Source organism: Dromiciops gliroides, chromosome X, assembly GCF_019393635.1.
Source record: "Dromiciops gliroides isolate mDroGli1 chromosome X, mDroGli1.pri, whole genome shotgun sequence".
NCBI classification, from domain to species: Eukaryota; Metazoa; Chordata; class Mammalia; order Microbiotheria; family Microbiotheriidae; genus Dromiciops; species Dromiciops gliroides.
In genome coordinates this window covers 25,078,021-25,222,199 of record NC_057867.1, presented here as the reverse complement: position 1 = coordinate 25,222,199, position 144,179 = coordinate 25,078,021, and the positions used below count along the sequence as shown (strand labels likewise).

The 144,179-nt window shown below is 42.8% G+C and overlaps 1 protein-coding gene across 2 annotated transcripts; it reads left to right on the top strand.

Annotated features, from left to right (window-relative positions):
• The first annotated feature begins 31,615 nt into the window (after positions 1-31,615).
• Positions 31,616-133,176, top strand: MID2 (midline 2). Of its 2 annotated transcripts, none has more exons than XM_043973641.1 (10): positions 31,616-31,717; positions 47,271-47,986; positions 62,906-63,001; positions 94,105-94,212; positions 96,763-96,911; positions 110,372-110,499; positions 114,520-114,663; positions 123,942-124,103; positions 125,654-125,861; positions 132,688-133,176. In XM_043973641.1, exons 2-10 carry the CDS (start codon positions 47,288-47,290, stop codon positions 133,088-133,090), a joined length of 2,097 nt encoding a protein of 698 aa, XP_043829576.1. In that variant the 5' UTR covers positions 31,616-31,717; positions 47,271-47,287; the 3' UTR covers positions 133,091-133,176. The 2 variants fall into 2 exon arrangements, with proteins under 2 accessions (XP_043829576.1, XP_043829575.1); XM_043973640.1 differs by having other exon boundaries at positions 114,520-114,753.
• Positions 133,177-144,179: the final 11,003 nt, after the last annotated feature.

Here is a 144,179-nt window from a genome sequence, read left to right as displayed (position 1 = left end):
TTTGGTGGGAAAATGAGGGTTAAGTGACTTGCCCAGGGTCACACAGCTAGTAAGAGTCAAGTATCTGAGGCTGGATTTGAACTCAGGTCCTCTTGAGTCCCTGACTGGTGCTTTATCCACTGTGCCACCCAGCTGCCCCCTTCCTTCCAGTTCTTTGCAGGGAGGACTAGTACCTCTCATATGAGGGCTTGCTGAGCTCCTTTCAGGACTGCTTATCCACCTTCAGTGTTTATCTGTCATCCAGCTCTCACCTGTGACTCCAAGAAGCTGTAGCATATACAGTAGTCACACTCAGGTAAAACTGTCTCAGCAGATGGACTCAACCAGGCTGAGAGCAATTGACAGGCCTCCAACCCCTCTGTGAATTAGGGGGATGTTTATCCCAAGCATGTGAAGACTTCCACCGGCAGAATGGGAGGATGAGAATAGTTTATTCAGTGGCCATGAAGGTCACTGAAGCAGGTACTATGGGGCATTTGGAGCTTGGTCAGACATCTTTGCTGCATCCCGGGCCATTGCCAGTCATCTTGACTTTTGTCTTGCCACTGGACTTCAATGACTGGAAGAGAGAGTAAGGCTGACAACTTTGTGCAACTCTGCCTCCCTTTAACCAAATTCATGAGGGAGTCAAGACATCCATGATGTCATTGGTCCTCTTCAAAAATGAAGAACAAACACAACCTCAAAATGTTGCTATAAATATCCTTGCATAGTTAGTACCCTACTCTTTGTCAGTGGCATTTTAGGGAATACTCTTCAAGTATCTGGCAGATGCTTTCCAGTAGTATTGCTGGAGAAGAGTATAGATGGTTTCCTCGAATTGTTTTAGGTGTGGATGTATGGCAGAATTCTTTACACATTCTCTTTTATTTTCTTTTGGGGGGCGGGGCAATGAGGGTTAAATGACTTGCCCAGGGTCACACAACTAGTAGGTGTCAAGTGTCTGAGGCTAGATTTAAATTCAGGTCCTTCTGAATCCAGAGCCAGTGCTCTATACACTGCCCCACACATTTTCTATAGTAGCCACCAAATCAGTTAATGTTTAATTCAATAAGCATTTGTTAAGTGCCTACTATGTGCCAAGCACTACATCAGGCACTGGGGATAATAAAGGAAGGCAAAAGTATGATTCTCACTCTCAAGGAGGTTATAGTCTAGTGGGAGAGACAACATGTAAGTAACTATGTGTAAATAAGTTCTAGACCAGGTAAATTGGAGCCAATCAATGGAGTAGAATGAAAGGGGATCAGGAAAGGCTTCCTGTAGAAAGTAAGGCAGCCAGGAGGAGGAGATAAAATGGGAGAGAATTCCCATGGGGAAGAGCCAGAGAAAATGCCCAGAGTCTGGAGATTGAGTATCTTGGAGTGAGGAACAAGGAGGGCAGTGTCACTGGATGATACAGTATGTGAAGGGGAGGAAGGTCTAAGATTTAAAAGGTAAGAAGGGGCCAGGTTACGAAGGGCTTTGAATGCCAAATAGAATTTTATATTTGATTCTGGAGGCAATAGGAAATCAGTGGAGTTTATTGAGTAGAGGGGAAGGGTAAAATGGCCAGATCTATATTTTAGGAAGATTAATTTGACAGCTGAGTGAAGGATGAAACGCAGTGGGGAGAGATTTGAAGCAGGACGACTTACCGGCTGCACTCCTCTAAAGAGGCAGATTCAGATTTTTTCAATAGATTTTTTTTCAATAGATCCTCATCACAGTCCATAGGAAATCCCCCAAACCAACAGTGCTTGGTATTGGTTTATACCCATTACTGTGTACCAGCATTCACCCCAAACAAACAGTTGTGCATTGAAAAAGTCCAAAAACATGTGCAAGGTGTAACACCTCCAAGGAATAGTTTGGTGGTATCTTCTTGCACCTCTTCATTCGAGTCCTACTTGATCTTTATATTTTTGTTATATTTCCTTTTTCTTTTTGGCCTGTCATTCTTCCCTTTACATTGTTGTCATCACTGTGTATATCATTTTCTTGGCTCTGCTTACTTCATCCTGCATCAGTTCATGTAGATCTTTCTATGCTTCTCTGTATTCATCACACTTATCATTTTTTACAGCAGAGTAAGATTCCATTACATCTGTGGACCACACTTTGTTTAGCCATTCCCCAACTGATGGGCAGCAACTTTGTTTTCAATTTTTTAGCTATCACAAAAATGCTGCTATAAATATTTTGGAGTATATGGGGATATTTGTTTTTTCTTATTGATGGCTTCCTTGGGGTATTATCCCAGTAATCGAGTCCCTGGTTCAAATGGTATGGGCAGTTTAGTCACTTTATCTGTATAATGCTAAACTGCTTTCCAAAATGGTTGTACCATTTAATAGCTCCACCAACAATGTATTTGTATGCCTATTATTCCACAACTCCTCCATCATTAACTGTTGTCATTTTGTTAGTTTTGCTTTCAGGGTGTGAGATGAAGTCTTGGGGTTCTTTTGATGTACATTTCTCTTATGGAGATTTGGGCCATTTTTTCATGAGGTTGGGAATACTTTGCAGTTTTTCTTTAGAGATCTGTTTGTTCATTTGACCATTTATGTATCAAGGAATGGTTATTAGTCATATATATACACACATATGTGCATGTGTGTATGTGTATATACACACACATATTGCTTATGTATCTTAGATACCAAACCTTTATCAGAGAAATATGATATGAAGATTTTTTTCCCCTCATTCAACTGCTTCCCTTCTTATCCTAGCTAGGATCAATAATGTCATCTATTCAGAAAGTTTTTAGTTTCAGGTTCCCTCTTCTACTTTAGATACAGTATTATGTTCCTTCAGTTACTTTATTTTAGTCTTTTTAAAGGGGGCTCTGCTCCTACTGGCCTTCTTCTCTTTACCCCTGATCCCTTCTTCTCATTTGACGTTCCTCCTTCCTCTCCTCCCCTTCAGTTAATCCTATTCCTTAGCTTTTAAATTCCATTATTGTACCCCTTTCCAAAAAAGAATTTATCTCACTGTCTTTTATTGATCTTCTCTTTCTGTTTACTCCAGATCCTCATTCTCTGATTCATGAACCCTCCTCCTTTCTCTGTATTTGTCATGCAATCAGAACTTCCAAGGTATCTCCATTCTAGGCTCTCCCTCTAGGAGCTTTCTGCTACTGCCTTATAGGGATTGCCCCATGGATTCCCCTTCTCCATTGTGCCTCACTCCCAGGTGACAGAGAGGACAGTCCTCCATAGCAGGACCCCTCACTATCACATCCTTGATTATGTAGCTCACTATTATTTTGTTGATCTTCCCCCTGACACACACACACACACACACACACACACACACATTTGCCTAGAAATCTTCTTATGTCTAGAGGAGGGGATAACAGGGTACAAGAGTGGGTTTTGGCATGTCTGCTTCTTGTCCTTGAATCTGCTGGTACAGCATTGTTGCTGATGTGGGAGGAGTGGGAGGAGTACTAAGTGATTTCAGGGTCAATTTGCTGTAGAGGACATAAAGACCATTCTCATAATTCTCATTTCTCTTTTAAACTATTTAGGGACAGTGTTTTGTTGTTACATGTTCTTCTCAAATTCCACAGAGTCCTCTGGGTCATCAAGTTATCTGGATCATTTTATTGGATCATTTCTCTTTATTTTTCAGTATTTATTCATAGATTCCTGGACTTATTTCCAAGATCTGGAAGCCATATTTCCTTCTGTTGTTCATGTTTTCCCAGTTGATTTATCTGTTTATATGCAAAGTTTTTGAAATTTCTTCTTCCTGATATCTTTGGTACTTTTGGGCTTTCACCCCTCCTTATTTTCCTTATTACTCACTTCCTGACTCCCTCCCCTATGATAACAGCTTCCTTGGGGGCTGAATCTCATAGCATCATAGCCTCCCCAACACTGGGCAATTCACAATGTACCTGCCTAGGTCTCTGCCCCAAGTTACTTTAGAGTGGTCAGATCTGACCCCAGCTGGATGCTGTGATCTTTCTCTCAGACTTGATAGAGTGCCTGTCTCCATCCCACAAACACACACAGTGTCCTAGTGATCTGTCCTACTCCCTCTGTTCTTTATCTCTCTCCCAGCACAGGAAGTTCAAAGACTGTTTCCCCCCAAAGAACTTTGTAGCTTTCCCTGGAAGTTTTTGTTCCTAAAGAACTGAGGCCAAAAAAAAAAAAAAAAGAACTGAGGCCAGGCTGCTGGTGGAGGCTCAAGCACATTAGAAAGAGGGAGCCAGCCCAGGGTGCAGGGGTGGATTTGGCATAAGCCTGTGTCCTTGGGTCTGTTAGTGCAGCCTCACTTCTGGGAGGGTGGGAGGTGGGGGAGGAGTACTGAGTGAGCTCAGGGTCGGTGAACCACAGTCCCTGGGTTTGGGTGGGGGGGGGTCTTCCACCTTCTTTTGGATTCGAGGTGTCCTAGACCATGGAAACAAATTAAGTTACTTTATCTTTGGCACATAGATTCTGTTTTGGAGAGGTCTGAGAAGTTGTAGGGGAATCAGAGAAAATATCGAGTCCCACATCTCATTGTTCATGTGACCTCATGCCATATGTGTGTGTGTGTGTGTGTATTATATATACATATATGTATAAACACATGGTGACTTGTTTGGGAAAATATATGTGTGTGTATCTATTTGTGGGGGTATTTCTATAGATATATAGATACACACACATATATTTTCCCAAACAATTCACCTTCAGAGGCTAAGCAGCCTCTCTCAGGATCCAGACCATTCCTCCCATTCCTGCCTCCCCCCAGATTTCAGCACCACAACAACAAACAAAGGGATGAGTTAAGGTAAAGGCCAGAGGGGAGGGAAAGGTTAGAAGGACTCATTAACCTCTGTTAAACAGAACAAAGAAATTGTCAGGTGAGAGGTGGTAGTACTCAGGTATTCCTCAATAAAGAATTACACTATCTGCACATTGTTCAATTAGAATTAAAGTCATCTTTATTTGATGCTAGGGAAAGTGACCGAGTGGTAAGTTGAAGACTTCACCACTCAGGGAAGAGGGCTTAGAAACATTCTCCTCTTTGAACAGAAGGAAGGCAAAAGCTTTTCTAGAGGATAGATGGAGTGTGCACTTGAAAACCAGAAAGTTCCTTTTTGGGGTGGGGCGGGGAAAGCTTGGATACTTGTCATATTCCTGAAAGTCAAGGGGGATTTTTTGTTTTTGTTTTTGTTGTTTTGTTTGTTTGTTTTTTAGTGAGGCAATTGGGGTTAAGTGGCTTGCCCAGGGTCACACAGCTAGTAAGTATTAAGTGTCTGAGGTCGGATTTGAACTCAGGTCCTCCTGAATCCAGGGCCAGTGCTGTATCTGCTGCGCCACCTAGCTGCCCCCAAGGGGGATTTTTTGAAATGATGGTCCTGACCTTTGGGGTGATCTCTATTTCCTAGTTCCAGTCAGGTAATAGCCATGACTAAGTGACTTTCCTGCTGTAGAATTTTATCTCCCCTCACTCCTTCAGTATGTCTGTCCTGATATCTAGTTGGTCAATCTAAACTTTAATAGTCCCTTGATTCCTCGATATGTCTGTCCTGTTATATGGCCATCTTTGGTTTTGCTTCTCACAGGAGAAACTTCTGATTTATTCTAAGCCCATGTCAGAAACACAAGTGGCATTATAAAGGGAAAAGGAGAGGACAGCTGGCTAGTGCCTGCTAAACACACTTCACAGCCTCTCAAAGAGGGAAGAAGGGTTGAATAAAGCCACATAATGCTAAATGAAAAGAGAACTGGGGAGGGGGCTCCAGCCTGGAGAAAAGGGATAAATAATAAAAGCACAGGATAGATGAATTGGAGAAAAATAAGTGGGGAGGGGGGGAGAATAAAAGAAGATTGCCCAAACACCTGCTGTACATTGGGTTAGGAGAGAGTGTTGCTAAAAGTGTGAAGAAGAAAGAGAAGAAATGGGAATAAGGAAACAAAAAGCAAATTGGTCTCAAATAACAATGCCCAGAACCCATTTCTGGAGGGCAAACCTTCACATGAGGGGTAGGACTGACTTTCGGTCCACGATATGTTTGGGACCTTGTTGAAAGAGGAAATCCCACACTGCCTGTGAGGAGGCCTGGGTTCCAGTCCTGACTCCGCTACTGGTTAGGTGACTCGGGTCCAGTTATATCACTCCAATGAGTCTCCATTTCCTTATCTTTAAAATGAGAATCCCACCAACACAACCCAGGGTCATTGTGAGGAAAGGGCTTTAGAATGCATAGCATACAGCAGGCGTGTAATAAATGCTTGGTGATTGATGTCTTCTTTAGCAAAAATAAGTGGAACCTATTCTAGGTCACAGGATCACCCAAATTTGGAGCTGGGATTGACTAAGAGAGTCTCTAGCCCAGAGATCCTTAACCTGGGAGTCTGGGAACTTCTTGTGGTTTTTTCCAGTGTTGATAACTGTATTTCAATATCACTGACTTCCTTTGTAATCCTATGGATTTTGCTTTACACAGTTAAAGCCATGATTCTGAGAAGGGGTCCAGAGGCTTCCCCAGACTGCCAAGGAGGTCCAAGGCACAAAAAAGGTGAAACCCCCTGCTCTGGTTGAACCCCTTTATCTTGCAGTTGAGAAAGGCTTAGTAGCTTACCTGAAGTCACACAAAGAGCTCCTACAGTCTTAGATTTAGAGCTAAAGGGGCCCCAGAAATCATTAGGTCCGATCTCTCCATTTTACAGATGAGAGAACTAAGGTTCAGACAGAGTGACTTGTCCAAGGTCACATGGGTGGTAGGCAGCCAATCTGCAATTTGAACCCAGACCCTCTAAGTCCCTTTCCACAAGGACAATCCTGGGATTTAGGGTTGAAAGGACCCAGGGATTCACTTACAGAACGAATCAGAGAGCAAGTGACTTGTCCAAAGTCACACAGCTAGTGAGTGACCCTGCGGAGATTCCAGATCCGGCACCTTGTCCTCTGCTCCAGGCTCTTTGTGATCGTGTGCTCAAGAGGCAAAGCTCTGGAGAGGAGAGAAAAGAAGAACCCAAGGGAGATTTAGATATTACACACAAGAATCTCTCCATTATTCAGGCCCAGACCTATGATTTCACCAGTATAGGTGACTCCCACAGAGGAAAGGCCCTCTACCCATGCCGCTTGAAAGTTTGGTGGGCCACTGAAAGGTGAGGTGACTTGTCTGGAGTCACAGCACTGTGTCAAAGGTGGGACTGCAACCTAGGCCTTCCTGAGTAGGAAGCTGGCTCTCTCTGTCTCCGTCTCTCTCCTTCCTACATCATATTTTCCCTCTCTTATGCCTCTTCTGTTTCATCTGTGTGTGCCCTTCTGCCACGAGTGCAAATCCTGACATCTCAGGGATTTTCCAGGCAGTATTCATCAGTTACTGTGGCCCCAAACGTCTGCCCCAATACTGTACCTTCTGGTGCTCTACCTCTTTGTGCCTGTCATGGACAAGAGACCCAGACCCATCCTCATGTCCATTCTCCATACCATCCCAGCTTGGTGGGAATGTCCACAGCTTGTACCTGGATGCCATGGCCTTTGATATCCCAGAGTCACCTGCAGGCCCCAGTGGGTCATACTTCTGACCTGCAATTTAGCCCCAAACTGCCTTGCCCCAAGGTTCTGAACTGTGATATTCCTCTCCCTTCAGGTCAATTCATAAAACATTTGCTAAGGGCCTACTATGTACAAGACATTGCATTGAGTTAAGGGATGTGTGCATGGATAGGAGAGGCTGGCTTTCTCACCAGTAAGGACCATGAGGCAGGGAACTTCCAATCACCCAGCACCTTGCCTCCTCAAGATGATGTCCTGGACTGTAGGTCTAGGAGAGCTGTCCTCCCCGGCTCCACCTCCGCCTAGCAGCTGCTACCATTCATTTGGGATCTAGTGTGGTTTCAGTGAGGTAACTCTCTAAGACTTAGGGTACAGAGAGGGTACCCACCTGCATCAATGGATGGAGGTTCCTCACCTAGGAGTTGCTTCAGTCACTCAACTTCATGTTGTGGTTAAACAACACTGTGGTTAATTTTGAGAGACAGTTTGGCACAGCTGGCCTCTAATCTAAGAAGACCTGGGTTCAAGTCTCACCTCTGACACATCCTGACTGTATGGCCATGGACAAGTCACTAGCCTCCCCTCCCCCCACAACTCTCTATAACTATTACCTATAGAACACATGCTGACCTGGATTGGTATGGAGGAGGGTGCCCTGTACCATTGAAATTACAGGTGCAGACCCTATTCCTCTCCCTATCCTTGATGAGTTTAGTCAAAGCCTGGTCCAGTCAAGAAAGCATTGTCTCATGTACTAGGGAATCAGTGAATCAACACTCACCATGAATGTCCTGAGATCAGGGCTGCGGATTCAGAGAAAGACCAAGACAGTTCTTGCCCTCAGGGAGCTCCCTGTTTAATAGGGGAGAGAACATGCAAACAACTATGCATATGGGAGATACATACCTTGTGAATGGAATGAGTCTCCAGAGGAAGGCATTGGGGTGGGGTGAGAGATCTGGGGAAGGCAAGATTGGAGCTGAGGCTGGAAGGAAGCTATGGGAAGTGAAGATGAGGAAGGGGTGAAGAGGGAAAATATTCCAGGTGTGGAGGAAAGTCATGCAAATGCATACATAGAGACAGGAGGAGTGTCATGGATGGGGAGCAAGTCAGCCAAAGTAACTGGATCATAGAGTAAGTACCTGAAATAAAGGTAAATGTAAGGAGTCTGGGAGGGCAGGGAGGTGTCAGTGCAGGAAAGGCTTTAAATGCTGAACAGAGGTACACAGTAGGCACTTAATAAATGCTCATTGACTGACTGACTGAAGTCTGACCATGTCATTCCTCTGCTCATTAAACTCTGATGACTCCCTATTACACACACTGCTGTTTGGGATTTGAGGCCCCTCCCAGCGTGCCTCCCACTCCGGGATACACACAGTATCACCTTTGCTCTGCATTGTCCCTTCCAGCCAAATTGACTTCCTTCCTTTCCTCAAACAAAACATTCCACCACTCATCTCCCGCCCTTTGCACGGGCAGTCCCTCCTGCTGTTTCCCCCATGTCTCCCAGAGGGAATGATTCCCTCTTCCCTTCTGGCTCCCTAGAATCCCAAGTTGGAGCTCAGCTGGAGGGCCCCAACTTCTTACATGAGGCTCTGCCATCTTACAGCCTACCCTACTGGCTCTTGGCTAAACACTCAATCTATATTTCTTTGGAGGGGGTATGGGTATGTGTGCATGGGATTTCTCCCATCAGAGCACCAACTCCTTGAAAGCAGGGACTGATCTAGTTTTGTCTTTGCATTGGCAGTGCCCCACACAAGGTGTGGTATACATTAGGTCCTTGGAGTCAAGAAGATCTGAGTTCCAATCTCGCCTCTGACACTGACTAGCTGTGTGACCCTGAGCAAGTCAATTCATGCCTTTCTGTCTCAGTTTCTTCATCTGTAAAATGGGAATGATTATAATAGCACCTACCTGACAAGATTGGTGTGAGACTGAGGTGAGTTAACATACATAAAGTGCTTTATAAACTTTAAAGCATGATAACAATGCTAGCTATTATTGTTGTCATTAATAATAATAATAATAATAGGGGCAGCTAGGTGGCGCAGTGGATAAAGCACTGGCCCTGGATTCAGGAGTTCCTGAGTTCAAATCCGGCCTCAGACACTTGACACTTACTAGCTGTGTGACCCTGGGCAAGTCTCTTAACCCCATTGCCCCGTTAAAAAAAAAAATAATAATAATAAATGTTTGTTGATTGAGAGATGAGATGCAGGCCCTGCCTCCAAGGTCTATAGACTCTCATCCCCCTCACACCACCCCATTCTCAAACCTTCACATCAATTCCATCAGACCCTCTCACCTCTGGATCCTGAAACCCAGGGAGGGGAAAGGACTTGTCCAAGGTCACACCTAGGCTCAAAGATCTACAGCTGGGAGAGACCTCGTTTTACAGAGAAGGAAAATGAGGCCTAGAAAAGCGAAGTACTTCACATGAGAGGAAAGCATCAGAGTCAGGATTTTAATCTAGAACCTCAGATTCTAGGACCAGTGTTCTTTCCCTTGGGTTATGCTTAAACCTATAGTCAGCCATTTTAATGATGCCCCATCTTGCCCTCTATGTTCCCCCTAATGCTCCCTTCTCTGCCACTCTTTTCTAGCAGTCAAGGACAGGTGCTGGGAATCAAGAAACTTTGCTACTGGTGGGACCACTGTAGATTTGGGTTGTCTAACTCTCCTGATCCTCACCGAAGTGCAGCTATCTTCTCAGAAACTAGGTTATATGTGGAAAGAGCACTAGCCTTGGAGTCAGGAAGACCTGAATTCAAATCCAGCCGCAGACACCTACTAGCTGTGTGCCCCCATCCAAGTCACTTCACCCTCTTTGCCCCAGTTTACTTAACTGTAAAATTGATTTATCTACTGGGGCAGTTGATGAGAACAGCACAGTGCCTGACAAATAGTAGGTGCTTAATAAACACTTGGTTCCTTCCTTCTTCTTCTTGACTATCTACCACCCTCCCCAGAACAGCTGTTTCAAGCCTTCATTTCTTACCTTAAGCCAATCCTACTTCTCCCCAAGCAAACAGCCATGCCCCTTGAACTGAGAACAAAACATCGTACTCTTCCTCAATCATCTTCTGCCTCTCTGACTTTGCCCATGCTGTCCCCCCTTCTGGAAATGCCCTTGCTCCTCACCTCTGTCTGATACCACTAGTTTCCTTCAAGGCTCAATTCAAAGGCTCCTTCTACATAAAAACCTTTTTTCCTCTTGTTTTGTTGGTGAAGCCACCAGTCATCCCCGTCACCAAGATTCAAAACCTCAATGTTTCTACCTGCCCCCTTCTCTCTGCTCAAATAAGCTCATAGGATGCTCATTTTACAGATGAGTAAACTGAGGCCCAGTATAAGTTACTCACCCAAAGGTCATGTAGCCAGTAAGTAGATGAGACAGGAGTCAAACACCATTATAAAAAAAAAAGGACAAGAATGGAGCCTGCAAATTAAAGACCAGTGAGCCTGATTCCTGGCAGAATTCTAGAATGTATTATTAAAGGGATGGTCAGTGACCATCTAGAAAAGAAAGCAGCAGTCATCACAAAGGGCCCATTGGGTATCTTCAAGAATGAGTTATGCTGGGGCAGCTAGGTGGCGCAGTGGATAAAGCACTGGCCCTGGATTCAAGAGGATCTGAGTTCAAATCCAGCCTCAGACATTTGACACTTACTAGCTGTGCGACCCTGGGGCAAGCCACTTAACCCTCATTGCCCTGCCCCCCAAAATAAAACAAAACAAAAAGAATCATTCTGAAAAAAAAAAGAATGAGTCATGCCCTCCCCTGTAACTTATATATATACACACACACACACACACACACACACACACATACATATATATACATACATATATACATACATATATATATACATATATATATGTATGTGTGTATATATATATATATATATAACTAGGTCCCTATTTGTGCACAAACTCCCAGAAGTAATTGCATTATTTGAATCTGCCCTGCATATTTCTATTGGGCTGAAACCAATGACCATATTTGCTGTAACTGCAATTTCAAATAGTGAAAATTTTAATATATGTGACAGCTTCAGGGGACTCATCATTCTCACTAATTGGGACCTGGCTGTATGCATGAGCAAAACAAATCAATGTATTGACCATGTCTAAAAATGCACGTCTCATTCTTCAGATGCTCAGACGTACATTTCCAGATGGAACCAGTGGCTGATTTGCTTTGCTTGGTTATCTGTATTTGTTACAGGGGAGGGCTTCTATTTGGAGAGAGGACTATGCTAGGGCATAGTGATGGATAGGTAAATAGAAAGAGCATTAATAGAACATTTTTTAAATGCACAGAAGAAAATGAAAACAAGTTCAGAAGGGGACACAAATAAAGCAATTCTGTTACTACCTTGTTAAATTATATATATATAATATATATAGCTATGTGTGTGTATATATATACATACATAAAACATACACACACACATATATATATTTATGTATGTGTATATATACATACATATATATATATATATATATATTGCTTTTCAAAGACAGACTGTAAATAGAAGTCCACAGTTTCTTACACAATCTTCTCACTTGATCTTTGGTGTATATTGAACTGTTTGTGTTTCTTGACAACTGCTAAGTTAGTAATGAAAAACAAACCAATTTTAGCCTTGTTCTGCCTGGTCTCAGAGTGCAGTGTAATGGGGGAACGTTACAAAGAGGTCAGTTCAGGCTCGATGTCCAAGAGCGGGATGGGCCACCCTCATTGGAAGGATTCAGACAAAAGTTGGATGACCCCTTACCAGATATGACATAGAAGACAGTCTTTTTTCAGGTATGGTCTGGACCAAATAGGTAGTCATTGAAGTCCCTTCCAATTCTGAAATTCTATGATTCTGTGATTTATTTTAAAGATCTCAGAAGCTTTGTGAGAAAGAGTCTGGGATAGTGGATAGAGAATGAGCCTTGGAATCAGGCAGACTTGGGTCCTGTGTCCAAATCAGCTAACTTCTGAAGGACTGGAAATTACAGATGAACTGTTAATCTCTGTGAATGGAGAGATGCAGCATGGTATGATGGGGGAAAACACTGTTTCTGGAGTCAGAGGACCTGGGTTCAAATTCCACCTCTGATACTTGCTACCTGTGTGACCTTAGGCAAGTCACTTAGCCTCCCTGGGCTCTCAATGATAAAATAAAGGAGTTGGACTAGCTACCCCCTGAGATTACTTCCAGCTCTAGATATGTGCTCCTGTGGCCCACCCCAATGACCAGTCTGAAGCATAAGACTCAAGCAGGAACACAATATCCAGATCAGAAGCTTTCTTGTCACCAGCATCTCCATTTCCCCCTGAACATCAAACACCTTTTCTGTCTTATGTGGCAGGTCATATGAAACCATGTACCATTTGCATTGTGGACTTTCTAAAAAGATAAGTAGTGTTAGCCATGATGACAATAATAACCCCCATTTATATAGTGCTTCATAGTTCACAAAGTCATTCTTCTCCTATTTCTATTCAGAGTTTTCCAACATTAATTTGGACAAGGGTCAAATTCAGTAACAACTTGAATACCCAAAGAAGGCTATAGATAATTAAAAATATAAGGGTATAGAATAAAGCCTATTTTCCAAGCTCCACAAAAGCAGACATAGCCATACTTGATGCAGCATATAAAATGTAATGAGAGCAATGGGCCCACTTACATTAATGGAGTTTTTTGGGAGACTGATCTCCACCTCTGTAATGCATACTCTTCATGATAACCAAAGGTTCTCAAGGGGATTTGTACAAAACATGGCCATCGGGCAGCTAGGTGGCACAGTGGATAAAACACTGGCCCTGGATTCAGGAGGACTTGAGTTCAAATCCAGCCTCAGACACGTGACACTTACTAGCTGTGTGACCCTGGGCAAGTCATTTAACCCTCATTGCCCCAACCTCCCTCCCCCCCAAAATTAAAAACATAACAAAACAAAACAAGGCCATTGCAATCCAAGAGTAGACAATATCAGAGAGAGTGGTGAAGACCCCATTACCAATGTTCAATAAACCCAAATCCAAAACAACATTGAAATTCAAACAAGAGGGGAGGAAATTATGCAGAGGATGGAAAGAGGGACATTAAACAAGAACACAACAATGCCCTTTGCTCACCAACATAAGGTGGACTTTTCTAAAATAGATTCTGTCATTATGAGTAAGGAGACTATAAGTGAAATGAATAAAAGCATTCATGGACTAGGCATTATCAGCTAGATAGAAAGCATCATGACAGGACAGGCCCTCTAGCTGAAAGAGACCTGGAACCTGTGGGTGCAGCCATCAAGCCTGTCAGTCACTGGGGCGGCTCTGGCGGCTGCTGTCCAGCTTCTGAATTGAGATATTACTTAGCAGGATTCTGTACCCCTATTCTTAAAAATTAGATGGGACCTCAGAGGCACTGGGCAGTGTCATAGCCTCAGTACAGAGAAGGGAGCATAATGGACAAAGTATGGGCCAGTGTGTCAGGAATCTAGGCTCTCATTCTACCTTCTCCAGTGGCTCGCTGTGTGAACTTGGGTAGGTGACTTCCTCTTTCTGGGCCTACAATTCCTGCTCTAGAAAATAAGGAGGTTGAACTAAATGATCTCTTAGTGGCAGAAGATCAAGACATTACAAGACTAGGAGGTAGAAAAATGAATACTGGGGCTACCAAGACCATCTCTCTGTCTTGTACCCAGGAGAGCACAGGGACTTTGTCAAATGCTTGGTAAAATCTTGGCAAAGCACGTCCACAGCATTCCCTTGGGCCGGACAGTCTTGTCTAAAAAAGCTACAAAATGAGTCAAACAGGACCTGCTCTGATGAAGCCATGCCGACGCTAAGTAATCACTGCTTCCCTTTCGAAGTTCTCTCTCTCTCTCTCTCTCTCTCTCTCTCTCTCTCACACACACACACACACACACACACACACACACACACACACACACACACACACACACACGGACTCATTCAAACATACTTTGGCAAAAACTTCATCAGGAATTGAAATCAAGATTGTTAGCCTATAGTTTGAAGACCCCACACTCTTCTCTTTTGCGAAGATTAGGATAAATGACCTTCTCCAGTCATGTCTCCCATTGTCCTTGACTTTTCAAAGACCACCAAGGCAGGGCCTCAGCAATCTGACAGCTCTTTCAAATGGTATGCAATTTGTCCTTTTGAATTCACTCACAACATGGCTAGGTGCTTTCTCAACTATCTCCCATAACTTTGGTTTCAATTCCCTGATCACCATTTTGATCTCTCTCCCCCTGATGTGTGGTCTTTATCCTTAGCAAAAAAAACATAAACTCAGTAAGAGTCTAGTGGTTCTGGGATGTGTGTAATGACATAATGGGTAGGTGCTTTGTTGTTTCTCAGAATCACAGAATTTGAACATTGAAGGGCTTCCAATCATCATCTAGTCCAATGAATACACCAAAGAAACCCCCACCAAAATGTTGTATTAGACAAGGGGCCATCTAGCCTCTGCTTGAAGACCTCAAATGAAAGGGGGGACTTCCTACCTCCCATGGCTGAGTAGTCCACTTTGAGAGAGCTCTAATTGTTGGGAAGTTTTTCTTGACATCAAACCTGAATTGACATCTTTGTAACTTCCCTCACTGCCCAGCCCTCACCCCTATTGCTCCTGATTCTCCCCTCTGGGGCCAAACAATAGTTACTATAGAGTAAACAGGAAATAATCTCAGAAGGAAGGTACTAGAAAGAGGGGTGGGGGTGAAGGTCATGAAAGGTCTCTTATAGGTACAATCTGAACCATGTCTTGAAGGAAGCCCGAGAAATCAGTAGGTGGTGAGGAGGAGGCTCCAGACATGGGGAACAGTCAGTGAAAATGAAGAATTGGGACCTAGTGTCATGCATGAGAAAGAACAAAAAAGGTGACGTTGCTGAATTGTAAGCAGGAAGGGCAGGAAGGTATAAGAAGACTGGAAAGGGAGGAAGTGTCCAGATTGTGAAGGGCTTTAAATGCCAAACAGAAGGCTTTCTAGTTGATCCTGGAGGGAGCTGCTAGAATTTATTGGTAGGGTGTGTTTGTGTTTGTGTGTGTGTGTGTGTGTGTGTGTGTGTGTGTGTGTGTGTGTGTGTGTGTGTGAGAGAGAGAGAGAGAGAGAGAGAGAGAGAGAGAGAGAGAGAGAGAGAGAGAGAGAGATGATAAGACTTGTACTTTAGGAAAATTACTTTGGTAAATTAGAAGAGGAAGGATTGGAGTGGGGAAAGACTTGAGGCAGGAAAACCAATCTGCAGGCTGTTGTAATAGTCCAGTTAAGAGACAGTGAGGGACAGCCTGCACCACAGTGATGGCTGTGTAAGTAGATAGAAGAGGATGGATACAAGACATAATGGGAAGGTAGAAACTTCAGGAATTGGCAACAGATAAGATGTGTGGGGTGAGTAGAAGCAAGGAGCTGAAGATAACACTAAGGTTGTGAGCATGGGTCACTGGGAAAATGATGTTGCCCTCAATAGTAATGGAAGACAGGACTTTTGGGGGGGGGTGGATAATGAGTCCTAGATTTTTATGTAGAGTCTGAGATGCTTACAAGTTCATAAACCCCATGTTGAGTCCCTGCTTTACATGGAGAAGAAAAGAGGGCACAGAAAGGGTCACCAGTGGTTAGTGTGTGTGCCCTGGAAGAAGATCCCACAACAGAAACTGAGAAGGATCATTCTGGCAAAATGAAGAACCCGGAGAGAGCTGTATTGTGAAAACCTGGAAAGAAGAGAACATCAAGGAGAAGAGGGTGATTCACCATGTTGAAGACAGCAGATGAGTCAAGAAGGGTGAGGACTGAGAAAAGGCTGTCAGATTGGCAAGCACTGAGAGACCAGTTTCAATTGAATGATGAAGTCATAAGACAGACTAGACTGCAGAGGGTTTAGTAGAAAAGGAGAAGAGAGGAGAGAAAGTGGAGGCTACCTAGTATAGACAGCTTTCTCCAGGAGTTTAGCTGACAAGGGGAGGAGAGCATGATAGCTAGAGGGGATGGTCAGATCAAAGGAGGGTTTTTTTAAGGATAGGGGAGATATGGGTACTTTTTTCAGCAGCATGGAAGGAGAGATTGAAGATTAGAGAAGCCGTGAGGATGATAGAGGGAACAACCTGCTAGAGAAATCATAAGGGATGGGATCAAGGGTGCATATAGAGGAGTTTGGCTTGACAAAGCAAAGGGCCATTTCTTCATGTGAGATGGGGCAAAGAAGGATGTAGTGTAGAAACATGTCAGCGTAAAGTCAGATAAGGGCAAGGGGAGAAAAGGGAGATTTTGACAAATGGCCTCGATTTTTATTTTTAATGAAATAGGAAGTTAGATTTTCACTTGAGAGGGTACAGGAGGATAGAGAGACATGGAAAGTTTGAGGAGGAATGAAAAAGTTTGGAAAAGTCCACATAGTGAGTGGGATAATGAATCTGTTGGGCAGGTGGAAAAGGATTACCTTACCATGGTGAGAGCCCAGTTGAAATTATTTATCATAAATTTGTAGTGAACCCAGTTAACACAATTTTGTGATTTTTCTCCAGGTCAGTATGTGAGTAGGAGAAGAAAGGGAGGATGTAGTCCAAAGCTAGGGTTTGGCAAAGTGTGACTGATGATAGGATAAATGGCAAAGAAATTGAGTGTAGAGCTGAACTGATTTACCAAGAGGTTGAGACAGGGAAGGGAGACCAGTATAGGTAGTGCAGAATTAAGAACTTGGGGAAAAACAGGAGCAGAGAGATTGGCAGTCATGGTAGACACAGAACAAGCTCAGGGGTTATAAGGCAGAGGGAATGATAGAATAATAAAAGTATGTCAGTCAGTCAACAAACATTTGTTACACACTTACTATGTGCCAGGAATTCTGCTCAACACCCCATACAAAGAAAGGCAAAGAAGGGAGGAAGGGAACTCTCAAAGAGTTCCCAGTCTGATGGAAGAAACAATATGTAAATAACTACATAAATACAGGCTCTACACAGGAAAAATGGGAGGTAATCCCCAGAGGGAAGGCAATGGAGTTAAAGGGGACCAGGAAAGACTTCCTGTAGGAGGAGGGATTTTAGCTGAGACTTGAAGGAAGTCAGAGAAGCCAACAGATGGAGATGAGAAGGTACACGAAGACTTGAAGGGGGCCAGGAAGGGATCAGGTTATGGAGGACTTTGTAAGTCAAACCCAGGGTTTCATATTTGATCTTGGAAATGATCATGAACCATTGGAGTTGATAGAATAGGAGTGTTACATAGTCAGACTTGTACTTTAGGAAGGTTAATCTGACAGCTGAGTGGAGGATTGGCTGGAGTGGGGAGAGACTTGAGTCAAAAAGACCAACCAACAGGCTATTCCCATGGTTGAATAGGGAGGTGTTGAGGGCCTGCACCAGGAGAGAAGGGGGAATTTGGAAGAGACATTGACTGATTGGATATGGGGGATCAGAGTGAGTGAGGAGTCAAGGATAACATCTAGGCTGTGAGCCCCAAAGATCGAGAGGATACCTCCATAGTAATAAATAAACTAGGAAGAAGGAAGAGTTGGGAAGGGGGAATAATGAGTTCAGTTTTAGACATGTTGAGCTTAAGATATCTATAAGATATCTAGTTTGATAATTCAAACATTCTGTAGAGCAATTTGGAACTATGGCCAAGGAGCTATAAAACCATGCATACTCTTTGACCTAGAATACCAGTACTCGGTTGGTATTCTAAAAGAGATTTTTTAAAACGTTGAATTCAAAAGTGATGCCCATTCCTTGGGGAAAGGCTGAACAAATTGTGGGATGAGATTAGGATGGAACACTATTGTGATATAAGAAATGATAAGCAGGATGCTGTCAGAAGGATTTATGAAAAATGCAATCCATTTACAGAGAAAGAACTTATGGTAGCTGACTACAGACTGAAGAATAATTTTTTGTTAGTTCCTCTTTCTAAAGTTTTTTGCCTGTTTTCTTTTACAACTTGACTAATGTGGAAATGCTTTGCATGTCTGCACATGTATAACTTATATTGAATTGCTTAAGTTCTTAAGGGGGAGGGGAGGGAGGGAGGAAGAGAATTTGGAACACAAAGTTTTAAAATCGATGTGAAAATTTCTTTATACATGTAACTTGGGGAAAATTCTAAATAAATTAATTTTTAAAAGATATCTATTTTGAGATATCCAAAGGCAAATGGAGATGAGACTGGAGGTCAGGATAGTCAGTCAATAAACATTTAGTAAGGGCCTACCATAGTGTGTCAGGCACTATGCTAAATGCTGGGGATACAAAGAAAGGTCAAAGGCAGTACCTCCCCTCAAGGAGATCCCAGTCTAATGGGGGAAATAACATGCAAATTGTGTACAATAAGCTCTTTATGGGACAAATTGTAACTAATCATCAGAGGGAAGGCACTAGCTATGGAGGATAAGGAAAGGCTTCCTGTAGAATGGGAGATTTTGACTAGGACTGGAAGAAAGCCAGAGAAGCTAAAAGCTAGAAGCTAGAGCTGATGAGGGCTAGTTATGCAAGTCATGGAAGACAGCCAGGTAAAGTGCACGGAGTTGGAAAATAGAATGTCTTGTTAAAGGATCAGCAATAAGGTTGGTGTCATGAGATTGAAGGGTTTATGACAGTGGGGTGGGGGTGGTGATGTACAGTATAAGAAGACTGGTTAGGTAAAGGTTGGGACACTAATGAAGGACTTGGAAAGCCAAATAAGAGGGTTTTATATTTGATCCTGGAGGTGATAGGAAGTTTATCAAGTAGGGAGATGACATGGTCAGACCCATGCTTTTGGAAAGATCACTTCAGGGGCAGCTAGGTGGCACAGTGGATAGAACACTGGCCCTGGATTTAGGAGGACCTCAGTTCAAATCTGGCTTCAGACACTTGATACTTACTAGCTGTGTGACCCTGGGCAAGTCACTTAACCCTCATTGCCCCACAAAAAAAAAGAAATATCACTTTTGATGGCTTAATGGAGGATGAATTAGAGTAGGGAGAGACTTGAAGCAGGGAGATCTACCAGCAAGCTATTGCTTCAATCCAGGTGTGAGGTGATGAGGGCCTTTACCAGGATGGTGGCAGTGTCAGAGGAAAGAAAGGGGTGTATTCAAGAGATATTATGAAAGTTAAGATAGATGGGCCTTGGGAACTGATTGGATATGGGGGGAAAGAGAAAGTGAGAAGTTGAGGATGACATCTAAGTTGGGAGCCTGGGTGAATACGATGATGGTGCCCCCAATAGTTATTGGGAAGTTAGAAAGAGGATAAGGTTTTGGGGGAAAGTATTGAGTTCAGATTTGGACATGTCGAGTTTAAGATGTCTATTGGACATCTGATTTGAGATGGCTAATAGGTGATTGGATATTCAGGACTGGAACTTAGTAGAGAGGTTAGGGCTGAATAAATAAGTCCGAGAATCATTGGCATAGAGATGATAATTGAATCCATGGGAGCTTATGAGTTTACCAAGTGAAATAATGCAGATGGAGAAGAGAAGAGGGCACTAAACAGTACCCTGTGAGACTTACATGGTTAGTGAGCATGACCTAGATGAAGTTATGGCAAAAGAAACTGAGAAGGAACAGTCAGAGAGGTAGGAGGAGAACCAGAGGAGAATAATGAGAAAACCCTAGAGAGAAGAGAGTATCAAGGAGAAGAGAGCGATGCATAGTGCCAAAGGTTAAGAGGGATGAGGCTTGAGAAAAAGCCATTAGATTTGGGAATTTAGAAATCATTGGGGGGGGCAGCTAGGTGGTGCTGTAGTGGATAAAGCGCCGGCCTTGAATTCAGGAGGACCTGAGTTCAAATCCGGCCTCAGACACTTGACACTTACTAGCTGTGTGACCCTGGGCAAGTCACTTAACCCTCATTGCCCCGCAAAAAAAAAGAAATCATTGGTAACTTTGGAGAGAGTAGTTTTGGTGGAATGATGAAGTCAGAAGCCAGATTGTAGAGAGGTAGGAGAATGAGAGGAAAGGAAGTGGAGATACCAATTGGACATGGCTTTATTAAGGAGTGTAGCCACAAAAGGGATGAGAGATATGGGATGCTAGTTAGTGGGGATGGATGTATGGATCAGGAGAAGGTTTTTTGATCATGGAGGAGACAAGGGTATGTCTGTAGGTAGTAAGGAAGAAGAGACTGAAGATTAGTCGAGAGAGGGAGGGAAGATAGAGGGGGCAAACTGTTGGAGGAGATAGAATAAAATGGGATCACTTGTGCAGGTAGCTGGGTTTGCCCTGGCAAGGAGAAGAGTCACCTTATTCATTATGTGACACCCTGATGAAGGAGGAAATAACGTCAGGAGGCATGTGGGTGACCCGAGATGAGGAGTGGAAAAGAAGAGACTCTCAGAGAATGACCATCGTATTTTCACTAAAATATGAGACCAGGTTCTGAGCTGAGAGGGGGGAGCCATGGCAGGCTTTAGGAGGCATGAAAAGGTTTGTAAGAACCACTGTGGTGGTTGGAATAGTGAGTCAATTATGGAGATATAATAGGATTTCGAGCAGCAGTGAGGGCCCAGTTGAGATTGTATAACAAATTTGTAATGGTTCCGGTCAGCACAATTTTGTGTTTTTCTCCAGTTTCTTTCTTTTGTGTGTGTGTGTGTGAGTGTGTGTGTGTGTGTGCGCGAGGCAATTGGGGTAAAGTGACTTGCCCAGGATCACACAGCTAGTTAAGTGTTAAGTGTCTGAGGCCAGATTTGAACTCCGGTCCTCCTGACTTTAGGGCCAGTGCTCTATCCACTGTGCCACCTAGCTGCCCCTCTCCAGTTTCTTTCAATGGCACACAATAGGAGCAAAAGTACTGGATGGTCTAATTTAGGAAGAGCCTCCTGAGAACCTGAGAAAGCCCTTGAGCGAAGATAGAGGCCAAGGCGCTGGGGCTGATACAGGGTTACCTAGAAAAATTCTGTAGTGAAGAGGCGATGCCCAGAATGGAGCCAGCATGCCTGGAAATGGCCAAGAAGAATCCTAGAGACCTGGAACCAAGCAAGCTAAGGCCAAATCTAAGGAGGTTCTAGGTGTGGAGTCCGACTTTCCAGTGGAAGGGGGGTAGAGGTCAGCAGAGATGGCCTGACTGTAAATGTTCACGGAGAAATGCCCCCTCCCCAAGTCCTTGGAAAATCTTGAACTCTTAAAGATGCTTTGGCCATAGCCAGTGGACAAGAGGCTATTTCTTTGGAGGAAGGGGTCAGAACTCGTTCCCTGCCTACAAACTAGGTAGCCACTTTCCTATTGAGATCAAGAACTTCCTGAGGGAACTTCAGACTCACCCTGATATCTTCTCAGTACAGGTAATCTTTATCACTCAAACCATCAAGTCCCAGTCCTTGAAATTGAGGGGAACACTGTTCTAGAAAGCATTGCCTTCTCAATTTTAGCCATCACTTCTTTTTTTAAAAGTAATATGCTAGGTGGCACAGTGGATAGAGCACGGGCCCTGGAGTCAGGAGGACCTGAGTTCAAATCCAGCCTCAGACACTTGATACTTACGAGCTGTGTGACCCTGGGAAAGTCATTTAACCCTCATTGCCCTGCAAAAAAAAAAAAGAGAAAGTAATATACATTTTTATTTATAGTTTTAGGTTCCAATTTTTATCCTTCCTCCTCCTCCCCCCTCCCTGAGGTGGTAAGCAATCAGATACAGGTTATACATGTACAACTATGTAAAACACTACCATGTTAGTCATTTTGTACATGAAAATTTGAATAAAAGAAAGAAAGTGAAAGAAAGTGAAAAATAGCATGCTTCAGTCTATGTTCTATCAATATCACTTCTTTCTTTGGAGGTGGACAGTATGTTTCATCAATAGTCCTTTGGGATTGTCTTTTAGCCATCACTTCTGAATAAGGTCCTTTGACATTTGAATTTTTGATTTTTAATTTTTTTATCTAAGACTGTTTTTATTTGTTTGGTTTTTTTTGCAGGGCAATGAGGGCTAAGTGACTTGCCCAGGGTCACACAACTAGTAAGTGTCAAATGTCTGAGGCTGGATTTGAACTCAGGTCCTCCTGAATCCAGGGCCAGTACTTTATCCACTGCGCCACCTAGCTGCCCCCTATCTAAGACTGTTTTAATGAATCTGATATTGAAATTACAGTTAAGGGGCAGCTAGGTGGCGCAGTGGATAGAGCACCGGCCCTGGAGTCAGGAGTACCTGAGTTCAAATCTGGCCTCAGACACTTAACACACACTTACTAGCTGTGTGACCCTGGGCAAGTCACTTAACCCCAATTGCCTCACTAAAAAAAAAAAAAAGGAAGAAATTATAGTTAAGCAGAGTGGTTATTACTTCATTGGATACACTCGTTTCCAAAGGCAAAGAAAAAAGACTTAACATCAGTGACCAGAATACCTCTGTTTGGTAAGAACATGCGCAGTAAGTGTCCACTTTCCACTTTATGGTTGGAATAGGCCCATAAGGCATTGATGATGGAGTCAGTATTACCATGCTCAGATCTAAGGATGGCCTCTTTCCCTTATCCCACCTCAGTTTCCCTAAGAAGACATAATTTCTGGCACTGGTACAGTCAAGGTGGGTCAACATGGTTCTCAGATCCACAGTATAACAGATGGTTGATTTGTTGCTCTGGTGATTAGCCGAGAGAGATATGCTCATGTCAGGTCTTTGCACCCTCCATTGCTTTGTGTCTCCTTTCTCTCCTGAGTGTCTCCAGGCTTGTGCTTGTAGGTCAGCCTTGGTATGTCTCCCCTGCTTTGCTTCTGAGGCCCACACTATAGAAGAGGGGTCAGGGCCTTTTGTGACCGAGTCCTTAAGTTCAAGAGTGCCCGTCTCACCTGAAGGATTGTTGGTGGTTGTCTCTGTGACTGCATAATCAAGAGTTATGTCTCAATTGCTGGCTCAGTCTCCACAGTGCTATTTCAACTGAGTTCCTGGGGTCTATGGGGCCTCTCTGCATCAGTCACTGTAAGCATTGCTCTATCCTCAGGAAGAACTTGACAGCCTTTTCTCCTTCCTGCTGCATAGGCTTTTCCTGCTCTGTGCCCCCTTACACATCTCAGCTACTGTTTGGATACATTCGAAGCAGGTACCATCTGGCTGTGTGCCAAGGAGCTTATTCACTGCCACTGAAGCTGCCCCCCTTAGATATTGTCAGTCTCATGACTTTGTCTGGCTCAGGGGCCTTCCAGTGTCTTAGGCCCACTGGTGCCAATCCAACCCAAGTCTCCCAATGTTGTTTGTCTGGGATCCAGGGTTCATGTCCTGAGAAAATTGATCATTTTGACGCCTATCTGCCATGGGGGCTCTGCTCTCAGCCTTACTCATAGACGAAGAGATATTTCTGGATTTCATTGTGACATTGAGTTTCTCTATAGGAATGCCTCTTTTGATGAAAAGATCTCCTACCTCTGTCAGCCATTATTCCTCAGAGAGAAAATCTCCAGTAGAAGCCATGGCCATACTTCTCACTCAGGTAGGACTAACTAGAAGAGCTTCCCGAGTGGCTTCACCAGCCACAAACTTGCTTTCATCTTCAATCTTTCCCTTTGCTACTCCTTTCATCGTCTGCCTCCCTCCTAAGGACACAGCATATCTGGCCACCCTTTCCAGTGCTGACTACACTCTCACTCATTCCCCATGACTTGACATGGTTGAGATGGGGGGCATGAAATGCTTCTTACTCCCTATTCCCACTTCCAGGGTCTCCTTCTACCACCATCACTCAGTGGTTTGTTCTTGTTGTTTGTCCTCCGTTCTCAAAGAGGACCATGACATCGGGTTGATGTCATGACTTGCAAGGAATTGGATTTAAGTGAGGCAGGGCTGTGCAAAGTCACCAACCTCACTCTCTCCTCCAGAGCCATCTGGGTCCAGTGACAAGATATAGATCAGGACGACTGGAGATGGCCCCAGATGTTTTAAGGCAATGGGGGTTAAGTGACTTGCCCAGGGTCACACAGCTAGTAAGTGTCTAGGGTGAGATTTGAACTCAGGTCCTCCCAACTTCAGAGCCAGTGCTCTATTCACTGTGTCACCTAGCTGCCCCACCATCACTCAGTAACCTCTCCTCATTTGTGGTTCATCCAGGTCATATCTACCACCCAATCAAAATTCTGCTGTTGTCTGCAGGTCTCCAGGACACTCTCCTTCTTTCCTCAATGGGTTCAGTGCCTGGCATGCTGATACTTCCTTAAAGACTTTAGGCTTGGGGGCAGCTAGGATAAAGCAATGGCCCTGGATTCAGGAGGACCTGAGTTCAAATCTGGCCTCAGACACTTGACACTTACTAGCTGTGTGACCCTGGGAAAGTCATTTAACCCTCATTGCCCTGCCAAAAAAAAAAAGAGTTTAGGCTCTCAGTTCCTTGACTTACTCTTTTCCCATGACCTACTCCTCCACCCCACCACAGCAATATATGGAGATGGTCATACTACTTGCCACCATTCCCAAGTGTGGCACATCTTTTATTCATGAACTCTGAAATTCCCTTATCTGCTCACAGTCTATTATCATCCCATCTCTCCCTCTTCCTTGCAACCCTAAACCTTATTCTTAGTTCATACCATGACCTCTAATCTCTCAGTCCTTCAGTTCTTTCCCAGGTCATCACCCCTACACTGGTTATACTCTATTGCCTTCCCTGTCTTGACCCCTTAGTGAACCAGTTCAACTTTACTCCATCCTCTTCCCTAGAATTTCTTTCCTATCTTACCCTACAAAGTCCCAGTCTTGGATCACTTCCAGAATCCCCTACCTTTGCTCCTACTTATATGCTGTGGAACAAAGGTGTAGAAAATCATGAAATTGCTGAGTCTGCTACAAATGTGTTACATAACCTCAAATGGGTCCTCACTGCTGCAAGGCAATCCTCTCAAATAAACTCACTATCCAACTCACCAAAGCATTTCTTCCAAACCTTTTCATCCCTCTTCAAATCTTCCATGGCTTAGTATAGTTCCTGATACTTTTGTATCTCATGTTCTCCAGCAGAATGCCCTATTACCCCAATCTCTCTTTTAAAATTTATTTATTCATTTATTTATTAATCCATGTATTCATTAATTTATTCATATATTTATCTATTTGCTTATTTATTTATTGGTTTATTCATTCATCCATTCACTTATTTATTCATTTCTATTCATTCATTCATTCATTCACTTATTTATTTATTCATCTATTTATCTATCCATTCATTCATTCATTTATTTGTTCTTGCATTTATTTATTTAATTATTTGGGGGTTTTATTTATTCACTTATTCACCCATCCTCTTATTTATTTATTCATTCATTCATTCATTTGCTTGTTTGCCCATTCATTCATTCATTCATTCATTCATTCGTTTGTTTGTTTACTTATTTATTTGTTGTTTATTTTTGTGGGGCAGTGACGGTTAAGTGACTTACCCAGGGTCATACAGCTAGTAAGTGTCAAGTGTCTGAGGCCAGATTTGAACTCAGGTCCTCCTGAATCCAGGGCTGGTGCTTTATCCACTGTGCCACCTAGCTGCCCCCATCCCCAATCTCTTAATTGTCTTCAATCTCTCCTTGTCTACTGGCTATTTCCTTACTGCCTACAAACATGCCCATGTCTCCCCTATCCACCCAAAACCCTTATTTGAACCATCCATTCCCTGATATAGAACTACAGTTCTACATCTCATCCCTTTTGGTGGCCTTAATAAAGCCATCTACAACAGGTGCCTCCACTTCCTTTCCTATCACTCTCCTTTTGACTTTCTTTTCTTTTCTTTTCTTTTCTTTTCTTTCTTTCTTTCTTTCTTTCTTTCTTTCTTTCTTTCTTTCTTTCTTTCTTTCTTTCTTTCTTTCTTTCTTCCTTCCTTCCTTCCTTCCTTCCTTCCTTCCTTCCTTCCTTCCTTCCTTCCTTCCTTCCTTCCTTCTTTCTTTTTTTTGTGGGGCAATGAGGATTAAGTGACTTGCCCAGGGTAACACAGCTAGTAAGTGTCAAGTGTCTGAGGCTGGATTCAAACAAAGGTCCTCCTGAATCCAGGGCTGGTGCTTTATCCACTGCACCACTAGCTGCCCCCATTTTGACTCTCTATAAGCTAGCTTCCAACCCAATCATTCAATCAAAACTGCTCTCTACAAAGTTACTAGTGATCTCTTAATTGCCAAATCTAATGGCCTTTTCTCATTCCTCACCCAACTTGACCATCTTGATACTCTCTTCTCTCTTGGTTTTTTGGGATGCCTCTCTTTCTTGATTCTCCTACTTATCTGACTGCTCCTTCTCTATCTCTCTTTTTTTTTTTTTACTGAGGCAATTGGGGTTGAGTGACTTGCCCAGGGTCACACAGCTAGTAGGTGTTAAGTGTCTGAGGCTGGATTTGAACTCAGGTATTCCTGACTCCAGGGCCAGTACTCTATTAACTGTGGCACCTAGCTGCCCCCTTCTCTATTCCTTTTGCTTAGTGTTCATCCAGATCATGCCTGCTAACCGTGGGTGTCCCCCCAAGGCCTCTTATTTTCTCCTTCTATAACTATTTCACTTGGTGAACCCATAGGCTCTCATGGATTCAATTACCACCTCTATGTTGATGATTCTCAGACATACTTATTCAGTCCCAATCTCTCTGCTGACCTCCAGTCTCACATCTCCAAATGCACATTGGACATCATGACTTGGATATACAGTAGATATCTTAAACTCAACACATCCAAAACAGAGTTCAAATCTCAACTCGGACACTGACTAGCCGTGTGACCCTTGGCAAGTCACTTAACCCTAATGCCTTAAACATATAGAGCCATTTCCAGTCATCCTGATGTATATCTTGCCACACTGGATCTAGATGGCTGTGGAGGAGTGAGGCTGGTGACTTTGCACAGCCCTCCCTCACTTAAATCCAATTCAGTGCAAGTCATGACATCACCTCCCGATGTCATGGTCCTCTTTGAGAAGGAAGGACAAAAAACGATCTGACTATTGAGAGAATGGCAGAAGTTAGAGCTATATAATGGAGTACTGTACCAGGTGGCAACCTATGCCATACATAGCACTAGAAGGCAGTTGGTGCTAACCAAGGCATTCTGTGCCATGACCATGAAAACATAATATGATGACTTTAGACACTTGAGTCAAGAGAGAAACCTAGAGCAGGTTCTGCTGGCCCAAGATAGCTGATGGTGGTAAGAATTAGGAGAGTTGTACTTGATGTATTCATAGGCTGATGGTACCAACTCATTCTGGATGACCGATTTTTAGAATGGGCAAGAACCTGTTTCAACCCCTCATAAAATAAGGGAACTGAGTCTCAGAGTAGTGAAGAGACATTTGGAAGGTTTTACAGTTCCTTGTAGAATTGTACAGACTCAGGTCTCTGCTTCTGTTTTGATTACACCCTGCTGACTTCTGAAACAGTTATTCATAGAAGCAAAGCAAAAACAACACACTCCTACTCTGTCTTCTACCCTGCTTAGACCACATGTTCTGGGTACCATAGTTTGAGAAGAATATTGATCCACTAGGGAGCATACAGGAGAGGGTGATAACAATGGTGAAATACCACATCTGTGTCATGAGGAACAGTTGAAGGAATTGGAGATGTTCTGTTTAGAGAAAAGAAGCCTCAAGTAGAACATCATAGTTGTATGTTTTGCCCCAGAGATCAGAACGAGGAACCTTGCAAGGTAGACCTTACAAAGAGGTGAATTTAGGCTCAAGGTCAGGAAAACCTTCCCAGAGTGCAATGGGGTGCCCCTCCTTGGAGGTATTCCAGCAGGGCTGGATGACCACTAGTCAAGTATGTTATAGTGGGACTTACTTGTGTGTATAGGTTGTATTAGATGGCTTCTGAGGTCTCTTCCAACTCTGAAATTGTGTGATTTTGTGATTGTATGAGAGTATAATTAGACACAAATGATGGAAGGAGAGAGGAATACTGTGAAGAGCATTTTAGTGGTGATAGAGCATTTCACCCTGGATACATCAGTCAGTGAGTCAAGAAGCTAACATATGTGCCTGCTGTGTGTGTCAGGCACTGTGTTAAGCACTGAGGATACAAGGAAAAAGCAAGACAGTTACCACCCTCAGGGGCAGCTAGGTGGAGCAGTGGATAGAGCACCAGCCCTGGATCCAGGAGGATCTGAATTCAAATCCGGCCTCAGACACTTGACACTTACTAGCTGTGTGACCCTGGGCAAGTCACTTAACCCCAATTGCCTCACCAAAACCAAATCAAAACAAACCAAAACAAAAAAAAATCCAGCCTCAGACACTTACTAGCTGTATGACCCTAGACAAGTCACTTAACCCTGTTTGCCTCAGTTCCCTCATCTGTCAAATGAGCCTGAGAAGGTAGTAGCAGACCACTCTAGGATCTTTGCCCAGGAAATCCCAAATGGGGTCATGAAGAGCTGGCCATGACTGAAAAAACAACTCAACAACACTGGCTTCAAAGATTCTACATTCTAATCGGGAAGACTTACATAAATACCATAAGTATATGTTTGTTATAAATAGAGTAGACAGAAGGGAACCTTATTGGGGAAGCCGCTAGCAGAAAGGCAACTGGGAAAGGCCTCTTGCAGAAGGCTTCCTACTTGAGCATCTCTAACCATGAACCAGAAAGCTTTTACAATCACCAAGGGCAGGTACAAGTCTAGTTTGGCTTCCTTGCCAGGATTTGGTCTGAGAGACATTGAGACATCCACAAAGTGCACAGTGCATTCCTAGTACATGCAAATACTGGCACCATAAATGATCCCATGGGTTTTAACCCTATGTCTGTGGATGTTCGGGCCAAATCCCCATTTGCCTATTGTTTTTTGCCTTGGAGACTTGTTTGATGGAGAAGACACAGAAGCATCGGAGGTCATGAGGTCATGTCCATGGCTTGGCTGGGAGAGCCTCTGCAAGAAGCTTGCTTTCTTGTTATGGCCTTAGCTGCAAGAAGCTCTGAGAGGAATGAGTATGATGCCCGAATTCATAGTCAGAAACTCCAGCAAAACGGAGGCAGCTAGGTGGCGCTGCAGTGGATAAAGCACTGGCCCTGGATTCAGAAGGATCTGAGTTCAAATCCGACCTTAGACACTTTACACTAGCTGTGTGACCCTGGGTAAGTCACTCATTGCCCGAGAGAGAGAGAGAGAGAGAGAGAGAGAGAGAGAGAGAGAGAGAGCTTGGAATCATGGAGGACAGAGAACACATAAGACAGAGTAGATGGAAGAAAGCTCCCCTATGCCTAGAAGTTGAAAGATCAGGCAACGAAATAGGCCCAAGAGAGTGGTCAGGCCCTGGCAAGGCACGACATGGAAACTACCTGTTGCCGATTGGGGGCGGAGTTAGCTGAACTCCCTGGGGGTGGATGAGGAAGAGAGCAGGTGTTGGCACTCACTTGGGGGTCAGGGAACTCTGGTGAGGCAGGGCAACGTCAGCCAGGAGTTCCTGCAGCTGGTCAGTCAGTAGGCAAAGTGCATCCATTAAGTCCTTGATATGTACCAGGCAATGTGCTAAGTGTTGGTGATAACATGGCAAAGGTGAAAATACTGGTTCTGCCTTCCAGGATCTCAGTTTGAATGGGGGAGACAATATGGAAATAACTTTCCATTTAAACTATTCGGAGTGGATGGCAAGGGATCTCCTGGGGGGAGGTACTGGCAGTGGGGGGAAATTAAAAGTTGAATTGAGTCTGGGAGGAAGTCAGGGGAGGTAAGAGGCAGAGATTAGGGGGCAGACTGCCGAAGGCACGGGGGATAGCCAGTCAGAAGACCATCTTCCATGGAGGTAAGTAGTAAAGAAGATTGGAAAGGCGGGAGGGGATCAACTTTCAAAGGGCTTTAAATTCTAGACAGAGGACTTTGTCTATGCAACTGTGACACAGGGAACTTGTGAATGTTCCTGCAACAACCAATCCTCCCCAAACTGTGAAGTCAGGCCTCCAGGACCTGTGCTATCCTTGGGAGACTGAAGACAGAGGAAATAGAGTCCAGACTGGGAGGGTTCCCACACCTGGGAGGGTCCCCACCCCCACCCCCACCCCCCTTTGCCTTGGAGAGTCAGAGTTTGTGAGTGGATTGGCACATTTTATGATATGTGGCTCTAGTTTCTTGGATTTTTTTTTACCATGTGTTTTACCAATGTAATTAAACTATTTAACCACAGCCTTGAGGTCTAAGTGACTGAAAGATGCTGCCTTTGGAAAGAACAGGTGTGGCATGGAGGAAGAAGCCAGGATTGAGGTGAGAAGCCCAATACAATAAGAGCAAGGGACAGTGTTGGGTGATTGTCAACAACTCGCCCTAAGTACTATGGTAAGTGGGGAACGGCTGGTCACGGATTTAGGTTTAGAGGGATGTTGAGAGCTGGAAGGGACCTCGGAGGCTATCTATTGCAACTGCCTCAACAGTCTTCTCCATATTACAGAGGAGGAAACTGAGACCCAGGGAGGTCGAGCCACTTGCATCAGCAGTGCAGGTTGGAGGTGTGGGGAGAGGGCCTCTGAGGGAGGGATCAGGTTGTATGGGACACCTGTTACACCTGAATATCTAGCTGCACCCGCCCAGTTTGTACCCATGGTAACAACTTTGTTGGTGGAGAACAGCGATTTCTCTTGCGTGGCTTCGTTCCCTGTCCACAAGCTCGGCCCCGGGCCAACAGTCCACTCAGTGCCATTCTCCCTTTGTGAAAAGATAACGACGGGGCAGGGTTGGGTTTCCTCCCATTCTTTGCCCCTGTCTGCGCCGTCCACGCTTTCTGTTTTGCTCCGGGGTGGTTTGCGCCGGGCAGCTTAGGCAGTGGACGTGGGTGGCCCTGGAGAGCTGGCCTTTCTCTGGGCAGACAACAAGTGTCGCCGGCTCTTGTGGTTGGTCTATTTGTGCTGGGAACAGGCGGGGCGGCGGGGATCGGGAGGAGGGGACTCCTGGGGGCTCGGGGGGGGGGGATGGCGGGGGGGGCAGACGGTGGAACAGGAAGGAGTTTGCACACATCGCTGCCTCCCTCCGCATTTCGCTTGCTGCCCAGGCTGCCCAGGTTGCCCAGGCTGCCCAGGTTGCCCAGGCTGCCCAGGCTGCCCGGCTGCCCGGCTGCCCGGCTGCCCCGGCTGTCTAGGACTGTCTCTTTCCAGAGCCTGCAGAGGCGCGCGCGCGCGCGCACGCTCTCCCCCGCCCTCCCCTGGGCCGGTGCGCGCGCACTGACACCCGCACGCTCCCTCTCCCTCTCCCTCTCCCTCCACCGGGCTCAGTGGGTCTCTTCTTCCAAGATGACAGGACAGAGGAGGCCAGGCTGCCGGAATCAGCTGGTACGTAGGGCAGCGCTCTAGCTGGCCGGGCCTCACCCAGCGGCTGCCCGCTGCTCGCTCACCCCTGCTCTCTCTCCCCGGGTAGGCTGCTCTCCGCTCCCTGGCTCGCCCTGGGCTGCCCGAGCGCTCCCGCTCCTGCTTTGGCTCCCTCTTGGGAAGGAAGCGAGCCGGAGGCGCCCAGGGGATGGGAGAAGGGGGGGAGGTAAGGAGAGGCGCTGTGGCGGCTGCAGGTGAGCCCCCTGGGAGGGTGGCCGGCTGGAAAGGTGCCCTGGCCCGCCCGGGGACGGGGGCGCCCTTGCCCAACTTCGCCCCAACGGGCGGCGGTGGCGGCAGGAGCTTTGGCAGTGGCGGCCGCCGGGCCAGCCAGCAGGAAGAGAAGGGAGAGGAGGCCAGTGTGCGCCCAGTGTGCCCGCTTGTGCCCCGCTCCCGCTCCCATTCCTTAGGGCGGCCAACGCGGCCGGCAGAGGGCACGCCCCCTCGGGGCTTGCTTGGGCGCGATCGCCTTGACATTCCCCCCTCAGCCCTACCCCTACCCCTACCCCGCACCTTGTCCTGCCGGACGCCCTGCCCGTCCTGCTGTCCCGGCCCTGCCCTGCCCTTCCTTACTCTGCCCTGCCCTGCCTATCCCAGCATCAGGCGATGGTGCACTGGGGGTTCGAGAGGGGGAGGCCCGGGGGGGAAAGGGGGGCGCTCTGAGACTGGCCAGGAAGGGGACCTTGAAGATGGCGGGGTGGGAGGGGGGCGGGAGTGGCCGGGCCTGGCCCTTTGGGCCTGGCCAATTGAGCCCTTCCTTCTCCAATTCCCGCGGAGGGCCCTCTCTGAGACTGAAGTTTTTGCTCTTCCACTCAGCCAGAGTTTTCCCCTCGCCACCTAGCCCATATCTATCCCTCCTCTCCTATTCTACCTCCTCTTTTGAGTGTCTTTCCTTGGGTCGTGTGTAGATGAGGGTATTTGTGAGGTGTAAGGGGTGTGTGTGTGTGTGTGTGTGTGTGTGTGTGTGTGTGTGTGTGTGTGTGTTGGGGGGGAGGATATCTTTATGAAAGCTGTGTGATTATGTATGCATGCATGCATTCTGTTGACTCTTGTTCCAATGGTTACCCAGCTGAGCTGGGTAGGCTACCTTTTCCACCTTTCCCTCTAACCAGTGTTCCCATATGGAGGAGGGGGAGGGCCTGGCCCAGGGAGGGTTCCTTTATTGTTTTGTCTCCTGCTGGGGGCTGAGGGTGGGGGAGTAGGGGTGAGGGGGTAGAAGCTATGTCTTTCCTGCAGCTGGTTATTTCAGCCTTCAATATTCCTTTCCCTCCCCCACCTCTGCTGCCCGATTCCTTAGCAAATTTCTAAGGGGGACAGCAGTTATTGGCTCCTCCGTGACTCACGAGCTGACCAATTAGTTTATTAGAAAAATATGATGTAAAATGCCTCCTATTTGTTACCTGGAGTCTGTTTTCTAGGTTGTCATTCCGATCTGAAAGCCAAAAAAATAAGAGATTTCATCCCAGCCCATTTTTGCTTTGTAACCTCGGGGCAGTTGTTGAGACCTGTCTTCTCTGGGGTGTCCATTTATGTAACAGGATGATCATTCCCCCCCCCCAAATATTGTGTAATTTAACTTTATTCTTGAAGAGACAGTCTGGTTCAGAGGACAGAAAATTGGCTCTCTACTCAGAATCTTCAATCTTGAGCTTAAAGGGACATCAGAGCCCATCTAGCATAACCCTTTCATTTTACAGATGAAGAAACTGAGACCCAAAGAGATGAAGTGACTTGTTCAAGGTCTCAAGTAATAAGCATCAGAGATATGATTTGAATCCAAGTCTTCTGATGCCAGAATTAATATATCCATTCCTTCACAAAATGGAGGACCTGGGATCAAATCCTGCCTCTCATGGTTTATTGCCTGTGTGACCTTGGACCAGTCCATTCCCCTCCCTGGGCCTCAGTTTCCTCCTCTGTAAAATAAAGGGGTTGGATCATATGGTCTCCCAGTTTGAGATCAAAGACCCTATGATGGAGTGACCCTGGGCAGGTCACTCCATCTTCCCTGGGCCTCAGCTTCCCTTTCTATAAAATGAGAGGGTTAGACTAGGTAACCTCTAAGGTCCCTCCCAGTCTCTAGAGCCAGGATTCTGAGTCCAGAGTCAATTCTGTGCATAGGGAAAGAAAACTGGTTATATAATGAATAAAGCTGGAACATAGGCAAGATCAACACCTTCACTTGCCGTTATCGGTTTTCTTTACCTTGTTCTTGTTATAAGCCCGGTTTTCTTAAAGGTAACAGAAGAGGGGGAAAAGCAGGACTCAGGAACCTTAGGATTCACTCTGGTGAATGCTAATCAGTTTCAATCATAGCCCAAATGATTTTAAGGTGCTCAGCCACGACTTATCTGAGTCAGTATTTTGGAAATGTAGCCTCGCCCACTTTTAACCTATGTGGGGGCAGCTACCTCATTTGTATTGGGAAGCAGCATAAGTAGTTTTTGGCGTGCACACTTTAGGCATCTGTAGCATGTCGTTATAATGAGTCACAACATTCATTGAGCCCCAAACTGAATCGTTTGCAGCTTGGGTCTTGGGTTTTGGTGGAGGAGGGGGGGGGTATCTATCTTATCTTTTCTGAGCACAGAGGCTGGGGGTGGTGGCCAAGCAGAGCCCGGGAATGGGAAAGGGAGAGGACAGTGTCCCTTGTACTTGCTCTTCTGGCTGGGTTCCTCATACAAGTCTTGCCTCAGGCTTGTGTATCACTTGAGTCCACCTCTGGAAAGTCCTGACACTAAGTCAGAGTGACTCAGTTGCTTCATTAATATGAGCAGTGTAAATTGATTTAGATGCAATTGGTTTAGTGAAGCCATCCTGTGAGTACACAGCAGCTTGTCCCAACTTGCAGGTCCTAAAGCACTGCCAGTGGAGTTTGTTAATTGCATCAAAGAATTGCCCTGGGTACTGAGGAGGTCCACTCCTCCCTCGAAATCTGCTGACATCAAACCATCAAGTCAGAGAAGGAAAATGAGGGGGTTGGACCCGATGGTCTAGTTTGCAATCCTCTGTTTGGGAATAGCACTGACAGCACCAGAAACGCTCCAGCCTACCACTGGATGGCTCTTGGTGGCATGCTGGGGCTGCTGTTGTTCCTTATCCTTTCAGTCCCATTGAAGGGAACCCAAGTGTAAGCCCACCTATGTCAGGGCTGAGACAAAGCTTTGCCCTTAAGAACCATTCCTTTCAGGGGCAGCTAGGTGGCACCACAGTGGATAAAGAACTAGCCCTGGATTCAGGAGGACCTGAGTTCAAATCTGACCTCAGATACTTGACACTTCCTAGCTGTGTGACCCTGGGCAAGTCACTTAACCCTCATTGCCCTGCCAAAAAAAAAAAAGAAAAGAACCATTCCTTTCAACTCCTTAGCTCTCCTGTATGTATAGAATATCACTATGCCCTGGAATATTTGTATATGTCATTCGATATACTGGGCAGCTAAGTAGGTGTTGTCAAATCTAAGTTGCTAATATCTTTCTTAATATGAAAGGGAGTATTTGCCAAGGACCCAAGTGCCCTGGATGCCTAGGGACTCCACCCCATCAAGATATGGGTTGTAACATGTTCTCAGGATATATCATGGTTCAGTAGAGTTCAAAGCTGTTTACTTTTTACCAAGTGAAATTTTGGTACCATGGCAAGGTTGGCTCATCAGTTATCCAAATGACCCTGATATTTGTACTTTGCATCTCTTAAAGGCAGTGATTAGGTTCATCCCTGGTCATTGGGTAGAGAGATATCTAGCTCAGTATTTTCTTTCTTTTTTTTTTCAGGGCAATGAGGGTTAAGTGACTTGCCCAGGGTCACACAGCTAGTAAGTGTCAAGTGTCTGAGGCCAGATTTGAACTCAGGTCCTCCTGAATCCAGGGCCCATGCTTTATCCACCACGCCACCTAGCTGCCCCCTCAGTATTTTCTAAGGGGGGGGGCAACCTTGTTTTATGTGTTTATGCTGGAAAACTTTCTAGTAATTCTTTGCAAAAAGTACCAGCTCTTCTTGATTTTGAAATTGTTCAGTAAACGGCCACTGCTACTGTAGCTCTTTTCCAGGGAGCAATGCATTTTTCTCTAATTTCCTGAAACAGAACACTGTTCAGGATTTGCTTTGGAAATATATATGGGAGCTTTTAATATAAGCTCTTCTACAGTAGCCTAGTAGCTATTTCTAGCGCTCTCTCTCTCGCTCTCTCTCTCTCTCTCTCTCTCTCTCTCTCTCTCTCTCTCTCTCTCAACCCCTCTCTTTCCCTCTCCCTCTTTTTATTATCATGGTCAATGTAACTTCAATTGAAAAAAGTATATATTAAATTTAATATAGTAGTTACAAAGTTCCCATCTGTATTCCCTTTTCAACTTTTTGTCTTCTGTGCACCTTCTAATTGTTTTATTGATGTTCTTTTCTTATTCCTTTCTCATATTTTCATCAAGGATAGGAGTATTCTTATAAAGATTCAGTAAAGATCAAGGAAATAGACATAAGAAAGTTAATATTGAAAGCCTTTAGATTGCCTTTTTTAGTAGCAATAACATTTGATCTTTTCTCTAATTGTTTGATGTTCTCCCTTTAAGATACCTTTTGTTGTCTCTATTTGATACTAATCATCTCATATTTGCTGGTTCTTTGAGGTTTTCTAAGCATATTATTATGTATAATTTTGTCTCTCTTTGCCATTGTTTATGCCTTTGATTTTGTCTCTTGTTTTATTGCCATAAGTTAGCATTTCTGAACTATGTTATGTAATGCTGGGGAAAGGGGGTATCCTAATTTTACCTGTTTGTATTGGGAAAGCTTCTGTTGGTTCTCCATTGTACTTCCAGGATCCAATATAAACTTCTCTGTTTTAACACTCAATTCCCTTCATAACCTGGCCACTTCTACATTTCCAATCTTCTTACACATTACTCCCCTTTATGTTCTGTATGATCATGCTACGCTAGCCTCCTGGCTGTTCCTCACACTTGACATTCCATGTCTTTGCAATACTCTCTCATGCCTAGAATATTCTACCTCTTCACCTCTGCCTTGTAGTTTTCCTGACTTTCTTCAAGATTCATTTCCAAACCCACGTTCTGCAAGGAAATTTCTCCCCCCAGCCATGCCTTTTTTCCAATAACCTTCCATCTACTCTGTCTCTATTTTGTATGTGTCTAGTTTACATATCATTTCCCCTATTAGCATTGAGCTCCTTGAAGGCAGGAATTGTGTTTTTGCCTTTTATTGTATTCCCACTACTTAACACAGTGTCTGGCATGAAGCATTGTAAATGTTTGTTGACTGACTCACTCTTGGTTTTAAATATATGTTTTTGATTATATTTATATATGGTTTCTTCTATACTCATGGTTCCTTTTCACTTTTTGGTTTGGTTTTGAACCTATGATTTTATCTATGTAGGGAGCTTTCTGCCATGGAATCTCCCTCAGTAAGTTCACTGGGGTAACTAAGTAATGGTCTTAGCGAGGGACTCTAAATAAGTTGCTCAGGGTCCCACAACCAGTATGTGCCAGAGCTGAGCCTTACACCCCATCTTTCTGTCCCCAAGGCTAGCTCTCTGTCTCCTCTACCAGGCTGCTTCTCCATGTCTCTGCTTTTTAAGATTTTTAACACAGACAAGCCCTGAATTTTGTCAAAGACTTTTTACTGCTTCTATTGAAATAATCACATACATTTTGTTTTATAGGGTTAATTATGTTAGTTGTTTTCCTAATGGCAAACCATTCTTTCATCCCTGGTATGAATCCAAGTTGGTCACAGTGAATTCTTTTTTGGATACAATTCTGAAGTCTCCTTGTGAGGATTTTATTTAGAACTGTTGCATCATTCTCCCTTAGTGAGATGTGTCTGGTCTCTTTCTTTACTTTGTTTCACCTTAATTTGGGCATTGGAACTATATTTGTCTCATAAAAGAAGTTTGCTGGAGTGCTTTTTGTTTTTGAGTCATTTTGGTAGCGTGGATATTAGTTACTTTTCCAATGCTTGTTAGAATTCATTTGTTGTTTTCTTTGGCAATTCATTTGTGGCTTGCTCAATTTCTTTTTCCAAGATTGGGTTGTTCAAGACCTTTGTTTCTTGTTTTGTTAGTCTGGGTACTTTATATTTTCGGAGATTTTAATCAATTTCCTTTGAATTCCCAGTTTTGCTGACATCTCATTGTCTGTTGTAATTTTTGATAATGGGTTTTTATTCCCTTTCTGTTTAAATGTGAATTCATCTTTTTAGTTTTTCAGTTTGGTAATTGGATTTTCCTCTCTTTCACTCAATCAGGTTGGCTAATGTTAATCAGTTTTGTTTTCAACAACGTGAGCTCTTGGTTTTACTGATCAGTTCTATGGTCTCTATTTTTAAGTTTCTCTATTCTCTAATTTTCAAGATTTCTTTTGTGCAAGGTTAAAGGCAGCTAACTTATTTTCTAATCTTTTAAGTTACATGATCATTTCATCAATCTTGTTTCTATTTTGTTAAGGTAAGTTTTCAGAAAGAAAATTTCCTCTGCATACTGCCTTTTAACTGTCCTAAAAATTTTGGTTCCTTGCTTCACTTTTTAAAAACATTGTTGTTAACATAATTACTTATTGTTTCTATGATTTGTTTTTCAACTCTCTCATCATTCAAGATAGCATTACTTAGTCTCCATTTAAGTCTATATTTTTCCTTTTGTTTCCTTTATTCATTATAAATTTTATTGTCTCACAATCTCTAAATCATGTGTTTATTACTTCTTCTTTCCATATGTTTATGGTTCCTTTATGTCCTAGCACATGATGACTTTTTGTAAAGGTACTGTGGCATGCTGAGAAATATGAATATTCTTTAATCTTCTTGCAGAAGGCACCATAGGCCAGTCAAGTCTAGTCAATATAGATATATTTTCCTTCTTTTTTATATTTCTGTTAGATTTATCCATCTCAGAGGAATTTAAAAATATCTGACTATTATTTTATAACTATCAAATTCTTCTTGCCTTTTGCCACCTAACTTTTCTTTTGAGAACATAGCTGCCATGACATTTGATGCCTGGGCATTGAATGTTGCCAGTTTCTCATTGTCTTGGGTTCCTTTAAGCACAATGTAGTTTTCTCATTTTTCTCTTTTGACTTTATCAATTTTTAGTTTCTTTATCTGAGATTGTGATGCTAATCCTTGCTTTCTCAGAGTCGCCTGAGGCGAAACAGATTTTTTTTGCATCGCCTTATTTTCATTCTCTATGTTTAAAATGAGTTTCTCCTATACAGCAAATTGTTGGATTTTATTTTATTTTTATGTCAATTTTTCCCCTGGGGCAATGAGGGTTAAGTGACTTGCCCAGGGTCACATAGCTAGTAAGTGTCAAGTGTCTGAGGCCGGATTTGAACTCAACTCCTCCTGAATCCAGGGCCAGTGCCTTATCCACTGCAGCACCACATAGCTGCCCCCTCTATTTTCTTTTTATTGTAGAATTTAATCTATTCACATTTAAGGTTGTAATTGTTCAGTTTGTATTTTCCTTCATCAACTATTTATATGAATATGTACATCTATATATTATGTATGGGATGTCATTGGACCTGTGATTTCATTCCCATAGGGAACTCCCTAGAGAGGAGACTCTCTCTACCAATGCAGAACTGCCTAGAGCACTGAGAGGTTAAGTGACCAGGGTCACACAGACAGAATGTGGCAGAGGCCAGGCTTGAACTCAGGTCTTCCTTACTCCTAGGCCAACTCTCCATTCTTTTTTTTTTTTTTTTGCGGGGCAATGGGGGTTAAGTGACTTGCCCAGGGTCACACAGCTAGTAAGTGTCAAGTGTCTGAGGCTGGATTTGAACTTAGGTCCTCCTGAATCCAGGGCCAGCACTAACTCTCCATTCTTTATACCAAACTGCTTCAATGTATATTATATATAGCTTTTGACAAAATATAGCACTCATTCCTATGAAAAACACTAAAGAGCATAGAAATAAATGGAGCTTTCCTTAAGATGATAAACAGTATCTATCTTAAACCATCAGCAAGTATTATATGCAATGGAGATAAGTTAGAGACATTCCCAATAAGACTGGGGGTGAAACAAGGATGTCCATTATCAGCACTATTATTCAATATTGTACTAGAAATGTTAGCCTTAGCAATAAGAGAAGAAAAAGAAATTGAAGGGATTAGAATAGGCAAGGAAGAAACAAAACTACCACTCTTTGCAAAAGATATGATGGTATACTTAGGGAATCCTAAAGAATCAACTAAAAACTACTTGAAACAATGAACAACTTTAGCAAAATTACAGGATGTAAAATAAACCCACATAAATCATCAGCATTTCTATATATGATCAACAAAGTCCAGTAGCAAGAGATAGAAAGAAAAATTCCAATTAAAATAACTGTAGACAATATAAAATACTTGGGAGTCTACCTGCCAAGACAAACCCAGGACCTTTATGAACACAATTATAAAACACTTTTCATACAAATAAAATCAGATCTAAATATTTGGAAAATATCAATTGCTGGGGCAGCTAGTTGGCACAGTGGATAAAGCACCAGCCCTGGATTCAGGAGTACCTGAGTTCAAATCCGACCTCAGACACTTGACACTTACTAGCTGTGTGACCCTGAACAAGTCACTTAACCCTCATTGCCCCGCAAAAAAATTTATTGCTCATGGATAGGTTGAGCTAATATAATAAAAATGACAATTCTACCTAAATTAATTTATTTTTTCAGTGCCATACTAATCAAACTGCCAAAAATTATTTCATAGATCTAGAAAAAATTATAACAATTCATATGGAAGAACAAAAGGTCAAGAATATCAAGGGAATTAATGAAAATATGCAAAGGAATGTAATATATATGCATTGTCGGTTATGTTTGTTTTGTTACTACAAATCTAAACCCAGTCTCTTTCCTCTCCCTCCCCATCCCTTCTGTTTCCTCGCCCAATCCCAGACTTTTGGGGCTCCCTTTTATCATTGCTCTCCCTTGCTCTTGTCTTAGCCTTCTTTTTCCAAGCTCTGGTAAGAATATGATACCCCACCACATCCATTTTTCTTTGTTAGTGATATTAATTTATAATGCCCTTTTCCAAGAAGTGATGTATTCCTCATGCCCCGCCCCCTTTTTTTTTGGTTGGGCAATGAGGGTTAAGTGACTTGCCCAAGGTCACACAGCTAGTAAGTGTCAAGTGTCTGAGGTTGGATTTGAACTCAGGTACTCCTGAATCCAGGGCCAGTGCTCTATCTACTGCGCCACCTAGCTGCCCCCTCTGCCCCTTTTCTTACCCCTCATTCCTTCTAGAATTCTCTACCCTAGGAGTTCTTAACTTTTCTTTGTGAAGGGTCCCTTTGAGAATCTGGTAAAGCCAGTAGATCCCTTCTCAGAATTATGGGGGTTTTTTGTTTCTGTTTAGAATTTTATTTTCCAAATTACATGTAAAAGCAAATTTTGACATCAATTTTTTAAAACTTTGTGTTCCAAGTTCTCTTCCTCCCTCCCTTCCCACCCCCACCCCAAGAACTCAAGCATCAGAATTATGTTTTTAAGGAACTAAAGGGAATGCTAAATTTCAGTTAGAAAATAAAGGTACAATTCTGCCCCCTCCCCGGCCAAGTTCCTGGACCTCCTGAAATCTATCCATGGACCATGTCAAGAAACCTTACTTAACTCTATTCTAGGATAAGTTGCCAGGAATGCTAATTCTCAATAGAAGTAGGATATATTAGGAAGTGTTCTAGGAGGCTAATCTTTGGCGGGGGGGGGGGGGGGGGGGGGGGGTAGGAGGTCTGACTTTCCTTTCCCTCATCACTTAGCCTTTTTGATGTCACACCTCCCTACCTTTGAACCTCTGCAATCCTGTTCTTCCCTTTCTGAGTCATGCCTCCCAAGATACCCAACTACTTCCCTCCTCCCCCTTCCCAGTGGGAATTAACACTGAGAGTTATAACCACGTGTTGTATAAGCTGATTGGGTCCAACTCCCACCTACCCAAAGCAAGATTCATTACAAGACACTTGTCTCACTCTGTCTGACCTCTGAGGGGCCTACTGCACGTTGCTCCTCTTTTGTTCCCCATACCCAATTTCCACTCTACTCTGCCCCACCCCCATGTTAGATCTTTGTTATCTATCCCACCCCCTCCCAGTGGCAGGGGGAGAAACTGAAAGCCTCTTGTCCTTTTCTTGAGTGATGACCAGTCATTATCAACCTCCCCCCCCCATTCTCTCCTCTTCCTGGATGAGATACATTCCTCTTTTTTCCCTTCCAACTATAATATTGATTTATTAATGAGGGGCTGAGAATTTTTCCCCTAAAATATTAATAACACTCTGTCTACCTAGTCTCCTCTCAATTTTTCCTGTTGTATGTTTTGTTTCTTAGCTTGACATTTTTCTTTTTCATTTTGAACTTAGCAAACATCAACAAGCAACATTTCAATAAACAGGGAACAGAAAAGAATTTATATGAAATTGTGAACTTTTTTTAGGTAAAGTTTTCTTTTTACATTTAACATGGTAGTAACGAAATTGTCCTTCTTATGAACTTCCTTCTCTTCTCTTCCTTATATTTTTGAGTGTCATTAATGCTCATTTTTTTCTTCTTTTTTGTTTTCTTTTTCTAAATTTAGTCTTTTATTTCCCCCCAATTATGTGTAAAAACATTCTTCTTTTTGAACCTCTGTCACTAATCACCAGGCATCACTACCTCCCCTTCCCACCCCCATACCTTCAATAGAAACCCTCCTTTTGTGACAAATACATTTCAACACAAAGAATGAATGCTTTAGCTATGACTGAAAATGTATATCTTGGTCTGTGCCTGTCATCATTTTCTCAGAGTCATTATTGGCCACTGCTTTGATCAATGTTCTGCAGTCTTTCAGAGTTGTTTCCTTTTTCATTATTTTGATCATTGAGTAAATTAGACCATCATTTGTTCTGCCATTCCTCATTCAGGCCCCCCCTTTGTTTTCAGTTCCTTGCTACAACAAAAAGTGATGCTATAAATATTTTTTCTGTACCTATGGGACCTTCCTACTCTGTCTTTGACATCCTTTGACATGCATGTCTAGCAGTGGATCAGTTGAGTAATTTGGGGGGTAGAATTCCAAATTGCTTGCCCAAATGGCTGGAACAGTTCCTAGCTTCACCAACAGTGGGCTCTCATGCCTGTCTTCCCATAGCCCCTCCAACAATTGCCATTTTCCTCTTTTGTCAATGTGGCCAATTTGATGGGTGAATCTTGGTTGTTTTAATTTTTATTTCTCTCAGAGGATTTTTTATATGATTGTTTGAATAGGCATTTATTCATTTATTAATGCCTCTTCTTATTTTTTGACCACTTATTTGTTAGAACAGGGCTTCTTAAACTTTTTCCACTCATGACCCCTTTTCGCCCAAGAAATTTTTACGTGACACAAGTATATAGGCATATAAAATAGGCATACATAACCTTTTACTGTTGCCAAATTTTTCGTGACCCCCCACATTCAGTTACATGATGGGGTCATGACCCACAGTTTAAGAAGCTTTGTGTGGGAGTAGCTAGGTGGTGCACAGGCCCTGGATTCAGGAGAAACTGAGTTCAAATCCGGCCTCACACACTTGACACTTACTAGCTATATGACCCTTGGCAAGTCACTTAACCCCCATTGCCCTGCAAAAAAAAACCCCACAAACAAACAAACAAACAAAAAAGAAAGTTTGTGTTAGAGGACAGATTTTTGTTTTCCTTTGAATAAATCTCTTAGATGTCTTAGATATCAGACCTTTATCAGAGGGATTTTTCTCATTTTTTCACCATTTTCTTCATGGCATTATAATTTTAGAGTTGGAATAGACCATAAAGGTTATCAAATCCAACCTTCTCATTTTGTAGATGAGAGAAAACTGAAGCTTGGAGAATTTGACTTGGCTAGGGTCACGCAACCAGTAAGTGTCTATGATAGGATTTGAATTCAGGATTTCCATTTTTAAGTCCATCACTCTACCCTACCATACCAAGGGTCTTATCACTAAACTGGGTCCATTGGCTGGTCCCTCAGGACACTGCTGAGAGGAGTGTGCCAAGAATGCTGTGTACCAAAGTCTCTTAACCACCTTTCTGTCCTTCCTTCTACTTGTTGCTCATTTTCCTCCTGTGTTATTTTTAGTACTTTTAATAGTTGGCCAGTTTCTGATTCTCTCTCTCTCTCTCACTCTCTCTCAGACACACACACACACACACACACACACACACACACACACACACACACACACACACACTTTCTTGTTTTCCAGACCCTATCTCTTCACTACTGCCTCTTTTCCTTCTTAGGACTCTGGGGTGGGTGGTCTGATTTATAGGGTTCAATTTACCACTGGAACAGAGAAAGGAGCCTAGAATCCATGGGCGTGTCCTGGAATGATGGGGCCTCCACCCTCCCCTGAACAGGGACAACCCTTCCCTACAAACTGAAAGTTCACTTCAAAGACTGGGTGCCCCAAATTACAGTAGCCATGAAGGTCATGAGGCAGTGGGTGTGGGTTGCTGGAGCACTCTAAAGGGTAGGCCAGTGAATCGGGTTGCCGCTACTTTTTTCTCCTGCAAGAATTATCTTGTGGAGGGTTCCCTCACTCATCTTTCTGTTCTTGGTGAGCCTTCTACTTTGCCAGGTTCTTTATTTGGATGAGTTGGTGTTGTGGGTGCCCTTAGGAAGCCATCTTCACAGATGGTCACATGATTGCTTTTCATGAATACTAGGGTAACATGACCCAGTGTCCCATGAAACTTTTTTTGCCCTTTCATCAGACAATGCGACCAGCTCTGTTAACACCTTTATTTGCATAAAAGCTCTTAAGCCATCCTTCCTTCCACAGCCCAAAGGCTCATGGACTCCAAGGACCCTAAAGGAGAGCCAGTCCAAACCTCTAATATGATAGATGATAAAACTGGGATCAAGAGAGGTTCAGTGATTTGTTTAAGGCTAAGTAGAACAGAGCTGGAATTCAAACTGGCTTCTTCCAGACCTCTTTCCACTGTACTGTGCCACCTTCCATTTAGCTGTAACTTTCATCTTCTGGCTTCATTTATAGAGCAAATGTCAATATTGACATGACTCAGTTCCTCCAATAGTATGTTGACTCACTGATCGTTGAACAAAGATTTCACAGTTAAAGCACCAACAGTTAGGTTACTGTGGATCGACTCTCGAAAAGCTCAGCACACCACCACCATCACTGTGGATGCAGAAGGGGACCACACAAGACTGAGGGCCATTGAGTATTTTTCTTCACTTTGTGGCTTGCCCAGCTAAAGAATTCATCACCTGGTGGCCAGCCAGCTGGTGACAAGCCTCTCTGTACTTAGTTGGGCTGGTCCTCAGAAAGCAGCCACAGTCTGTCACCAGGATCAAGCTCAAAGCTTTTCCAGTGTGGTAGAATATGCCAGAGTTTACACCCTACTGGCATAGCCTCCAAAGTTACCACCATGTCACAATGCAGCATCAGAGAAGGAGGAATTCCTTCATGGGAGAATAGACCACCTCAGTCGCCCCCCAAATCCCATTAGACATAAAATCTCGTGGTCTCCAATTCACCCTGACAGGAACACACTGTATCAGTATGATAGAAAAGGCTGGTTCAGACCAGTTAGAGGACCTGACTTTCAAATTTCCCCTTTGATATTTAGTGTCTTTGTGACCTTGGGCCAGGTTCTTCATCTCCTTGGGCCTCAGTTTCCTCTTTTGTTTGAAATTCTTTCCAGTTCTAGATCTAGGATCCTATGTGCCACCTTGAGGGAGTCACTTAAAACCCCTGGGCCTCAGTTTCCTTCCATGTAAGCATTTGGCATTGTTGACTACCTTCTCTTCCTGGATACTTTCTCCTCCCTGAGTTTTGTAAAACTGGTCTTTCTTGGTTCTCCTGCTCCAACCTCTGACCAATCTTCAGTCTCCTTTGCTAGAGAATCATCTATGTCCTATACTGGGTACATAAGTACACCCCAGCGTTCTTTCTTGGCTCTCTTTTCTTTTCTCTCTCTGCTCTCTCATGGTGACTTTATCAGTTCATCTCTATACCGATGACACCCACATCTATCTATCTGCCTCTCATCTCTTCTGAGCTATAGTCCCATATCACCACCAGTCTACTGGACATCTCCACTTGTGTGATCTCAGAGGTATTTCAATAGATCCCACATGAAGCTTTGGCTCTCTCTTACCTCTGGGACAAAATACAAGCTTCCCTGTCTGGTTTTGACCCATCTTCCTAGATCGATTTCACTTTATTCTTCATGTTCCAGTCAAACTGTCCTCTTGCTCTTCCCCACCCCCAACTCCAAACAGGATTCATCTGTCTCTGTAACCTTCCTCCTCTGTCTAGGATGCTACTGTTCTCCAACCTCTTCAATTTCTCCATCTTCTACTTCCAATCCTCCCACCCCTCCCAAAAGCCCTGCTTCTATTATTTTTTTCTTTTCTTTTTTTGTGTGTATGAGGCAATTGGGGTTAAGTGACTTGCCCAGGGTCACACAGCTAGTAAGTATTAAGTGTCTGAGGCCGGATTTGAACTCAGGTCCTCCTGAATCCAGGGCAGGTGCTCTATCCACTGCGCCATCTAGCTGCCCCTGCCCCATTATTTTTAAGGGAATGCTTCATTATTTTGGATAACCTGGGTTCTGGCAAGATCAGCTTGCCTTCTAGTTGGGAGACCAACCTTCATTTGGAGCCACCAGCAGTCACTTTACTGTGAAAGAAAAAAACAAGTATTAGATACTCCCTGTGTTCTATACAGACTGAAATCTTTGGCCTAGTTTTTTTTTAATTCCTTATATTTGCATCTCACTCCTAAGCACCTAAGTAAGAGCTTTATAATCTAGTATTGTCTTTTTCGTAACTTTATAGCTGCATCCAAGATCCTTTCATTAGTCTCTAAAACTTTACAGCTTCTCTGCACCCTACCTCCTCTTCCCTGCTCTCTGTTTTGTCAACTTGCCCTACTCCCTAATGCTTTTTGCCAATTTGCTTTACTCACCAATTTGTCTCATTGCCTTCTTAAATTTGCCTTGCCAACTACCTTCCCCTTCATTGTGAGGCTTCCTCTTCACGTTCTTATTACTCAGTCCTGTTCCTCCTCCATCAACCTTCCATCACACAAGAATCTAGATCTTTTGATTGTTCTCCTTCCCACTTCCTTGGATTTCCCCTCCCTAAGCACAGTCCCTAGCCTTTTTCACCAGTCAAAGGCCCTCTAAATCATCTTCAAAATTTCCTATTTCTTATTCAGCTCAGTCATCTCTTCTCCTATTCCTTCTCCCATAACCTTCTCTCACAGCAGTTGAAAGTCAAGTGGACTTAGGCATTTTAGGAAGATTGTTAAAATTAAAGAAGTGGGGGTATCAAAGATTTCCTGTTCGACTCTCAACTAATGAGGTATTTTGGTTTACCGGAATGCTTCCTATCTTTGTGCATGAATCTTCATTCCAAAAAAAAAAAAAAAGTCTTAGCTGCTGATTACGGTACCAGGAGAGCATTTGCTTACAGAATTCTTACTAAGTCTTGCTCTGTTTTGCAGGTGAATGACCAGCCTCCATGGTTCTTAATGGACCAACAAGATTATTTTCATTAAAGATGGAAACATTGGAGTCAGAATTGACCTGCCCAATCTGCTTAGAGTTGTTTGAAGACCCCCTCCTACTTCCATGCGCCCATAGCCTCTGCTTCAGCTGTGCCCATCGTATCCTTGTGTCCAGCTGTAGCTCTGGGGAATCAGTTGAGCCCATCACCACTTTTCAGTGTCCTACTTGCCGATATGTCATCTCCTTGACCCATCGTGGCCTAGACAGCCTCAAGAGGAATGTGACCCTACAGAACATTATCGATCGGTTCCAGAAGGCTTCTCTGAGTGGGCCCAACTCCCCAGGCGAGAGCTGCCGGGAGCGGACTTACAGGCCTAGCTCCACCATGGCTAGTGAGCGGATTGCATGCCAGTTCTGTGAACAGGCCCCACCGCGTGATGCAGTCAAGACCTGCATAACCTGTGAGGTGTCTTACTGTGACCGCTGCCTCCGAGCCACCCACCCAAACAAGAAGCCCTTCACCAGCCACCGCTTGGTGGAGCCAGTGCCAGACACACACCTTCGAGGGCTCATGTGCCTGGAGCATGAAAATGAGAAAGTGAACATGTATTGTGTGGCTGATGACCAACTGATCTGTGCCTTATGCAAACTAGTGGGGCGCCACCGAGACCACCAAGTGGCATCTCTCAGTGACCGATTTGAGAAACTCAAGGTAAGAGATGTGGAAGGGTTCTGACCATCTGCTTTCTCTGCTCAAGGCCATGAAATCCTTGAGTTTTCATGGGCAAGGGTGACTTTGCTCATGCACCCAGGCAGTTTTTTTCCACTTCGCATTGGAGAGGAACACCCATTTTTAAAACTTATCTATTCATGCAGACTCTTGTTGGATTTGGCATCAGAGGACCTGGGTTCAGATTCTGACTCTACCATTTAATACCAGTACGACTCTGGGTAATTCACTTAACCTCTTGTTTCTTCCCTTTTAAAAGGAATGGGGTTTACTACATGACCTCAGAGGTCTCTCCCCCCCAGATCTCAAGAACTGTTAATATATAGTAAGAGAATGTGTAGGTAACCAGTGGCTTATTACATCTACAGCCTAGTCAAGTCACCTGATGACATCCACCTATAGCTAACAGATAATAGCTATAGCTAATATAATATTGCCTAAAATATAGGCAATAGCTATTAATAATAGCTAGAATTTATGGAGTGCTTTAGGGTTTATAAAAACACTTTACATATGTTAATACATTTGATGCTTACAATAACTCTGGGATGTAGGTGCTTTTGCTCATCACCATTTTACAGATGAGGAAACTGAGGCACGCAGAAGTTAAATGACTTGCCCAGGGTCACACAGCTAGTCTGGATTCAAACTCAGTTCTTTCTGACTCCCAAGTCCCAAGCTATATCCACCACTGCCTAGTACCTCCTCAGGTATTGGGAAATACTGCATGATACAATATGTCTTCTCACCCATCTGTTAGCTTTTTAAAAAAATTTGTTGTTGCTCTTTGCTTGATAAATGCTATGAAACACAAGCATTTTCATATTCATAGAACAGAGAAGAGGATTTTATTTGAAGCCACAAATCTCTATTGCATACTGTTTGTATTTTCAAAAACAATGTAAAAAATTCAGTATGTTAGTTTCAAAGCTGTCCTACTTATCTGTATCTCCTTTTGAACCTCTTTCTTTTCTCTTCTATACATCTCCCCCAAATGCTACAATGATCTTTTCTTCCTTTCTATTGATGTTCCCCCTCTCCTTCCTAAGTCTTGCTCTCCCCCAATTAAAAACAATTCTCCTTTGTAACAAATAAGCATAGGGATGGGGACAGGTCCAGTCCCTGTGATCTCATCCATATGGGAAACTTTCATATGAGGAAACTCCCTCCATCAATGTAGAGTAGCACGTACTTTATAACTTAGAGTCTTAGAAAGGTATCTTGGGCATTGGGGAGTGAAATGACTTGTCCAGCTTGCTATACAGCTAGTATATGTCTGAGATAAGACTTGAACCCAGGGCTCCCTGCCTCCAAGGCCAACTTTCTCTCCACCATGCCATAGCAAACTTAACTACATATTGGCCATATCCAAAAATGTATCTCTCATTCTGTCCCATGAGTCTACCACCTCTCTGCCAGTTCACCTCCTCTTTGGAGTGTGTCTATGCTTGCATGTCTATATCTGTTGTGTGCCTCCTTTTTTGTACCTATGTTTATGTGGGGGGTGGAGAGGTGAGTATATACAGCTATGTGGGTAATGGGGTTTATGGGTGGTGTATATGAAAAAGCCACCTCCGGAACCTTCAGACCTAACTGATCAACCAGTGAGGCAGGAGGAAGCCCTAAGTGCCTGACCAAACTGCAATCATCATCACAGCAGGTAATGGTAATGGAGGCCACAGGTCTACTTGGGAGTCCCAGCCTCAGACATTGCCTGGGTTTAATTGGCTCACTGGTTCTGCTTGAAGGTAACTCTCACTGCCAGCCCAAGTGGTTTTCAAAACCTTGTTACCTCACCCTGGGATTGCCAAGCAGCAGGTTGGTAGATGAATTCCAAAGGTGACCGTTGATCCTTCTCAATGTCCTTCCTGTGTGGGTATAAATGCCTCAAGAAGAATACACAAAATGTATTTGTGTGTGGTTTGTTTGGGAAGTAAGAATGTTGGACACCCAAAAGGGCCTGATTGTATAAACCTAGATTGAGGGGTAATTCAGGAAGTGGGGTGGGGAGGGAAAGACCAGGAGGAAATAAAGGCTTTCTCCCTTCTCTTCTCCTGTCAGGCCAACACTTAACCTCACTCTGCCCTTAGGAAGCCTGCCCTTTTATTTCTTATTTCATTTTAGGGGTTTTTTTTGCTTTTTTGTTTTGTTTTGTGGGGCAATGAGGGTTAAGTGACTTGCCCAGGGTCACACAGCTAGTAAGTGTCAAGTGTCTGAGGCTGGATTTTGAACTCAGGTGCTCCTGAATTCAGGGCCAGTGTTTTATACACTGCACTACCTAGCTGCCCCCATTTTAGTTTTAGTTTTTTCTTTTTTGTTATCTCTTATTTATATCACCTTCATTTCTAAATATCTTCCATCCCCTCCCCTGTGAGCCAACCCTGGTAATTTATGAATTTTTTTAAGGGGAGGGGAAAGAGCTCAGCAAAACCAGCATGTATATTAGCTGAGTCCAACAGTATATACAATAGAGCCCCCTTTTAAAGGTATAGATAGGGGCAGCTAGGTGGCGCAGTGGATAGAGCACCGGCCCTGGAGTCAGGAGTACCTGAGTTCAAATCCGGCCTCAGACACTTAACACTTACTAGCTGTGTGACCCTGGGCAAGTCACTTAACCCCAATTGCCTCACTAAAAAAAAAAAAGGTATAGATAGATCTGTTCAAATATTTTGTCTACTCATGTGGATTCATTCTCAGCAGAAACTATTGAATGTGCTTTGTAGACTGCATGCATCTGTATCTCTATATGAAAGGTAACCCCGAAGGGGAAGCCACTGGCATCTAGGGCCACCAGGAAAGAGTTTCCAAAGAAAGTGGGATTTAAGCTGAGTCTTGAAAGAAGCTAAAGAAACTGGGAGGGGGACGGGAGGAGGGAGAGAATTCCAAGGGTGGGAGCCAGCCTGGGCAACAGCATGTTGTATGGAAGGAACAATGAGTGGACCATTTTTGCTGAATTGGGGAGTATATGGAAGGGAGTAAAGTGCCCAAAGTTTGGAGAGATGAGAAGGGGCCAGGCCATGGAGAGTTCCAAACATCAAAGAGAGGAGTGACCTGTGTGACCATGGGCAGGTTATTTTATCTCCTTGGGTCTTGTTTCCTCATCTGTCAAATGAGGGAGTGGGATTAGTGATCCTTGGAGCAAGTGTGACCTTAGGCAATTAATTTAACCTTTCTGGGCTTCAATTTTCTCGTTTATCAAATACAGGGATTAGGCCAGATGGTCTAGGTTCCCTTTCAGTTAAGATCAAGGAGGAAGAGCTTAGGTGTTTGGGACTGATGAGTAAACAGTTCTAGGGAAATGTAGCGGCTAACCCAAGGTTACTCATAGTGTCTGCTTGTTGGGGAACTAGGACTCAAGCCCAGGTTTTCTGCCTCTCTGGCCCCTGGCACTACATATAATAATTCTCCTATGGGGCTGCTTTACCCTGTGTTCTCCCCCCAACCAGATTGGCATCAGATGCTTTATGCTCCAGTATAAACACATTGCCCAAGTCATTAATTGATCACTAACACGAGCAAATAAAAGGCATCTAGTAGCTCACACTTTATAGTCCTTGCTGCAAAGTCGACAACAACGTGGTGAAGTAAGGCTATGGCAAGAATGATTTCTGTATTCTGGATGTGAAAACTGAGGCTTTCTGAGGGTAAATGAAGTCAGGATTTGAACTCAGGTTTCTCCCACCTCCAAGCTCTTCTATTTATACCACACGGTTTGCCATGAGTAGATACTTATTTTTTCAAAATGGAAGGCGCAATGGAAAGACACAAAATGGAGGGTTTGGAGTGAGCTGGAGTTGGGAGAGGGAAGGGGGTGGGGGGAGATGGGAGGATAGAACAACCACTGCTAAAGACTTGCAGGTGTTGGGACTGGAATAAGGCAGTGATCTTGAGAAACATTGAATGGAGAAAACTCTGTATCCATATGTATCCCTAAGATGATAAAAACTTGGATAAAATTAGGCTTGATGTTAGGAAAAACTTCCTAACAGTCAAAAGTATCCAAAAAGGAAAAAAAAGGAGAAAAAGTCACTTCAGAAGGTGATGCCCTCCCCTCCCCTCTCATCAGAGACCTTGGGTGGCTTTCAGTGAGGATTTGGGGTGGGATACCAGTTGGACTATATGGCCACCAAGTTCCCTTTCCATATCAGAATACCCTGGTTCTGTGATTAAGCTGTGTCTCCGTGGTACCGATTACTTGAAATCCTACATATGATCGATTGAATTTTCAGAAGTTTGAAAATGAGTAGAATACAGTCATTGTATGGAACTTACCGGATAATGCTTTGGCTAAATCTGAAAGTTAGCAACATTTTTGATACAAAAGACTGAAGGAAGACCCTCTTTCAAATGTTGCCTTTTTCCTTTTTGAGGAAATGGCAGAACCTTCAGATTATAAATTGAGTGGAAATGAGAGGCAGTGCAGTGTCATGGTTAGGGAACCAGTCTTGGAACCAGGAAGACTTGGCTTTAGATCCTGCCTCTGAGACCAAACTGTGCCACCCTGATCAAGTCACTTAAGTCTTCCTATGCCTCACTCTTCTCCATAGTCCAAGGAGGAGGTCTTAGGCTTAGATCAGCACTGCCTTCCCAGCAGCACGGACTAGTTTAACTTGTCAGTGCCCAAGACAACTCTACAACTCTGACATACAGAAAGGGAGCTCCCTTCAAAACCACAGGCTTGGACCAAGGGGAAAAGGAAATGGAAAGTGATTCTTCTCAGGTTTGTGCCATGCTAAGGTGTGTTGCAATAGCATCTAGTAAAGAATTGTTTCCTTGTTCTTTTTGTAACCCTAGCACCTAGAACAGTGCCTGGCACATAGGAGACTGATGGATTAAGAGGTTGATTAACCCATTAGGAGGTCATTGGGACCATTTTGAATGGGGAGTCAGGGGGAGGTTGGAGGTGAGTTTTGTGAAGAGGTCTCCTTTGGTGTGAAAAAATATTAGCTTCTCCACATTAGGAGAGAGAAAGCTTGACTTTTATTTTGCTATCGGTTATATCCAATTGGGATCAATTTTAAATTGGAAAAGCCTTCCTGATTATCTCCAAAATCTCTCTGATACTTCCCTAAGTAGGGAAGGATTGTTCAAAGTAGAGAAAGAAACATCTCTGGTCTTCTGTGAAGGAAAGAACAAAAAGCCAAAACAGAAACACCAGAACAAAAAAAGATAATGGCTAACAACAAATATGTTATATAAGCATAACATAATACACAATAACAACATAACATAACATAACATAGCATAACATAACATAACAAAATGTAACATAACATAACATAACATAACATAGCACAGCACATGTCTAGTGATTTATAGTGACTAAATGCTTGCCCTGGGCAAGATCTCATTTGATTCTGACAACAGCCCTTGAAGATACATAGGACAGAGGCCTTAGATTTGCATATAGAGCTAGAAGGGCCCTCAGAGGCCATGGATCCCACCCCCCTCATTTTGGGGGTTGATTTTGGGGTGTATGTGTGTGTGTTTGGTTTTTGGAGGCAATTGGGGTTAAGTGACTTACCCAGGGTCACACAACTAGTAAGTATCTGAGGGCAGATTAGAACTCAGGTCCTGACTCCAGGACTGGCATTCTATCCGTTGTGCCACCTAGCTTCCCCATCAACCCCTCATTTTATAGAAAAGGAAACTGAGGCCCAGGGAAGAGGATAGGATCTGTTTGAAATCAAACACAGGATCCTAGATCTAGATCTGGAAGGGACCTCAGAGGCCAGCTAGTTCACTTTACAGAAGAGAGAACTGAGGCCCAGGGAGAAGGGACTGGCCCAAGGTGACACATAGAATCCCAGATCTAGACCTGGATGTATCAATTTACAAATGAGGAAAATGAGGCTCAGAGAGGTCAGTGGCTTGTCTGAGGTCACACAGGGAATAAGCAGAGCAGGTAGGATTTGAATCCAGGTCCCCTGACTCGAGATCCAGGGCTCTTTCTACTATATTCTGTTGATTATTCCCATTTCCTGGATGAAGAAACTTTGGTTCAAAGAGTTTGTGATTTGCCAATGGGAACGTGACTGTATGAGGCAGAGCTAGGATTTGAAAGCAGGTCTTCTGATTTTCCATTATATCAAGAAGGTTCCAGGCTGAGGAGTCCCTCCACCAATGTAGATCTTACCCCTTCAGAAACTTTGGTATATGATCTTCATGAGTCACTGTGGCCAAAAGATTTGTCCCTTTGCAGTAAACCCATTGGTGGGTCTCTCCAGGCTTAGCTGTGTCAGCTACATGGTCAAAGACCTGGACTTGAAGCCTTTAGGAACCCACAGTCACCTCCATGACAAGATGAAGCATCAACAGAGAATCTGGGCTCTAATCCTACCTCAGAAATTTCTTCCCTGTATGACCTTGGGCTAGGTGCTTCATTTCCCTGGGCCTCAGTTTCCTTCTCTGTAAAATGAGGGGTGGGAGGAACAGCTAGGTGGCAAAGACTAAATGACCTCTGAGTTCCTTTCCAGCTCTATGAGCCTGGGACCTGGATTTCAAGGAAGAGCACAGGGAAGCGTAGCTAATATGTTTTCTTGCTGTTGCCCAGTCATTTCAGTTGTGTTCAACTCTCTGTGACTCCATTTGGGATTCTCCTGGCAAAGATCCTGGAGTGGTTTGCCATTTTATTCTCCAGTTCATTTTGTAGATGAGGAAACTGAGGCACACAGGGTGAAGTGACTTGCCTAGGGTCACATAGTAAGTGAGGCCAGATTTGAACTCAGGTCTTCCTGACTCCAGACCCTGTGCTTTATCTGCTGCAGTGCCACCTAGCTAATGTGTACCAACTGTCTGTCTTGACTTTCTGATCTGCAACCGATAAATTGTATTTTTTAAAATTCTTCCAGAGCCTCAGTACTAGGGTTTTTTGTTTGTTTGTTTGGTTGTTTGTTTTGCAGGGCAATGAGGGTTAAGTGACTTGCCCAGGGTCACACAACTAGTGTTTGAGGCTGGATTTGAACTCAGGTCCTCCTGAATCCAGGACCAGTGGCTTATCCACTGTGCCACCTAGCTGCCCCAATCAGTGCTGGTTTTAAATTTTGATATAACATCCCCTAAATAGTTCTTATAGTTTTTTTTTTTTTTGCAGGGCAGTGGGGGTTAAGTGACTTGCCCAAGGTCACACAGCTAGTAAGTGTCAAGTGTCTGAGGCCGGATTTGAACTCAGGAACTCCTGAATCCAGGGCCGGTGCTTTATTCACTGTGCCACCTAGCTGCCCAGTTCTTATAGTTTTTAATGTTGAGTTGTGTAACAAAGAGAACACTAGATTTCAAAATGGAAGGTTTCTTAAGAAATGCACTCCCCAAGTTCCTTAGGGAGCCAGGAGCTTCCAATGCAATTAATTCTATAATCCAACCTCAGTTGGCACATCTGTTAGTGGGGGGTCAGTGAGTATTTCAACCCAGAAGCAACCAGTGGCTCAATTAATTCTTGAATGTTTCAAAATGTTTGTGTTTTGAAGATTTCTTCTATAGCCCTATTGGATTAGATTATACTTATTTCATTTATTGGAGGTAGCCTGCTACAGTGGACAGAGATCCTACTGCCGATTCAGAGGCCCTAGTCAGATGGCTGGCTCTCCTGTTCATCCCCTGTGTGACTTTGGTCAAGTCTCTTCCTCTCTTTGGGCTTCAGTTTCCCTGACTGAAATGAGAGAGTGTAATTAATTGACCTCTGATGTCCCTTTCAGACCTAGAGCTATGAGACAATGGGATATGGGACGGACACACACACACACACACACACACACACACACATACAGATTTCTGACTTGTAAGTCACAAAGGTTCCTTCTCCCTCCCCCCTCCTTAGAAAATGATTATATCAATGTGGAAATACATTTTGGTCTCTACAATTCTGTTGCTTTTTAAATGAGTGAAGCCATCCCCCATTGCTTCCAGTCCAAATTCTTCATGTTGATGTTCAGGCCCTCCACAGTGTGGTCTCTCCTACCCTACTGTTCAACCTCCACTCCCCACTTCTGTCCTCCACAAATCCCTCAGCCTAGCCAGCTGATCTCCTCACTGTTACCCCAACATGGCTATTGATTTTTGACCCCAGTTTTTATTTGGGATGCAGCCACCTTACCTGGAATTCCTGCTCTCTCTATCCAACTCTTGCCTGTTCTTCAGTGCCTCTATGTCACAGTTCTGCCACCTAACCATCTTTGACTACTCCAGCCCATACTAGCTAGAATGTAAACACCTTGAGGGTAAGGACAAAGGCTTTCACTTTATCTTTACTGGAGACCTATTTGGAAATGGAATGATCTTTCCAGATGAAGCAAGTCTTCACAGTGGGTTTCCAGAAGCCTGTAGAGCTTGCTACAGCCCTCACCCTGTGGGGTACACGTTTATCTTGCCCCTCTGATTATCTCAGGAGCCTGAAAGAATTACTGACAGCCTTCTGAGCCAGAGTACGAGGAAAAGTGTTAGCATGGCCTTAATTTTAAGTACTTATTCATTTTGATTGCAGGATTTTCCTACTGCCTAACCCGACAATGACGTCTGTGTAAATCAGACATGATTATCGTAATTCTCTTGGAGAGTGGTCTTGTACCATTTCCATGCTTCAAGCCTGCCAAAAATATGGCGGATGAAAACCAGTGGGAATAGAGGAATTTCCTGAAAGGAATAAACAAGCATATTTTCATTTTCTCATTATGTTTCCACAATTTTCATAAAGTATGCTCAAACTGAGCCACGTTTACACGTTTCGGGGTTCTTGTTATAAAATATTACCTGGCAATAAAGGATATTGGCAGTTATATAGGGGGAGAGTTGAAGAGAGAGAAAAGGGATGAGAGAAACAGAGGAATAGAAGGGGAGATTGAGAGATGGGAAGAATGGAGCAAGACTAAGGAAATTCAAAAGGATGTTAGCAGGTTGGAAAATCAGATAAAGTAGAATCCTTTTATCTCTTTGCTGAATCACTTGGCCTTTTTCCTACTCATTGTCTTTTTTTTTCAGGGCAATGAAGGTTAAGTGACTTTCCCAGGGTCACACAGCTAATAAGTCTCAAGTGTCTGAGGCCGGATTTGAACTCAGGTCCTTCTGAATCCAGGGCCGGTGCTTTATCCACTGCAGCACCACCTAGCTGCCCCCCTACTCATTGTCTCTTTCCCTACCCACATACCTACCCCAGCACCCATCTTTTCCCACTAAATTCTAGTTAACCAGACAGCCCTTCTTTTTCAAATTCTATGCTGATCAGCATGCACAACTATAAATCTCATGTAAGAGTATGTCTGTGTGTATATATACATACACACACACACACACACACACACACATATATATATGTAAAGACACATATTGTTCATTGTATGTCATTTTCCAGATGAGGAAATTGAGATTTAGAGAGTTTGTGACCTGCCCAAAGTTACATAGATAGTAATTTATCACAGTGCCACACACATAGGCTTGTATGGTCTTAGATCAAGAGCTAGAAGGGACCTCTGAGACCATCTGTTCCAACCTCCTCATTTTACAAAGTAGGAAACTGAGGCTCAGAGAGAAATGATTTGTCCAAGACCACACAGGTTACACACTAAAATTTCCCATCTGTAACTGCTTCTGAAGATGTTTGTGGAACTCTACCAAGGTGTTAGGCATGAAATTGCTTTGAAAAGTAGAAAGACTATATGAATACAAGAGATGCTTATTGCTGCTCCAGGGGCAGCTAGGTGGTACAGTGGATAGAGCACTGGCCCTGAAGTTGGGAAGACCTGAGTTCAAATCTGACCTTGGATATTTACTAGCTATGTGACCCTGGACAAGTCACTTAACCCCAATTGCCTTAAACATCTGGGGCTATCTCTAGTTATCCTGATGTATATTCTTGCCACTGGACCCAGATGGCTTTGGAGGAGAGAGTGAGGCTGATGACCTTGCACAGCCCTGCCTCACTTAAATCTAATTCATGGCAAGTCATGACATCACCTCCCGATGCCATGGTCCTCTTCCATAATGAAGGGCAAACAACAATTGCTGCTCCGAGGCATGTTGAATTGTGTCTTGGCTCCTAAGAAATGGCCAGTGTTGGAGCCTGAAATTGATGGGGGAGGGAAGAAGGAGAAGGGGACCTATTATAGGATTTAATTTGAAAAAGTCTAAATGGGCCATTAAATGGAAATGCTGTTTCTTCTCAGTACCTAGAGGGAGGAGAACAGCATCAGGCAGTTCCACTAAACCAGGGCTCTTGACTTGGGATCCATCACCTTGTTTTGTTTTTTGGTTTGGTTTGGTTTGGTTTTGTGTGGCAATGAGGGTTAAGTGACTTACCCAGGGTCACACAGCTAGTAATTGTCAAGTATCTGAGGCTGGATTTGAACTCAGGTCCTCTTTAATCCAGGGCCAGTGCTTTATCCACTGCACCACCTAGCTGCCCCCCATAACCTTGTTTTGTTTAATATTCTGATAACTATTTCAACATCTAGTAATCTGACATATTTTATACATTGAAGACCATTATTCTGAGAAGAGGTCCATTGATTTCCCCAGATACAAAACGGGTCCACGACACCAAAATTTTGGAAACCCTCTAATATGAGGAGAGTTTCAGGGTCTCATGAAACCAAGCTGCATGGCCTCTCAGCTTGGCTTCAAGTTTTGACTAACCCACAGGCAGGGCTTGGCCAACCCTCCCGGCCTCCATCTGCCTTGGTCCTGTGGGTTTTGCTGCTGCCTGAATTCGTGGCTGAGTGCTCAAAGGCAGCTGATCCTTTGTCTTCTCCTCTTCCTGTGGGGCAGACTGGTGTTCCTTCATTCTGCCTAAGGAACCTCTACTTTGCTTTCCTCCTTCCTTCTGGCCAAAGCTGTTGTCGTTGCTTCCTCTTAGCTCCTCAAATGGCTCAGATTAACTGGAGTTCCAGATGGTCAGGGCAGAGGTCCTAGAGTAGGCATCACATCAGTGCTTCTCCTTGTGGGACTTAGCCTGTGTCAACCCAAGAGGAAATACACATATTTTGGGAAGGCATCAACTGTGACATAAGGCTATGGCCTTCAGTTTCTGAACCAGATGGCCAGTTCAGCTGTTAGAAAACCCATATGTCTTTGATGAATGTGGGGACAGACTAAAGCACAAATCATGTCTGGATTGAAAATTGACTTTTAAAGAGAAGACAAGATGGATCCCTAAAAACTGAGGGGGGTCCTTTCTCTTGCTAGGTGGGAGAGGCTGGGAAGCTTGTGAGATCAGAGATTCTTAGCTTTAGAACTGGAAGCATCCTCAGGGCTATTTATTTTGCATATGGGGAAATTTGGGCCCAGAGAGATGAAGAAACTTGTCCAAGGTCACACAGATGCTATATGTTCATCATTGAGACCTGATTTTAACTTAAAATATTTTGACGTGAATGAAATAGGGTTGAAATTAAGCTTCTCTTCTTAGGCCTACTTCTTTTTCTGTGAGGCAGTGAGGGTTAAGTGACTTGCCCAGGGTCATACAGTTAGTAAGTGTCAAGTGTCTAGGCCAGATTTGAACTCAGGTCCTCCTGAATCCAGGGCTGGTGCTCTCAGGTCTACCGTTCCCGTTAAAAGGGGTTGGCATTTTGTAAATTGCTAGCTCGGGCTTAGGCAAAGGAGCCATTTGCCTCCATTCTGTGATAGTAACTCAAATCCCACAAGCCAGAAAGACCTCAAATTGTGTGTGGATAGGTCTAATTTCTTTTTTTCAGTGCCTTCTTGGAGGCTCTGAGTCTCAGATCTGAGCCACAAATTCATAAAGCACAACAGTGTTCTTACTTGTTCTCTGAATTATGAATTATTTATAAGTTTTTCCAGCATCTAACATAAGTCTGGTACATAGTAAGCATTTCATAAATGCTTGTCAGTTGATTGATGACATTTATGAAGCGCTTTTTCAAAAACATATCATCCTTGCAGACTGCCATGTTTCAAAAGAAATACATTATCTTTTGAATTATTGATTCCTCACATCACATGGTGGACAGGCAAGGTGGTAGAGTGAATCCAGAGTTGAGCAGACCTAAGTTCAAGGCCCATAATGCCCTTTGGGCAAGTCACTTAACCTCAATGCTCCCTCAAGCAACCTTCTCAAATCTGAAGTTTGAGTGAGGCTGTCAAGCCTTTTGGTAGAGCTGATTTCCCCACCCTTCCTCATCCCATGGAATCAGGGCTCCACTCAAAACAAATGAGCAAACAAACAAAAAACCAAACAAACAAGCAAAAAGAAAAGCCAAACAAACAAACAAAAACAAATGAGCAGAAGTGCAATATATCTACCCTGAGAACCTCCATTCTATGTTATATTTCTCTAAGATAATCTAATTTGTGCCTTTGTGATATATGGAATTTCCATTGGTCCAGGAATAATCTTCACACTGAAATTCTATTGATTCTGAGTTTCTTGTCCTCCTCTCCACCCTCTTCAACTATGGGAATGATCTGTGTCCTGGTGTGCAAGTTTATGCAAGTAAATGCACTCTAAAATATACACACAAGGGAACTTTTTTTCTAACTGAACCTGTGAATTTATTGATGTGGGAATTCCCTTAGCCAACAAAGGTTGGAGCCTTCTCTTCCATTTCTCCTCTTAGATAGTTGCCTGAAGACTTGAAAAGTTAAGTGACTTGCCCAAGGTCATACATTGGGACTTGAATCCAGCCAAGTGTTCCTGACTTGGAGGCTGGTTTCTTCATCACAGTTCCAGCCTTATCTAAGATAAATTAAGCGCCCACAGCCTCCTAGTAGATCAAAGAGGAACAGCTGTGCTTGAACCCTTCTGAGCAGACTTCCTGAAGACTCTGGCTGTAATGAAAAGAAGAATCTGGTCCCTGTAGTTGAAAAAAAGCACACTTGGGAATGTTTTAGGGAGTGAGAACCAGAACATAAAAAAAGAAGAAGAAATTCAGGGGGAGAAGAAGCCCAAGTTTAGAGCTTGAGGAAAGAGGGTGGAAATAGGGGTATGTGTGAGAGGGAAGATCTGGAACAGATCCCAGAGACCATCTAGTCTAACCACCTCATTTACTAGAGGAGGAAACTGAGGATTGGAAAGAAGTGATTTGCTCAAGGTCACAGGTGGGATCCTAGATGTAGATCTGTAAGGGACCTCAGAGGTTACTTAGTTTAACTCCCTCATTTTACAGAGGAGGAAACTGAGACCCATTGAGATAACATGACTTATTCAAGGTCACACAAAGCAAATGGCAGAATAAAGATTTGAACCTACATGTTCTGCCTTAAGATCCAGTGCTTTCTACCACTCCAATTATGGGACAAAATATCATTCTGTTTGAGAGTTGGAGGGGGCAGATTTGCTCTTCTCTACCCTGTGGTTCTAAGTCCTGCAATTAGGTTGCATGAAGCCCTTCATGGGGATGGGAGCTGCTTACAACATATGCCTGAAAAGAACATGAGCGATGTCATCTCGTGTTCTAGCTTAATCCAAACAACCTGTCCATCTAGCTCTTCCATGGGCCACTCCTTAATAGTGAAGAAGGAGAACTATGAGGCTGGCTGAATGAATGAATGAATGAAGTATTTATTCATTCATTTGGTTTGCTCTCACTCAAGTACCATTCTTTTTTTGAAGGGATAGATACAACTTAGTCCTAATAGTGAGAATAATGAATCCTCCTGAAATGATTGCATTATTTGAGTTTGCCCTGCATATTTCCACTGGGCTAGAACCAGGTACCATATTTTACGTAATTGTAACTTCAAATAGCATGAATTCAGATACATGTAACCACCTCAGGGGATTCATTATTTGTATTAATTAGGACCTACTTGTACCTGTAGTAAAGAGATATTCCAGAAATTAAATGATGATTTTTAAAAGATTGGAGAAGCCTGGGAAACATGGTGTCCTGATAACAGTAAACCTGAAACTGGGAGTTGTAATACTTGAATTTGAATGCTGGTTCTTGGTTGTTGCTGTTCAGTTGTTTCCAGTCATGTCTAATTCTTTGTGACCCAATTTGAGGTTTTCTTGGCAGAGATATTGGAATGGTTTGACATTTTTTTCTCCAGCTCATTTTACAGATGAGGAAACTGAGGTCAACGGGGGAAGTGACTTGCCCAGGGTCACACAGTTACTAAGTGTCTGAGGCCAGATTGGAACTCAAGAAAATGAGCCTTCCTGACTCCAGGTCTGGTACTCTATCCACTGTAGCGCCACCTAGCTGCCCTCAAAAAAACCTTTGTAACAAGGTATGATGGAAAGAGTGCTAGATTTAGTCAGAATATTTGTGTTCAAATACCAGCTCTGCCAGTTACTACCTTGTGACCTTGGACAAATCCTTTCCCCTTCCTAGGTCTCACTTTCCCCCTCTGTCAAATGAGGGAGGTTTGAGTCAGTGGCCTTTGAGGTCCCTTCCAGCTCTAGATCTGTTTTTGTTTTTGTTTTTTTGTTTTTTGTTTTGTTTTGTTTTGTTTTTTGTGGGGCAATGGGGGTTAAGTGACTTGCCCAGGGTCACGCAGCTGGTAAGTGTCAAATGTCTGAGGCCGGATTTGAACTCAGGTCCTCCTGAATCCAGGGCCAGTGCTTTAACCACTGCGACACCTAGCTGCCCCCCAGCTCTAGATCTAAGACTCCATATGTGACCTTTGGCAAGTCCTTCCTCTCCCTGGGCTTCAGTTTCCTCCTCTGTAAAATGAGGCAGTTGGACTAGGTAACCTCTGAGGCCCCTTCCAGCTTAGGAGCTAAGATCTTGTTTCAGTGTAAAGTGGGAACAAAATATCCCCCCAACATTATGAGATGCTTTGAAAAACTCAAAGTGTGGAGGTTATTCTACCCAAATTCTTGCATACAAAGCCATAGGAAGTGCATGTTATTAGTTACTGGTTACCATACCAAGCATGTTGAGGCTTAACTCTGTTGGTTTCATCTTTTTCTCCCCCATGCTGCCGCTGTGTCCTATTCCATGATGACAGCAAGCTCTGGAAATGAACCTGACCAATCTGGTTAAGCGCAATAGTGAGCTAGAGAATCAGATGGCCAAACTGATCCAGGTCTGCCAGCAGGTCGAGGTATGTGCTGCTACTGTTTCTGACACTCCTAGAGCATTCTAGGGTATATGGCTTCCTCTTCTGGCTAACCTTGGCATTTGAGGGGGAAGTGGATGAAAAAGTGGCTCCAATATCACCAGCCCATCACTAGCCACTTCTTAAGCACCTACTATGCGCTAGGCATTGTGCTGAGTAACGGGGATACAAAGACAAATTGAATATTGCCCCTGCCTTTGATTATAAAGCAAATTGTTAAGTGCCCACTATGTGTCAGGCACCATGCTAAGTGCCTGGGGTACAAAGACAGAATCACAATTGTACCTGCCTTTAATCAGTAAGCAAGTTATTAAGCACTTACTATGTGTCAGGCACCATGCTAAGTGCCCAGGATACAAAGACAGAATCACAATTGTCCCTGCCTTTAATCAACAAGCACCTACTGTGTGCTAATGCCAGGGCTACAAAGACAGAAGTGGAAACAGTCCCTGTCCTCAGGGGGCTTACATTCTATCAAGCATGTTCATCCTAAGAAAGAATGAACAAGATGAGGAGGCTGGCCCTTTGGACAGAATGAGTGGTGTGGGCATTGGCCCTCAGGTCTGAAAACTGGGGTTTCTTTTGGAGAGGTGGCTGGGCTACAGCAGTGGAGCCGGGGGTGAGGGTGGGACCAGGACTGTTGGCTAAGCTGAAAACGTCCTCTTTGCCAGAGCCACAGGTACTGCCCCTCTCCGCCTTTCACCCCCACCCACCATCTGTCCTACTTCTAGCCTCTGCCCATCCTCATTTCAACTCCTGCCCTGTCATCGCTTCCCTCCTCACCCCCACCCAGGATTGTTTCTGAAATAGGAAAAATGAAGCAAAAGATGAATGACCTGATCTTTTCCCCCTTCCCAACGGTATAGAAAAAAAACCTCGCTAGGCTATTTTTTTCTTTTTCGTTTTGATCTTATGGGAGGGGTGAGAGCAGGCATGAAAGGTCATGGGAAGCCTCAGGGCAAGTGCCAGGATCAAAAGGTTTGCAGGCCTGTTCTGGGCCTGTTCGTTGAGTTCTGATGGATGAGACTGTCTCATCCAGTAAATGCAACCGGACAGGTGTATTTGGCTTTACACAATAGGTATTTGCAGCACCTCCAAAGTTGGGGGCCAAATGCATTTTCGTATGTCACTTAATATCTTAAGCCCACAAGAGAGAGCTTTCCATTTCCAAGAGCCCTGCCAGGCCTCCTTAGGGACAGCAAAGAATCCTGCTGTTAGGGGAGTAATTAATTACCTGCTCTTAGCTTGGAGTGTGGATGTCTTGGGGTTTTGTACCGCAGAAAGTGCCTGGGTGGCGAATTTCCAGGGGAACGAGATCCTAGGAGCTTAGATGTAAAACCGACAATGGTGGGGGAAACCTCAGAGGCTACGGAGTCCAACCCCCCCTCATTTTACAGGGGAAGAAACTGAGGTCCAGGGAGAAGAGACTTATCCAAGATCACTCATAGGCTCCTAGATTTAGAGTTGGAAGGACCCTCAGAGGTCTTCTAGTGCCATTCCTTCATTTTTTAGAGCAGGAAACTGAGGCCCAGGGAGGGAGAGAGACTTGTCCAAGGTGGCACATAGAATTCTAGATAGAGAGCCAGGAGGCAGCTTAGAGGCCACCCATTTCTTTAACAGAGAAGGAAATGGGCTCCCAGGGAGTTGAATGACTTACCCAAGGTCACACATAAGAGCATAACTCTAAGAGTTGGAAGGGGTCCCAGAAGCCATCTACTTCAACCCCCTTGTTTAACAGGTAAAGAAATTGAGGCCAAGAAAGATAAAGTGACTTGCCCAAGGTCATATAGGCCTAGTCAGGATTTGAACCCAGATCCTCTATAGATGTGGAAGGGATGTTAGAGGCCTTCTATTGGACGGCCCTCATTTTACACATAAGGAAACCAAGGCCCAGGGAGGGTAAAGGACTTTCCTAAGGTCACTCAGCCACCAAGCCAAAGTTGAAGCCCATGTCCCCTATATCTGGAAAGGACCTCAGAGGCTATCTAATCCAACCTTCTCACTTTTCACAAAAGAGGAAACTGAGGCCCAGGGAGATATAATTACTGACTAGGATCACACAAAGGCAGAATTTGAACCCAAATCCTCTCATTTCAGAGCCAATGTCTTTTCCACATTGGTTTTTATTAGCACTTAGAGTGATTAAAGGAATGGACACCATTCCTTTATTTCCTTCTCTTTCTCTTTCTTCGTGTTTAATTCCCATTCTTTCAACCCCCTCCAAAAACAATTGAAGGGATAGAGAGAAACACAGGAGCAAGTTCATGAAGGAAGAGGCATTCTACAGCAGATTTCACCTGTTCAGAAGTTGTAGAAGAAAACAAAATTAGCTCAAAGAAGGAGAAAGCTGTTGTTCCCTCTAGCCCCTTAACTGAACAAGAGCTTGGATTGTGCCCGTAGGTATCGCTGCAAATGGGGAGGCAGAATAATAGGGACAAATGGCTTGAGTTCATTCTTTATATGTGTGGTTGGGGATCAGAGGAGGGCTGATACCAGTCTCAGTGGAAACCCAGACTTTGATCATCGAAAAGCTGTTATCAAGTCTCTAGAAAAACTGCAAAGCAGGGGAGGCTAGGTGGCACAGTGGATAGAGCACCGGCCCTGGATTCAGGAGGACCTGAGTTCAAATCCGGCCTCAGACACTTGACACTTACTAGGTGTGTGACCCTGGGCAAGTCACTTAACCCTCATTGCCCTGCCAAAACAAAACAAACCAAAACTGCAAAGTGATTTGGTGGCCTTCAGTGCCCACCCACCTCTCCATGTGGTTATGCCCCCCTGCCCCTCTTCAGGATTGCCCAGCTTCACTCATATTTTGACAGCATGGACTAGAGGAAAGAGCACTGCAGAGAAATGGGGTTCAAATTCACTCCCAGCAAGCCCCTTGACCTTGAGCAAGTCACCTAACCTGCCTCATTTTCCTCATCTGTAAAATGAGAGGACTAGATAATCCTGTCTAAAGTCTCTCTTAGCTCTAAATCTATGATCTTCGCATCGAGTTAGCTCGCTAGCTGCAGGCCCCTTCTAGTCAGGCACATCCCCATGGGCCCATCCTTCTTTGCCCACCTCTCCAATCAAAACTTGGATTCTCTCTACTCAGGGTCCTGCTATTCTCTGATGTTGAGGGAACAAGTTGTTAATACATTATTTTTGGCCAGATGACTTCATTGATATGGGGAACTACAGGTAAGGACTCTCCCTCTACTAAGATGGAGCCTCCATTCTTCCACACCTCATGGTCTCAGAGAGTTGTTTGGAGGGACCCAGAGAGATTAAGTCACTTGTCCAGAGATAGATAGCCAGTATGGGCCCAGAGGCCACATTTGAACCTATGTCTTCTTGACTCCAAAGATGTACTATTCCACACTGGTCTGTCACTGTGGTAACTGCCACACACTAAGTGTTTTCATGGCAGAAGAAGGACTAACTCTGGGCCTCCCAGGTAATGTATGTGTTCTCTGACTGTGGCTTCTGGAGAAAAGAAGTAACATAGGAATTTCAAGCCAGGGAAGAGAGAGGGATAGTTCGCCCCAGCGGTGATACTCAAATCTGCCCCTGTGGGTGGCCATATACTCTGTCTATGCATACGGCTCCCTCTTTAAGAACTTACTTTTGCATGTCACTGTACCAAAAAGGACCAGAGACAGAGTCCTTGTTTCTTGAGAGTTTGCAGTATAAGAGACACACAGATCTGCATGTCCAGAAAATATCAACATCAGAATAAAAGCTGAAAAAAACCAATATAGGGTGTCGCAAAAGTCTTAGTGCAGTTTTAAGTTTATTAAAGCCTAAACTGCACTAAGACTTTTGAGACAATCTGTATACTATGTTACATCAAAATGTTATGAGTCAATATGTGTTAGGTGTCTGGTTATGGTCTGGATGGACAACATCTTCCATGATGTGATTGTCAAAAGTTAGGAACATGCCCTGGAGATCCCAAGAATGGGGTTGGGGCCCAGGATTTCATTGGTACAGGGGACTTCAGAGAGAAGAAACTTCTTTCAGCAATACCAATCAATACCTCCTCTGCAAGTTATCGTCTGTGAGGATTGCCTAGTATACTGAGAGGCTGGGACTTGGCCGAGGTCTCATGGCCAATATGTGTCAGAGTTAGACCTCAAAGCTGGGTTTTTGTGTCTTTGAGGCTAACTGTGTGTGTTATACCTGACTGCCTCTCCTGTGTCAAACTGCTTAACGTACATCAGGACATTTAGTAAATATTATGTGAAAGCTGGAAAGGACCCCAGAGACTTGCTAATCCAACTTCCTGGAAATGAATGGCCCAAGGTCACTGGGTTTAGCTCAGGTGTCTGGTCTCCCAGTTCAGTGAGGGTACCTAACAAGGATCCATTTAAAGAAAATGCCCCGGGCAGCTAGGTGGCACTGGACTTGGATTCAGGAGGACCTGAATTCACATCCAGCCTCAGACACTTGACACTAGCTGTGTGACCCTGGGCAAGTCACTTAACCCTCATTGCCCCACAAAAAAAAATAATAAAGAAAAAAATAAATAAAATGCCCCAAAGGCTGGTGAACCTGTGCAACTGAGACTAAAAGGAGAGGGAGGAATTAGGTCAACTTACCAAACATCTATATAGCACCTCCATTGGATAAAGTGCCACATAAATCATGGAGGATCCCAAGATCATGATACTAGTTCTTGTCCTCCAGTAGCTTGCATTCTGCTGGGGAGATGCAAGGTGGACACAAATTAGCAAATGGGAACTAACCTGAGGAAGGAGAGAATGACCTCAAGTGAGGGAGGGACCAGGCAAGGCTTCGCATTGGAGGTCATGGCTTATGCCTGAGCTGAGCCTAGATGGGAACCAGGGAGTCTAAGAGGTAGAAGTGAGGAAGCAAGGCATTCCAGGCATGAAGGACACAGCCTGTGCAAAGGTGTGGAGGTGGTGGGGAATGGGCTGTCCAGTTCAGGGGACAGCTAAATAGACCAGTTGGGCTGGAATATAGAGTGTATGAAGGAAAGTAATAGGAAAGAAACCTAGGAAAGTGGATGGGAGCTGAATTGTGGAAGACTTGAAATGCCAACTCAAGGAGCTTGCCCCAAAAGGAAGAGTTTTGAAAAGGGAAGGGCTAGGACTGAGCCTCAATCTTAGGAAGACTAATTTGGCAGCTTTATGGACAATGGATTGGAGAAAGGGAAAACCTGACTCCGGGAGACCATTGGGATACAATTAGGGTTAGGGGTGAGAGTGGTAGCCATACATATGGAGAGAAGGGGATAGATGGGAGAGATGTCACAGAAGTGGAGCTTATAAAACTTGGTAACTTATTGGATACTGGGAATAAGAAAGAGAGATGAGTTATAGATGACCCCAAGGTAGGGCGCAAACCTGGGTGACTAAAAGAATGAGGGTTTCCTCAACAGAAACAGAGAACTTTGGAAGAGGGGTGAATTTGGGAGGAGAACAGAACTCTTTGTTACCCAAAAGATGAGAGATCTTAATAGAAGGTAAACCCAGCCTCTAAGGTATCCCTGGGATTGGCTAGCATAGGCACCGTTATGGGAATCATTCTGTGATTCTTCAGTGGATTTATGATCTCTGCCTTGTGGGTAACTCTCCTCTGATAATGCAGGTGATAGGCCATTTATACTCTTTTCCAACACGTGACTCTTGTCCACATTCCCCCACAGATCTTCCATTGAGAGGCCACCCAGAATGCTGTAGGCCCTCTTCTAGAGTGCTTGGCATTGTGGAGTATTCAGACAGATGCTTCCCGCCCCCTCCCCCCAAGGCTGGCCACATGACGAGCTCCCCCCCCCCTGCCTTTTCCAGTCAGATGATGTCTTTTATGCCTCTTGTCTTGTGCCACCCCAGACTTTCTGTAAACTTCTTTTCCCCTCTATGGCTTCTCGCTGTTTTCTGAGCTAATGTCTCTCAGGATCATCCAGCATCCGCCTACGGTTTTGCATAGGAGTTATAGTCTAAAACTTGTGCTATCTTTGGCCACCATCTCTCTTGGCTTGGCAATACAAGCAAGAATGGGCTGACGGGGTTGGTTCCCAGACTCTTTTGATCTTCTTGTGGGGATTGATTTATATTTATTTTTCAAAATTCTCTTTTTTTGTCATTATTCTGAACTCCACAAACATCATCAGGCCATCAAAGTTTCCATATTCCATATTCTAACTCAGAAGAACAGAAAAAGAAGTTTGTATGTGAAATGGTGTATCTCAATGACTATAAGAAATTCGACAGACCACTTCTAAACTGTCCTCCTTGCCGATTTCTCCTTCTGAGTCTCCCTTTGTTCTCTTTTGTACATTTTTAAATCCTATGATGACTTTCCTTTTCTTTGTTTGTTTATTTTTATCACTATCTCCAATACTCCTCTTCTTTCCAAATCTTCCTTCTCCATGGGAAAAAAGAAAAACTCTTTCTTTGTAACAAATAACCATAGTTAAGCAAAACACATTTACAGATTGGCTGTTTCTAGAAACATTTATCTCATTCTGCTCCTCAAGCCTTCCATCTCTGCCAAGTTGGGGCAGGGGGTAGAAAAAGTTAACTTTCCTTATCCTTGGTCCTCTGACGATGTCTTCGGTCATTGCATTGATCACAGTTCTCAAGTCTATGAAAGAAAAGTCACCAAGAGTTTCCTGTTCTTTCCTCTTCCTCCTCCACTGTCCTTCCAGTAGCATTGCTCCCTACTGTCTCCCCTTTTGCCCCTGTCTCACATGAAGAGGTGGTCCTTCTCCTTGCCAAGGCAAAGCCTGCTCCATGGACTCTTTTTTTTTTTTTTTTTTTGCAGGGCAATGGGGGTTAAGTGACTTGCCCAGGGTCACACAGCTAGTAAGTGTCAAGTGTCTGAGGCCGGATTTGAACTCAGGAACTCCTGAATCCAGGGCCGGTGTTTTATCCACTGCGCCACCTAGCTGCCCCTCCATGGACTCTTAATTCTATGCCCTCCCATCTTTTCCAGCAGTTTGTCCCTATTATCATCTCCACTCTCTCTCTAATCTTCAGTTTCTCTCTATTGTCTCCTTCCCTGCCACCAAACATGCCTATATTGCCCCCATTGCTTAACAAAAAGAAACAGAGGGCATCTAGGTGACACTTCAGTGGATAAAGCACTAGCCCTGGATTCAGGAGGACCTGAGTTCAAATCTGGCCTCAGACACTTGACACTTACCAGCTGTATGACCTTAGGCAAGTCACTTAACCCTCATTGCCCCACCAGAAAAACAATACTTAGTGGATCCTAGCATGCCCACCATCTATAATCCCATATCTTCATTCTCTGCAGCTAAACTTCTTGAAGTAGCCATCTCCACTTGGTGCCTCTACTTCTTTTCCTTACTCTCTTCTAACCCTTTGCAGTCAAACTTCTGACCTCCTCTTTCAACTGAAACTATTCCCTCTGAACATACCAATAATATCTTTTTTTTTTTTGCAGGGCAATGAGGGTTAAGTGACTTGCCCAGGGTCACACAGCTAGTTTAGTGTTAAGTGCCTGAGGCTGCATTTGAACTCAGGTCCTCCTGAATCCAAGGCCAGTACTTTATCCACTGCACCACCCAGCTGCCCCCCCCCAATAATATCTTAACGGCCCAATCAAATGGCCTGGTTTTGCTTCTCATATTTCTTTTTTCTCTTTCTTTTTTTTGCAGGGCAATGAGGGTTAAGTGACTTGCCCAAGGTCACACAGCTAGTTAAGTGTCAAGTGTCTGAGGGCAGAACTCAGGTCATCCTGAATCTAGGGCCGGTGCTTTATCCACTGTGCCACCTAGCTGCCCCCTCCATGTGTTTTTGAAGCCCAGTTCAGGTACCGCCTTTTCCAAGAAACTTTGCTTGATCTCCCAGGTAGAAGTGATCTCTCCATAACCTCTGAACCTCTATTTGACATATTTGGGATTAAGATCAGAGAATCCTAGATCTATAGCTGGACAGAACCTCAGAGACCATCTGGTTTAATCTCCTCATTTTACAGAGATAGAAATTGAGGCCCAGGGAGGGAAAATGACTTGCTCGAGGTCACACAAGTCATAAGCATCAGTGGTAGGATTTATCACATTCTTACTTTTATTATAGTTATTTATGAGCCTGCATTTTTTCTTCCTGCCACAAGACTGAAAAGTTCCTTAAGAGCAAGTACTCAGTCTTTGTTCATTATCGAATCTCCCCAGAGCCTAGCACAGTTCACTTAATAAATGTTTGTGGAGTTGAACTGAGTGATGGCCAAACATTGTGTAAGACTAGACAGAGGACAGAATACACAGATGACTTGAAAAGGGACCTGGGGGCTGTTTTCTAATCCCTAATTAAAAACACCCGAAACTTAGTTGAATGAAGATTTGTCTTCCGTGTAACTCTATTCAGCAAGTAAGCCTTGCCTGACTTGCTCAGTGGTGGGCCCCAATATGGGCGAGCCAGCCTAGGTACTTCTGGGAGAGCTCCAGCTATTTCTCTTCATGCCAAACCTGTTTCCCTTCCTTATGGTCTTAGATTGCTCTTGTCAGAGATGGACTTTCCAAAAGGGGACCCTAAATACTCTCTTTTTCCTTCCCTTGTCCTTTTCCCCAGCCTTCTATTCTCCTGAGAAAGGAAACACAGCTACATTCTTCCCATTATTTCAGGAATAGAGATTAGAATCATCTCTTGTTTGTTATCTGAATTCTGTGGTGGATTGGCCTGCAGCTCATAGCTGCTACCCAGCTCCTAGAAGCTACTGACCTGATATTTTGAAAATATTTTCTGTTAGGGCCGGGGATCATGGGAATCAGGCCAAGGAAGCCCCAATACTCCCTTTCATCTCTGTGTTGACCTTGGTACTCCAATAACTTGCTCTCTTTATATAGTTCTTTGTCCTGTTTTTGTTTACATTTTCAAAGGAAATCCTTGTATTGGGCTTATGTAGTGGAAAATGTATACCCAGATGAGTACTTCCTCTTGGTTTCCAAGATGCCTTGGAAGTAAACACTCTTGTAAAGCAACTGAGAAGAAAAATGGGCAGTACCTAGTTAGGCAGTCAACAATGTGTATTTGAATAGCCCACCATGACAGGTATTGTAGGCAATAAAAATATGGTTACAGCATGTCAGGTACAGTAGTATATAAAGAATAAATAAATATCCATGGTTGATGCCATTAAAAAACAGTCTAGTTAAGGAAACATAACTTATAAATGTGTGCAGAACCTTGCATATAGTAGGTACTTAATAAATGTGTTAAATAGAAATGTTAAAAAGACTCATAGAGCCCATGGAGGATTGAGAGAGGTCCTTTCCCCTTTCTGGTGGACCACCCATTTCTCCCTACCCCAGTGAAAGCCCATACCATCCATGTGACTCATAGTATTGTCCTCAGACAGGTCTTCATGGAGGAACAAGGAAAAGGACTCACCATCAAGGCACTTCTCTGCATTGTTTGCTGTTGTGACTCCTTCTCTCAGTTATTCACCATCATAGCACTTCCAGTTATTACTGTTTGGTTATCTTTCACATATACATTTGCTCTTTCTAATCTATTCTCCTAACCTCTTCTGTTTTGTGAGTGAATCCATTCCATTCATGTCCGTTGTTATGGTCATTAGTTGTGTATTTCCCTCACTCCTATTCTTTTATACTTTCCCCCTCTCTTTACTCCCCTTCCCCCTTTTACAAAGAAGGTGGTAAAAAAAGGAGTGATTTATAATTGAAGCTGTTTCTACTTTTCTTCCCCTCATTCTGTCCTCTATCATAAATTTCTACCTTTTCTTTCTCCTTTCAATTCCCCCTCATGCCCCACCCTCTGACATTAAACTTTGTTTTGCTTATGAGTAATCCCTCACCAATTAGTCTCTTCTTAACCCCCATTCTACCTTCTCCCTGTCCCCACCTATTTCCCTGTTGAGTTTAATGCATATCTACACGCAAATTTCTGTATGTTCAATCCTCCTTTGCCTGGTTCACATAAGAATGAGTTTCACATGAATCCCATCCTCCCACCCCTTCCTCATTTATGTACTCCACTTCTCTGAGATTATACATTCTCTCTTCTTTCTTCCCTAGCACATTCCCTATTCTCTTCTTTTTCTTTCTTCCCATAAGACCATAAACACAGAAAAAACTACCCCTTGGCCCTCTGTCTTAGTTAATTCCATTAACCTTAAAGACATTAGTATTTTGAAGGGACATTTATTTCTTCTTCCCTTTATTAGAATGTAAGCACTTCATCATCCTATAGCCCCTTCTAGATGTTCAAATGTGTTTTCCTTTCCAGGCTTTTCTTGGCTGTCATGTTTGCATTTCAAAGTTTCTCCACAGCTCTGGTCTCTTTACAAGGAATGCTTGAGCATCTTCTATTACATTAAAGGTCCATTTTCACCCCTCTACCCCCTCCCTCCTTCCCACACCCATATTATTATATTCATTTTCTCAGAGTAAGTTATTCTTTTTTTGGTGAGGCAATTGAAGTTAAGTGACTTGCCCAGGGTCACACAGCTAGTAAGTGTCAAGTGTCTGAGGCCGGATTTGAACTCAGGTCCTCCTGAATCCAGGCCTGGTGCTTTATCCACTGTGCCACCTAGCTGCCCCCAGAGTAAGTTATGCTTAATTGGAAGTCTTGATTGTGTGCCTTTTGGAATGTCATTCCAAGAGCTCTTCTCCTTTATAGTAGTAGTTATCAAGTCTTATGTTATTCCTACTGTGGCTTGAACTCTTTCTGAGGACTATTTTGAGTATGTTCTTTTACCTGGATGCTCTGGATTTTGCTTATGAGATTGGTGGGAATTTTCATTTAGGGGTTTCTTTCAGGCCACAGTGAGATCAAGTGGAATTCAGCTCCAGTGATTTTCCCAATACCTGTCCACTCAAGGATCTTACTGAGGAAATCTCTATGAGTTCTAAAACTTGTCCAATTCATTCCTTTTCATCACCATCTCCTTTTCTTACCCGGAAGGAATTATGGAGCAGGGGGAGGGAAGAAGGGGAGTTTCTAAAAAGTTGTCATGGATCCTATAGTTTGCTATTTTAGAGACTTTTTACTATTTGGGTTTATATGCTTTCTGACTGTTTCAATAAATTACATTTGTTGAATCCTAGGAATTGAGGGTTATGAATGAGGAGGGAGGATGAAACCAAGCATGAGAAGAAAACTTGAAGAGCAGATGAGAGGGAGGGATTTCATAGTTTGGGTAATTTGGGGTTATACTCCATGCAATATCTCTGGACCTCTTGAAGTGAGGGCCCCACTCAGCCATACACAGATTCCAGAAAGAGCATATTTGGCTATTAGAAGGGGTACTTTTTTGCGGGGCAAGTGACTTGCCCAGGGTCATGCAGCTAGTGTCAAGTGTCTGAGGTTGGATTTGAACTCAGGTCCTCCTGAATCCAGGACCAGTTCTTTATCCATTGCACCACCTAGCTGCCCATGAGGGGTACTTTTGAGCTGGCAGAGTGACTATTGGTTGCCAAACAATATGCTAGACCTGCTCAGTTGATAAAATAATTAAATAATCAGGTGGCAACTAGTGTTAGCAACTAAAGATCTGACAACACTGCTATACTATTCTCTTGCTCCTTAGAGCCCACCATCTACACCAGCTCTAATGCCTATACCTGTTTTGCTTTTTCATCACTTTTATCAGATAAGGCAGTCCTTGGGAATTCTCCATTTTATTAATTTCTTTTTTTTTTTTGGTGAGGCAATTGGGATTAAGTGACTTTCCCAGGGTCACACACCTAGTGTCAAGTGTCTAAGGCCAGATTTGAACTCAGGTCCTCCTGAATCCAGGGCAGGTGCTCTATCCACTGTACCACCTAGCTGCCCCTTATTAATTTCTTTATCTAATATAATTCCTTCATCTTAAATACCAGATTCCAGAACTGGAGTCTGAAAGAACTGAGTTCAAATCTGGCCTCAGACACTTAACTAGCTATGTGAACCTAGACAAGTCATTTAACCTTTGTCTGCCTTAGTTTTCTCATCTGTAAAATGGAGGTTATAATAGCACCTACCATAGGGGCAGCTAGGTGGCACTGTAGTGGATAAAGCACTGACCCTGGATTCAGGAGGACCTGGGTTCAAATTATGTCTGCCACTTAATACCTATCTGAACTTGGGCAAGATATTGAATCTTCCTAGCTTCAGTTTCCTCCTCTGTGAAATGAGGGGGTTAGATCAGACGGCCTCTGTGATCACTTCCAGTTCCAAATCTGTGACTCTATGTGTGGCGAGTTAATGTCTCTCTGGGCCTCAGTTTCCTTGTTTGTTAATAATGATAATGATAGTAATAATCATAGCTAACATATAGCACTTACTGTGTACTTTACAGTTATTTGCTAACTACTTTATAATTGTCTAATTTGATCCTTACAGCAACCCTGGAAGATAGGTGCTATTATTATCTCCATTTTACATATGAGAAAACTGAGGCAATCAGAAGCTAAGTAACTTGTCTAGTGTCACACAGCTAGGAAGTATCTGAGGCTGGATTTGAACTCAGGTGTCCCTGACTCCGGGCCTGGTGCTATTAGAATGGATGATGACCTGCAACATCCCTTCTACTGCTGGTTCTGTGATCTGATGTATGACCATGGGGAAGTCCCTTCCCTTCCTTGGGCCTCAGTTTCCTCTTCTGTAAAGTTAAAAAGTTGGATTCAATGACCTTTGAGAGCCCTTCCAGCTTTAGATCCAGGAGCTTGGGCTCTCTGTATGCAGAAAAGGACCAGGAGAAGAAAGGCCAGACTAACCCAATGTAGTATTTCCGTGAGGGAACATTAAAATATCTGGATGGTTTTCACACCAGCTTCCTGGAGATTCGACTTCATCCATTTTGGGTGAGACCAGGGCAGAAGAGCAGAGTTGGGGGGGGCGAGGGGGAGGGGGTTATAAGTCCAGACAAAGACAAGAAATGTAATCAGGACTTTGTAAGGAATAAACAAGAAAGAAGAGTTCCCTCCCTTTGTATTCAGAGGGTGGTTTATAAACAGGCACTAGCCTTGAATGTCAAGGGAGCTGGTGATGGATGGGCTGCTGGGAGGAACAGGGCCAGGAGCCACTTTATCTGGAGACTAGTTGCTGACCTCTCCAGGTAACTGCATTTGGGAATATGTGGGCGAAAACTGGATGAGATTGGCTCAGAGAGGTTGAGGGGGAGGAAGAGGAGGAGAAAGAGGAGAAGAAGTAGAGGAAGAGAAGGAGAAGGAGGGGGGGGAGGAAAAGGAGGAAGAGGTCAAAGGAGCTCCAGAAAGTGAAGCCCATGCGTTATCCCAGGTGAATTAACAAAAACCAAATGAAAGACTAATGTCTGTTTGGCCTTTGTTGTTGGAAACACCAACCAGAGTGTGTGAAAGTGGATTAGCCAGAGTTATTTGGCACTTTTAATTCTTTTTTGTTCCATGTTTCCACTTTTATTACATTTTCATAAGAGACCATCATATGAAATCCAGAGCATTTGTGAGCCAGAACAAAATTGAACACATAAAAGAGCTATTTCTGAGAAAGAACAGGGCAATCACTGAAGGGCCAGACTTAGGTCTGAGCCAGTCAGAGGGGGTGATAGTCATGCAAGTGAGCCTTAGGGACCCCGTGAAGCTTCATAATGTACCTCTTAGACCTTAGGAGGGAGTGCACTGGTTACCTGCATAATACTTTCTGGTGGTGGTTACCATTCGTTAGTATAGCCCCTTGGATATTGCAAGGGATTATCAACAGACAGGATAGAGAGCCTCTCATGCTATTCATAGGATCATAGGTTTCTAGCTGGAAGAATCTTTAGGGGACATATCCTCTCATTGTACAGAGGAGGAAACTGAGGTTCAGGAAGAAGAGACTTGCTCTAGCTCATCCATAAATCAAAGATCTCGAGTTGAAATTATGTTAGAGGCCAACTAGTCCAACCCTTTCATTTTTTTCCAGGGCAATGAGGGTTAAGTGACTTGCCCAGGGTCACATGGCTAGTAAGTGTCAAGTGTCTGAGGCCGGATTTGAACTCAGGTCCTCCTGAATCCAGGGCCTGTGCTTTATCCATTGCACCACCTAGCTGCCCCAACCCTTTTGTTTTATAGTAGAGGAAACTGAAGCCCAGGGAAGAGATGGGACTTGTTCAAAAATCACAGAGGCAACAGGATCAAACCTAAGTCCTCTGGCTCTAGACCCAGTGTTCCTATCACTGTACCATGTTGATGCACTATCCCATAAATACCTGCCATTGACCCTTCATCCCCCAAGTCTCCCTGAAGCCATGAAAACTACCGCCCTGCTTCAGTTTGTTATTTATTAGTAAATTCAGCAAGACCATTTTTGAAATGTAGTTATTTTTCCTTTATGAAATGAAATTTTCTCTCCTTTGCTGATTTCTAGCTTTAGATTTCACATATAGGCCTTGATATGATAGCAAGGACATTGGCTCTTGGATCAGAGAATTGATGACTTTTCTGATGTCTATGGGTTACTTAATGTATGACCTGGATTAACCCCTTAGCTTTGACCTTCATTGATCCTGCGTCAAGCAACCCTGTCTGATTCTGCTACATTAAACATTCTATCCTTTCTCTATCAGAAAGTCAAGAACTCGTTCTGCTTTTTGCAGTGACAAAGTGATTATTTAGTAGCTCTTTGATAGTCTGGAAATTTACCCCTCTCTCCCTTTTCCTTTAGTGTCCCTTTCTCAAAGAAGTGCCTACATATTGAAGGTCACCCAGCTCAGACCCTTCTCTGATTTCATCACATTTAAGAAAGTGGGAGAGGAGATTGCTAGGTTGGCCTTGGGCAAAATTGAGAAATCAGACAGTATGTGCCCTTCGGCAAGTCACTAGTTACTTTGTTCTCAAGGTTGTTGGGAGGAAAGCCATATCGTTATATAAATGGGAATTGGTTCTATTTCAGCAGTTCTCCTTCCTCCTTCCCACATCTTCCTGTTGCTAGTTTGTCAGCCGATTCCCCCTAAAGTCATAGCTGATAATGGCTTAAGAGGCTACCACTCTCAGAGGTATTTCTAATTTTTTAAAATTCTTTTTTGTTGTTACGAACTTGACCAACATCAACTAATAGGAGCGTTTCTGTCGACAGACAAGAACAGAAAAAAGAAGATTATGTATGAAACTGTAAGACATATATATCATATATATGTATATTATATATATGTATATATATGTGTGTGTATATATATATATATATATATATATATATACAGAGGGAGGGAGGGAAGAGAGAGAGAGAGAGAGAGAGAGATTATTTTTAAGTCTATGACAATTTAACATGGTAGTTCCTAAAGTGTCCTACTTGGCTGTCTTTTTCTGAATTTCCTTCTGTTTTCTTCTGTGTATTTTTGGAAGTGTTTCCTTGATACTCTTCTTTCCTTTCTTCTATTTTTTGGAGCATCATTGTTACTTCTTCCTCTTTCCTATTCCATAACTTGCCCCCCCCCTTAAATTCCTCTCTTTTAATAAATAAGTGATACTTAAGCAAAACAAATCTACACATTGGCTCTGTCTGTAACTGTGTATCTCAGTCTGCACTCCTAGTCCATCACTTCTCTGTCTTCTGGAGTCCTGGGGTGGAGATGGTCAGAGAGTAGGGCCATAGTGAGGAGGTGACTACAAATGTAGTTGTTGATAAGCTTGCTTTTTCTTCTTTTGAGAATTACCTGTTCATATACTTTGACTGTTTCTTATACATGTTAATCAATTCCTTATATATCTTGGATATCAGACAAGTTTGCTGCAAGTATTTCCCTTTCCCCCTCCACATTTAACCATTTGCCTTCTAATGTTAACTACATTGATTTTGTTTGTTCAAAAATTTTATAATTTTATGTAATCAAAGTTTTGTATGTTATCTCTAGTGATCTTCTCCATCTCTTGTGTGGACAAGAATTCTTCCCCTCTTCTTAGTTGTGAAAGACATCTTCCATGTTTCTTTAATTTGTTTATGATGTTACCTTTTATATTCAGGCTATATATTCATTTGGAGTTTATTGTGATATATTGCTTGAAATGTTGGTCTAAAAGTAGTTTCTGCCAGGAAACTCCTTTCTAGATTTCCCAGCATGTTTAGTCAAATAGTGAGTTCTTACCCAAGTAGTGAATGTTATTATCTTTATTGAACACTGTAGTACTGTGATCATTTGCTTCTGCATGTTATGTACCTACCTTGTTGTATTGATCAACTTTTGTATTTTTTAAGCAAGATCAAATAGATACCATGATTATTGCTTTGTAGCCTAGCTAGGCCCCTTTCCTTCCTCCCCCCCATTATTTCCCTTGACCTTTTCTTCTTCCTGATGAATCATTATTTATTCTAGTTCTATAAAGGAGCCCCTTTGATGGCTATGGCATTGAATCTGTAAGCTAATTTACATAATATTGTCTTCTTTAATCTCTCCGGTTATTTGTCTGTCTTTATTTGTGTAGAGATGGTGTTGTAGCTTTATTTGTGTAATTTCTACCTGTTTCTTGGGAGGTGGGATCCCAAAGGCAGAATGTCCCCAAAGATTAAAACTAAACTAAGATTTTGGGGGCATGCTGTTTTTTTATATAATCTGTTGTTATTTTAAATAGAATTTCTTACTCTCTCTGTGGCATTTATTTGATACTATAAAGAAAGGTTGATGACTTGTGTGGTTTTATTTTATAGCCTGCTACTTTGTTGAAATTATTGTTTCAATTAATTTTAGTTGACTCTCTAGGATTGACCAAGTAAACTGTTGGTTCATCTGCAAAAATCAATAAATAATTTTGTATTTGTACTTTAAGAGTGGATTCTAAAGGACTCCCAAAGCCTTTAAGACTTTAAGAATTTAATTCCCAAACTACTGAACATGTGTACCAAAGAGATCTATGACAAAGAAAAGGCATATGTGTGTGTATTTGTATGTATATATAAAACAAAGTATTCTTAACAATACTCTGTGGAAATTAAACAAACCAACCTGGAACAAAGTGGGCCACCTTCAATTGTGGATAAATAAATAAATGGCTAAAAAATGTAGCCTACAATTGTAATGTAATAGTATCGTTTCTCCCTTGGGGATAGAGGACTGGGGGTTGAGTGGCACCTGGGAGAAATTAGCCATTTTGTAGGGTTCCCTGAGGCCCAAAACAAAACAAAACAAAACAAAAAACAACCCTAGGTAAATCCACATACCACAGCTTTCTAGTTTATTCTTTTACTATTGTTTCTTGAGTTGTTTCAGTTGTGTCAACTCTTGGTGACCCCATTTGCATTGGGTTGGGTTTTGGTTTTGTTTTTTTTGGCAAAGATACTAGAGTGTTTTGTCATTTTCTTCTCCAGCTCATTTTACAGATAAGGAAACTGAGGCCAGGAAACTTGCCCAGGGTCACATAGCTAGTAAGTGTCTGAGGCCAGATTTAAACTCAGGAAGATGAGTCTTCCTGACTCCAGGCTTGGCATTCTATCCACTGTGCCTCCTAGTTGCCTATATTCTCTTATAAGCCTCTCTCTATGTCTCATCATTCAAAAGGAAAAGGCCTAGGGTATGACCTGAAGTTAGACACACTCTGGAAAATGATGATAATAACAGATATGCTCTCATCAGCTTTGCCCTAACCTCAACTTTCACTATCAACTTTCCTTTTGGGGGGATTAAGTTCCTCTCTCTTGATCCCATTCCACAACATTCAAAATGAGACAAACTCATAGTAAATGGCCTTATAGTTTTCATAGCAATTTAAAATAACATAGCAATGTGAATAACCAATTAAAAAAAAAAGAAAACTTCCAAATGCCAACTACTTTGGCTGCCATCAATGAGAAACAAGTGGCTTTTCTTCACTCTACTCCTCCTCCCACTAGGTCTGAAGGGAAACAGGAAGTGAGTGGTCAGACAGGTAAACAGACAGTGGTTTCCCTCATCTAGGGAATAACAGGCCTGCTGTTCTGCTTCATCTCCTCACTACCTCACTATACTCCCAATTTCCACTGTTCTGTCCTCAACTTCTGGCTCCCAAGTGAGCAATGGAAACTGGCCATCTCTTCGTTCCCTGCTCTGTCCGCCACAATGGAGTCCAAAATTTTCATGTGACTTTCCTTATGGCTGCCTCACAGTCGCTAAGGAATTCCCTTTCAAAGCCATCTGAGTTTTCAGTGACCCCTGATCTCTCTAGCCATTGGGTGATCTCTATCCTGTCTCAGTGGCATGTCTCTCAGGACAGAGTTATAATTTCAACCTAATAAATCATGAATATGAGGAATCCAGAGGAACATGGGAAGACTGAAGTGAACTTCCCTGGCCTTCGGTTTTCTCCTCTCTGAAAGGAGGGGCTTGCATTTGATGGCCTCTGGCTCAAGATCTATGAGCTTAAGAGCCAAAGTAAAAGGAAAGAAAGTGATTATAATAACATAAAGTAAAAACTCCCTGCAAGACAGCTAAGCTTAAATGAGATGCAGTGAACAATTTTGGTTCCAGGGAACAGAGAATACAACCCACATCCCTCCTCTCAGTGGAGACACTGGGGGGACAGTGGGTACAGAAGATAGCTGATGTTGTCAGACTTAATTGCTTTGTTTGTTAATTTTGCTTAACTGTTTCTCTTTGTTACAAGAGAGGTTTTAATGATTTGGAGAGGGAGTGTATTAAGAAATGATGAATTTTTTAAAAACCAAACGACCCTAAAAATGATGGAGAAACCTTCAACAGTAGAATTCCGGGCATCTATTAAGCAGATTCATAAATTTAAACCTAACCTGCTAGTGTCGCCTGCCCTCCCCGACTCCAAATCATTAGCCATCAGAATGTTACATAAGAGGGGGCAGCTAGGTGGCGCAGTGGATAAAGCACCAGCCCTGGATTCAAGAGGACCTGAGTTCAAATCTGGCCTCAGACACTTGATAGTTACTAGCTGTGTGACCCTGGGCAAGTCACTTAAGCCTCATTGCCCCCCACACAAAAAAGTGGTACATAAGAGAAAATCTGGAAGACTTTGTTTGAGCCTCCTTGGTCAGAGTCCTGGTTGCTCCATTTATTAACTGTGTGACTTTGGGTAAGTCGCTTCACTTTCCTGAGCGGCCTCAGTTTCTTCATCTGTAAAATGAGAGGGTTGGATTAGGTGGTCCTTTTCAGTTCTAGATATATGACCTTGGACAAGTCCCTTCCCCTTCCTGGGCCTCAGTTTCCTCCTTTATAAAATAGAAGGGGTGGAGTAGATGGCTTCTGAAGTCCCTCCCAGCTCTAGATTTCCCTTCTTTCTGTGACCTTCCCCTCTCTGGGGCTTAGACCAGACGACCTCTGAGGTCCCATCTAGCTCCAAGAGGCCTGATCTTATGATGCTAGGATTTTGTTCCCTACGTCTTTTTTAAGTAGATTTACACAAAGCCAGGAAGGCTCTAGTGGTGTTTTCCGGGAGGATAGATTTCATGAGGCTGCTTAGTTGTACCAGTTACATCCAGATATAAAAAGGACAGGTAAGACTGTGGGGCCCTTTGACAAACCAGCTATCAAAGAAGAGATAAAAGGTCGTCAAGGTAAAGCCTCACTGCTCTTTAGCCAGCAGGTGAAACATCTGTGTAAACAAAGAAACTGGAGACCCATCAAATCCTGCAGCTTATCTGTACCCAGAAATGTTTTATTCATGCCATGGAAACAACCTTTCCCTTGATAATCTCTCTATCAGAAAACGTTGTGAACTAATCTCAAGGTCCCTGGGCCTTTAGGCTGTCTCATCATTTGGGGAGGTTTTGAATTTTTTTTTTATTATTTTTGTGAACTTGCCACAAATCAACAAATCTGTACATTTCCATAGACAGAGAACAAAGAGGATTATATATGAAACTATGAAGCGCTATCATGTGTAGCTTTTTTTTAAGTGTTTAAAAATTTTTAACACAATAGTATCATTACTGCCCTGCTTAATTAAGTAGCAGGTAACTTGCCACAAATCAACAAATCTGTACATTTCCATAGACAGAGAACAGACAAAGAGGATTGTATATGAAACTATGAAGCGGTATCATGTGTAGCTTTTTTAAGTGTTTTAAAATTTTTAACACAATAGTATCAGTACTACCCTGCTTAATTAAGTAGCAGGTAGCTTGCCACAAATCAACAAATCTGTGCATTTAAATATGCAAAGAACAAAGAGGGTTGTATATGAAACTATGAATCTCTATCATGTATAGCTTTTTAGAGTGTTTTTAAAATTTTAACACAATAACATCAGTACTGCTCTGCTTAATTAAGCAGCAGATAACTTGCCACAAATCAATGAATGCGTATATTTCAATATGCAAAGAACAGAAAAAGAGAAGTGTATATGAAACTGTGAATTGCTATCACATATAGCTTTAAGTGTTTTTAAAAATGTAAGAGAGTAGTATCAGTACTGCCCTGCTTAATTAACTCTTACCTCTTCTGAAATCTGGGAGGAGGTTTAAATTGCAAAGTGTATCTTTGGTTTGTAGTTCTGTCTTTTCCAACTCTACTAAATATGTCTAATATATTTCTTTCTTCACCCTCATCCCCACCCCATATGGAGGTTACAGTGGCCCAAATGGCTACCCAAGAACCTGCCCAGCTTTGGACTCCAAGCTATTCACAGTATTACTCTAGGGCCTTGGCCCACTGAATCTTGTGATCCCAAATTGTGGTGAGAGCAAAAAATAGAATATGTAGTATGGGATGAAAGGTGGAAAACTAGGGCACTCCACTGGTACTCCTGAAATGTCAGGAGAAATCAAGCAAAGTCTTTGGCACATTGAGTGGAACCTCTATAATGAATTTTTGGAAAGCCATGGGCAAGCCTCACAAAGGATGTATGAGCACAGCTGGATTTGATTCTACATCGCTGGGAAGAACTTCCAAATTGACGGGATCACAGATCCGTTTGGGTATTTTAGCATATGAATAAGTACCCAAAGGATCTGTGATTTCGTAAGTTTGGGGAATTCTACGTGTGGAACCCTCTTCTATGAACGCCTGTGTCTCCAGAAGCTCCTTAGGAGGTAAGTGACTTGTTTGGGGTTAGCATCAGGAATGATATTTGAACCCAGAGGTGTCCCAATTCCCAAGACCAGCAATCTATGAGCTGTACTAAGCTGCCTCTGGAATGTCAAGTAAATATTTTACCAGTTCATTGACAGAAACCACTCCCAATGTGAATGCTCCAAAAGCCAAACCTCATGCACAGGAAGTATTAGTCTCAGTACACAGTGTGTTGAAAGCATTCCTGGGTTCCCCCTTAACATAGCAACCAGGCCGAGGTCATCTCTTCTCTGGTCTGTCTTCTCAGTCAGATCTTTCTCCTTGGTTCTGGAAATCCACAGATCCCTATAGCAACTACCAACTAGAATCTCCCCAGCACAGAAGAGGTGAAGATCTCGCAGAGTTGCCAGAGCGCAAATGTTCCAGAGTTCTCATTCTAAAATGGTTTGAGGGGAAGTATATTAGTAATGGCAACCCCTTGGGACAATGGAACACGATTTGTGGAATGCCTCTCTGTGGTGACCATTCTTTTTTTTCTCTGTTGCTCCCATCTTCCATTCCTGCTCAATTTTAAAGTTGGTGCTTCTCCTCTTGAATCTTCTGCCCCTGCCCCCTTTTATTTGGACTTTAAGGTGTTTCCATTTACCTCCCAGCTAACCCATCCCCAATTATAGTTTGAGTTCACTTAGAGGAAAGACTGGCTTCTTTTTTTTCATAGTTAGATCCCCATAGCTTGGCACAGTGCTTGGCACATAGCAGATGTTTAACCAATGCTTTCTTACTCACTGATTCATTCTTCCAGGAGTTTGGCCAGCAGGCCAATACTGAGGCTATGAACACTGAGGCCACATGGGAAGCATCCATTAATGGTAACTGCTAGAACATGCAATTCTGAGATACCTGGGGGGGGTGTTCTATTTGGGGATGTCCTCTTTTTTCTCACATCTTCTTATCAAAGTGGAAACTTAAATAAATGTCCAATCTGTTTTTTATAGGCTCCCTCCCTCAACTTCTGAGGTTTTGATGTTGATTTTTCCATTGAGCACTTCTTGATGTGCAATGGGATGGAATAGCAGAGTGTTTATTAAGTATTTTCTATGTATTAAGACCTGGAGATACAAATAGGAAAGTGAAGTAATACCTGTTCCCATGGAGGAGAGACAACATATGTAATAGAAAGATTTCACTGGAGGGTGGATGATGGATGTGCTTGAGTGGCCAGGATGATAGCAAGGCCTAGAGGTTCTTGCTTTGAGGAAGGAGAGATCCTGGTTGGATTGGGGTGGGGTGGAGTTCAGAGCGGGGTCATTGGGGAAGATTCCCCCACTTGTCCAGTTGGCTCTGCCTTTCAGCACTTCATGTTGGTCTGTGGGTGGGACAGGTTAAGAGTAGGGCAATGGGAGACACTTAACTAGGTGCTATAAGAAACACATGACCCCAGTCTTCAGTGAATCTAGTTGGAAAACCAAACAATTCACACATAAAAGTTAGCAAACTAGTGTATGCCCAAGTGTCAATTAAGTAGTGCTGAAAAGAAATGCTCTAGGAATATGGAGTGAGGATTTCTCCGTGTGGGGTGGGGGTTGGGAGCCCCTTCCAGGATACAAGTAGGCAGTGGTTTGGTGTGGGACATGGGAAGTGGAATTGAGGCATTCAGAGTGAGAAGGAGGTAGGAATGCACTAGGGATGGTCCAGAGAGTTACCAGAAGTTTGGTTTAGATGTTCTGTGGGAGGTAAGGTAGGAAAGGTAAGTTGGGGCCTGAAAGTAGTAGGGAGCCCTTTAGTATGTGGATGGTGATGCTGCTCTGCTGAATCAAATGATTTTTATACCCAATAAACCAGCACAATGGGATCTTGTATTTACACCTTTGGTCAGTTGTGTGACTATACAGATGCCTGTTGTAAAATGTAATTTACGAAAGCCAAATGTTTCCTGCTCATTGGCATTAAAGGTGCCCTTGGTCCACATGTAGACCATTCTTATAAATATTTATTTTATAGAGATGACAAAATTAGGCATATGACTTGATAACTTTTTTGTTTGTTTGTTTGTTTTGGTGGGGCAATAGGGGTTAAGTGACTTGTCCAGGATCACACAGCTAGTATGTGTCAAGTGTCTGAAGTCAGATTTGAACTCAGGTCCTCCTGAATCCAGGGCTGGTGCTTTATCCACTGCAGCACCACCTAGCTGCACCCTGAATTGATAACTTTTAATATCTTCTTAATCATATTTTGTGATAGCAGTAACATTACCCCCCCATCATTTTGTATCTTCCCAATGTTACTAGAGAGACAAATGGCAGATATAGATGGTCTAAAGCTTATTACCAACCAAGAATTGTAGCCCAAAAGCACCATAAAAGAGATTATCCAAGAAAGCAAGAACATAAGAAGTGAGCTGTTTGTGTGGAATATATTCTTGGAATATATATGTGTGTGTATATACATATGTAGATACACATACACATATACACACACACATAGATTATATCTACATATACATATACATATGTATACATACATATATACATATACATATATATTCTCAAGAGGCAATGGTCTCCCCCTCACTGGAAGTTTTCTGGCCAAGGCTGAAAGACCATTTGTTGGCATAGTGAAGAAGAGAAAAGAGACTATCTGGGAGGAGAAGGTGGTCAGTAGAGTCAATAGGTTCAGAAGGAGGAGGACTGAAAAAAGGCCAACAGCCTTGGCAATTAGGAGATCATCAGTAACTTGGGAGAGATAAGTTTCAATTGAGTGGTGAGCTCAGAAGCCAGACTGAACAAGATTAATGAGCACAAGGAGAAGTAAAGGCAATGATTATGGATGCCTTTTTCTAGGAGATTGGCTGAGAAAGGGAGAAAAGAGAGATGTAGGCTCTTGTCCAAATGGGAGTTGAGTTAGATAGACTGGATTACAAGTTCGCATTGTCCAATTTCCATTTCCCCCAATGCAGCAAGGTAGTCTTTTTCATTCCTCCCCTCAATGGTTTGCTGCCCGACTTCCCACAGAGATTATTCCAAGTCTTCTCTCCTCAAAGCTCTTATGCCTCTCCCTACCTGCCCCATCCTTAGCTGAAGACCTGACTTTTTGACAGAAAATTGAGACCACTCAATGTCATCTCCCTCTTATCAAAACTCCTGGATAGGGGCAGCTAGGTGGCGCTGCAGTGGATAAAGCACCAACCCTGGATTCAGGAGGACCTGAGTTCAAATCCGGCCTCAGACACTTAACACTTACTAGCTATGTGACCCTAGGCAAGTCACTTAACCCCAATTGCCTCACCAAACAAAAACAAAAACAAAAACAAAACTCCTGGATATCCTGCATCCCCCATTCTTTCCTTTCCCTCAGTCTTTGACAATGAGGTGGCCTTTTTCCTGGCCAAGACCTGGCCAAGCCCTTTCTATGTGTTTCTGATCCCATCCTCTCCTGTCTCCTTTAGCAGAATGAATTCCCATCCACTCCTGTCCTCTCTACAGTGATCCCTGTCCTCTAATCTTCATTCTTATTATATATCTACTTATCCCTCCCTTGCTGTTTACAAACAAGCCCATATCTCCCATATCCTTAAAAAACCTTCACTTGACCCAATTATCCCCTTAATCCTATAAGCGGGTCCTATAGCTCTCCTCCCTTCCTCAGCCAAACTCCTAGAAAAAAGCTATCTATAGTTGTTACCTTTACTTCTCATCTTGTTCCTTAATCTTTTCTAATCTGGCTTCTGACATCATCACTCAAATGAAACTAATCTCTCCAAAATGACTGATGATTTCCTAATTGTCAAATCTGCTGGTACTTTAAATTTTTTTTTAATTTAATTTAATTTTATTTTATTTTGCAGGGCAATGAGGGTTAAGTGACTTGCCTAGGGCCACACAGCTAGTAAGTGTCAAGTGTCTGAGGCTGGATTTGAACTCTGGTCCTCTTGAATCCAGGGCCAGTGCTTTATCCACTGTGTTACCTAGCTGCCCCCTCATCATTCTTTCTTAGATTATTGTACAAACCTTCTGATTGGCCTCCCCCTCTCAAGTCTCTCCACACTCCAGTCCATCACATATTTTGCTGCCAAAGGAATTTTCCTGTAACTCCCCTACTCAATCAACCACAGTGGTTCCCTATTGCCTCTAGGATTAGATATAAACTCTGTTTAGTTTTTTGAGCCCTTTAAAATCTGTCCCAATACTATCTTTCCAACCTCATTAGATGTTACTCCACATCTTGTACCCACCTTTTCCTTGTGCCTTACACGTGACCCTCCATCTCCCATGTCTCTGCCTTTGCGGTATACCTGGAATGCCCTCCCTCCTCACCTGTATTCCACAGAATCACTCTTCTTTAAGTACCACTTTCAACATGAAGCCTTCCCTGACCCCCCCAATGTAGACCCTCCCTCCGAAACTACCTTGTATTTAACAGTTTTGTTATTTATTTGTGTTTATACTTTGTATTGATTCGTCTTTATTCTCTTTGTGTGTACTCTGTGTATATTTGTAAGTGTGCTTGTTGCCCACATTCGAATATACATTCCATGAGATATTGTTTCATTGTTTGTCTTTGTCTCCCTAGTTCTTGCCACATAGTTGGTGCTTAAGAAATGCTTGTTGATTGCTCTCTGGCATCTATAATGCTTTGAACCCCGAGATTCGATGATGGAAAGATTGTTGGACTCAGAATCAGAAAACCTGAGTTCAAATCCTGTCTTTGCCACTTATTTACCTCTGTAACCTTCAGACAGGTCACCTCATCTCTTTAGCCTCAGTTCTATCATCTGGAAAATGAGGGAAGTGGACCTCCAAGCTTCTAGACTTCCCGCTCCAAATCTGTGATCCCATGATAGCTGTTGAGAGGGAGAGAATGACAGACAGCCCACATCCTGCATTGATACCCACATAATGGAGGGCCATGCAAAGGAAGGCCCCCCACTTTGTTGGATGGAGTCCTCATAGTAGATTCATCTAAAGACATGGGCAAGAGTGGTATAGGAGGAGATGACGTGAATGGGTTGTGACCTATGCCACTGGCTGTTCCTTAATGAATGAAAACAAAAGTCTCCCGATATATTTCCAGCATGGTTCTACCTTATACACAATAGGCATTTAGCCAGTGTTCATTGAAATGTTAAAAAAAATAAATGAATGGACTACTTTGTGAATTCTATAGTCCATAGTTAAGTCATTCACATTTCATCATCATACAATATTGCTGTTCTGGTTCTGTTCACTTCACTTTGCATCAGTTCATATAATTCTTTCCAGTTTTTTTTCTGGCCCATTTCTTTAGCAGCATTCCCATGCGATGTCTATACTTCTAATACAAAGTATGAGATACATATGTAAATGAGAAAAAATGAGATAACATGTAAAGAGCTTTGCAAACCTTTAAGTGCTACATAAATGCTAGCAAGCATTATTATTATCCAATTTCCAGCATTTCATATATGATAGATCATGGTTGTACCCCCTTCTAAGCATCACCCCCTTTGTGTTTTTCCCATTGTTTTAACTATATTTGTACACTTTAAAGATTGAGAAGTAATAGACTGTGATTTAAAAGACCTGGGTCCAAATCCCCATTCTGTCAGTTCCTATCTGAGTGGCCTTCAACTAAGTCACTTTACCTCTCTTAACCTCAGTTTTCCCAACTATAAAATGGGAGTGACAATACTGGCAGTAACTACCTTTTGAAAAGCACATTTTAAACCATTAAAATTATATTGAGATGTGGCTTATAATAATGAGAAGAAAATGTTCTAGTGTTCACTCCTACTAGTGAGAGGTATCAGCCTGTGGACAATAAGGGTAATTACATGTTATAGAAACACTGGGAACTAATTGAACTCTGATCCATTTTCTTGACACTATAAATCAGCACACAATTGCAAAAATACTAATTGCATACCCCCAGCATCAATACATAAACCCAGTTATAAACAGCTGCAGCCACATCATTATAAATATTTACAAATAGGCTCCAGACTTTTGACTTAAGAATTTTGACTCAAGGATCTTACAAGTCTCATCTAATATTCTGCTTGTCTATTTCTGCTGTTAATTGGTTACTTCCCCCATGTGAGCCCACCACTCTAACAAGTGTTTACTTAAGAAGGTACCTGGCACACAGTAAGCACTTAATAAATGCTTCTTAAATAAAAGCACTTAAAATGCTTAATAAATAATTGTCTCCCCAAAGTTCCCTAAACATTGGAACCTCTGCAGCTTTGAGCACTGGATTCACCCTGCCCACAATGCTTCTTTCTTCCTTCCTTCCTTTCTGCTTATCGAAATTCTGTAACTCATTCAAGATTCTGCTCCAGTTGTCTCTCCTCCATGAATCACGAAGCCATCCATAGAATGGTAAAGCTGAAAAAGATTACAGGGAGAGCTTGGTACAACTTCCTCATTTTATAGATTAGCAAATGAAAGCCTGGAGGAAGAAGTGACTTCTGCAAGGCTACATATTGATTTGTGACAGAGGACAAAATCAATGGGGTCAGGATGAGAAGGGAAAACTGGCGATTGGAGGGACCAACCCCCGAAGCTTTGAAGCTTCATACCAAATTTCTGTGTTGTTCCAGGTATGTAGGGAGTTAACACAAATATGTAAGACCAAAAGCCATTCCTTGAAAGATGTGATCAAAGGATATAAACAAACATTTTTCAGAAGAATTGACAACTATCAACTCTAGGAAATCATGCTCTAAATCACTAATAATAAAAGAAATGGAAATCAAAACAACTCTGAGGTTTTATACCCAGCAAATGGACAAAGATGATAATGACGGAACTAGTCAATGTTAGAGGGCCCTTGGGAAGATAAGGCACACTGATGTACTATTGGTAGAGCTGTGGATTGGTTCAACCATTTTGGAAAATAATTTAGAATGACAAGTAATGGGGAAAATAGACTGAAGTATCTAATTCCTCTGACCTAAAGATCCCACTTTGGGGCACATTTCCCAAAGAGATCAAAGGCAAAAGAAAGATCCCACGTTTGCCAAAATAATCACAGTAGTCCCTTCTATGGTAGCAAAGAACTTGAAACAAAATAGATGTTGATGTAGATGTAGATGTCCATCGATTTAATGACTTAAAAAAATTGTGGTACATGAATGTAATAGAATTTTATCATCCTGTAAGAAACAATGAAAGAAAGTAATATAGAGAAGCATGGAAAAGCTTATATGAACTGACACAAAGTAAAAAGAACCAGAAAAACATTATACATAGTGACTACAGTAATATAAATGAAAGCAACACTGGCACAAAGCCAAATCCAGTGTTGTAAGGACCAATCTTGACCCTGGAGCAGAGATGAGAAAGTGGATTTCAGTGCAGAGGTGGAGGATTCTGGGTATGGAATGTTTCACATATTGTCAGATAGAGTTGCCTGTAAAAATTACATAGTAGAACTAGATAGAACAGTGGTGCTCCAAGTGGCAGATGGGATTCTGGTCCTGCTCAGAACTAGGAGATCCATCCTTCATCAGGAAGCAAAAACTTTGGTTATGGACAATTGAATTTAAGTTGTTTGTGGGTTATCTAGGAGCATCTTCTTGGCTAATGGGCAATTGTAGATCCTCTTCCTCACTTCTTCCCCAGTGAGAATGGAAATGGAGAGTGATCAAGAATTAAAGTGTGAAGTTCTGGGGGCTGCTAGGTGGCCCTGGATTCAGGAGGACCTGAGTTCAAATCTGGCCTCAGACACTTGACACTTACTAGCTGTGTGACCTTGAGCAAATCACTTAACCCTCATTGCCCAGCAAAAAAAAAAAAAAAAGTATGATGTTCTGCTCTATCCCTCAGGGGCTAAATCATAGCAGGAAACATAATGTCAAGGACATTTACTGGCAGGGCAAGGATTGGAATGTGGGTCTAGCCTAAGCAAAGTGTAAACAACCACAAAGGAGATGATTGTGATGAGAGAGGGGGGAGTCGATAAAGAGAGTCAATGAACTTCACCTGGAACATGCTCACCTGAGCAAAGGCACACCGCAGTGTAGTAAGTCGAATGATACAACACAGAATACGATGTGGAAGAGACCTTCCATAAGTCTTGTCCGGCCTCCTCATGATGTAGTTCGAGCAAAACTGAGGGCCAGAGAAGCACAGCTAACTGAACAAAGAAAGGAAAACAAGAAATTTGGGGAGATGAAAGGAAACAGGACCCAGTGAGGGACACACTGTCAGGGGTGGTTGGGTTTTTTTTGCGGGGCAATGGGGGTTAAGTGACTTGCCCAGGGTCACACAGCTAGTAAGTGTCAAGTGTCTGAGGCCGGATTTGAACTCAGGTCCTCCTGAATCCAGGGCCAATGCTTTATCCACTGCACCATGTAGCCTCCCCCAGGGGCGAGGTTTTTAAAAGGGGATAGAGAAATCAGAATCCACATGATCCTAGGTCTAGAAGGGACTTCAAAGGCCTTCTAGCCCAGCCCCCTCATTTTAGAGATGAGGAACTAAGGAAGAGGGAGGGAGGGAGGTTAAGTGACTAACCCAAGGTCACACAGGTAGTATCAGAGGTGGCATTTGAACCCTGGTCCTCTGACTCTTGGCATTGATATGCTATCCTTTTCAAAGTCTGAGAAAGAACTGAGGATTAAAATTCAGGTTAGCACTGCCTACTAGAGGAAATGCTGCTCCCCAAAAATGGATATTCATGTAAGCCTTTGACTTTTGAGTCTCTGCCCTTTGGAATGTAGATTTGATCCCTGGAGTGGTCATACTTACCAGTGGAACTACCCTGCATGCTACTAAGTGGAACAGGATCTCCTCAGCCTTTTCCCCTTCTCCCTTCCTTTCCACACCCTCCCTGGATTCTTGGAATATTCTTCTGAAACTCCTACTTCATTAGCCTGAGAACCTGCTATTACCCCCTCCCAGAGACTTTATGCCACACTGTATACTTAACAACAGAGGTGAGAGGGAAGCATTATGGTACAGTGGAAAGAGCACTGGAGTTGGAGGTCCTGGATTCAAATCCCACCTTTGAGTCTCACTGCCTTGTGCCCTTGGGCCAATCACTTCCCCTCCTTGGGTCCCAGTTGCCTCTGTTGTAAAATGGAGGAGTTGGACTAGGTACCCACTGAGATCCCTTACAGTTCTAGATTTATGATGCTATGATTGATCCTAAATCACTTAGCCTCCCTGGGCTCCTACTTCTTCATCTGTCAAAGAGGTTGAACTAGAGTCTCTGAGCCCCCTTCCACTTCTATGATCTTACGTGTTACTTTGGCAACACACTTGATGTTCTCAGCCTCAGTTCCCTCTTTTCTAAAAAGAGGGGGATTGAGGGGGGCAGCTAGGTGGTGCAGTGGATAAAGCACCAGCCCTGGATTCAGGAGCACCTGGAAGGGTGCTCTGAAGAAATACCCCCTCCCTTAAGATTTGCCAGAGTGGTATAATGTCTAGTCTCAGAAACCTATATGAATATTTTCCAGCTCCCTTGAGGGCCAAAAATACAGAGTTGGAGAAAAAGACCAGAGAAAAGACCAGGTAGAATAGGATTGGGCTGAGCACCTTTCTACCTGGGTTCCTGCTCCCCTACTGGCTTGTAGCCTACAAATTTCTCATATTATTCCCATGCCCTGCCTCTATTCTATATGCTCCCTCCCCTTTGTTGTGCTAAAGAAAGTAGAAAATGAAAGATGGTTCCTTCTTGCTACTTCCCCCTGCCCATCCCCTTGACCGATGACTCTGGGATTGGGACATTTATTACAGGGGGCAGCTAGGTGGCACAGTGGATAAAGCACTGGCCCTAGATTCAGGAGGACCTGAGTTCAAATCTGGCCTTTGACACGTACCAGCTGTGTGATCTTGGGCAAGTCATTGCCCCACAAAAAAGTAGGGGGGAATAAAAAGGAAAGATTATTACATCCAAACCCTGATATATCCAAATGAGGGTCCTCCTTCTGCAATATGACTTTACCTAGAAAAGGCTAGATTAACGGGAGTTGGCCATGGGAAATAGCATCTCCACATTTCATCCATCCCTCTACCCAGCCATTCATGACCCACCATGACCTAAAAGTGATGTTCAAAATGCTTTGAACTCATTAATGCCCATATCTCTAACCCTTCCTCAAGGAGCAGACCTCAGAAGGAAAGAAGTACGTGCCTAGCCATCAATGCAAATTGTTCAGAGACAGCGGGGTTTCTAATGCTAGCTCCGTGTGTTTCACAGTGTAATATCATGGACTTTCTTGGCAGGTGAATACTGCAATGCATGAGGCCAAGCTCATGGAAGAGTGTGATGAACTGATGGAGATCATCCAGCAGAGGAAGCAGGCGATTGCAGTCAAAATAAAAGAGACCAAGGTGAAAGATGGCATTTCATTGAGTTGGCAGGATGCCAACCTTCCAAATGTCATTTGCTATAAGTAATAGGTGATGGGTTGTAGGGGTTGGGGCTCAAAATAGCAGTTTTTTATATGATGCCATGCCCCCAGTGGATACTTGAGCCTAGAATATATGTTCTCCACCTGTTTGTAAGGCACAGGATTCCCATAAATTGGAGAATAAGTTCTGAACCGATGACTATACTCAAATTTAATTGGCTCACAGATTCTAGAATAGGGGCAAAGGATGAAAGGGAGTGGGAGAATTTGCCAGCTGGGATGGCCAAGAACATATTAACAGCACCAACCAAATCTGCATTCTTCTTTGTTGATGTAAACATAAAAGTACTATAGAAATTCAAGTCAGTATAATTTTCTTGTTCTCATTTTTTTTTTCAATGGTTGAGTGGATAGCATTGCTGGACTTGGAGTCAGGCAGACCTTGGATTCAAATCCTGCCTCTGACACATACCACAGAAAGGCCACTTTACCTCTTTGTAAAATGGCTCCTTACAGGGGCAGCTAGGTGGCGCAGTGGATAGAGCACCGGCCCTGGAGTCAGGAGGACCTGAGTTCAAATATGGCCTCAGACACTTAACACTTACTAGCTGTGTGACCCTGGGCAAGTCACTTAACCCCAATTGTCCCGCAAAAAAAAAAATGGCTCTTTACAGCCATAAATCCAGAATTCTATGAAATAGTCTTGGGACAAGTCACTATCCCAATAATCTTTGAGATGTACTATTCTACAGACTGTTGCAATAATAATTATTATTAACAACAGCCTGGGAGTCTGATGATAGAGTTTTGCTGCCATATTGGGAAGATGTGGGCTTTCTCCACAAGTTGTAGGCAACCAGGCCCCCCAGTTCAATTAGACAGGCATGTATTGAGCTTCTCCTGTGAGCCTAGCACAGTGAAGTGCATTATGGGACATAGGAGAGAAATTTATTACATAGTCTCTGCTCTCAAGGAGAGAAAAGACTAAACCACAGGAAGCTAGAAAACAATGTAAGACAGCAACTAATAAAGTGTTTAATTAAATATAACCAAATGCTAAACTGTTTAATCCAGCTAGTAAGAAATAGTGATTTTGTGATAGGGAGCTCCCAGATGAAGACATTCTCTATGACTACAGGTCAGAACCTTCTCTGTAACTTATGTACTCAGAGAACTTCTGAGGGTCCTCGTAGCTTAATTGGCTTGTCCCATTGTCACACAGGCAGTATGTCTGAGGCAAGAAAATCAGGAAGTAAAGGTAGAACTATAAATTGGTTGGCTAAGGCTTTGTGCTGGGCCTGGGAAGGACCTTTGGATTGGCGGGAAAGAGTAAAGGAGATCATTCTCAGCAGGGGAAACAGCACAAGCAAAGGTGAAGGGGTGGGAACTAGGATGATGTATATAGGGAACAAGAGACTAGCCTAAACCTAATGAAGGTGCCACTTGAGATGCAATGAATGATTATGTTGGCTAGGTGAGGTAAAGACTAATTATAAAGAGCTGTGAAGGAAAGTTGTGGAGTTTGGACTTGATCCAGTAGGCAGTGAGGAGCCATTGTGAATCCTTGAGCAAGAGAATTACACAATGCTCTAAAGCAATGTTTCAGGAAGTGTAACTTTTATAGCCTGTCTGAAAGACACTTCCATCAGGAAGCTATGTTCAGGTTCTGGGCATGATGGTAAGAGGGCCTGAATTAAACTCATGGTGGTAATAATAGAAAGAAAAGAGGGGCAGCTAGGTGGCACAGTGGATAAAGCACTGGCCCTGGACTCAGGGGGACCTGAGTTCAAATCCAGCCACACACTTCACACTTACTAGCTGTGTGACCCTGGGCAAGTCACTTAACCCTCATTGCCCTGCAAAAAAAATTTAAAAAAATAAAAGGGGGGAGATAGATATGAGAGACATAAAGATGGAGAGAGGGGAGTCCAAAGTGATTTCCAGGTGTTTAGCCTGGATAATGAAAATAATGGTACTGATACATTATGAATATGTCAAGATGGGGCCAATGTTTTGAGACTGAGTCTATGTGATTTTATTTTTCTCAGTCTGACAATAAAAATAGAGGTGATTCTGTGCTCATACTATGCATACAGTGAGAAAAGCCATGCACTAATGAAATGTTCATTATTGACATAAGATGGCTCTGTGCCATAAGGAGTGACTCTAACTCTTACAGGCACTAAAGCTACTCAAAACACAGATATATGAACAAATAGAAATTATATATATATATGTATATATATATATACACATATATACATATGTATATATATATGTACTCACATAAAGGAGTAAATAGGTGAGAATGCATGGCAGGTTGATGGGAGAAGCAGGGAGAAGATGGGAGAAGCTGAGAGAAGGGGGCAAGTAGATGATGGAAAAATGAAAGAAATAGAAACAGTGAGTAGTCAACAGTTTGGTCCCAGGAGATAGATTTTGGGGATTCCCCAGAGATTATGTTTCATTTGGGTTATTTAAAATGGAGAGCATTGTGTTTTCCCTTTTTCACTTGACTCATTTTTTGAAGGTGATGAAGCTGAGGAAGTTGGCACAGCAAGTTGCCAATTGCCGCCAATGTCTAGAACGCTCAACAGTCCTCATCAACCAAGCAGAGCGCATCCTGAAAGAAAATGACCAGGCACGATTCCTACAAACTGCAAAAAGCGTCGTGGAGAGGTGGGGTCTCTATGGTTCTCTTGAAGCAGATGTCTGGCCTTATGAAAAGAGGCCAGTTTGTAAGCTGTTTATCCCATTCAGACATGTCTGTTAGCAGCTGCCACCTGGGCATTTCACCAAATCCACTGAGAGCAAGTAACAGTGCCGTTCCTTGTTCCCAGTTGCTTGTAACTATACAAGTAACAGTGCTTTTCCTTGTTCCCAGTGGTGAGCCCTGTGAGTCATTGGAGGCCTCTCATCCAACACCATCTGCCATTCCTCTGCTCTCCAGCCCAGCATGAGTCTACTTCCACCAGCTACTTACCACCATAGCTCCCCGATGCTGGTCTGAGACTGGAGCTCTCTGAGCTGGTGCTGGAATAGGGGCAGGGGAAACAGTTGGTTTTGACTTTATCTAACTATATGCCTTCTCCTTACCTTGATTTCAGTAATTCCCATAATCATCCTTTCTAATGGCACACGGTCCATTTACTTAGAGTAGCATGACAGAGAACAATGGCTGTGTGTCTTGAGGGATAGCTCCTTACTAACCCTGACTTTGGGCATGTCAGTCCTCTCTGGCCTTTACTTCCCTCATCTGTTAAACAAAAATGACGGTATTTACATTTTCTGCTTCACAGAGGCACTGTGAAACACTGGAGAAATATGAGCAATGATTCTAGTGCCCAAGAGCAAAAAGACCAAAGCAATTTGTCCAATGATAAGTTGGTGGCAAAGTCGGGAGAAATCATGAGATGATTTTCTAACTTAGCCACAGAATTAAGGAGGACAGTTATCTTCTTATTCACCAAATATTGCATGGAAGACAACTGGACTAGATAACTGAGTCATAGTCTTTGATTTCAGCCTTTTATCCTGGCATTAGCTCATACCCAGAACTAATGCCTAGAACTACTTAGGAGGGGCAGCTAGGTGGTGCAGTGGATAAAGCACTGGCCCTGGATTCAGGAGGACCTGAGTTCAAATCCCGCCTCACACACTTGACACTTATTAGTTGTGTGACCCTCGGCAAGTCACTTAACCCTCATTGACCTGCAAAAAAAAGAACTACTTAGAGGACCAGTCCCAGGAAACTGAGCCCTGCAGTGTTTGTGTTTGTCTCTGTGGAACATGGGATAGGGGTATGATTGTGTGAACCTCTCCACTTTACCAGAATTAATGCAGTGGCATCTGAACTATTCTGTTTACAATTTCTTGCCACTTCGAATCAATCAACTCAGCAAGCATTTCTTAAGTGCCTCTTATGTGCCACCCATTGCCCAAGTTATGACGAGATAAACAGCACCTTTCCTGCCCTCGGGATATTTATGTCCTGGGAGGGGGTGTATGTGATGGGGATGTGGCAGCAATGCTCATGATAGTGTGATAGCAATGGTGGTGCTGATGTAGCCATGATGGTGATGGTAATGTGGTAGTGATAATGGTACCAATGACATATAGTGATGGTGAAGTGGTAGTCAAGCCATTGATGGATGTGCTAATGTAACAGTGATAATAGTTTGGATGTAACAGTGATAGCATTGCTTGTAGTGATAGGATAGCAACAGTAAGGTTGCTATGACAGAGGTGGTGGTGTTCCCATTGACAGTGATGCTGATGTTGGAGTAACAGTAGGGCTGACATTGTAGTTTTGGTCCTTCTGAGTTATTTAAAATGGCAGTGGATGGGGCAGCTAGGTGGCACAGTGGATAGAGCACCGGCCCTGGAGTCAGGAGGACCTGAGTTCAAATCCGGCCTCAGACACTTAACACTTACTAGCTGTGTGACCCTGGGCAAGTCACTTAACCCCAATTGCCTTACTAAAACAAAACAAAACAAAACAAAAAAACATAAAATGGCAGTGGTGATGTAGTAGTCATGGTAGCAGTGACAGTAGCGATGGTGGTTCTGATGTCAAATTGATGTTGTTCCTCTTGATAGAATTATGATAATGGTAGTGATGTGACAGAAATGGTGGTCCTAATATAATAGTGATGTCGGTGGTGATGTGATGGTGATGATGGGACTTTAACTATGGCACTATTGATAGCATTATGATGGTGGTAATGATGGAAACATTGATAGCATGGTGGTGGTGGTAATGGTGGTAGAGATAGATAGCATTAGTATAGTGGTCATGATATCACAGTGATGCTGGTGCCTGTGTAACCATTTTTGTGGTGGTGTCATGACAGTGATGGTGCAGTCGCCACTAGCTGCCAGTGTCCTCATCAACCAAGCTGAGCAATTCCTGAAAGAAGATGGCCAGACACGATTCCTACAATCTGCAAAAAAACCTCATGGAGAGGTGGGGTCTCTATGGTTCTCTTGAAGCAGATGTCTGATCTTATGAAAAGAGGCCAGTTTGTAAGCTGTTTGATCCCATTCAGACATATCTCTTAACAGCTGCCACCTGGGCATTTCACCAAATCCACTGAGAGCAAGTAACAGTGCCGTCCCTTGTTCCCAGTTGCTTGTAACCATACAAGTAACAGTGCTGTTCCTTGTTCCCAGTGGTGAGCCCTGTGAGTCATTGGAGACCTCTTGTCCAATTCCATCTGCCATTCCCCTGCTCTCCAGTCCAAGGGAACTGAAGAACCCTACAGTGTTTATGTTTGTCTCTGTGGAACATGGTGTCAGGATTCAAGTTTGTGCACCTCTCCTGCTCCTTGTCCTGCTACACTAGCATCCTAACTGTTCTCTCTGTCCCATCTTCCTCCATTTCAAATAAATTGATTCAGCAAGCATTTATCAAGCACTTTTTATGTGCCAGGCACTGTGCTAGGTATAAAAAAACAAAACAAAAACTCTCAGGTGCAGCTAGGTGGCACTGCAGTGGATAAAGCACTGGCCCTGGATTAAGAAGGACCTCAGTCCAAATCTGGCCTCAGACATTTGACACTTACTAGCTGTGTGACCCTGGGCAAGTCACTTAACCCTCATTGCCCCACCAAAACAAAACAAAACAAATAAAAAAACTCTCCCTGCCCTCATGGAGCTTGTATTTTATTGGTAGAAAATACAGATACAGATAAGTTAATACAAAACATATAACTAATGAAATTAGCTTTTGGAATGGGGAAGGTACAAACATCTGGGGAGCTCAGTAATACCTTATATTAGAGGTGGTGCTTGAGCTAAGCCTTAAGTGAAGTTGTCGATTCAAAAGGTGGAGGTAAAAATGAAATATATTCCAGGTGCAGATCATGAAAATATGGACATGAGAGAAGGAATGCCAAATATGATAGACAGCAGTAACTCATGGATCAACAAGATGGAAGACTAGACACTTTCTCCAATCTTTACAGCCCCTTAAATCTTTCAAAAATAGTAATTATGTGCAAGAGATAAAGAAATTTCAGCTGTCCACATGGTCTAAGACATCAAGAATCCTAACTAGGTATCAACCAGATGAATTCATAGAAGTACAGGCTAATCTCTGCTTACTTAGCACTTTCTGCCCCCCCCCCCAATCCTGCCCATCAGTCACTACACTCTGGCAGGATTATACACAACTCCACCCTGGTCCATCTCCATCTCCTTGTCACAGTGGCTTTTCTTTTCTCTCCCCAGGCTTCACATGGCAACCCCCTTTCCCTACCCTCTCAATTAAGGACCTTTCTTAAATCTTTACTAAGAAAATTAAAGCCATTTGCCTTTAGCTCTTCTCCCTTCATATTCTTCTCACATCCTTCTGATGTTATCTCCCACTATGTCCTCCTTTACTTTAGTCTCTCACAAAGAGGCAGTCTTTCTCCTTACCATGATCACCTTATATGTTCCCTCAATCCCATTCCCCGAAGCAGATTGCCCCTATTATTATGTCTCCTTCTCCCTAACAATGTGTTCCATCCCTGCTACCTACACACACAGCAAAGTTTCCTTTATCCTTAAAACATCCTCACTCAATATGTCCATCCCCACTCATTATCATCCAATATTTCTACTCCTTTTCTCAGGCAAATTACTTGAAAAAACCATCTACATCCAATGCCTCTACTTCCTCTCCTTCCACTCTCTTCTAAATGTTTTGTAATCTGGCTTTTCACCTCATCACGCAACTGAAGCTATTCTCTCCAAAGTTACCTATGATCTTTCCATTGCCTAATCTAATGGCTTCTTCTCTGTCTACATCCATTGGGACCTTTCTGCTGAATTTAACATTGCTGATAGCTCTCTTATTTTGAATATTCTCTTTTGTCTGAGTTTTTATAACACTGCCTTCTTGGTTCTACTCTCTATTATCTACTCTTCCTCAGTATCCTTTGCTGATTCATAATCTGTATCACAACACCTAACTATAGGTATACCTCTGAGGCTCTGTCCTTGGTCCTCTGTTCTTTTCTCTTAACATTCTCTAACTTGGTAACTTTATCAAATTCCATCATTATCTATATTCAGGTCACACACATGTACATATATAAATGTTACATATGTATGTGTGTATATATATACACAAATATATGTATATATTTATTTATACATATTAATAATAATAAAAGCTAACATTTATATAGTGCTTACTATGTGCCAAATACTGTGTTAAATGCTTGACAGTTATCTTATTTGATCCTCAAAACCCTAGGAGGTAGGTACTATCATTATCCCCATTTTACAGATGAGGAAACTGAGGCAGACAGAGGTGAAGTGACTTGTTACCAATTAGACATTTCAAATTGTATATATCATAGACATCTCAAAATCACCATACCCAGAACATAGTTCAGTATCTCTCCACTAAACCTTTTCCTCTTCCAGACTTCCTTATTTCTCTCGGTGACTTTTCTGTCTTTCTATTCAACCTAGTTTACCTCATCATCCTTGACTTCTCACTGTGCCTTATCCAACATATTCAAAAGGTTGCCAAATCTTATCATTTCTATTTCGCTATTATCTCTCCTCTAAATCCCCTTCTCTCCAGTCACATAGCTACCTCCCTAATTCAAGCCTTCATGCCTGGTCTATCACAATAGTCTTATGGTTGGTTGGCCTTATGTCTGCATCAAGATTCTCCCTTCTCCATCTTCCACATAGATGCCATTTTAATATTCTGAAAGTCCAGGTTTTACCACCTTTCTCTCTGTCTCTGTCTCTCTCTCTCACACACACATGCACACACTCAGAAAGCTCTGGTGACTCTAGGACCAAACAAAAATATCTCTATTTGGCATTTGGGCAGTTAGGTAGCACTGCAGTGAATAGAGCACTGGGCTTGGAATCAGAAATACTCATCTTCATGAGTTTAAATCTGGCCTCAGACACTTACTAGCTGGGTGACCATGGGCAATTCACTTCACCTTGTTTGACTCAGTTTCCTTATCTGTAAGATGAGCTGGTGAAGGAAATAGCAAACCACTCCAGTATCTTTGCTAGGAAAACCCCAAATGGAGTCACAAAGAATAGGCCATGATCAAAATGACCAATCAACACTTGACATTTAACTATTAAAAACCTGCCCCCTTCCTATTTACCTAACCTTTTAAAAATAATAAACCTTTTTCTTTCAAGTTTTGAGTTCCAAATTCTATTCCTCCTTCCCTCCCTCCCCCCTCCTCCCTGAGGCAGTAAGCAATCAGATATAGGTTATACATGTGCAATTATGTAAAACATGACCATATTAGTCATTTTGTATAAGAAAACTTGAATAAAACTAAAAAAAATGAGAGTGAAAAATAGCATGCTTCAATTTGTGTACAATCAATATCAGTTCTTTCTTTGGAGTATGCTTCATCATGAGTCCTTTGGGATTGTCTTGGATCATTATGTTGTTGAGAATAGTTAAGTCATTCACAGTTCTTTTTTTGTGTGTGAGGCAATTGGGTTAAGTGACTTGTCCAGGGTCACACAGCTAGTAAGTGTTAAGTGTCTGAGGCTGGATTTGAACTCAGGTCCTCCTGAATCCAGGGCTGGGGCTCTATCCACTGTGCCACCTAGCTGCCCCAGTCATTCACAGTTCTTCATCAGCTACCTAACCTTTGAACACATTGCTCCTCTCCACATTTCTTATAGTCTAGCTATACTTGCCCTCTTGCTGTTCCCTTACACATAGTACACTATACCCATGCCTTTGCACAAGCTGCCTCCAATTCCAGAAATACTCTCCCTCCTCAATTCATTTTTTTGAATCTTTGGTTTCCTTTGGGACTTATCTCAAGGACCACATTCTGAATGAAACTATCATTGGTTCCCCCAGATACTCCAGCCTTCTCCTATGAGGTCACCTTATTTTTACCTCATATGTGCTTGCTATGAACCTAGATCTATGCATCTTGTCTCCCCACTAGAATTCCAGTTCCTAGGAGGCATTATTGCTTTTGTCTTTTTATATCCAATGATCAGGACAGTCCCTGATACATAGTAGGAGTGTAAGAAGTCCTTGCTTCAAAGACTTTAACTGCCAGATGAAGAAGTTTGGATTTTAACCTAGAGCCAGTAGAGAGCCCGTGAAGCTTAATCAGGAGAGTGATACAGTCAAGCTTGGACTTTCAGAATATCAATTTGGCAGCTACATGGAAAAGGGTTTGCAGGCTTGAACTTAGGTGATGATTATGTGAATGGAGAGAAAGGAATAGTTCTAAGAGATGTTATGGAGAGAGAATCAACAAAATTTGGCAACTATTTAGATAAACTGGGTGAATGAGAATGAGGAATTGAGTACAACACTGAGATTTTGAACCTGGGTGATGAAGGACGATGATGCCCTCGACAATAAAAGGGAAGTTTGTATTAAGGGTATGTTTGGGGGAAAAGATCATGAGTTTTGTTTTGGACATGGATTTGAGATACCTATGGGTCATCCAATTTGAGATAGTCAATAGACACTTGGTGATACCAGCATAGTTCAGAAGAAAGATTAAGGCTGGATATATATGTGTGTAGATAGATAATAGATAGATAGATAGATAGATAGATAGATAGATAGATAGATAGATAGATAGATAGATAGATAGATAGATAGATAGATAGATAGATGGATGGATGAATACATAGATAGATAGATAGATAGATAGATAGATAGATAGATAGATAGATAGATAGATAGATAGATAGATAGATAGATGGATGGATGAATAGATAGATAGATAGATAGATAGATAGATAGATAGATAGATAGATAGATAGATAGATAGATAGATAGATATGTTAGATATACCTGTATAATACTCATCTATATAGGGATGATAACTGAACTCAAAGGAGCTGATAACATCACTGAGAGAGAGGGGTTATGCAGAAAGAGAAAAGATGATGGTGCTAGATACACCCTTGGGATACACTCACAGTTATGTGGATGATGGTCCAGCAAGATTGATAAACAGTGGTCCAACAGGCTGAAGAAGAACCAAGAGGGAGCAGTGTCATTAAAACCCATAGATGAGAGGGGCAGTTAGGTGGCACGGTGGATAAAGCACTGGCCTTGGATTCAGGAGGACCTGAGTTCAAATCCAGCCTCAGATACTTGATACTTACTAGCTGTGTGATCCTGGGCAAGTCACTTAACCCTCATTGCCCCACAGAAACAAAAACAAACCCCATCGATGAGAAGATCAGGGAGGAGAGATTAGTCAACAATGTCAACTGCTGTAGAGAGGGCCCAAAGAATGAGGACTGAGAAAAGGCCATTGGATTGAGCAATTATAAGATCATTGATAACCTTGAAAAGAACAGCTTCTATTTATGGATGAGGCTGAAAGCCAGATTGCAAGGGGTTGAGGAGTGAGTGAGAGCCAAGAAATAATTAATTATCACCAAGTTGGATTTATATGAGAGATTCAAGGAAAGTTCAACATTAGGGAAACAATATAATTAACCATATGAAAAATAAAAACATCCAAATTTACAATTATCTCACTAGATGAGAAAAGCCTTTGTCCAAATATAACACTCATTTATGCTTAAAAATCCCCTTACAACATATAGACATAGAGGGATCTTTTTTAACAACATAAAAAGTGTCTTAAGTCAAAAACAAGCATAATATACAATAACAACATGCTAGGAGTTTTCCCAATAAATAAAGTAGTACAGCGAGGATACCTACTCTCCCCACTTTTATTTGATTTCATTCAAGAAATTCTATCAATAAGACAAGGGAATAAAAATATAAAGATAAGGGAAAAGATATGACTACCAGTGACATGTTGGTTTAGATAGAAAATCCTAGAGAATCAGTAAATTAGTAGTTGAGACAATTAATAGATTTAGCAAAGTTGCAAACTACAAAAGAAACCTGAAAAAACCAATAGCATTTTCCATATAATAATAGCAAAATTTAAGAAGCAACAATGGAAAGGTAAATACTACTGAAAATGACTAGAAATGCATAAAATATGGGGGGGGGAGTCAGTCTACCAAAGCATACTCAAGACATATAGATATTACAATCCAAAGTGTTCCATAAAGAACAACTTAAATAGCTAGAGCAATATTCAGTGCCCATAGCTGGGGGCTGTGGGGGTGGAGCAGCTAGGTGGTGCAGTGGATAAAGCACTGGCCCTGGAGTTGGGAGGACCTGAGTTCAAATATCACCTCAGACACTTACTAGCTGTGTGACCCTGGGCAAGTCACTTCACCCCAATTGCCTTAAACATCCAGGGCCATCTCCAGTCATGTCGATGTATGTCTTGCCACTGGACCCAGATGGATCTGGAGGAGAAAGTGAGGTTGGTAACCTTGCACAGTCTTCCCTTACTCAAATCCAATTCACTGCAAGTCAGGACATCACCTCCTGATATCATAGTCCTCTTCAGAAACAAAGGACAAACAACAACAACAACAACAGCTCTCCATAGCTGGAACATGGAAATATAATTAAAATGACAGTCTGACCAAATTTAATTTAAAATTTTAATGCTATGCTAACCATCAAAGCGATACTTTACAGAACTTGATAAAATAATAAAATATTCAATTGGTGAAACAAAAGATCTAAAATATCAAGGAAAATAATGAAACAAGGCAGGGATAAAGAGAGAGTAGCACTTCCAGACCTCCAACTATATTGTAAAGCAGCTGTCATCAAAACCATTTGGTAGTGATTAAAAAATAGAAAATTAGATCAATGAGAGACTAGACAAGAAAGAATCAGAAACAATGGAACTCAGTAACCCATTGTTTGATCATTTCTGCCAGACTGCTTTCTAGTTTTCCCAACAGTTTTTTTTTACCCAAATAGAGAGTTCTTTCCCAAGTAATTTATATTTCCAAGTTTTCCATCCCAAATCTTCATATGGATTATTTGTGCCTAACCTGTGGTAGAACTTATGAGATTGTATTGGTCTAATCAGCCACAGTGAGACACACACTGTACCTTGACCCTGATATCATGATGTAGTTTTGGTCCTCTTTGAGTACAAAGGACACAAACCAATATTTTCAAGTTCATGGAAAGTTGGAATTATGACAGTGATTGTTTTGGTGGCATTGTGACAGCATTGGTGATGATGCTGATTATAGAAATATGGCTGATAACTCAGTGATGATTCTGATTGTAGGGAGAGTGATGTAGGTGATGGTGACAATGTATTCAAGATAATGGTACTGATGATGGTAGGGATGCTATGGTAGTGGTGGTGGGACTGTGCTGATGGTAGCGATAATGTGACATTGATGATGGTAATGATAGCAATGATGGTGATGTGATATCGATAAGGTTACTGATGGTAGTATCCTGATGGGCAGCTAGGTGGCACCATAGTGGATAAAGTGCTGAGTCTAGAGTGAGGAAGACCTGAGTTCAAATCTGCCCTCAGACACTTACTAGCTGGGTGACCCTGGGCAAGTCACTTAATCTCTGTTTGCCTCAGTTTCTTCATCTATAAAATGGGGGTAATAATAGCACCTATCTCCCAGGGTCGTTGAAAGGATGAAATGAGATAGTAATTGTAAAGTACCTAGCACAGTGCCTAGCACATAGTAAGAGCTATATAAATGTTAGCTATAATAATAATAATTAATTATTATAACAGTGATGGTGGTAGTCATTCCATTATTCTAACTGATGTTAGGAATGAAACAGTGATGGTGGTAAGAGTGGTCAAGATTTGATGGTGATAGTTTTGCTGATGGAGGTGATATTATGACAGTGATGGTAGTAGGGATGTGACAGTGTTATTAGTAGCATTTGGTCATTAATCACTGTGCTGAAGGTAGCAGCATTATGATGGTATTGGGGCATCTTTGATGTTAATGGTACATTATAACAGCTAGAACATTGGACTGAATCTACTCAGATGAAATTCAATAAGTTGCAAAATTTGTGGATACAAAACTCAACTCTACAAATATGAGGTGTATGAGATATGGATCGGCAACAATTTTTCTAAAAGAAGATCTGGGGGTTTTAGCAGATTGCAAGCTCAATATGAAGGAGCAAGGTGATGCGGTAGCCACAAAAGCTAATGCAATCTCAGGTTGTAATGAGGGTCATAGCTTCTAGGAATAGAAAGGGTGTAACCCACTATCCTCTGCCCTCATCAAACCACATCTAAAGTATTATGTTCAGTTCTGGACATTACTCTTCAAGAAGAATATTGATAAGCTAGAGAGTAACAAAAGGAGGGGAACCAGAATGGTAACAAACCTTAAATTCATGACATATGATGACTAGTCAAAAAAAAATGAACATGATTGGCTGAGAGAAAAGAAAACTCTGGAGGGATATGATAGCTGTGCTTAAGTATCTGAAGAGATATCATGTGAAGGAGGGGACTAGATTTATTCTCTTTGGTCCCAGATGGAATTTCCAGGAACAATATGTAGAAGGTACAAAGAGAAAAATGTAGGCGTGATGTCAAGAAAAATTCCTAAACAAGTAGACTTCTTTTGAGAAGTGGTGGGTTCCCTCTGCTTACAGATCTTCAGGCAGAGATTGGACAACCATTTGTCAAGTATGTAATAATGGGGTATTCCTTCCTGGATGGATTGGACTCTATGGCCACTAAGTCACTTCTAATTCTTAAATTCTGTGATTCTCCCATCTACAGAGAGAGAACTGATATTTGAATACAGGTTGAAATATAATTTCTTTCATTAGTTACTTTATCAGAAACAAAAAATGATAAGCAGGATGCTTTCAGAAAAGCCTGGAAAGACCTACACGAACTGATGCAGAGTGAAATGTACTGTATACAAAGTAACAGCAATAGTGTAAATGATCTGCTGTGAATGACTTGGTTATTTTCAGCCATGCAGTTATCCAAGATAACTCTGAAGGACTTATGAAAATTGTAATCCATCTACAGAGAAAGAACTGATAGTATCTGAAAACAGATTGAAGCATATTTTTTGATAGTTCCTCAATCTGAAGTTTTGTTTTTGTCTGTTTTCTTTCACAACCTAGCTAATGTGGAGATATTTTGCATGACTACTCATGCATAACTTATATTTAATTGCTTGAGTTCTTGTGGGGGCAGGGAGGGAGGGAGGAAGAGAAGTTGGAACACAAAGTTTTTAAAAAATTGATGTCAAAATTTGGGTTTACATGTAATTTGGAAAAATAAAATTCTAAATAAATTCTGTGATTCTCTAGGACATGACAGTGTTAATGGGACTGTGACATTCTATACCCACAGTCCATCGCCCTACTCCTGAGACAAACAAAATGTGAATCATAATCAGCTCTTGGAGCCAAGATTTGTACTGGCATTTAATCTGAATTCTGATGGCTTTTAATGTTCTTTTCATTTGTTTCATTGTTGTCGCTGGATATTTTCTTTACCTGGTTCTACTTTATTTCCTCTGTATCAGTTCATACAAGTCTTCACATGTTTTGCTGAATTCTTCATATCCATTCTTTTTATTTTTTCCAATTCCATGTAAAGATAGTTTTCAACATTCATTTTTGTAAGCATATCCATCATTCTTAACAATGCACAATGATATTCCATCATATTTATATAACACAGTTTGACTTAAAACAACAACCACCACCACCCTCTTATTTTCATTTCCTCCCCTAGACTGCCTCAGCTTATTCTATGATTTAGTTACCCTGAAAATTATTCTTGCAGGACTATACCATATTTTTTATATTCATGCTCTGTTACCTGCTCTTGCTTTTATCTTTTGTACCTGTCATTTAAAAATCTAAGTTGATTGGTGAGTCCCCTGTGCATCCACAGCCATCTCTTTAGACAATTTCCCCTTTTCTTCCTCATTAAATTGTTTCTCTTTAAAATTTTTTTTTGTTTCTCTTTATGTCTTCCAAATTTCTTTCTTCAAAGTTTTCCATCCTTCCAAGGCCAGTAAAAATTTAAGCCATGGCATCCTATTTAGCCTTCCCCCAAACACTTTAAAATCTGCTCTCCCTGGGGCAGCTAGGTGGTGCAGTGGATAGAGCACCAGCCCTGGAGTCAGGAGGACCTGAGTTCAAGTTTGGCCTCAGAAACTTAACACTTACTAGCTGTGTGACCCTGGGCAAGTCACTTAACCCCAATTGCCTCACACACACAAAAAAAAACAAAAACAAAAAAAATGTATAAAATCTGCTCTCCCCAAATGGTAGGGGGAGAACTTGTCTGGTGACTCCCAGCATTCCTTTCCCCTATTCCAAATTTGAAATCAAGTCTCTCCATAATGAGATAAAAACTACATGCTTTAGAACAGAAAAGGTAGAGATCAGTATGAGCTGGATTATTTATATGACAAGAAGGTCAGGGTATAGTAGTAGAAAGAGCCCTTTTGCTGGGGCCCAGGAAATCTTCGAATCCGGGTTTGGCTGTTTACTTGCTGCTACTATGGGCAAATACCTCAACTTCTTTGAGCCTCTTTCCTTACCTGTAAAAGAAGACAACATTTAATCCATTTACTTCCCAGAATTCTTGGGAGAAAAGTGCTTTAAGCATTATCCTTAAAGCTGGAGAGAAATGTAGGCTGCTGTTTTTCCTTGGGGGAGGTTTCTACTTGCTGAGCTAGGCTGTGGGAGATTGTTTTTACAGCATTGCTATAGTTGCTCTTATCAAGCCTTCTGAAGTTTGACTGGACGGGCATTGTTGACAATGGCAACCTGACAAATTAGGAAAGACTAGGAGGAAAAAAATCTATTTTCTTCTTAGAAGTGAGGCTGGTGAGGGGGGGGGGAGGGTATAGATTCACCAGAGAATCTCAGAGCTGGAAAGTACTGGAAAGTACCATTTGGTCCAGGCCCACTTTCAAATATGTGTCCTTTCTCCAACCTCTCTGACAGGATGTCATCGCTTGATGACAATATGAGAGGAAATATGGTGTATGCCCTAATTGACCTCTGCTAATTAAAACAAAAATTGTTGGGCTCCATCAAGAGAATCATTTGTCTTCAGCGTTATGATGGCTTAAGCAGGCACAATGTCTAGCTACAAGAGGTTTGGGGGATTTGGTTTTTTGTTTTGTTTTGGGTTGTTTGTTGTTTGTTGTTTTTTTTTTACCTTGCTAAATGAAAAGTCATATAGATGAAAGTCGCAAAACCATTTTGATGTGTGTTGATATACTTTCCTCTCTTTCAGGGTTGCCATGGCAACTGCATCCTCTCAAGTTCTCATCCCAGACATCAATTTTAATGATGCTTTTGAAAACTTTGCTTTAGATTTTTCCAGAGAAAAGAAACTACTGGAGGGGCTAGATTACTTAACAGGTGTGAAAATATTGTTTTCTTTCCTATTTTCCTCTTGTTTTCTAGGGGTTATTTTCCTTGGAATTCATCTGGGAGGGGAGATGGTAATGTTTAAACTTGGAGAAAAATCTGCCCTGCCCTCCCTTTCTTTCTTTTTTTTTTTTTGCGGGGTAGTGAGGTTTAAGTGACTTGCCCAGGCTCACACAGCTAGTGTCAAGTGTCTGAGGTCGATTTGAACTCAGGTCTTCCTGAATCCAGGGCTGGCACTTTATTCACTGCGCCACCTAGCTGTCCCCCCGTCCTCCCTTTTTAATGCCAGATTTGACCCTGAAGTGGAAGTAAACGTATTTTCCCAAAGAGTTTTACTTCCTTGGAGCAGAAGAAGGAGGGGTTTGGAACTGTCTAGATTTAGAATGTTTCCAATCAATCAGTGAATGTTTGTTTAATATTCACTATGTGGCAGGCACCGGGCTAGGCACTTGGGGATAGCACTTGGGAAGGTAAAAATAGTCCTGGCTCAGGAAAGAGGCATCCTTGTCGAGACCGAAGTAAAATTCTAAACTATAATGAGGTTATATTTTTCTTTGGGTCATCCAAAGCTGGGTAGGAGATGAGAATCATAATGGGAAGGAGAGTGGAGTGGGGTACAAACCAAATGTGATCAATTTAATAAATATTGGTAAAAGAGTGATTTTAGATTTGCCATGATTTTAGATTAAGTCGAAGGGTACCCTAATTGGACTAGATGGCCCATGAGGTTCCTTCTAGCTCGAGATTTAAGATTCTATGTATAACCTTGGACAAGTCACTTCCCCTCCCTGGGCCTCAGTTTCCCCCTCTGTAAAATGAAGGGGTTAGACTAGATGGTCTCAGATATCTTTGAGCTCTAGATTGAGGAGCCAAATATTTTTGTTCTCCTTTTTCTGTTGAACTATCAGAAAGAAAAATAACAGTTGGGGTGTCTCCTTACCAGGATAGCAGTAACATTTTGCTATTTTCATAATGATATTTTAATTAAAGGCCTGCATGTGCAGACTGCTATATTAGACTTTGAACATAATTAGACCAAGAGCCCTGGACTCTCTATTCAGGGATAATAGATTTAGAGTTGGAAGAGACTTTGAAGACCACTGAGTCTAGCGGCCCAGTCTTACAGATAACAAAGCTGAGACCTGGAGAAGTAACCTGACTTGACCAGGGTAACACAGGTGGCAGAGCTGGGATATGAACTCAGGTCCTCTGACATCACATCCAGTCTCCTTTCCATTGTACCACGCTGGCTTGGGCTAAGGATGAGGATAAGACAATGATAAGGTCTAAGTGCTAAAAAAATATTAATGTAGAAGTCCGTGAGTGGCTTCTTGGCAGCCAAAATATGTGTCACAAAGTCCACATGCTTTATTTGACCCATGCCAATGAATCCTCTTCAAGAGAAGAGGCACCTAGTTCTAGGGGACAACTAGGTAGCACAGTGGATAGAGCACTGGCCCTGGAGTCAGGAGGACCTGAGTTCAAATCTGGCCTCAGACACTTAACACTTAACTAGCTGTGTGACCCTGGGCAAGTCACTTAACCCCAATTGCCTCAAAAATAAAATAAAATAGGGGGCAGCTAAGTGGCACAGTGGATAAATCGCCGGCCCTGGATTCAGGAGTACCTGAGTTCAAATCCAGCCTCAGACACTTAACACTTACTAGCTGTGTGACCCTGGGCAAGTCACTTAACCCCCATTGCCCCGCAAAAAAATAAAATAAAATAAAATAAAATAAGAATGAAGGACATGGGGCAGCTAGGTGGCGCAGTGGATAGAGCACTGGCCCTGGAGTCAGGAGGACCTGAGTTCAAATCTGACCTCAGACACTTAACACTTACTAGCTGTGTGATCTTGGGCAAGTTATTTAACCCCAATTGCCTCACCAAAAAACAAAACAACAACAAAAAGAATGAAGGACACAACAACAGCAATGATGCAATTCTAACAAGCTTGGTTATATAGTTATCTAGCTCATAGCCTAAAATAGCAAAAGGGATGGGAAAATGACCCAGGTGTCAAGAAGTAGCAACTGATGGACAAACAGCAAAGGAAGAGATTAAAATATCAAAAGAAGACCCCCTAAATTCAAAAATCACATCCACTTGGGGCCCCATAGCTGTCAGTAGCCCAGATGAGAAGTCTTGCTGTATTGTGGGCCAGTGTCATAATTAAGACTCATTAGGACAGCCCTGAATCATCAAGAAAAGGTTAAATGATACTCGGTGTGCCCTATCTGATAAGGGCAGCAAGCATGCAGTACATTTTGGAAAGATTTTAATTAAAAACGGCCAAATGAATTAAGAACATTCATATAGCTGAAAGGGCAAGCTCTCCTCATCTGGGAAATTCACATCCCTGAGGATGCTCATGGTTACTCTCTAGCTATAAATGACAAGAACCTTTGCAAGTCAGCTGGGGAGAAATGGGAAGGGAGAGTGAGCTGTTTGTTTTTAAAAGAAGAGAAACAAGGGGCAGCTAGGTGGCACAGTGGATAGAGCACCGGCCCTGGAGTCAGGAGGACCTGAGTTCAAATCCGGCCTCAGACACTTGACGCTTACTAGCTGTGTGACCCTGGGCAAGTCACTTAACCCTAATTGCCTCACCAAAAAAAAAAAAAAAAAAACCAAGGGAAGTGGGTGGAACTACTGAATGGTTAATAATGGTTTTTTAAATGGGAGAGAGGGATGAAAAGAGATAGTATCAAGAGATTTAGAGGAGAGGCCCATATGTTTGAGTGAAAGATAGAAATAATTCAGTGGTTTGGAGAAAACTGAGTTTCAGGGAAAAATTAAGAGCCAGGTGGCAGGTGATTTTAGAAAACGAGGGGGTGGGTACACCAGACAGTGCCTACACCATCTACCTGCAGAGTTTCAGGGCAGGCATGTGATAGGAAGATCAAGGATTCTCCATCTGTTTATATTTATTCATCTGGGGTTGGCTGTAATGCCAATAAGGCAAACCCATTGGTTTTGAGTGAGGGCAAGTCAGCCCCTCAGTTCACTCATAGTTGCTGGGCAGGTATTATTCTGCATTGGTAAAGGAAATGCCTTTGCTAGGAGTTCAGCATGCCAGTGGTGACCATGATTTTGTTTGTTTGGGTTTTTTGTGTGTGAGGCAATTGGGGTTAAGTGACTTGCCCAGGGTCACACAGCTAGTAAGTGTCAAGTGTCTGAGGTCGGATTTGAACTCAGGTCCTCCTGACTCCAGGGCCGGTGCTCTATCTACTATGCCACCTAGCTGTCCCATGGACCATGATTTTGAAAGAGTCAAAACAAAGATTTCTTAAACAGGGGAATATCTCAGCTGTTTGCTCCATGTCTATCAGACCTCCTCATACACAGGAGGCAACACTCAGTTCATTTGGGCCCCAAAGAAACTTTTGCCTGAAATTACTAGGTAGTTGAAACAAAACTTTGGGTGGGAGGAGAGATGGGGGAAAGGGAGGAAGGAGATTGAAGTCTTGTTTTTCAATTTTAAGTTGTACAGGCATTTGCCATAAAGAAAATATATTCATCAAGAAGATGGGGGGCAGCTAGGTGGTGCAGTGGATAGAGCACTGGCCCTGGATTCAGGAGGACCTGAGTTCAAATCCAGCCTCAGACACTTGACACTTACTAGCTGTGTGACCCTGAGCAAGTCACTTAACCCTCATTGCCCCCCTCCCAAAAAAAAGATGAGAGGCTGAATGGTATTAAAGAAAGAGCCTTGGCTCTGGAGTTAAAGGACCAGGGTTCAAATCCCAACACTCCCATGTACTACATGTATGACCTTGAGCAAATTACTTAGTCTCACTGGGCCTCAGTTTCCTCCTCTGTAAAATGAGGAGGTTGGACTAGATGGGCCCTGAGGACCCTTCCGGCTCTAGAACTAGGACCCTATGAGTGACCTTGGGTGAGTCACTTCCTTTCCTCTAGGCCTCAGTTTCCTGACTGCTCTGTAAAATAAGAGAGTTGGGCTAGCTGGGCCCCTCACCCCTCATCCTCATTCTTTGTATTCTTTCCCTACAGCCCCCAACCCACCGTCTATACAAGAAGAACTTTGTACTGCTTCCCATGACACTATCACCGTCCACTGGCTCTCAGAAGATGAATTCAGCATCAGTTCCTATGAGCTGCAGTACACCATATTCACTGGCCAGGCTAACTTCATCAGTAAGTCATGGTGTGGTTGGGGCCTGTGGCCAGAGATAAGAAAATGTAAGGAAGCAGTAAGCTGCTCAAGATTGGCCGGGGCTGCACGAGGCAAGTGTTTCCAAACTGTCCTGTGTCGCTGAGCCCGGTGTTTCCCAGGCAGTGTCGGCCTAAACAGTGCGCACTGAGCACTGGGAGGCTCCCACTGATGTGTCATTGCACCTCCAGCTCCTGCCCTCTGTGGCCTTCACCTCCCCTCCCCTCTCCAATTCATGTCCTGCCACCTTCCCTAACTGGGACTGGGCCCCAGCTCGGAGCTTGTCTCCGAGGTAGGCAGTCTGTGACATCTAAAATCATGGGGGACATTGCTGGGTTGGGGGGTGCATGTGTGACTTTCTCGCTTGCACCCTTCCTTTTCATTGTTGTGGTCAAACATGCTTTGCATAGTTCTACCTCTCCCTGGTCACCAGTTTTCCTCAGTGGACAAAACAGTTACTCCTTTCCCTCTGTCCCTTTTTTTCCTTCCTCCCTTCCCCCTCTCCCTCATGAATTGGAAGAAATTTACAAGTGGGCCACAGGATGTGAGGCCGTGGTTTAGCTCCAAATCTGTCATTGGTTCTTTTGAATCATGTGTCTGTTCAGACCTCCAGCTTGTTAAAACAATATGGCGCCAGGGCCCATCAGCCATCAATTAGGGATGTTTGAAATAACAACAAAGGGGAATTAAATTGTGTGTTGTGGGGAGGAGGTGGAGCCAATTTCCATTCAGAGGCAGCTCTCATGGGACACCAGCATTGTTTTCACCATTGTTTCCATCTTTATGTTTCTGCCTTCTTGGCTTATGTTGAGGGGAGTTTCCCAGACAAGAGTCATTGAATGGGCTGCCGATCTTGGGGAATCCTGCAGATCAAGCTGAAGGCACTCAGCCCAGGCAACCCCCCAAGAAGAGACCAGGCAGCTTTTAAATAGGTCAAAGGTATTTTTGCTTTTGCTTTAAAGTACACACGGTGCTTTGTAGAGGAAGCTTTACAGGTTAGTCTTTTCACTAGCAATCAATCTAAATCTAAGTAAATCTAAACTTAAGCACCTACTATGTGCTAGGCACTGTGTGATGCAAGTACAAAAAGTGAAGCCATCCCTATTTTCAAGGAGCTTACAGGCTAATTTGGGGGATGGGGGGACATGTACATATATGAATATATGCAGACTAAATACAAAACAAATACAAGACAGTGAAGGGAAGGAAGGTACTAGCAGCTGGGATGAGGAAGGGCTTCATGTAGGAGGTGGTACTAAAGCTATGCCTTGAAGGAAGAAGAGAGGGAAGCTATGAGGTGGCAGGGAATAGGGCATGGATTTCAAACATAAGGCACAGCCAATGCAAAGGCGCAGAGATGGGAGATAGAGTACTATGTATGAGGAGCATGCTGGCCTATAACACTAGAAATTGATTGTGAAAATAGCTCCTGTGGTGTAATGGAGAGAAGGGGAGACTTGGAGCACCAGCTCTGTCACTTACTAGCTATGTGACCTTAGGCCCAATCACCTAATTTCTCTGAGTTATCATCCTATCTTTAAAATCAGACTGACTTGAATAAGTCGTTGTGAGAATCAGAAGATGGAATGTATATGAAAACACTTCCAAAAACATGTGTGCAGGGTGGTTATTGACACCCGTTGATTCACATAACCCCATTTTCTCTTTGCATCCAAACTTCTCCCAGAGCTGCTGGTAAGTGGCCCAGTGGACTGATGGACCCTTGCCTTGGCAAAAGTTGGACAACTTTTGGTAGATTTCACCAATGGTGAAATGGCCCAAAAGGCAGATGGCAGGGAGAGGAAGGGAGACCAACTGACCCTTTATCAGGACTTTGGCCTTTCAATGACTCTGTGATCTTTCCAGTATGGGTACTTCCCTTCAAAGGGGCAAATTGAGACCCGTCCATGCCTTTTCTTCCCTTGACAAGGCACTCCTTGACTCCATCCTCCTTATGGGATCTACCCAATGTGCTATTAGCCTTCTCCAGGCCTTTAGCTGTGTCCTCACCATGTTTCTGATCATATATTTCACTCTCAGAGTTAGAAGGGACCTCGGCAGCCATTCTGGTTTATCCCACTTCTTGAACAAGAATATCTTCCCTGACATCCCTAATAAGTGGCTCTCCAGCTTGTGCTTGAAGACCTCCAGCAAGGGGGAATCTTCAGCCCCTTGAAATGAGATCTCTGATTGGTCAGAAGTTTGCTTGCCGCCTCATCTAAAGCCCCATCTACCCATTGCTTCTAATTCTGTCTTCTGTGTCTAAAAAATAAATTCACTTCTCATATATGAGAGTCATTCAGATATATAAGATCATAGATTTTTATCTCGAAGGGACCTCAGAGATCACCTAAACCAAGCTCTTATTTTACAAATGATGAAACTGAGGCACAGAAAGGTTAAGTGACTTGTCCACAGTGACACAGCTAGTAAGTAAGTAGAGTGAAGCTTGAAGACATCTGCATTATCTTCTCTAGGCTAAACATTACCATTCCCTTCTACCAATCCTTAAAAAGCATGATCTTAAGATCTTCCCTTCCCTTCTTCCTTATCCCAGATACCTCCTCTGGACCTTTTCCAGCTTAAATGTCCTTCCTAAAATGTGGCTTCTAGAACTGAAAAGAGTACACTGGCTAAAACCTGAACAGGCCCCCTCCTATCTGCTGCCCCCTCCTGCATTGATGTTGCTGAGTTGCAAGGTATCCGTTAGCTTGCCTTAGAGGATCTCATCAAGGTCTTCCAAGAATTTCTCTGCCTCATAGGCTACAGTTATCCTCATGTTAGCCTTTTTGCTTATGCTCTGCCAGATGAAATATTCAAGTATCCCAGGAGATGGTGTTTCTTGCCACCTGTGAGTACACAATGAAACCAGGTCTGACAATTCCTTTGCTTGTCACTCCAAGGAGGGAGGACCCAGGAGCTGTCCTACTTAGCTATAACTTCCTTATGTCTTCTGGTTTCCTTTTTTAGCAAGGACACCATATTGATATGCCCCAGGTCCTCCAAGTATGTCTTTTATCATTGGACAAAGAGTTTACATTTACATTATCAACAGTGACTCTATTGTTGACAGATGATCCCAAACCAGTGTGATATCTAGCACACTTTATCACCTTTTCCACTATTCTTCCACCATCATTGAAGGAACCAAAAGGGGCTCTGTAGGACTGGGGTGCCATTTTGCAATTTTTCTTCAGATAATCCAACTTACTAAACCATTCATGGTCTAGGGGCCCTCAAAGACCTGGGCTTATACAGATTGGACTCTACTCTAGGGGCCTAATCGCAGGGGATCCATTTCTTTCTAGGTGACAGCTAGGTTGCACAGTGGTTAGCGTACGGCTCTGGAGTCAGGAAGACCCAAGTTCAAATCCCACCTCGAGCACTTACTAGCCAGGTGATCCCAGGCAAGTAACTTAACCTCTGTTTGCCTCAGTTTCCTCATCTGCAAAATGAAGATAATAATAGCACCTACCAGGGTTATTGTGAGGATCGAGTGAGATAATAATTGTAAAGCCCTTAGCAGTGCTTGGCACATGGTAAGCACTGTATAAATATTCGCTGTGATGAAGACGACACCAATGATGATAATGATGTTGCCTCCTGCCCCAGAGAAAAACTCCACAGAAGTCTCTAAAATACAGCTTAGGTATAGCTCAAATCTAGGACTCCCTGATAGGTATGTGGCAGGGTCCCTTCCCCAAAGGGACGCAATGTACATATCAGGTATGGGATAGCATGTACTTCATCCATCACAGAAAAGTCATGACACAAAGGGCACACAGTTATACTGTTGAAAGAAAACATTCAATTAGCCCATTATACTCATGAAACTACTGAGTCTTTGTGGGACTACTAACCAAAGAGTTCCCACTGACCTCCACTTTTTTTTTTTTTTTTTGCGGGGCAATGGGGGTTAAGTGACTTGCCCAGGGTCACACAGCTAGTAAGTGTCAAGTGTCTGAGGCCGGATTTAAACTCAGGTACTCCTGAATCCAGGGCCAGTGCTTTATCCACTGTGCCACCTAGCCACCCCCTGACCTCCACTTTTACTAGCTGAGCCTCTTATGGCATTATCATGGAAGGTGGCAAGGGCCAGATCACCTACCCCCAGACTCCTGCCATTGTATTGCTTTAGTCCTTAAGCTGCCAAGTCCTTCTAATTAGTCATAATCCTTCCTCTCCAAGAAGTGCCCTGTTAAGGACATCTCCTTGTGGGAAACTGGTATACAACTCAAGAACTCTTGAGCTCAGGATACCCCATGCTCCCCACCCTGGGATCCATTGTCAAGATCACTTTTCTCCAACCTGTGCCCAGAAAAGGAAGGAGAAGGATAGAAGAAGGCATCCAGGAACTAAAGGCCCAGAAACTCTAGTCTAAGATTTGCCTGGGTAAGCGTTGGGGTGGAATGGGGTGGGTAGAGGAGACAATCCCCTTTCCTCCCTTTCTGCACTCAGGTCAGGAAGTCTAAGAGAGAAAACATAAAGAAAAACGGCAAGGTGAATGAGCAGGCCATTTCCCAGCTTGCTTTTATTTTATTTGGGGGATTTTTGGTTTGCTTGTGGGGCAATGAGGGTTAAGTGACTTGTCCAAGGTCACACAGCTAGTAAGTGTCAAGTGTTTGAGGCTGAATTTGAACTCAGGTCCTCCTGAATCCAGGGCCTGTGCTTTGTCCACTGTGCCACCTAGCTGCTCCCTCCCAGCTTGCTTTTAAGACTCGCCAAACATACACAATGAACTGATCATGGAAAATAGGATATTAGGACCCATAGGAAATGGGGATCATTTAGAACTGGAGGGGGAATGATGGGCAGGACTTGTAAATGGGCACAACTCCCTTTCCCTGGGGATGCTCATCCAGTAGAGTAGTGTTGAGGTAAGAACTATTCTATATGGGCCTGTGACACCAATATTTTGGATTATATTCTTACTAGACATATAAGATCCAGTTATGTCCAATAGCAAAAGCACTTAATTAAGACAAAATGACACAACAAGCAAATAACACAAATAATGAAGCAAAATAAAATAGCAAATAAAGCAAATACAATAAAATAGCAAAATAGATGCAGCATCTATGCATAAGGATAATCTCTGACACCTGAGGGGAGTTCCAGTGTAATCTCCCTCATTTCTTCTGACTGTCCAGCATAACAGAAGGACCCAGACAGGACTAACCTCGAATAGAAGGGGCAGGAGAAGAGAACAAAGAGGAGGAAGATTGGGAACCCAAAGCTATCTTTCACGCTCTAAATAAAGTTCTCATATAGGTTCAAAGCTATTGAAATATTTTTGAAGAGTTATTCCCTATGGATTTCCATCATCTGCAGCTCCCAGATAATTTAAGACTGGGTGCATTCACAGGTACTATTTAGCAAAAGCTTCCTGGGTTGGACTTTATTACTAAGAGAGTCACATATACATTGATGGGTCTGCACTAGGTGCTTGGGTAATTTGTGTTGCTTCTCAAGTGTATTTAATTAAATCAATACAATAAAAAAAAAAACTCCGCAAAGGGGTAGTTCTGCCAGCCAAAATCCATTTTCCTGAGTCTCAGACAACCAGCCATCAGGGAGTGATTCCATTCATAGGGGACCAATCAGACAAGTTCCTTGTGTCCTTTCAGCAAGGTGCTAGGACACGTGTATGGTTCAATGGGAGATGCCCCCTTCCAACCAAGGTCTGCACTGTGCAATCACATCAAATTGATTGGGGTGGAGAGAGTAGAAAAATTCATTGGACTGACCAGAGACAACTCTCATTATACCTTCTTGGTTCAATATTTGCCAAACAATAAATCAAACTGGAGTGCTTTTGAAAACCCTAGCCCATGTCTCCAGTTCTCAAAGTTTTCCCAGGAAACAGAGGAGACCCAAGCATTGTCCTCTTCCTGGTTGTCTCCCCTAGGGCCTTTCACTAAGAAATCTCACCAAAACCCACAAGGTGCCGTTCTTAATTGCCCCCTCAAAGGCCATTTACAGAGGAAGGTACATGCAGATCTTATGCATGCCCCCAAATATTTTGTAACCAGCCAAGCCTTCATGAACCTGGAAGTTACACTCACCTGTCAAATCCAATTATACATAGTCTACAAGCAAACAGTATTTTGCATTGCATTGGCGCTTCTTAGGGGCTTGTCCTAATCTGAAACAATTAGGAAAGGACAAAAGAAAACAAAATAACTAAGGAACTCTCCCTGCCACCAGCAAAAAAAATAAGGGAGAAAACAAGCTTTGGACATCTAACCCCATTAGAGGGGAAAGGCTAGTCTTGAATGAGCTCCCAAGGAATATTGGGTTCTCCAAACAGGGATTGGGGGTCTGGGGATGACTGGAAATCAACCCCTCCCTTAAAGAAACTAAATTGTCCCATGTGAAACTTCCTCCTCTCCAAGCATACCAAGCAGCCCAGAATTGTTCCAAACCAAATTTCTCTAATGGATCCCTACAATACATAGAGGCAATCTACGTGTGTGTGTGTGTGTGTGTGTGTGTGTGTGTGTGTGTGTGTGAGAGAGAGAGAGAGAGAGAGAGAGAGAGAATATACATATATATGGGTATACATATATGTATAAATGAGAACATTTATTGAGCACTTACTGTGTATCAGGAACTGGAAAGGGGTGGGGAGGAAAGGATCCCTGCATGGGTTTGAGGCCACTGGTGGGGAGGCAGAGATGAGTTGAGCTGGGAATAAAATGAGCAGCATGTAGGTCTGGACCCACCACACACTAGAGACAGAAGACTAGCTCCAAAATCAGACTGAAATTAGCCCCAAAGATAGCTGGTCCATCCCCAAAAGTAGATTAAGCACTTTGGATAAATTAGCAATTGACTCCTAAACCCTTGAAATGTACCCTAGACCCTAGCCCTCCCCTCCAAGACTCTGGGCTCACAATGAAAGAGTTAAATCCCTGGAGCCCCCCAGAGTAAAACTCCACTGAAATCTCTAGAATACGTGGCTCATATCTAAGGTTTCCCTACATGTAGGTAGCAGAGTCCTCTCCTAAAACACAACAGACTGACAGGTTTACAGAACACATATAGAAAACATCAAACATTCTGATAGTTCATAAGATTGCCTCCAGAAAGTTAGGACCCTTTGTGGAACTTCTGAACAAATATCATTCATTCACCTCAGACTTGCATTGTCTAAGCAATTCATGCCACTTTCGTGGAGGGATGGGGTGGCAAGGTCTAGATATGCTCTGATCTCAGTATCTTCTACTTAGCAGTCCTCTTCTCCTCTGAGAAGCATGCTATTAAGGAAATCTCCCTTTTTGTGACCTGTGTCTGGCTCAGGACGTCTTGAACTCAGGATTACCCATAAGGCATAATTCCAAAGGCTAGATAAATCCTGAAGATCTTTAGTCTCTGACCAATGAAGAGCAGAAGAAAGTAGCCAGGAACTGCTTCTAGTCATAGGAAACCACCATATGCTTCTCCTCATGTAAAACACCATTTTCTTGTAGGCATTGGGTATAGGAGGTACAGGCAGAAAAGGTGGCCTGACCCCCTTGTATTCAAGTTCAGAATTATGAGGAAGAAAGAACATACAGAGAAAAAGAATTAAAGGGGATAGGCTATTTCACAGCTTGATCTTCGGGGCCACAGAGGGGGCGGCATCTTTGACCAAAGTCTGTCCTCCCAACCCTTAGGCAGGAGGCAGCCCCAGTCATTGGGGGCCAAGTAGAGGAGTTCTCTGTATCCTCTCAGCAAGGGGCTAGAGCTTTTGTTTAGTTGCCACTTTTGATAGTGTTTATAGAATGTTGGCATTTTTAGTACATACACTCTGCCTCACTTTTCCATGATCACTAATAGTGTAGAAGGGAGCCACACAGAACTGGAGGACTATTATTTTACATTTTTCTTCTGAATAATATGCTGTCAACCATCATCCAGGCTCACCCCTCAAAGACTGTGATTATGGGTAGGGATTCATCAAACTAATGAAGGGCTCCCTTAAATCAGTCCCTGGCTTTCAGAAACTTAGCTGCACATGTTTTCTTTTCTTTCTTTTTTCCCCTAATTCAATTCAATAAGCACTTATTTATTTTCTCACATTTTTTCAATTATCTGCATTTTCCAAAAGTCTGTTTCTGTGTTATTATTATTCTATTCTATTAGCTCAGACAGCCTTAAGTTTTCTCAGGGTAGAGAAGAACTGCTTTCCCATAAGCTCAAAGGCTATCGCTCATTATTCAGCTCTGGGTTTCTGGGCCATACAAATTGGACTCAGGTTCAGTATGGGGAAGGCATAAACCAAACTAAAGCAGGGGTGAGGAATTGGCATATTGCCATGGTAATTGGACCAACTCTTGGATTTTCCTACAATGCCTATCCTGGAGCCCACCTATCCATTCGGGTAGGAAAGAGGACATAGTGGGAGGGAGATGTATCTCCAAGACAACTGGCTCTTTAAAACCCCAAAGAGTGTTGGGGGCAGCTAGGTGGCGCAGTGGATAGAGCACCGGCCCTGGAGTCAGGAGTACCTGAGTTCAAATCCGGTCTCAGACACTTAACACTTACTAGCTGTGTGACCCTGGGCAAGTCACTTAACCCCAATTGCCTCACTAAAAAACAAAACAAAACAAAAAAACAAAGAGTGGCTGGCCCTCCATAAATTGGCATGGCCAGAACAAACCTATTCTTTACCCATAAAATATGATAGAACAGAAAGTCAGAGATCTAAATTCTAGTCCCAGCTATATGATGTTGGGCAAGGCATCTGGCTTTCCTGGGCCTCAGTTTTCTCTGCTGTAAAGTGAGGAAGGTTGGGCTTGGGGACCTCTGCGATCACTTCCATGCCCTGATGCTCTGTGCTTTTCCACACAGAGTACCTAGACAAGGCTGCTCCACCTACCCATGGCCTAGTCCCCACAGCTTCTAAATGGGACGTAACTAGAGGTGGAGGCCCAGGATGAAATGCTGATTCAACTGCTTGGAGAGTGGCCCCTCACGTGTTGTTGGGTGAACATTTGTGAGACCGGCATTTAAGCCACAAAACTTTCTAGCAACTGCGATGGGTATTCGCAGCAAGGAGCCTGGCATAACCCAGACTCCAATGGATAAAAAAGGAGTACTTGGGGGAGATGTTATTCTCATTGGGCCTTCTAGAACACAGAGGGGAAAACTGAGCTCCCATAACCACCTGCAGGCTTGTGATGTGTTTGCCATGTGATTGTGTTTCTTCCCCCCAACCCACCCCCACCCATCTTGATTACCTGCTGGTTAATGTCCTTATTTCCCCCCCATATCTCAGGCCTATATAACTCGGTGGATAGCTGGATGATTGTACCCAACATTAAGCAGAACCATTACACAGTGCATGGACTCCAGAGCGGGACTCGGTACATCTTTCTCGTCAAAGCCATCAACCAGGCAGGCAGTCGCAGCAGTGAACCGACCCGACTGAAAACAAACAGTATGGCTTCCTCTGCTCCTTGGTCATGTGATGCTCACTCTCCCTCACCAACTGCCTGATTATATGGGAGGGTGGGGTGAGGTGGAGAGAATGAGAAGAAAATTGATCAGTAACTGAGTTCTAAGTTCTTTTGTTCTACAAGTGAGCGATATTTAGCATTCAACCACCCTCCTTTTTGCCTACATGAAAAATTCCGGTCTGTCTGCCCTCCCACCACAGCCGTATCCCAACCCAGTGCAATGCAGGATAGAACAAAATTCAAGAAATACTAAAGGGGAATGTAACACATCCCTGTTCCCTTTCTGGGTTCAATTGCCCTTTTTCCTTTGTCGGTTCAATATCGAGAAGCCAGTGTTTTTTATCTTGAGCTCTCAAAGACAGGAAATGTGATTTTTTTTAACAATGTACTTACTATTACAGGTTGTTGGGGGGTGTCTTTTTTTGGGAGGGGGTGGTCTGGACCTATGACTTCATTGGTGTAAGGAGATCTCCACTAAGGCAACTCCCTCTATCAATGAAGTTGACCCCAGCTCTGCAACTTCTTTTTGTTTTTTTAATGCGGGGCAATGGGGATTAAGTGACTTGCCCAGGGTCACACAGCTAGTGTCAAGCGTCTGAGGCCCGGATTTGAACTTAGTTCCTCCCGAATCCAGGGCTGGTGTTGTATCCACTGTGTCACTTAGCTGCCCCCCAGCTCTGCAACTTCTAATCTTAAAGAGCTTCCTGGGGTACCCTGGGAGAGATTAGGAGACTTGCTCAGGATTACTTAGCCAGTGTGTGTCAGAGGAGGGATGTTAACCTAGGCTTTCCTGACTCCAAGGCCAGCTCTCTATCTATTATGTCAGGCTGGCTCTCATAACAACTCTATACTATAAAAATATAGTGGTCCATGAAGTTCATTATGGCAGATCTAGTGCTTTATTTTCATTAATATAAACTCTCTGAGAGTAGAGATTGTTTCATTCTTTGTATCTGTGCCCCCAGGCCAGTGCTTGGCACATAGTAGGTACGTAATATATGCTTGTTGATTCATTGTACCTTTTGGACTATTCTCTTATAATCACTTAGCAAACCAAAAAAAATGACCAACTTATGCACTTAGTAAGGCAACATGATATAATAGAAAGAGCTTTGGGCCTAGAATGGGTAGAGATCTAAATCTAAATCTTATCTCTGACACTAGCTGTGTTACCTTGGGCAAGGTGCTCTATGACTTTGGGCCTCAGTTTGTTCATCTGTAAAATAAAGAGATTGTACCTGATGGCCTTTGAGATCACTTCTAGCTTTAAATTAATGAAGCCATGAATCTCACCCCTGCTACCTAGCTGGGTCACTTTAATTCTAAGTCATAGCTTCATTATCTATAAAATAGGGATAATAACATTTCCTAGGGATGTTGCAAATGGGGTAATGTATGTACTCAACTCATTAACCTCAAAGAATGAGTCACCCTGACAAATTATTCCTCAGGGTTCAGGATATTGGGCAGTGACTTGGTTAGAGTCTTTAGCTATTTTATTGTGCTTGTCTTTTTCCTCTTCCATTGGCAGGCCAGCCCTTTAAGCTGGACCCAAAAATGACTCACAAGAAGTTGAAGATTTCCAATGATGGCTTACAAATGGAGAAAGATGAAAGCTCTTTGAAGAAGAGCCACACCCCAGAAAGATTCAGTGGCACTGGCTGCTATGGAGCAACAGGCAATGTATTCCTTGACAGTGGTTGTCATTACTGGGAAATAGTCATGGGGTCATCAACCTGGTAAGTAGCTCTGCCTTGAAGATACTTCTTCCTTCCTTCCTTCCTTCCTCCCTCTCCCTATGTCCCCATTGTCGGATTCCTGGCAGGGTAGGATAATAACTGTGATGCCATAGCAGTATATCCTAGAGGCACAATAATAAAAGGCCCATGGTTAGGACAAAGGAGAACAAAGTTACAAGAAATGTTATAAAAGCTACTTGAGAAAATATTTTCCAGCTTTTTCCTCAACTCTAAGAACAAACATGTTATGTAAACAATGCACCAGATGGCAGCACAGTGCCATGGAAAGTCCCCCACTTTGGACTCTGAGGACCTGGTTAACATAAGGTTAAGGATCTTGACTCTGGGGGCAGATAGGTGGCACAGTGGATAGAGCACTGGCCCTGGATTCAGGAGGACCTGAGTTCAAATCCAGACTCAGACATTTGACACTAGCTGTGTGACCCTGGGCAAGTCACTTAATCCCAATTGCCTCACCGGAAAAATAAAAAAGAATCCTGCCTCTGATGCTTACTATCTGTGTGAACCTGGACACATCATTCCCCCTCCCTTGGCCCCTGAGGTCCCTTCCAGCTCTATGATCCTAAATCAGAAATTCTACTCCCAGTTCTACTATGTACTACCTCACTGTGTTTCCCTCTCTGGGTATTAGTTTCTTGTTCTGTAAAATGGGTATAGAATTTGCTTCTTAAAATTGTCATGAAAATCTGTAAGATCGTAGAATCTAAGAGTTGGCAGGGCCCTCAGAGTCCATCTAGCTCAACTTGTACCTGAACAAGAATCCCTTCTACAACCTGCAAGACTAATGGTCATTCAGCCTCTAGTGAAGGAGAAACCCACCACCTCCTAAGGCGTACTGTCCCATTTAGGGACAGCTCAAATTGTGAGGAAGTTTTTCCTAACATCAGTTTGCCTCCTTGCACCTTCTACCCATTTTGCCAGATTCTTTCCTCTGGGACCAAAAAGAACAAGTCTAACCCCACCTCCATATGACAGTACTTGAAATACTTGATGAAGGCCATCTGGTCAGCCAAATTCTGTCCTAAAACGGCCTCTTTTTAACCAACTGTTCACTTCCCAAATCTGTCTTTTCTGGAGCTCCTGCCTTCAATCAGCAGCAGTGATGAAAACACCACCTGTGCCCCTAACATCTTCTTGCCAAAGACTTAATCATTTTAAACAGAGCTTTCTAGGTTCTTTCTGGCAAGATTATTTGTATATTAATCACCAGAAGTGTGTAGTCACCATCCAGTTAATACTGTATGTGGTGAACCAAAGCATACTCTGGGGAGAAAGTGATACAACCAGATTCAGAGCCAAGATGGCTGAAGGTGGGACTAGAGCAGAGAGTCTCTGACCTTTCTTTATGCCCCTTTGTTAATCTGGTGAGACCTATGGACCCCTTCTCAGAATAGCATTTTAAAATGCATAAAATAAGAGTTGTACAATTACAAAGGAAATCAAATACATTGAAATATTGCTATCCAAATAAGTCTTTTAAAAAATTCATGCCCCTCAAGTTAAGAAAGCCGGAAATAGAAAACTGAATGTTAAAGCTACTTTTCTGGTGGCCTGAATTAAGGCGACTTTCAAAAAGGTAATCTCCAATTACTCTTTTATGAGCTTATATGGGTTTATAATACACTTGGGGATCATCTTCATCCTTCATTTCCCAAAGAACTTTTTGGAGTCTAAACTAGCTCAAATAAGCTGGTACCTCATCTTCTGTTTTCTTGTAAGTTAGGAATACTAACCTTCTGTACTCAAAAAATCCCAGAAATCCTCTAGCAATGAATTTAGTTCTTTAATGTGATAAACTAAGACAATGTCATTAAGCATTTTGTAAATAGTAGAGTTTATCTTAATATTTAAACTTTATCAATTGACCAGCAAGCATTTCTTTTTTAATTTTTAAATTTTAATCATAAAAGTATTTTATTATTTTCCAGTTGCATGTAAAGATAGTTTTCAACATTTGTTTTTATAAGATTTTAAGTTCCAAATTTTTCTCCCTCCCCCTTCCCAAGACAGAAAGCAATCTGATATAGGTTATATATGTACAATTACATTAAACACAATTCTGCATTAGTCATGTTGTGAAAGAAGAATCAGAACAAAGGGGAAAAACCTCAAAAAAGAAAAAGAAAAACAACAAAAAAGTAGAATCAGTATAGTTCAATCTGCATTCAGATTCCACAGTTCTTTTTTTTCTGGATGTGGAGAACATTTTTCATCATGAGTCCTTTGTAATTGTCTTGGATCATACCAGCAAGCATTTCTTAAATATTTACTATATACCAGGCACTGGGCATACAAAGGAAAAGAGAAAATACAGTCCCTTCACTCAAGGAGTTTACATTCTAAAAGAAGATTGGGGGGGGGGGGAACAACATGTAGATAAATAAGTATATTATTCACTCAAAAAACTGAAGTCATGAGGGTAATAACTTCTGAGTCCCCTTCCAATGCTGATATTTTGTAAATGAGATCACCCAGAGAATATAGAGACAGGAAAGAAATACAGAGCCTTGAGGGACATTTGCATTAAGAGGGTAAGAGGAGGAAGACCCAATGAAGAAAACAAAGAAAGAAATGAAAAAGAAACAAATTGGGTATATTTCTTAGTAGGGGAGATAAGCTAGACACAGATAACTATAATACCAGATAATGAGTTGATAAGAGAAGTAGAAAGAGCTGAGCATTTCCAGAATAGGAGAGATTATGTCAGGCTAGGGAAAATAAGGAAGGGGGCTGCATTTATCCTGGGCTTTGAAAGATATCTAATCAACCAGTCGATCAACAGTCATTCAACAGAATTCCCTTCATCTATGCCTTCTGGAGGCCAGGACCTCATCTCTAAACTGCTTCCATATAACCCTTCAGAGTGACTTCCCTTCACTCAGGTCTTGGAGCACTCTTGGATGCAGGCCCATTCTCAGGAGGGCTTCTTCATTGCCCTCCCCCAACCCTGCCCACTGAATCCTATTTTATGTCTATTTTATGTCAAGCATTGATTTGTGTGTTTTGTATGATGAAGGGAAATGGAGAAAAAGTGGATTCTTGGCTTCTTTTCCCTTCATCCTTATTTCCTCTAACCTAAGAGACTATTTAATAAAGACTTAAATGCTGCCTGCATGTATGGGGGAAAAAGACCTATGATATACCAGGCAATATGTAGGATGTTATTAAGAGCCAGAGATAGAGGTAGGGTGGGCATTCCTGTCATTGCAGGCATAGAGAACTTTGTGAGCAAAAGTACAGAGTTGGGAAAGGATGTAATTGGGGGACGGCAGGTAGACAGTTTGGTTAGAATTTAGAGTCCATGAAGAAGGAGAGGTGTAGAAGAAACTGGAGAGAAAAATTTGAGCCAGATTATAGAAGGCATTGAATGGCAGACTAGGGTAGATATTACTTGATTATAAATGGGGAACCATTGAAAGTTTTTGAGTCTAGGAGTGATACAACTAGAGCTGTGTTAAATGATTATTCTTGCAAATGTACATAGCTTGGATTATAAGGAGCAGAGAGACTGGAACTGGGATGATTGGTTAGGAAAGTATTGAAATAATTCAGACAGTTAGGTGGGGAGGGCCTGAAATAGCATGATAACAGTAGTAGTAGAAAGGAAAGGATAGGTGTGAGAGAGAAATTGCAGAGGTAGAATCTATAGTACTTGGTGATTCATTGGATGTTAGGACAAAGAAGGAGGGAGGAACCCAGCATCACTGTATGGTTTTGAGCCTAAGTTTAGCCATTCTTCATGAATAGAAATGGAGAAGTTAGGAAGAGAGGCTTTGAGGGAAAGATGATGAGGTCAGTTTGGGGCATGATGAGTTTGATGTCATCAGATGGAGATGTACACTGAGCAAATAAAAATGCAAAACTATACCTTGAGAAGGAAGGAAACAAGCATTTATTAAGCACCTACTATGTGCCAAGCACTGGGCTAAGTACTTTAAAAATATCATCTCATTTGATCCTCATAACAACCCTGGGAGATAGATGCTGTTATTATTCCAATTTAACAGTTGAGAAAACTGAGGCCAATGAGATTAAGTAATTTGCCTAGAGTCACACAGCTAGCCAGTATCTGAGATGGAAATTAACTCAGGTCTTCCTGACTTTGGTACCAGTTCTCTATCCACTGCAGCACCACCCAGCTGCCTCTGAGAGTCAGAGTTGCAGATACAGATTTGAGAAATATATGGATCAAGGTTATAGTTGAAGCCATGGAAGGTAAACCCCACCACCAAAGGAAATAGCTTATTAAGGGAAGAGAAGAGGGCCTAGGATAGAACCTTGGAAAATACTAACATTTAGGGGGTAGGCAAAGGAAGAGGAGCCATTGAAGGAGACAGAGAAGGAATGGTCAGAGATAGGAGGGGAACCAGGAAATGAGAATCATAGGATCTAGGAGTTCGAAGGGACCTTATAGGTCTTCCATTACAGTCCATACCTGACCAAGCATCCCTTCTGTAACATTCCTGAAAAGTCACCTTCTAGCCCTTTTCTTGAAGGGATTTCTTCCCATCAGACTTAGGTCCTCTTCTCAATCTGGTCTGGTCTGAACTAAATCTGAAGGACTGGCCTCCCCATGCCCCACGTGGCAGGACCAGCCAAGGCCCATTGAAGGAGCATTTCTCACTACACCAATTCTTTTTTTTTTACACCAGTTCTTTGAGTTGGAGTTTAAAAGTGAGAAGGAGATTCAATCAGTTTCATTTCTTACATTTGGCAGCAAATTCTTCTCCAAATGAATGAGTGTGTGGTAACCCTGTGACCCACTAGGAAGAAGAAAAGGAAACTCACACCAAGCCTTACATGTCCAGAGATTTATCAGATGATATTCTCTATAGCCAACTGAGACCTTAAGAGGACTGGAGAGGGGAGTGGGATGCTTCAGTCCTTCACATACACATCTGAATAGGGCTGGTGGTCTAACACCTCCTAAGATTGCTTCCTAGCTTGCTCTATTTTTGTACAGGAAATGTCCTGTATTCTGACATGTATTAACGAGTCTCTCTCCATGTCAAGGGTTCCAGGATGGCAATTGATGGGAAGCTGGCTCTGCTTTCAGATCTTTGAGCAAAATAATTGGTTGAGAGAGATGACAAGGGCAGCTAGGTGGCTCAGTGGATAAAGCACTGGCCCTGGATTCAGGAGGACCTGAGTTCAAATCTGGCCTCAGACACTTGACACTTACTAGCTGTGTGACCCTGGGCAAGTCACTTAACCTTCATTGACCCCCCCCAAAAAAAGAGATGAGACTATAATGTTCCCCCAGTTCCTCAAGGTTGGCTAGAAGGAGAATGTGGAAGACCTTATCTATGATTCTAGGTTGTACAGGGTTGTCTGAATCCAAAGGAACACTTAACCTATGAGGTTAAGTGAAAAGAGGGGGAGACATTGGCCGGTTTTAGGGGTAAAAAAGCAAGGAAGAGCAAACACTTCAGGGACATGACAAGGGCCAATTATAGAACAGAAGGCAGGAGGATAACCTTGGGTTGTTTTTACAGAAATGCTCGTGGGGGGTTTCCCTCCTGAGATTTTCCAAGTGGAATGCTAATTTTAGGTACCATAAGGGAGAGGAAATCAACTTCCCAGAGAACTAAGATGCTCACAAGGCCTTGCATATTAATTGTTAGTTCAGGATCTATAAATGTACAGGTGGTTATTCTGTAGGAAGCTGTATTGATTCATTTACATTTCTCCTGGTGAGGAAGGCTAGCATTTGCAAGTACAAAATTCTACAAAGCAAAGCCTATAGCCTCCTTCACTTCATAAAGGGGGGGGCAGTAGAGAAACTCTAGAGACTAGACATTATGTTAAGCACTGCAGTGGTTAAAGATTTATTGGTCCTGCCATAGTCATCCGGTGAAGGTCACATTTTCCCATTATTCACACTGCTCAATGCTGGGGGTTGGGAAAGAAGAGAGAAAGGAGAGGGTAGCTGCTCCCTCCCTCACGTTAACCCCTCCTCACTGAATCTCTTCAGTGGAAGGTGATTGGATGCAGCCCTCATATTCTACAGGAGAGAGAAACTGAGACCCGGAAAGGAGAAGGTACTTACCCAAGGTCATACATAAATTTGTACGCTGTTTATGACCCGGTTGTTGTCGTTCAGTCATTCTAATGCTATCCAAACTTTTATGACCCCATTTGGGGTTTTCTTGGCAGAGATACTGGAATAGTTTGCCATTTGCTTCTCTAGCTCATTTTACAGATGAGGAAACTGAGACGAACAGGGTGAAGTGACTCGCCCAGGGTCTGAGGCTGGATTTGAACTCAGGTCTTCCTTACTTCAGGCCCAGGCCTCTATGTACTGAGCCATGTAGCACTAGAAGCAGCATCAAAAGTTATCTAATCGGGGGCAGCTAGGTAGCGCAATGGATAAAGCACGGGCCCTCGATTCAGGAGGACCTGAATTCAAATCTGACCTCACTCAAACACTTGACACTCACTAGTTGTGTGACCCCGGGCAGCAAGTTACCTCATTGCCTCCCCCCAAAAAAGTTATCTAATCTGATCCCCTCGCCTTTTACAGATGAGCATACTGAGTCACTGGCATCTCCCACTCAACATCTACATGAGGGCATGCTTCATATAATTGACATATGACTGGGCACTGACATTTTCATACTCAAGTGCAGACTGACATCGGTATCCGCATCTCAGAATTTAGATTGTAAACTCCTTGAGGGTGATGTATTTTCTGTGTATTTCTCATAGCACCTAACTCAAGGTTGGCCACATATGTGGAATTTCATGAAAACTACTGAGTGAATGAATGAATGAGTATACCGCTTTCTTCCTTTACTGCCCTTAGGTATGCTGTTGGTGTTGCCTACAAGTCAGCTCCAAAGAATGAATGGATTGGCAAAAACTCATCATCGTGGGTTTTCTCCCGCTGCAGCAGTAACTTTGTCGTGAGACACAACAACAAAGAAATGTTGGTCGATGTGCCCCCTCAGCTGAAACGGGTTGGAGTACTCCTGGATTATGACAACAATATGCTCTCCTTCTATGACCCAGCTAACTCTCTCCACCTTCATACCTTCAACGTCTCCTTCATCCTCCCAGTTTGTCCAACCTTCACCATCTGGAACAAATCCCTGATGATCCTATCCGGCTTGCCCGTCCCAGACTTTATCGATTACCCAGAGCGACATGAATGCAACTGCAGACCCCAAGAGTCCCCATATGTGTCTGGGATGAAAGCTTGTCATTAAGTTCCAAAAGAGCACGTGTTTTTGTGGCTGCTCCCTGAGGCAGAGAGTAGACCATCCTGCCAGTGAGCAATCTGTCCCCGCCTCATCTTCAGCTAATCTTCAAAAAAAAAATAATGAAATAAAGTCCTTTCAAAACAACCAAAATAACTTGACAGAACGAGTCTGATGTTTTTGCAAAATGAAGTTTGTGTGAACCTCATTTTAGCGCATTGAGTTTCTCAAGACAAATCCTAACCTGGGAAGAGTCTCGAGTTCAAGAGAGAGATGATTTCCTCCTGCTGTTAGAAAGTAACCTAGTGGGGCAGCTAGGTGGCACAGTGGATAGAGCACCGGCCCTGGAGTCAGGAGTACCTGAGTTCAAATCCGACCTCAGACACTTAACACTTACTAGCTGTGTGACCTTGGGCAAGTCACTTAACCCCAATTGCCTCACTAAAAAAATGAAAAAAAATATAGAAAGTAACCAAGTGGGAATCTACCTGGTGCCTAGGTGCTTTAGTGTTGGGGTGATGTTGGGAGGGCCTCCAGGACTCTGGAAGAATGTGGTAACAAAACAGCTGAAGGTGGTCAAGCCTGTTAGGGTACTTAGTCTCAGATGTTTGGTCAAGTGGAAATATGAACACGATCAAGTCATCAAATACTAGGTTTGAGTGTGGGAAGAACAGTCAGGGTCAGAATAAGGGAAAAGAAAAAAATGTGCAATTAATGTAATCTCTGTCTTAAAGTCAGAGACAGATTGACCCGAGAAAGAGTCGGGAAGGATTTCTTCCAGTTCTGTTGACTTTTATGCTTTTATAAGTCAACATGATCCTAGTTTCTTATGATAGGAAGAAGAAAATATAAGCACATTATTTTTACTTGCTCATCCTGTCGGGATTCATTGTTTTACCCCTCCCCCACACCTCTCTTCTCCTTCCCCCAGATCTTCCCCCCTTCCTCTTAGTTTCTCTCATCCCCCCTCTGCATATTTCTTCTACTTATATTTCTCTCCTCCATCTGCTTCTCTCCCCTCTCTGTTCTCCCTACCTCCCCCCCTCTGTTTCCCTCTGTCTGTCCTTCCTTTCCTGCTGTGTTCCTCTCTTCCTGTTTCACTGTCTGTCTGTCTGTCTCTCTCTCTCTCACACACACACACAGACACAGCCTTGGGCTAGAATAGCAGAGATTCATTGGTAAAAGTATGATAGATGTTGCCAGATCGGGAGAGAAAAATAATAATTCATTAATTAAAACTGACTGGGGAGAAGGCTAGGAGGAATTCAGAAAAACATAGGGTCAGAATACTTGCAAAGCATTGCAATTCTGTTGCTTTAAGGTAGAGTGAATAATTAGAATTAAGCGAACAAAGTGTTGTCTCATAGAGGTCCTTGGGGAGCCTGCTTTAATGAATATGTAAGCACCGAATTATAATTAACAGCAGTTCTTTCCCTCTAAGGCTTTTTCATTGTGTAGAGATGAGTTGGGCCTCCCCAAGGCCTTGCCAGCAGAGCACAAGATTTGGAAGGTTGTAAAGGCTGACTAACAATTCAGAAAGCCTGAAATTATGGGCCCAGCAAGGGACTGCCTTTCATAAAAGTCTCCCGCCCTCAGACTCAGAAGGATACTGATGGGACTGGAGATGCTGGCCAGCTGTCTGCAGTTTGATGAATGGACACTGGGCAACTAATGAAAGCAGCTCCTGGATTCTGGGCTTTCAATGGTGAATGTGTGAAATCCTGAAATATAACAAAGTAATTGTTTTGACATAAATATATTTACACTGTCTCTTTCAGAAGTATTGGAGAATATTGGAGAAGAGTGTGCTCCCTTAAATAGGTTAGACATCAAGCAAGCATTTACTCAATGCCTACTTTGTGCCAGGCACTGTGTAAATACAAACAAAGAAGCCAATATAGCCCCTGTCCTAATGGAACTTACATTCTAATAGGAGACAACACATGCATATATCAGATTGCTGTATATAAGAAACATATAGACAAGATGGAAAGTAACCTTGAAGAGGGAAGGTACCAGCAGCTGGGGAGAACAGGAGCTTAGCAGTGAAGGAAGCCAAGGATTCATTTTAAGAGTTAGAAGTGGGGAGGAACATTCCAGATATGTGGGATGGCCTAGACTAAGGATGATATGTGCATTGAAAATCAAATTGATCTGTATGATTATGGCATACATGGAGGGGAGTAAGTGTAGGAAAGGGCCAGGTTGTGAAGGGCTTTGAACACCAGAGGATTTTGCATTTGATCTGGGAGGCAATAGGGAGCCACTAACATTGATTGAGTAGGGGAGTAACCTGCACTTTAAGAAAATCACTTTGGGGACTGAATGGAGGATAGTTCAGAGTGAAGAGAGATTTGAAGAAGGGAGACCAACCAGGAGGCTGCTGCAATAGTCCAGGAGTGAGGTGATGAGATGTTCCCCTAACAATGTTGTTTACCCTGCTGATTTACTTAGCAAAGCCTCAATTTGTAGAAAAATTCCATTCATCACACATTCTAAAATTCAAAGGCCTTGGTCATGTTCCTTTGACCTGGAGATTAGTCCCTCTTACTCTGTGATGTAGGGAGAGTCCTATTATGATCAGTGAGCATTTTGGGGAGGGGCAGGGCAATGGGGGTTAAGTGACTTGCCCAAGGTCACACAGCTAGTAAGTGTCAAGTATCTGAGGTCAGATTTGAACTCAGGTCTTCCTGAATCCAGGGCCGGTGCTTTATCCACTGTACCACCTAGCTGCCCCTAGTGAGCATTTATTAAGTGCCTACTATGTGATAGGCACTGGAGGTACAAAGAAGTAAAATATCCCTGCCTTTGATTTTACATTCTAACAGGGAAATAACATGTCACACCAGAAAACAAAAAATTTGGAAAATCATTTTTCTGGGAGAAAACATCAGAGCTGAGGAATGGGAAATGTACCATAGCAGAAGTCTCTCTTAGGCTGAATATTGAAGGAAGCAAGGGGTTCATGGATGCAGTGATGTGCATTCCCAGCATGGGACACCATCTGAAAAGACCAAGAGGTGGGAGATGGAATGGGAAGATGTGGGGAAAACTTCAAGGTGATCAATTTGGAATATAGGGTTCATGAAGGGGAATCATGGAATAAGTAAGCCTGGAGAGGGAGACAGGAAGCTAGAGTGTGAAGCACTTTAAATGCCAAATAGATGAGTGCATTTTATTCTATAGGCAATAGGGAGCCCAAGAGCTTCTTGGGCAATATCCTTTTTTATCATAAAAGTATTTTATTATTTTCCAGTTACATGTAAAGATAGTTTTCAACATTTGTTTTCATAAGATTTTTAGTCCCAAACTTTTCTCCCTCCCTCCCTTGCCTCCACCCTCCCCAAGACAGAAAGCAATCTGATATAGGTTATATATGGACATATATATGCATTAGTCATGTTGTGAAAGAAGAATCAGAACAAAAGGGAAAAACCTCAAAAAATAAAAACAAAACAAAAACAAAAGTAGAAACAGTATAATTCAATCTGAATTCAGAATCCACTGTTCTTTTTTCTGGATGTGAAGAATATTTTCCATCATGAGTTCTTTGGAATTGTCTTGAATCATCGTAGGGACAATATCTTTTTGACAGTGTGTGGTAGGTGCAACTGAAAGGAGAGAGGCTTGCGGCAGGGAGCCCAGTTAGGATCCAAGTGCAATAATCCGGGTCAGAGACAATGAGCACCTAGACTAGACTATATTACCATCCTTCGTGAGTGGAGAGAAGGGGACATATGAAAGATACTTGGAAACTTATTAGATACATGGGATGAGGGAGAGGGAGAGTCAAGGCAGGAGGAAAGTAATGTGATATATAAAATGGGAGATATAGTTTCTGTGTAATTAATCATTTTATTAGTCATGCTAGCAATGGTTAATAAAAGGGGTCAGTGACACTCTCGAATGCCAAAGACCCTTCATGGAAGCCACTTAACACTTATATGCCCTTGAAAGAGCCGGTGTTCCTGAGGGTGGCAGTCAAGGCTGATTGGTTAACAAGTAATGAGAGAATGAATATTATAATGAGAGGTGGGCTTATTCTAATGAGAGTCTAGGAGATATGACATCTCTTATCCAGCCTACTGCTACCTAGGGCAATCTAGACAAAAGTGGGTCTACCTCTGCTCAGTCCTGGCTGAGTGGAACATAGTGGTCTGGAGTTCGCCTGAGATTAAATTCTTTGTATGGTTCTCTACTTGGGTGGGGCAACAACTCCCACCCAGGATCAAAAAGCATGTACCCTGAAGGTTTGGGTGATCTCACCGATCAACAATTTCCTTCAGATGCTGGTTTGGCCTAGTAGAGAATGAAGATCTAGCAAGGGAAAAAAATCCTGGGTCTTCCCAATATTAACAATTAGTTACTTAATAAGCATTCCTCTCAGTAATGAGTTTTATTTGGGGCATATTGAGTTTGAGATACCAATGGGATATCCAGGAGGACATGTCCACATGTCTGTCAGCAGTTGGTTCTGTGGGACCAGGGTTTAGGAGAGAAATTAGGACTGGATATCTGGAACAGCTGATCTCAGCATAGAGATGGTAATTGAACCCATTAGCACTGATGAAGTCACCAAGAGAAGTATAAAGAAAAGAGGACCCAGGACAGAGCCTTGAGGAATACCCATAGCTGGGCAGGACATGGATGAAGTGCCAGGAAAAGATATGAGAGGGAGTAATCAGGTAGAAGAACACCAAGAGAGCAGTGAATTTATTGATGTTCAGTCACATCTGACTCTCCATGACCCCATTTGGGGTTTTCTTGGCAGAATACTAGAGTTGTTTGCCATTTCCTTCTCTAGCTCATTTGACAGATGGGGAAATTGAGGCAAACAATTAAGTAACTTGCCCAGGGTCACACAGATAGGAAATGTCTGAGGCTAGATTTGAACTCACAATGATGACTCATTCTGGTTCCCAGCCCAGTGCTCTATCCACTGCAGTGCCACCTAGTTGCCCCAAACACTAAGAGAAGAAAAATTAATCTAGGAGTGGTCAGTAGTGCCAAATGCTGCAGAGAGGAGTCGCAAGGTCCAAGTTATAGCCTGAAAAGTACCTAAGTTGGGAACCTTTGCCTCCCTTTTCAGGTGGCAACTAGTAGGGGGTATTTCCCTACTTTTGTGGTTTAACCTGACAGGAGCTCAGGGATCAATTCCAGAGTAAGAGAACACAACATGAACACAAAAGAACACAAAAGCAGCTCCAACAGAAGACTCCTCCCACCTTCCCCCTCTCCCTCGCTGATCCTTGCAACTAGGCTCAAATGTCCACAAAAAGGAAGGAGGAATAGGTGATTTGATATTCCTCTTAGACCACCTCCACATTTCCTTTGGGGGTCCATCATCCCTGCTCACTCTAACCTGTGACCTATCAGAGCTTCACAAATGATCTCCTTCCCCCACCCCATGTGTAAGCAGATACCAACAGGATAATTAGAAATGCCCCAAAGGAAAAAAAAGAAAAGAAAAAAAGAAGAATATGCCCCCAAAGGCAGCTGGTGATGTGGGAATGGAGCTCAGGAGAGAGACTGTACTGAGACTGTGACAGCCCTCCATCTTTGTTCCCTAAGGTGCCACCCACAATTGTCTTCTTCTTCAATCTGCCCATGTCAGCATTTACCCTCAGCATGTGCCTGATACAGATATAAAGGCCTTATTCATGTCTCCATTGCCTGTTTTGTCTTTTGGGTGGTCGGAGTATCAGAGCTAGAAGGGACCCCAGAATCCCCTCTTCAACATTTCCAACAAACGGTTGTCCAGCCTTCCTAAGCTGCCTGTTCCACTCTTAGGAGATTTTCCTTCAAAACGAGCTGAACTTTGTACCATCCACTCATTTCTCCTAGTTTTTCTAGGACCAAGAAGATATTTAGAGACTGCTTCCTATCATTCCTCCTTCTCCAAGCTCAACATTCCCAGTTCTTTCAGCTAATCTGCACATAGAATATAGTCTTGATACTATCCTGGGCATCCTCTTCCAGACACACTCCAGCTTACCCTCCAGCTACCATTTATTTATTTTTTTGTATTGAATTTTTATTTATCTTGTTCAACATTTTCCAATTGCATTTTTCTCTAGTTCAAGTCCCACTCAGGAGTTTTGGGCACACATGTAACTGCTCCTGAAAAGCTGGGTTTATCCAGGCATTCTAGCTACCATTTATATGGTACTTTAAAGGTTTGCAAACTGCTCTGCAAACTGTATTTGGGTGATCTTCACCCCAACCCTGGGAGATAGGTGCTATTATTATCCCTATTTCGTTGTAGTTCAGTCTTTTCAGTTGTGTCTAATTTTTTGTGAGCCCATTTGGGGTTTTCTTGGCAAAGATGCTGGAGTGGCTTGCCATTTCCTTCTTCAGCTCATTTTATGGATGCGGAAACTGAGGCCAACAAGGAGAAGTGATTTGCTTAGGGTCACACAGCTCGTAAGTAGGCTGGATTTGAACTCACCAAGATGAGTCTTCCGGACTCCAGGTTCAGCTTCCTATCCACTATGCCTCCTAGCTGCCCAGCCCCATTTTAGAGATGTGGAAACTGAAGTTAAGTGATTTGTCCATGATCACACAACTAGTAAGTGTCTGAGGCCACATTTGAACCTGTGTCTTCCTGACTCCAGGTCCATCATTCTATCCAGTGAGCCACCTATGTACACAATGTGTACATTGTTGGTGTTACAGTCTTATTAAATCCCCTGAGGGTAGGGCCTGGGTCCATATAGTTTACATGGCAGCCAACACTAGGTCATATGAAATAATATTACTGCTGCCACTAACTTCAAAGCCACTCCCCTCACTTCTACCTTGGCTTCCCTCTCTCAATGATTGTGTTCTTTTCCCCAACTTAGCTACAAATGCAAACTCTTAAGGTTCACATAGAAAAGAAGGGTTCCCAAGCTATTTGCCAGACCTTCTAACTGATAGGTTCTTAAACTGTGGAGTCACATAACTGAATGTGGGGGTTACAAAAAATTTGACAGTGATAAAAGGTTCTGTATACCTATTTTATCTACCTATTTCCCCTGCATCATGTAAAAAAATTCTTAGGTGAAAAGGGGTCATGAGTGGAAAAAGTTTAAGAATCCCTGGTCTAGGGGGCAGCTAGGTGGTGCTGCAGTGGATAAAGCACCAGCCCTGGATTTAAGAGGACCTGAGCTCAAATCTGGCCTCAGACACTTGACACTTACTAGCTGTGTGACCCTGGGCAAGTCACTTAACCCTCATTGCCCTGCAAAAAAGGAACCCTGGTCTAACCAACCTTCCCAAAGGGCTCTGGGAAGCCATCTATGGTAAGACATTGCCCCAGGAATCAAAAGAGACCATGGAACTTGAAGGAGTTTATACCTATGATGAGAAAGAGACAGAGGCAGAAAGAGACAGAGACAGACAGAGATAGAGACAGAGAAAGAAATAAAGACAGACAAGCAAGAGAATGAGAGACAGAGAAAGATATGAAGTAATGAAAAAGTACTTATTAAGTACTTTCTAAGTATGGGGCACTGCGAAGATACAAATACAAAAGCAAGACAATGTCTGCCATCAACAAACTTACATTCTAATAGGAAAAGACAACAAATGGAGAATGATGAATAGAGGGGAATATTTTAGTCAAGGTAGTTCCAGGGATGGTGAGTAGTAATAGAGCAATTCACTGGCAAGTCCTTCCCAGGAGTGCCAGTGTTGCTTTGATTTGGGCACTCAGAACTAGAGGTAGGAAGGCCAGGGGCTGGGTAATTTAATAGGGGAGACAACATGCAAACAAATGTGTGTGTAGATAGATAGATAGATAGATAGATAGATAGATAGATGGATGGATGGATGGATGGATGGATGGATGGATGGATGGATGGATGGATGGATGGACGGATGGGTGGACAGACAGATGGATAGATGGATGGATGATGGGTAGATAGATGGGTGGATAGATAGACATAAATAAATAGATGATAGATGGATGGATAGATGGATAGATGGATGATAGATAAAAAGATAGATAGCCCTATGCAGGACAAATAATAAGAAGACACTGGAATTCAGAGGGGTTGGGGAAGGCTTCCTGTAGGAGGTGGTATTTTAGTTGGGACTTAAAAGCAGCCAGGAAGGTCAATAGTCAGTGGAGGAGGGGAGTGTTCCAGGCCTGTGAAACAAGCAGAGAGAATGCTGGGAGCCAAGAGTTGGAGGATCTTGCTTGTGAAACAGTTGGCAGGCCAGAGTCACCAGATCCAAGAGTACATGTAGGGAGTTATAAGTATATGTAAGAAGACTGGAAAGATAGGAGAAGGCAGACCCATAGACCTTTAATCTAGAGAAGATTGAGTAAAGAGAAGAGAGGGGATGGCCAAGACCCTTTATTCCCTTCTCAGTCACTTCTTCTCCACAACCTAACTTATTCTTTAATCCTTCATGTCTTCTACAGAAATAGTAGCTTGGGAGATAGCACAAAATTCTGCAAACTACTCCAGTGGCTCTAAAAAGAGTATGGAAGGGGGGCAGTGGATAAAGCACACATGCTGTAGTGTAGTGGATAAAGCATCCACCCTGGAGTCAGGAGGGCCTGAGTTCAAATCCGGCCTCAGACACTTGACACTTAACTAGCTGTGTGACCCTGGGCAAGTCATTTAACCCTCATTGCCCCACAAAATAAATGAATGAATGGATGAATGAATAAGTGAATAGATAAGTTATAGATGATAAATAGATAAACATATAGAGACATAGATACATATATAGGTGAAAACAAAGAGTATGGAAGACTTTATGGGAGAATGGAAAGTAAATCCCAATTGTTAATTCATTCTCTCCCCTGCCCTCTCTCTCTCCCTCTCTGCCATCCTTCTCTCCACTCCCTCAGCATATGAGCCCTGGTCTACTCACTCCTTTACCTAGCCTCATACTTCACATGCATGGGCACACTCACACACTCACACACACACATGCACACATATTATGGGTGTAACTATGGGACATGATGGCAGAACACTTTGTGCATTCCTGTACTTACTCATGTGTACTTTATTACACATCTACTTTATTAAGTATATGGATTTGCAGTTTTATGGGAGTGCCTCTGTGTCTACATCTCTGTTTGCATATAGGTGTAGATCTATGGGTGTATCTGTTAGAGTCTGCCACCAACAATGGCTTCTTGGACATCAGCCAGTTCAATTCAACAAACATTTAGTAAGTGTTTACTACGTGCAAAGCCATGTACCCAATACTAGGTGTACAAAGATGGAAACAATACCAACCCTACTCTCAAGGAGTTCCCATTGTGTTGAGAGTGGATTTGGTGGGTCTACAAGCAATATCAGGAAAGTTGAGTAAGGAAGGAACATTAACAGCTGGGTGGATGAGTGAGGAAGAGTGGGATCAGAGAAGAGTTCATATAGGAGGTAGCACATAAGCCAAGCCCTGAAGGAGGCCAAGGATTGAGAGAGCCAGAGGTCACTGAAGAGGACAGCTTGTGTGTTGTCGTTGTTGTTTGTTTATCATTCTCAAAGATGACCATGACATCATGTCATGACTTGCAGTGAATTGGATTTAAGTGAGGCAGGACTATGCAAGGTCATCAACCTCACTTTCTCCTCCAGAACTATCTGGGTCCAGTGGCAAGAGATACATCAGGATGGCTGGAGGTGGTCCCAGATGTTTGAGGCAATCACAGTTAAATGACTTGCCCAGGGTCACACAGCTAGTAAGTATCAATTATCTGAGGCTGGATTTGAACTCACATCCTCCTGACTCCAGGGTTAGTGCTCTGTCTACCGTGCCACCTAGCTGCCCCTACAGCTTGTGTGAATGCACAAAGGAAGGCAATAGAGTACCAGATTCAGAGAATTGGTGTGTAGTCTAGTTCATATGGGAAGTATTGTGTATAAGCCTAGCAATGTGGTTGGGGGCCAGACTTCAGAGAGCCTTTAATGCTACACTATGGAGTTTGGGTTTGATCCTAAAGTCAGTGGGGAGCCATTGATGGATTTTGAGCAAAGGAGTAACATGGCCAGACTTGTGTCTCAGAAAAAAAGTGCTTTTGGTGGCTCTATGAAGGGGAAGATAAGAGAAGAGAGAAATTAGAAGTGGGAAGACTATCACCTTAGTCCAGATGAGAGGGTATGAGCATCTGAACTTGGGTAGCTGCTATGTGGATAGAGAGAAGAGCCAGTATGCCAGAGATGTGAAAATAGAAATGACAAGACTAAGTAACTTAATACCTCAAAATGGGAGCTACCATTGGATGGAAAAAACCAAGCCACCAGAAAGCAGTCACTTTAAGGTATGAGCAATCCTTCAGTGTCAAGATAAAATCTTTCCTATTTGACCTTCTAACTTAAATTCAGGCCACAAGAATGTGCATTCACACACACACTAGCTATAAGATGGCTTTGTAGCCAGGAGGGGTGTTGGTTGTGTGCTATGTTTGGGTGGTTACATGAACAAATACACCAACTTCCACCTTTTACCTCCACTGGCTTGTTTCCTTGTTAAGTTATCTGACATTATTCTGGATCACTCATTCTCCCTTATCCTACATGTCCAACTGGTTGCCAAATTTTATTGTTTCTCTCTCTACAACATCTCTTACATCTGTACCTTTCTCTCAATTCCTATAGCTACCACCCTGGTCCATGGATGCCTATTACTTCTATGATAAAATAGAAAGTCTGTTGTTTAGTTTTAAAATTCTTTATAACCTGACCTCAGCTTACCTTTTTTTTTTTGGGGGGGGGGAACAATGAGGGTTAAGTGACTTGCCCAGGGTCACACAGCTAATAAGTGTCAAGTGTCTGAGACTGGATTTGAACTCAGGTCCTCCTGAAACCAGGGCCAGTGCTTTATCCACTGTGCCACCTAGCTGCCCTTCTCAACCTACCTTTCCATCCTCATTATACATTACTCCCCTTCCTGCACTGTGTGGTCCAACCAAACTGGCCTTTTCTCTCTTCCAAATGTGGGATTCCATCCCCTATCTGTGTGCCTTTGCATTAACTGCATCAACTACTTGGAATGTGCTCCTCCCTTACCTTCCCCTCATGGAATCCCTCACTTTCTTCAAGATGTCCTTTCCTGATTCTTTTACTACTTATGCCCTCCCCTGTCCAACTGC

Bases quoted from the DNA above. Each gene is read 5' to 3' on its own strand.
- MID2 (XM_043973640.1), top strand. From the start codon at position 47,288: ATGGTTCTTAATGGACCAACAAGATTATTTTCATTAAAGATGGAAACA. The intron at 47,987-62,905 runs GTAAGAGATGTG...CCATGATGACAG, and splicing joins ACCGATTTGAGAAACTCAAG to CAAGCTCTGGAAATGAACCT. The intron at 124,104-125,653 runs GTATGGCTTCCT...TTCCATTGGCAG, and splicing joins GACCCGACTGAAAACAAACA to GCCAGCCCTTTAAGCTGGAC.